General features: G+C 40.9%; 2 protein-coding genes and 1 long non-coding RNA gene across 3 annotated transcripts; all 3 read right to left on the bottom strand.

Annotated features, from left to right (window-relative positions):
• Nucleotides 1-20,077: 20,077 nt before the first annotated feature.
• On the bottom strand, nt 20,078-40,286 carry CD53 (CD53 molecule). The gene is made up of 8 exons (XM_040999222.1): nt 40,167-40,286; nt 28,367-28,445; nt 27,313-27,501; nt 26,063-26,137; nt 23,760-23,855; nt 22,749-22,829; nt 21,722-21,805; nt 20,078-20,901 (listed from the first exon to the last, which is right to left on the bottom strand). The coding sequence occupies exons 2-8, from the start codon at nt 28,427-28,429 to the stop codon at nt 20,830-20,832; spliced, it is 660 nt and encodes a 219-aa protein (XP_040855156.1). The 5' UTR covers nt 28,430-28,445; nt 40,167-40,286; the 3' UTR covers nt 20,078-20,829.
• A 14,508-nt stretch (nt 40,287-54,794) lies between these two features.
• On the bottom strand, nt 54,795-55,745 carry LOC121168324 (olfactory receptor 6N2-like). The gene has a single exon (XM_040998300.1). It carries the CDS (start codon nt 55,743-55,745, stop codon nt 54,795-54,797), a length of 951 nt encoding a protein of 316 aa, XP_040854234.1.
• Nucleotides 55,746-67,929: 12,184 nt separating this feature from the next.
• Nucleotides 67,930-118,591, bottom strand: LOC121168668. Its single transcript, XR_005885739.1, has 3 exons — nt 118,539-118,591; nt 92,349-92,422; nt 67,930-68,188 (listed from the first exon to the last, which is right to left on the bottom strand). It is a non-coding gene; the product is annotated as an uncharacterized LOC121168668 (long non-coding RNA).
• Between the last annotated feature and the right edge of the window lie 22,815 nt (nt 118,592-141,406).

The raw sequence follows: 141,406 nt of genomic DNA, 5'->3' as shown, positions 1-141,406 counted from the left end.
GAAGGTTTGGAAGAGGCATATTCTTTTAACTTTTCTTTACTGGGGAAGAATTTTATTTTATTTTCAAGCACAAAGGAAAGTGTTGGGTACGTTATCCTGAGTCGACAGCTTTTTCTTTTGAAATTTGGAATAAGTTGTTCCATTCTCTTCTGGCCTGTAGAGTTTCCTGTGAGAGGTCTCCTGTGAGTTTAATTGGCATTCCTTTATATGTCAATTGGTTTTTTCTCATGCACACTTAAAGATCTTTTTAATTAACTTACTCATTACATTCCAATTTTTCTGCTCAATGTCTGTGGGATGTAGTTCCAAAGGTTTTACTCAGTATTTTTTTTAAAGATTTATTTATTTTTATTACAAAATTGGATATACAGAGAGGAGGAGACTGGAAAATCTTCGGTCAGATGATTCACTCCACAAGTGTGCACAATGGCCGGTGCTGTGCCGATCTGGAGTCAGAAGCCAGGCACTTCTTCCAGGTCTCCCACATGGGTGCAGGGTCCCAAGGCTTTGGGCTGTCCTTGACTGCTTTCCCATGCCACAAGCAGGGAGCTGGATGGGAAGTAGAGCTGCTGGGATTACAAACAATGCCCATATGGGATCCCGGTGTGTTCAAAGCAAGGACTTTAGCCTCTAGGCCACCGTGCCAGGTGCAACTCAATATTTTCAAACACCATGAGTTCCTTGAACTATATTGCATGAGCTTCAGGTCAAGAGTTTTCTTGTGTTGTGCCTTACTGCTACCAGTGCATTTGCTACTGACTCAAGAACTGACTCACTCAAAAAAAAAAAAAAAAGGTTTTTCCACATTCACTCTTGTATGTTGGTTCTCTCTCTTTTTTTTAAAGATTTATTTTTATTATTTTTTCATTGGAAAGGCGGATATACAGAGAGGAGAGACAGAGAGGAAGATCTTCCGTCCGATGATTCACTCCCCAAGTGAGCACAATGGCCAATGCTAAGCTGGTCCGAAGCCAGGAGCCTCTTCCGGGTCTCCCACGTGGGTGCAGGTTCCCAAAGCTTTGGGCCGTCCTCGACTGCTTTCCCAGGCCACAGGCAGGGAGCTGGAAGGGAAGCGGGGCCGCCGGGATTAGAACCGGCGCCCATATGGGATCCCGGGGCGTGCAAGGCGAGGACCTTTAACCACTTGTGCCACCGCGCCGGGCCCAAGCAGTACCATTTTTAATTATTATTTCTCACACTTTGAATCCTTCTGACTTCTGCCAGCAGCCACAGAGAACTTGCTAAGGGCTCATGTTATTAGGATCACCTTTATGCAGTATAAATTCGTCAAGGGAGTGATACAATATTCCAAGTCTCACCCACTTTCAAAAGGAAAAGTGAAGGATCTTGGATTATTATTAGAATTCTGACTTTTATGTATACTAACATAATAGTGCTCATTTGAAGAAATAATACAGAAATTCAAAATATTTGAAAAATCTGCAGGACCAGTATTGTGGCACAATGGGTTAAGCTGTAAAGCTGGTACCACATAAGGGCTCCAGTTCAAGTCTCAGGTTCTAAACTTCTAATTCAGCTCCTTGTTACTGGACTGGGAAAGCAGTGAAAAATGGCCTAAGTGTTTGTGTTCTTGCACTCTCTTGAAAGACCTATTACAAGCTCCTGGCTCTGGGCCCTGTGTGGTAGCTTAGTGGTTAAAGTCTTCATCTTTCACGCACCAGGGTCGTATATGGGTACTGATTTGTGTCCTGCCTGCTCCACTTCCCATTCAACCCCCTGCTTATGGCCTGGGAAAGCAGTAGAGGATGACCCAAAGCCTTGGGACCCTGCACCTGCATGAGAGACCCAGATTAAGCTCCTGGCTTCAGATCAGCTCAACTCTGGCCTTTGCAGCCACTTGGGGAGTAACCCAGTGGACGGAAGATCTTTCTGTTTCTCCTATGTGAATCTTCCTTTCCAATAAAAATAAATAAATCCTTAAAAAAACAAAATGCAACAGCAGCTCCTATCTCTTGACTTTGGCCTGGCCCAGCCCTAGCTGTTGTAGTTATCTTTGAGGAGTGAAAATACTGTTTTTAAATTATCTGACTATTGAGTACTGTACAATTTTCTCAGGCTTTTGAGTCAGATTAGATATGTCCACTCTTAATTCCTGTTCCACATGGTTAGAAATGCAATTTTATAACAGTTATCAAAGGAGTGAGGAAGTTTTACAAAGAAATACAGCATGGTCTAATGTAGAAACTGTGAACGATTTGAACTAGCAATTCATGGAAAGTCCAGCAGATAATAGATATCACCCTTAAAATGTTAAGATAGCATACTGTATCTTTGTAAGCTTGCTTTGGTGAATTGGGGACCCAGTTCATACTTAGGAATAACAGATCTAAATCACTTAAGGTGATTCATCTTCAGATCTACTTGGAGTCTGTCCATAGAAATTGATTAAGCATTACTCTCAAGAGGATTTTTCTAAGAAGTTGGGATAATAGACACTATCCTGACTTGCCCCACCCCCTTAAAAGACTTGGATTGTTGGAACTCTTTTGCCATTCAGAAGCTAGCCAGCATGAAGATGAAGCTGACACATGAAAATGGACAAAGTCACAGAACTGCAACAAAACTGAGGTCCTGACTAAACAGTGACTGAAGTCATACTTCTGCATCTACCTCAGGATTTTTTAGCACATGAGTGTGACTGAAGAATTAGCCAATTTGAATTGAGTTTTCTGTAACACTATTTATTTGACTATTCACTCTATTGATTTTTAAGTATGCATTTGTTCATTTTGGTTAAGCTCCTATTTACTAGACACACTTTTAGAAACAAGGATACAGTGGCAAATAAAGCAATGCCCCTTCAAGGAGATCCAAGTAATGAAGGATGAATTTTACGGTCTGGTCTTATCTTAAAAGCCATTTCCTGTGGTTGTTGGTTTGAGTTCCAGTACACCACTTCAATACAACTCCCTGCTAATGACCTGGGCAAATAGCAGAAAACAACCTGAATTTTTGGGCTCCTGCACCTACTTGGGAGACCCAGAAGTCCCTGGCTTCAGATTGGCTCAGCTCTCTTGGTGCCATTTGAAGAGTGAGATAGCAGATGGAAGATTATTTAGTAACTCTACCTTTCAAAAAAATAATGAAATTTAGAAGTAGGTAGATACTTGGACGTGCCAGGATCCCATATGGGTGCTGGTTCTAATCCCGTCAGTCCCGCTTCTCATCCAGCTCCCTGCTTGTGGCCTGGGAAAACAGTCGAGGATGGCCCAAAGCCCTGGGACCTTGCACCTGCTTGGGAGTCCCGTGGGGAGAATCTGGGCTCCTGGCTTCAGTTTGGCGCAGTGCCGGCTGTTGTGGTCACTTGGGGAATGAAACATCGGACAGAAGCTATTTCTGTCTCTCCTCCTCTTTTTATATATCTGACTTTGCAATAAAAAATAAATCTTAAAAAGTAGGCAGATAAATAATTATGGAGAATGAGATTGGTGTGAAAAAAGCAAGGGAATAGGCATTTTATATTATGGTTTAAATACCACTTAGAACACCTATATTCGATGTTGGAGCATCATTTTTAAGTCCTGGCTCAATCCCAATTCCAGCTTCCTGTTGATGCACACACCCTGGTAAGATGGCTCAAGGAGTTAGGTCCTTGTCACACATACGAGAAATCTAGATTATTCCTGACCTTGTCCTGGCACAGTCCAGACAGTTGTTGGCATTTGAGCCATCTCTCTTTCTCTGTCTTTCAACAGAAGACTGGAAAGTGCCAGATTATTGATAACATTTAAGTTGAAACCTACTGATGAGGAATGTGCAAAATTATCAGAGAATATTCCAAAAGGAAGGAACGGTTTTAAGACCATTGTAGAAATGAGCTTGCCTTTTTCTGGGAATTGAAAGTCATTGTGACCAACAATAGTCAGTCAATAATGTGGAGAGTTTCAGAGCATACTGAGGAATTTTATTGTAACCAAAAAGGAATTTAAGAGGATACTCTAAATTTTCAAATGGTAGGGGGCAGGCATTTAAGCTAGCAGTAAGACACATCACACATAGACGTGCCTGAACTTAATGCACAACTCAGCTCTGTTCGCCAGCTTCCCACTAAATGCAGATCCTGGGAGGCAGTGGAGATGACTGAAACAACTGGGTTTGCCACTCATATGGGTGGCTTGACTTGAGTTCCTGGCTCACAGCTTCAATTAGTCCAGTGACAGCTATCACAGATATTTCATTTGGAGGAGGGAACCAGCTATTGAAAGTTGCTTTATCCCACTCCTCCACCATTTCTCCAATAAATAAGTGGGGGAAAAGAATGATGTAAACATGGTAATACAACAATGACTAGAACATTTAATCATTTCCTAGGTGTCCTTCACCTAATATGTGTGAAATCTTATATTCAGAATTTATAGATAAGTATGTGAAGGCAACTTACACAATGTTCATTGCCTGCAGGGAAGAAAATACGTAATTTGAGTAAAACAATTAGGAGCCATTTCAGTGGTTGAGTGGAGGATGATGACTTGCACCCTGGTAATAACATTGAGGGAACAGGGAAGGGTTAACGTGTTTTGAAGACAGTGGTTAACAGATTTACAGCAATATTGAATGTAGGTGATGTGAAGTGAAAATTAATCATGACTAATAAGTGCTTGACCTGGGAAAATGAGTGAATAGTAGAAGGCTGAAGAAGGAGTTAGTTTACTTATAAATTAAACTATGGAGATTGTATGGTTGACATACTTGTTGTATATCTAATTAGGAGCTCAAAGGAAATTTTCAGACTAGGCAGTACCTTCACAAATGCTTCAGAATTGACCAACTAATCCCACATACTATAGATGGCAAAGCCAAGGGAAGAATGGAAGCTAAAATATACATTGTAATGTTGGATTGGAATTAAGGAGTCAGCAAATACTCATGCTTTTTATATGTAAGTAGATATATGCACTGGATATGCATGTCTCCTAATTTTTTCAAAAGTACTTAATTATTTGTTTATTTGAAGGCAGAGTTGCAGAGAGGGGGAAGAGAGGAGTGGTATCTCCTGTCTGTTAATTCACTCCCAAATGGCTGCAGTGGCCTTGGCTGAGCCAGGCTGAGACAGGAGCCAAGAGCTTCATTTAGGTTTTCCATGTGTGTGCAGGAGCTATCTGCTACTTTCCCAGACATATTAATAGCTGGCTGGATCAGAAGTGGAGCAGCCACAACTCAAAACCTGTGCCCATACTGAATGCTGGCACTGCAAACAGTGGCTTTACCAGCTATGCCACAGTGTTGTTCCCTATTTCTTAACTTTTAGATACCTAGAAGAAGTGACACTCCAGAAAACTGAGTACAAGTAGCCCCAAACACCACTTGGCTGCCAAACACCACTCTCTAAGAAACCATGGCTCCTATAGTTGTTGAATCCAGAGTAGAACAAGGAAAATACAGGATGGGCCTAGACTGTAATACTATGATGAGGGGAAAATGTAAGTCAATAGTTTTCTACAAATGCCAGTTTTGAAATGTGAATGACATGAAAAAAAGATACTCTCAGATATCCAAGATCTCAAAAAACATGCTGCTCCTTGAATAAAATTTCTTCATGTACTATAACTGCTTATGGTGGTTTCCTTTCCTTTTCTTTTTTTTTTAAGGAAAAATAGTCCTACTTCTGCTGTCTTTGTAATTTATCAACTTGCCTAGGCTGAACTATATTCCTTATACTTTTCTTCCTTGGCTATTTTTGGTTAAAGAGGTTTTTGTGAAGGACTTGGATGACAAAATGAAGCAGTTCTCTTATAGTTGACACATTGTCTCTGGTCACTGGTTCATCTCAATGAGGCACTCTCCACAACAGAAGCTACTCCATCCTCCTCTAGTTCCTTCTTCAGCTTTTTGTAATCTTGGGTTACAAACTGTGCTTAGAGCTGACTTCTAGAGAATGCCCGTCCAAGAAAGGAACTGACAGAGGCTCCAGTCGTCGTCCTCCTGTATTCTATCTGGTGATGGTGTTCTGTTTTGTTTTCCTCACACAGCATTCATCTTTTCTTCATGACTGGCTACCTGGGGACTTCAAATCTTAGGATTTAATGGTAAGACAGAACCTTTTTATAAGGATGCAAGTAGTTCAACTCCCTGAAAAAAAGTGCCTATATAAATACATCAGCCTATTTGCCCTGCCTCTTTCTAAACTGTGACACTGATGAACTACTCTGAATTTATGAAGAATTGCTCCAATCATTTCATCTAGTCTTGGAATTTTTCCTTTCAGAGATTCATTTTTAATACATTGATTTTTGCGTACAGGTGTGAGTAAATGAATTCAGTTTAATTTCCCTCCATATGAATAGCCAGCCAGCTGTCCTGCCATTCTGAATTGAAAAGTCTGATGCTTATTTATCTAGTAAACTAAGCCCTTGGCCCAAAAGATGTTAATAACCAAATACCTGAAACCTATTAGTATGTTCTCATGTAAAAGGGGCTTTGTAGACAGAATACACTGAGGCAGGGATCTGAAGCAGTGTAACTGGGAGCCAAGGATCACCTTAGCTTCTAAAAGCAAATCACAGATTCTCCCATACAGTTTACAGACGGGATCACAGGAGCTAACACCTTGAATTTAGCTCTTTAAGAGTCAATTTGGACAATATATATCCAAAATCATAGGAGAACACATTTGTGGTGTTCAAAATCACTTGTTTTGTGGCTGTATGTTACCCTTAGAATAAAAGAGTAATACTCTGCATTGTTCAGGTTGGATCAGCAACATTCTATTTGGCTTTGTTAAATCAATTTTACCAATAATGTTTCCTAAAATTCTCGATGTTTGCTGTTTGTCTACATTTTTGTTTCGTCTAATAGTAAAAGAATTTTTAAATATAGCTTTCACTGCAATACTGGCATTCCATATAAGAACACTGATTCCGGTCCTGTGTGCTCTGCTTCTGATCTTGTTCCCTGCCAATGTACCTGGGAAGGCAGCCAAAAATGGCCTAAATACTTGTGCCCTTGCCACTAATGTTGTAGACCCGGAGAGGGTTCTGTCTTACAGCAGGCAGAAGAACCTGTTCTCCACTCCGCAGCAACCTGGATCTTGCTCTGGGAACCTCTGACAGGAATGGGGCTGCTGGTTGCTCCCTCTCTTGTCAGGATGGTATTCCCTTAGGTAGGGAAGCAGATAAGAGTTATGGAATCCTTTGTTCCTCTGTGCTGGTTTTTGGAGTCTGTGCTTCTTACAAGTCCTGTCCCGTTTCTGAAGTTTTCTGTCTCCTGAAACAGCAGCTTTTCATTGGTTGTTCTTACTCTTCTCTGTTTTAGAGATGTGGTGCTGCTTCTTTCTTCAGTTTTTTGAGCTCTCATATTATTTTTATTAGAGATAACGTTTTAAGTTCATATTATAATCAAAGGCTTACTGGTTCAACTAAATGAAGAGTTCAACAAATTAAGAAAAAGTTAGAAGAAAAGCAGATAGGGGCTACAAATAAGAACCAAATGAAAAGATATTCAACATCATTCACATGAAGTGAATTTAAAAATACATCATGATTAAAGCTATAGTTGTATACATATATAATGTATATATATATATATTTATAACATATAGTATATAGTAGTATGTGATGTTTGTTCAACAAAGATTTAAAACATAAGTTGTAGAACACTGTATTTGCAGCAAGACCGATACATATAGACATTTTTTGAGTTTTTTTTTTAAATTTTAGCTTCCACATACGAGGAAGGACATGTGGTGTATGTCTTTCTCTGTCTGACTTATTTCACTAAGTTATTTTTTCAAAGCAGTTCTTTTTATATGGCCCATAAACTCTGGTTCTGGGTGTTGTCTTTGAAAATTATTTACATCAACTTTCTGATTCACAGGGTGGATTTTTTCTCTCTTGCAGAGAAGTTTGGGGGTTTCTTCTCTCAGGTCTATGAGCCCTGTTTATCCAGGACTACTAGCAGCCAAGTGTACTCCGTAGAGACACTAGTGCAGTTAGGCCTTGCTTATTGGTATGCAAAAACATGGAGTGGAGAGGGACTTGGTCTGTTGTATGAACAACACAAGATTTCACTCTACTGTTTTCTGTTTCCTTCCGTCTTACACCTGCTTCAAGGCCACAGCAGCACACTTTGCAGTTCTCAGAGTTTTAAGGAAGTAGAGGAGTCAGTAAAACTGCTTCTGATCCTGAGGACAGGATTTGTTGTCGACCACACTGCTCCCAAACAATCTGTAGCAGTAGAGCCTAAGAATCAAAGCATCAGTGAAAGGCTAAATGTTGGTCACATTGACTCATGTCTTCTAGATGTAGACAACTTTGATGCTCTGATGTACTGCTTCTGTTTCCTCATTACTGAATCACAACTTCCATGAGTTCTTCTCAGTTGCTATCTTATTTATTTATTTATATTGCTTTCTTATTTCTTACCGAGGTTCATAGTGATATATATACACATATACATATATGTATATACACATATGTACATATATACACATATATACATATATGTATATAATCATACATGATGTGTGATATATATCATATATGTATATATTATATGCATTTATTTATGTGATATTCTGTTTTTCCTCATGAAAGTAATTCATTGATCATCCTATGTGGGTTGTACTTTTCACCAGACTTGGAATGTCATCAACCATGACAACTTCAGGGGTTGGGGTCTGCTAGGTTTTCAGTGTCTTCTCTGCAACTTGCAACTTCAGTTACACTGATGTTCGATTTTCTGCACCTCACCTTCCTATTTTCCAACCCTTACATGTGCTTCTGTGTGTTTCTTAGCACAATTGGAACAGATTTCCACAAACTTGATAGCTTAAAAAAATAAATTTATTCTTTAATCGATCTTGAAGTCAGAAATTTAAAAATCAAAATGTCTTTCGAGTTGGTTCTTGATGGAAGCTTTGAGGGAAAGATCATTGATGTTATTCCTGGGTCCCAGTGGTTGTCGGCAATTGTTGGCATTCATTCCTTGGGTTTTAGCCACATCACTCTGGTCTCTACTTCTGTCTTTACCTGATACTCTGCTCTGATTTTTAAACACTACAATATATAATAAACATATCTACCCCCTCAAGACCTTCCTTCTACCTTTTGTTTATTTTTCCAGTTTTTTGTGATAACAAAAAAAATTAATTCAAGCTTTATTATTATAGTTTCAATGGTGATCTGTGATTGCTATTATAAGTATTTTGAGATACTACAGAACATGTCTATATAAAAAGAAAAAGTTATTTGGTAAATGTGACCAACCAGCCAGCCATTCCCCCATTTTTCTCTTCTCTGGCATCTCTGTTCCTTCAACATAACAATACTGAATAAAAACAATTAATAACCCTACAACAGCCTCTAAAGTTTCACGTTAAAGGAAAATAGATAGATAGATCTCCTGAGATCTAAAGTTAGGGCCAGCTGTTGCCTATGACACTGGTATCTCACATGGGCATCAGTTTCTGTCTTGGCTGCTCTACTTCTGATCTAACTTCATGTATATGGCCTGTGAAAATAATGAAGATGAGCCATGTGCTTGGGCACCCTGCACACCTGTGGAAGACCCAGATAAGGTCCTATATTTGGTCTGGTTCAGCCCTGGCTGTTGCGACCATATGGGGATTGAACCAGCAGATGGAAGACATTATTCCCCTCTTTCTTTCTGTCTCTTTTAGTCTGATTTAAAAATAAACATATAAATCATAAAAAATGTTAAAGAAGAAATGTTGTAGAGGAAAAGTACTCAAGTACAGTTTTGGTGGCAGTGTGAATTAATAAAATCATTATGGAAACACCATGAAGATTCTCAAAAAAAAAAAAAAGAAAGAAAAGAAAAAGAAAAAGAAAGAAATGAAAAAGCTAAAAATAGTTCTTCCATATGAGCCAGGTATTTTAATCTCAAGAGTATTTTCAAAGGCAATGAAATCATCCCTTAAGAGAACCTGTACTCCCATGTATAGCTAAGCAAATACAGCAAACATGCAATCAACATAGATGTCTATTAGCTTACTAATGCATAATGAAAGTGTAAATCTGGTCATTTACAATAAATGGACAGAACTGGAGATCATTATACTGGGTGAAAATAAGCCAGATCCAGAAAGACAAATATCACATTTTTCCTTATCTGTGGAAGCTAGTATATACAAAGGAAGTATAACAAGAATGTGTATGTCATAGAATTTGATATGTAGTCATAACCATTGTTTCACTCCTTTCCTTCTGTTGCAACTATTGTCATGACTCTCTCCTGCCTGTGCTCCCCACCCACTTTCCTCTCTTTAATTTTACTTTGCAATCCCAGGCTTAACACTCCATTGGGAAGGATTTCAACAAATGACGAGTACAAAATATTTTTTTAAAAGCCTTACTACCATGCATGAGTATAAACATAGGCTATAAACATAATTCAATCTCAAGATGCTAATCTCACATAGATTACATTTTTTGTAGTCATTATATTAGTCACCACAGATTAGAGAAAACATGATATTTGCCTTTTGGGTATTGTCTTGTTTCACTAAGCATAAACTAGGGTGAAGTAATACTCATGATAATTGCTTTCCATGATATTATTTTCCTGTACCATTCATATGTCTTTTTCCTAGAGTTAACTGTTTATGTTTGTTGTTCATATTTCAGTCATATTGTTTGTTTCTTTTAACTTGTTTAAGTTTTTTATGTATCCTAGATATTAATTGCTGGTCATATATATATATATGTAATTATTTTACTTTGGTATTCTTTACATAGTTGATTAGGGCACAAAGGGTCAAGGGCTACAGGGAAGTGGGTAAGACCATTGTTTTCACATTAATATATATTTTTCTGTATCTGGGGTAAGGGAAGAGATAAAGGGAAAAGCCCCGCCCAGCTCCCACCCATCCCAGATCCCCAACATGGGGTATGCTCTGAGGATCCTGCTCATGCAGTTTTGATAGTTCAACAGTTCTGAATTGCTGCCAATCTCACCGCTCCAAGCTGATGAAACCTCTTTAGAATCCACTGGCTGATACAGTCTCTTCATGGTTGGGGTTTTGAGATCAGCATTTCAGCTAGAGGAATCCCCAAAGAAACTTCGTCTGAGGTATCCTAGACCTGATTCTTGTGTGAGCTTGCCAGTACAGGGTTTGGCACCATCCGTTGCCTCAATCAGCTTATGCATATGCTGGTGGTTGCAATTGCTGGGTCAGTTCTGTTTCTAGCCCTGTCTTCCACAAGACTCAATAGGTGTTGCAGTCCAGCCCGATCCTGCCTACTTCACACTCAGCCCTCACACAAACCAGTGGGAGCTGCAGCCTAGTCAGGGTGACTCCCCATAACCTCCACCAGACCTGCCCTCTACCCTGGTACTCATGCTTGCCAGTGCGTACCCCAGACTTGTTCAGTCTGTCCCACATCCCATTTAGCTCTTGTATATGTCAATGGGCATTGAAGCCTAGTGCAGCCCAACCTGCCCTATTATCCAGCCCACACACATACTCGTGGGTGCTGTTCTCTCTAGCCACTCTTGTCCCAATCCTGGTTTTTATGCTCTCCAGTGGGAGTGGTAACCCAAGAGGAAGGTGCCCACTATTTCCCTACTGTGCTCACTCCCACTCCCGAATTATGCACTCTCCAGGGGGTTCTGCAGTTTAATTAGACTGAATTAGCCCCCAGTGCCAGCATCTGCGAGCTGATGCTGTGGCAAGCCCCAACCAACCCTCATCCACTCTAATTTATGCTTGCACTAGTAGGAAAAATCAACCCAGCCTGGCTTTTCTCTGATCTAGCTCACATGAGGCCCACAGGTTTTGTAGTCCTGCCTGATCTGGTCTGTCCCCATCCCAACTCACATTCTACAGTGGGAGTGGTTGTCTAGCAGGGGAGACCTCCACATTCCCCCTGCTGGCTTTGCCCCCTCCATCCCTGGTTCCCATGTGTGCTGGTTGGGCACTGCGGCCCAGTCTAGTATGGCCCACCTCACCTTGGGATTTGCCAGTGAGTGTTGTAGCCTGGCTCGGCCCAGCCCACCCCCAATTCCAGCTCATGCTGGTGAGAGTTATAGCCTAGCCCAGACCAGCAGGCACCCAATCCCAGTTGTAATGTGTACAGGTATGTGTTGCAACAGAACCTGGCCCGACCCACACTCTGTTCTGGTGCTCAGATTTGCCAGGTGGCTGATATGATCTGGTTCAGCGTGGTCTGCCCCTGACCTATGCCAAATGCATGCCGGTGGGTATCTTTCTCTGGCCTGGTCTGGGTTGCTCCCTATCGTGGTTCTTGCACAGTCCTGCAGGGACTGTGTCCTGACAGAGGAGTTTCCCAGTCTTCATCAGAACCTCTCCCATTGGCAGATCTTGCACATACCGGTGGGTCCATGAGCCAACTCTACTTAGTTCACCTCCTGTCCTAGCAGAAACAGTGGTTTTTTCCTGACTGGCCTTCAACCCATTCCGGTTCTTACTATTGGATGTTTCAGCCCAGCTAAGGCTCATCCACACCCAGACACTGCTCACACACAGCTCAGTAGGGGCAGAGACCTAGCCTAGTCTGTCCTACACCCACCTTGGTCCTACATAGCACCAGATGGTGCTGGAGTCTAGCCCGGCCTGGTGCATCCAGTCCCAGTCCACACTTGTGCCAAGGGAGACTGCAGTCATATCCAGACCAGAATGCAGCCCCAACTCCAGCCCCTGCACTCACCAGTGGGAACCCCAACCCAGTTAGGGTGTTTTTTTAGCTCCCCAATCGGGCCTGTTCCCAGCCCTAGATTACATGTGTGCCAGTGGTTGCTCTGACCCAGCTTGGTATAGCCCCTCACCTATCTCAGCCTTTGCTTTCGATGCTGTGTCTTAGTATCCCTGGCTCATGCAGACCAGTCGGTGTAAGAGCCTAGTTTGGCATGACCTGTACTCCATCCTGATTTCTGTGCTTCCTTGTGAGCTGAGGTTTGCTCAGCCCTGCCTGGTGTGCCCCCTTCCAGTTGCAGCTTGGCCCACCTCACATCCTGTTTTAGGATGCACATTTGGGTGCTGCTACCTTGACCTGCCCAGATTATTGTTGGTTCTGCTACCCATAAGTGATGGTGGTTCCGTGGTCACACCTGGCTCAGCCTATCACCACCCCAACTCTTAAGCTAACCAGTGGGACTTGTATTTCCTCAGGGTCCGGCCCACACTTCTCCCAGAGAATCTCCCCCTGGATCTGATTCTCTCTCATGTTGGCTAGCGTCCTGACCCTGCCAAGTGCGACCCATCCCCTGTTCCGTTGCTCAGTCAGGCACTGGTACCTAGCCCAGCCAGACAGGCCCCCAGCCATAGCTTTCATGTGGACTGGTGTGTGGCAGTCAGTGATGCTCTATGCTAACAGCCCATCTCAGGTTGGTGAATCAATCTGCCCCCCCCCCCAAAATTTGTGGACTCTCCCCTCCAAACCCTCAGATCTCAGTCCCCATGCTTGCAAGCAAGTTCTGTGACCCCCATCACTAGAAATCACACAGAATTTATCTCTAACCTACACTCACACTAACCTTATCCCTGGATGTCCCTAGGCAGCAGTTACATACCCTAAACACCCTAGAGCTTACCACCAGGAGACCATCAGGCAGAGCCTGGTGCCAAATAGGTGCACTGGCCACCCAAAGCCTTGGACTTGGTCACCATGTGGCAATGGTGCCCATGGGCTGAGTCCCAGGCATTGGGTCTGACCTGGCTCAGGTACTCTCTGCAAGCATGTCGTCACCACTGTGGAGGGCTGCTGTCACCTAAGCCACCTAGGTCGAACTTACACCCCTTAGTTTCCTGCTGCCACAAGGTGTCGGTTGCAGGGCGGGGCTAGAGGCTTTAGTCCCATCCCAGAATTTCCTCATGGTGTTCTGACCATGAGGGGAGATATCTTTCTCCAGCCTCCCAGCAGCCAGAACTCAGTCACTGTGTGGCAACAGTGTTCATGAGCCAAGTCCCAGGCATTGAGTCCAACCTGGCTCAGGTACTCTCTGCAAGTGGGTTGCTATCACTTTGGAGGGTTGCTGTCACCTGAGCTGCCAAGGTCGAACTCTGGTTACAAATATTTTAACCATTCTGTAGGTTATATGTTCACTCTGTTGGATTATTATTTGTTACACAGAGCTTTTTTTTCTTTATGAGTTATTTATTTTTTATTAGGCAGATTTACAGGGAGAAGAAAAGATAGAAAGATCTTCCATCCGTTGATTCACTTCCCAAATGGTCAGAGCTGAGCTGATCTGAAATCAGGAGCCAAGAGCTTCATCTGGAGTGAAGGAAGGGTCCCAAGTGCTTGAAAACCAACTTCATCTGCCTTTCCAGGCCATTAGCACAGAGCTGAATCAGAAATCAAACAGCTGGGAACGAACTAGTGCCCAAATGGGATACTGGTGCTTGCAGGGTAAGGATTAGTTGTTGAGCCAATCCTTTTAAAGAGGTTTTTAGGTTGATGGATTTTTGTTTGTGTATATATATATGTGTATATATATATACACATACATATGCATGTATATGTATATGTTTATGTATATGTATGTATATTTCATTACTTTGGCTTCTGGGTTCAACAAAAAACCATTGCCAACTCCAGTTTTCTGAAGTGTTTCCTTTAGTTTTTCTTCTAGCAGTTTCAAAGTTTCAATTCTTGCATTGGTTTTGGGTTAATTTCTGTGCTTAATAAGAGACAGGGAGCTGTGACCAGCAGCATTATCAGAGAGTTCCTATTCCAAAGTGTGCTATTAGAACATTTCTCAAAGATCAGTTGGCTGTAGATGCATAGTTTTTCTTCTAGAGTTTTTCTTTTCGATTGGCCAAAGATCTGCTTTTCTCTTAATTCCATGCTGTTTTAGTTAATTTACCTTTGTAATACATTTTAAAGTTTGGTAGTGTAATCCAGTTGCTTTGTTCTTTTTGCACTAGATTAAGCTTTGGCTTTTCAGGGTCTCTTTTGATTCCACACAAATTTCATTAGTGTTTTCTTTAGTTCTGTTAAAAATGGTGTTGGAATTTTGATAGGAATTGAATTGAATCTGAAAATCATTCTGATTATCATGGGCATTTCAATGATGTTGAGTCTTTCAATCCATGAACATAGGTTATCATTCCATTTCTTTGTGTCCTTTTCAATTTCCTTCACCAGCAATTTGTAGTTTTCATTACATAGAGTTCTTGTCCCTTTGGTTAAACTTATTCCTTGGAATTTCATTCAATTTTCTGTGTCTGTGGCTATTGGAGATAGAATTGTTTCCTTAATTTCTTTTTCAGATGACTCATAATTGGGGTGTGATAATGCCACTGATTTTGAATCTTGAAACTTAGATGAATTTGTGTGCTTGTACAGTTTTATGGCTGATTTTGAAGGATTTTCTGTATACAAGATCATGCCCTCTGCAAACAGCAGTTTGAGTTTTTTTTTAAGATTTATTTATTTTTGTTGGAAATTCAGATATACAGGGAGGAGGAGACAGAGAGGAAGATCTTCCACTCACTGGTTCACTCCCCAAGTGGCCGCAACAGCTGGAGCTGAGCCAATCCGAAGCCAGGAGCCAGGAGCCTTTCCAGGTCTCCCACGTGGGTGCAGGGTCCCAAGGCTTTGGGCCATCCTTGACTGCTTCTCCAGGCCACAAGCAGGGAGCTGGATGGGAAACAGGGCTGCTGGGATTAGAACCGGCAACCATAAGGGATCCTGGGCATACAAGGCGAGGACTTTAACCATTACGTTATCTATCACGCTGGGCCCCAGTTTCAGATATTCTTAAATTCTTTGTCTTGCCCAATTGCTATGCCAAGTACTTTCAATGGTATATTGAATAAAAACAATGAAAGTGAGCATCCTTATTTTGTTCAGACTTTAGAAAAGCTTTGGCTCTCCCCGATTCATTATAATGTTAGCTGTCAGACGCTTATATATGGTCTTCATTATGCTCAGCTATGTCTGCCCAATGCTTAATATGTTCAGGTTTTCTTTTATTAACCTGAATGAATGCTGAACTATTTAAATGTCCTTTCTGCATCTACTGAGATGATCACAGGATATTGACTTTCATTTTGTTTATGTGCAGCATCACTTTTATGAACTTATGTTGAAATATTCTTGCTTCTCTAGGACAAATCCCTTGATCATCATGAATTATGGTTTTAATGTGTCATTGGGTTTTATTTGTGTTTTGTCAAAAATTTTTGCATCTATGTTCACCAAGTATTTTGACATCTTTATTGCATCCTTGATTGATTTTGGTAACAAGGTGATGCTGGATTCATAGAATGCATTTGTAAAACATCTTTCATCTTCTATTTTGAAAAGCAATTTAGGAAGAACTGTGTTAACCATTCTTCAAATGACTGGCAAAAACCAGCAATGAAGCCAATTAACTTTTGGCCTTTTTTCTTGGTGAAAATTATGTCACTAACTTATTGTTGCTACTCTTCATTGGTTTGCTTAGATATTCTTGGTGAGGCATGTTTTTGCAGTAATTTGTCCATTTCTTCCAAGTTATAAAATGTATCACCATTAATTGTATATGGCATATCTCACACACAGTCTTCTGTATTTCCATGTTATCCATCATAATATTTCCATTTTTAGCTCTGGTTTTCTGTATTTGAATCTTCTCTGTTTATGGTTGACAGTTTGTCAACTTTGTGTATCTATCTTTTTTGGAAAACCAGGTCTTCATTTCATTGATCTATTTTGGTCTGTGTAATCACTTTGTGCTGAGTTTTTTTTTTCTTTTAAGATTTATTTTATTTTTATTGCAAAGTCAAATACACAGAGAAGAGGAGAGACAGAGAAGAAGATCTTCCGTCCGATGATTCACTCCCCAGGAGGTCGCAGCGGCCAGTGCTGCGCCATTCCAAAGCCAGGAACCAGGCACCAGGAACTTCCTCCAGGTCTTCCACACGGCTGCAGGGTCCCAAGACTTTGGGCCGTCCTTGATTGCTTTCCCAGGCCACAAGCAGGGAGCTGGATGGGAAGTGGGGCCACCAGGATTAGAACCGGCGCCCATATGGGATCCTGGCACATTCGAGGCGAGGACTTCAGCCTCTAGGCTACCGCGCTGGGCCCAATGTGTTGAGTTTTATCATTGATTTCCTTGTACTAATTTTATATTTAATATGTTCTTATTTTTCTAGTTTTAGATATGTGATAAGTTGTTTGAATATTTTCTGATTTTTCTGCATTCTGCTATCTATAAACTTCCTTCCTAATGCTTTCATTGTATCTCATAGATTTTGTTTTGCTGTGTTTTCACTTTAGTTTCAAAAAATATTTTTGTTTCTCCTTAATTTTTTTCCAGATCCATTGATTGTTAAAGAATAAGTTTTTAATTTCTCTGTATCTTCCTGTGTTCATCAAGTAGTTCTGGCTTATTAATGATTTCTGGCTTATTGTATGGCAGTAAGAAAAGGTACACGATGTGATTTCTATTCTTTCAAACTTATTGGGACTCATTTTGTGATCAATCCTATGGTCTAACCTGGAGAATATTCCATTTGCTATTGAGAAAAATATAGATTCAGTAGCTTTTGGTTTGCAAGTTCTGAGCATATCTGTTAGGCCCAATAATCTAGGGTACAATTTACCCTACCCTGTTTATTTTGTCTGAATGTATTATTGTACTGGAAACTATGTTTCTCTAAGTTTTACTCATAGTTGCTTTATGCTGGATAGAATATTTTATAATCATATAAGGACCCTCCCTATATTTTTTTCATGCTTTTTGCTCAAAATATGTTTCATCTAATATATGTAGAAATACTCCTGGTTTCTCTGGGATCCATTTTTAAAGAACCTTTTAAAAATATTTATTTATTTTACTTGAAAATCAAAGTTACAAATAAAGAGAAAGACAGAGATTGATTTTCCAGCCATTGATTCACTCCCCAAATGGTCGCAGAGCTGTGCTTATCTAAAGCTGAGAGCCAGAATCTTCTTCTAGATCTCCCACCTGGGTGCAGGAGCTCAAGGCCTTGAGCTCTTCTCCATTGCTTTCCCAGGCCATAAGCAGCAAGCTGGATGGGAAGTAGAGCAGCCAAGGCTCGAACTGGTGCCCATATGGGATGCTGGTGCAGCAGATGGAGAAGTAGCCTATTACCCCATCATGCCACCGGTCAGTCCCAAGGGAACATTTTAAAAGCAAAATGAAGAGAATTACATAAGATGTTTTGAAACAACAATCCTTTACTGCAAGGACTACTAGAAAGCTTGCTATCTGGTTAGGTTGAAGGGAATTATTAGGCAGATCTACTTTTGGAAGTAGGTGCTATGATTATAGCAGCCTTTGGGCAAAGCTGTGGTCCAGGAAGTCTTTTTTGTAGGTATTTTTGATATGTTTTATTTGAAAAGGAGAGAGAGAGAAAGAGAGAATATGAATGAGATTGAGAGGGAGGGAGAGAGAACTTCCATCTTTTGGTTCACTTCTCAAGCGATCACAACAGCTAGGGCTGGACCAGGATGAAGCCAAGAGCCCAGAACTGCATCTGCGTGTCTCATAAGGGTGACAGACTCCCAAATACTTGGGCCATTTGTTGCTTTCTCAGATGTGTTAAGAGGGAGCAGGGTTAGAAGTACAGTAGTTGGGAGTTGAACTATGCTCTAATATGGGATGCTGGCATCACAAGCATCAGCTTAGTGTGCTGAGCCAAAAAAACAAACCATGACAGTCTCTTGTGATAGTTACTACCAGGCAATTATGCAGGAGAGCACGCCCTTCGGAATCTGCTGACTTGGCATGGTTTATCTGAGAGGAAGGAGTCAAGTAGATATGATACATCTAACTTCATTTTGATTCTACATCAGAATGAGAAATCCACTTTTCTCTTTGAGTTAATTTGGATGGTTTCTATTATTCTGCAACATTATTTATAGTGTATATGTATTTTTTCAAAATTATTGGCATACAGGCAGGCATTTAGCCTATTGGCTAAGATATGTTAAGACACACATCACATTGCTATAATTGGATTCAATATCTAACTCTGGTTCCAGACTCCAGCTCCTTGCTAATGCAGACTCTGGGATGCAGAAGTAATGTCTCACAAGTAATTGGGTTTCTACTGCCTATGTGGAATTCTGGGTTGAGCTCTCAGCTCCTAGTTTCTACCTGGATGAGGCATTCGGTGAGTGATCCAACTAATGGGAGGTCTCTGTTTGTCTATCAAATAAATAAACATTTTAAAAATTATTAGCCAGAATTTATCTACTATATTTTTTCATGTATTCTAAAATCTTCATGTGTGGTTTTGTCTCATTTTTTCAGTTTCCATATTTCAAGATTGTATTTCCCTTAACCAAGACTACCACCGAAATGACCAGTTTTCCTTCCAAGGTGTGAGATACTAAGTAAAACTTTAAAAAGATAGCAAGTTGTTCTCTGACTTAACTATTTTTTGGCTTTGTATTAGGTAGATAGATTTAATTATCTGCTTTACAAAGTATAGTTATCAAGCAAATAATTACATTTAGATTCCTTTCTTGGCTTAATAAATAGGGTCCATTGGATGACTTTCAGATGACCACCAGTAATCTGTCCTCTGGTATTTACAACCTTATGTATGTATTCACACATTAAACTTCCTCTGAAAATTGCAACTTAGTGTTAATGAACAGAATAGAACAGAATTAATGAGGTAACGTTTCTAAGTGAGGTTATAAAAGCATAGTGGTGTCTGTTTGGGTGTTGCATCTCATTCTCTCATGGATGTCTGCTATGGGCAAATCAACTGTTATGTCATAAACAGCTCTATGGAAAAGTACATGTGATAAAGATCGAAGGATGCCAGCAACCACATGATTGCCTGAAAGTAGAGTCCATTCCAGTCATGAAACAAATACAAATAATTTTTCATTCATCAACCAGAATGGAACCATGACTGCCGCCATGGCTGATCATTTGAATGCACTTATGTAAGAGACCATGAACCAGTATCACCAGATAAGATGTTTCCAGATTCTTCACTCACACACAAACAAAAAAACTTGAGATAATAAATATATGTTGCTCTAAACTACTACAGTTTGGGATAATTTATTATACAACAACAGACAACTAATACATCTGGCTTGCTGGCAGAATAATCAGGTGGAGAACTGAAAGGAGTGTTTGAGATACACGAATGAGAAGTTTGGGGTTGAGATCATAAGATATTTTATTTATGGAAGAATTAAAAATAGCACATTAACAAAACATTATTTGACAGAGAAATTACACCAAAGCTCTTATGAATGCGATAATCAGCAAACCCACCATAAGTGTTGGATTGCTGAGTTCTCCCATGGCTAAGAGACTAGCTTGCAGTCAAGGTATGAATCAATCACTGGATAGTTTCTTTACTTTGGATGACTTATAACAATAAGGTCATTTGGTAAGGAAATTGAAATAGAAGATCACCCTCCTGGTAAAGAGTACTGTGTCATTCCTGAAACAAAGGCTCCTAGGCAAAAGGAAACAGAGGGTTGTGACAAAAATCCAGTGAGCGTGGCTCCAGATCTTCCTTCTGCTTTCTTTTGCTTGTCTTTAAAAAGCAGCTTGGATGTGGTTTGGAGGCTGGAAACTTGTAATTTGCAAAACTGCAAAACCTTGACTTGCCCTTTGATTTTGACCCACAGTTCCTTAAATTTTCCTGGCCTCTCATGTCTATAAAACACCTTGGAATTTCACTACCTTGCTTCTACCAGTGAGTGAATGGCTCTCTTGCTGCCTGAGATGGGGAGTGCTTGGCCAACACCTTCTTCTCCAGTTGTGTAAGATAGAGACTCAGACAGAGAAGAGATGGGGAGAGGAGGATGACAGTGGTCCAGCAGGTGATCACTTAGGGCATGCCATAGGTAGTTTTAGACTCCAAAGGTGAGGCGAATGTCTCCAGCACAGGGTGGTTGTTGGTCACAGCCCCAAGACTTGGCTGGATTTATCAATCTGGCAGTTCAGGGTCAGTGCAAAGGACATCCCTAATACCTGAGAAAAGAGGTGGGGAAATATGAAATCTGTAAGGTTAGGTATTTCTCCCATAACTCCTGTAATTAGCCAGAAGGAATACATCCATCACATGGAGACCACCCTTCGCACCATGACTTCAACTTCCCTCTCAACAACTCTCCTCTTAAACTTCAGAGAGGCAGTGAGGAGAGAAACAGAGGCCATGATGGCAAGAGAGCATAAGGTGTTGGAGCATCTTTTATCTTATTAAAGAATCATAGCAACTCTGCTGCTAAAATAGTCATGTCCTACTAATAGAACACTGTGCAGTAAGTCATGTTTACCAATACCTTATGCCTGCACGGTATTCAAGCAGAGAAAAATCATGTTTCTCTAAAGTTTTTGAGAAATCTTAATTGACATATAATATAATCAGTACTTGGATAAAAAGAAGTAAAAACCAAAACTCACATAATGAAGAAATAGACAAAACTACCCCGATTCACCCTTCATGATTGTTATCATCAACTCCCTTTTATTATGCAAGGCCAACTCTTCTAGTGGAATATTTAACTAATCACAGTCTTTTCCAGATCATTTGAGTGAGGGACCCATGCGGGGTTCTGCTTCATGGATTTTAACTCAACTGTGAATCACACATATCACTAAGGGCAAAGTTGACCAGATTGATACATGCCTTAAATAAAATTGGTAATAACATGAGTTGCTGCTTGGCCAAAGGAACTCATCAAATAAAAACAACACTGATTGCATACATGTGATGTTTCTGGAAGTATGCTGAAGCCTGACATGATTTACTGCACCTAATCCTCACAATAGTCCTGCAGTTAAATCTTACCTGGACCACACATATACAGATGGTGATGATTCCAATATACAGGAAGTTGGATTGAAACCACTGTTCTGCTTTTATGTAGCAACCCTGGAAAAAAATTACATATACAGATGATGGTACAAGAGTACTTGTGCTTTTGATAGAATCAAGAGACTTTTTTGGGGAATCTTAGGTATTTTTATTCTCTTTGCATTGAGGTAGAGACAGCAATAAACAAGAAACTTTTCGGTGACAGGTAACACAGAAGTTCTAAACCATTTCTGTCAAACTAGTTCTTAAAAGGCATGTCAGCAACAAGTCTATGAGTTCTTTGAACACTAAACACTCATCTAAGATAACAAAAAGGAATATAGCCTATGAAGTGCTGACATTGCTTTGCATTTCAGTTTCTGCTGCAACAACTGGCTAATCTCAACCCCGGTAAGTTGCAGGGAAGATTTTGGGTGGTGAATGCCTTTGTATTTCTCCACAGACCAGAACACTTATCTGGACTTCCAAACAACCTCAAGAGGGAGTGGTGGGGGGCGAGGCCATGACGGCAGTGATTTTCGTTTCTTCTCTGAATGTTTTCTGGAATCTGCCGCATCATACCCTCAACTCTCTCTCCAGGATCTTCACTCTTTCATTTAAGGTTCATTCCTCAATGGGAATGGTTCACCAACTCCCAGGAAGGAGAGCAGAGGAACAGGCAGAGGGAGAAACTCCTCAACCACAACCACGGATTTCATTTTCAACCTCAAGGAAATCTACCTGTTGCTCAGTGAGCTTCTTGATAAAATCCTCTGTCATTCTAGTTTAAGCTTTCCCACTCTGTGTAATACCTCAGTGTAGCTCAGCATCTCCAGTTAACTTGGTGTTCTCCTAGATTGTTACTATTTTTCTCATCACCTGCTATTGTTGATCTGGTCTCTTTTGTTCAAAGTTCCCTTTATCTGGATGGGAAGCCAACATCCTTCATGACTGCAGTTTCTGAGCTAAATAGAAGCTTAAACAAGGAGGCCAATAATAGAAAAATTGCCAACAAAATTACCTTTGCTTGTGGATCTTGAGGGCAAGACTCTGGTGATTTACCATCCCAATCCTTTGTGCCATTTACACCACAACATTGCAGCTAAAAGCCAAATTCCCCCCAAAATAGGATGGTTAGAAATTCAACAGAAAAATTAAATGTTGGAGGAAATGGTTAGGCATTTCAAATCCTAATCTATAGCAGAAAGTCTAGAACTGGCCTGACTACATCACACACACACACACACACACACACACACACAGAGGCTATTTACTTTAAAATAATCTGGCAAAAATGTGTAAGGAGTTAGAGAGATGACTCTAGAAAATGTTAGCTGTTAAAGCTGGTTACATATACCTGGAGAATTGTTTTCTAGTTACTTGCTTTACTTTTTTTTTTATTACGGAAATTATATAAAATAATTTAAACCTGAATTGAAAAATGAAGCATTGGAGATCTAGAGCCTTAAATTAGTTTTATCCCAGGGCTAATTCCCCTAATTCTTGTTTCCATTTCCTCTGTTTCATGCAAAGGAAGCATGTGATCATTTGGAGATGCAAATTGTTCAGTGTAGGCTCCTAGGCCCTCTTTGTCCCTCATACACCAAGGCAGGAATGTCAAGTTAGCCTGCACGTGTAAGGAGTAGGATGATGGAGGAATCACAGCAAGTCTGATTTGGGTGGTTTGGGGATTCAACATGGATTTTACAAGTCATATATTCCTCTTTTCAGTTAGATTTTAGAAAATGCATAAACTAATCCAATAGTATGTGTTTGGGGCTTCTTCACATCAGAGTAGAACTGAAACAGTGAGTCAACCTCAACACAAGATGAAACAGAAAATATGGAGAATTTTGTACCAGTGGAATTGATTCCCATGCCACCCTGTATGTGGCAGCCAAAGCATTATCCTAGATGCTGGGATCATAAGCCTTAGATTCTGAAATTTCCAGGAAATGCAAAGCCATTGTACTAAGGTTGGAAAACAAAAAAAAAAAAGTCTAGGCTTACTGAGGATTTCATTTGTACTCACATATGACTGGATAGAATCCCATGCCTCCTTCGTGCTGTTGTCTGAGTGGTAACGTTGGATGCTGTCAGTCAAACCATCAATCACATACCTACTCAGCTAATCAGTGTGCATCCCAGCAAAGAAAGCATTGTAAAAAGGAATAAATGAGATCAAGGAGTAAGTTTCAAAAAATAGCTTAAGTATCCCTGTGCAAGATAATTCAGACTTGAAGATTCTCACATTTTAGATTTTGGAATATTGCCATTTACATATTGAGATACCTTGGGGATCAGAATTCACTTATATTTCACATATACCTCATAAACAAAGCCTTAAGATAATCATACGCTATTTTTAGTACTTCCCAATTTTGACTACAACTTATCAGTGCAAGGTCAGTGTAGAGTTCTACACTTATGTGTCTTGTCAGTGCTCAAATTATTTCAGCACTTCAGGCATTTTGGATTTCAGGTTTTTGAATTAAGGATTTTTACCCTGTATAATCTAGTGATCCACTTTCTCCTTTCCAGGTTGTCTCCTCAGACCGGAATGGGAGGATGATTATCATTCTTTTTGTAATGAGAAATGTTACAAGTGAGGTGAACCTTGTCCTGTAACAGCTCTGCTTTTAGAAGGCATGAACATACTGTACCACAGAGGTACCTGCAGCATTATGTTTATAGCAGTGCTACTCATCATCACTAAAATATGGAATTAACCAAAGTGTCCAATAGCAGATAAATGGATAAAGGCAATGTAATGTGTGGGGGCACAAATGTATATATAAGAGAATATTATTCAAAAGGGACATTTCAAGAGCACAAGCTGCCAACTTTTCCTAATACAAAAGTTTTAAAGTATTAAGAATAGATTGCTGAATTGTTCAGAATTATCTATTCATTTTCAGTATTTTAAGACTAAGTGTACTTGACAATTGAATTTATTGCCAGCGCTTGGAGGAAGAGGATTAACCAGGTTTCTAATATAAAAATTGGATAGCAATATGTCTCAATAAAATGATTGAACAGATTGATGAAACAGTCTACCTAAACATTCATTTTATGATTTAAAATGTCATGATAAAAATTTTATTTAAAAGTGTGAATTTCACAGAGAGAAAAGGAGTGACAGAGTGAGGTCTTCTATCTGCTGGTTCACTCCTCAAATGGCCACAACAGCCAGAGCTGGGCTGATTCAAAGTCAGAAAGGAGGCAGGAGCTTCTTCTGGGTGGATATAAGGGCCAAGTACTTGAGCTCTCCTCCACTGCTTTCCCAGACCATAAGCATGGAGTTGGGTGTTAAGTGGACATGATCAGGTACCTTTATGGGATGCCAGTACTACAACCAGAGGAATAATCTACTGTGCTACTGCGCTGGCTCCAAAAATCATTATTTCCAATGACTATTTTTTTCATATCCCTTGATTTTAAAACAAAAGGTATTATTCATTAAAAGCAGTTGGGATTTTTGTTTTATCTTCCCAATTGCTTGTTCAGATTAAAATTAATTTTCTCATATTTTTTCAGGGCATATCCTTTCCTTTTCATTTTATATATTTCAAGTGAAATCTGAATATGTATTTCTATTAGTCCAGTTGAGAAGGCTCCCTAGTTAGCCTAGAAATCGCAAAGTTTGTGTTACTGAATCTATGAACTTCATGATATTTTCCAAAGTTAACCAAAGCACTTTTATGTCTTTAGTGAGACACGTTAGTAATGCTAATCATTCTTAAGACTTGAAAATGCCTGTGTATTTGATCATGTACTTAGGCAGAAAGCTACAATCAAACATTTCTGAAAACACTTGTTTACAAAATGTTTAATTACTTGTAATTGATGTTTTGAAAAAAATTAAATAATCAAATTAAACATTTCTTTCAGGTAAGCCTATATCTTTCTTAGTAAAAAGAGAGTTCCTTGAATTATTTATCTAAGTTTGAGTTCAGAAACACAAAGAAGAGAATCAAAATCATATGTTGAAGAAACACACACATAGCAAGAGCTCTGATTTTGCAAAGGGAAAAAGGAGCGGGGAGCAATCAAAGCAGGGCTATCCAGGAACAGAGTGATTTCCTGCTGCCAAATACACATGGAAAACTATGGAAGTGATGGATTGTTTTTGGAAGGATTTTGGTTGTTCCTTCCAGTCATCCTTCAAGACACCAAACACAAAGTCCCTCATGTTTTTCGTTTCCTCAGTTGCACTGAGTATCTGTGCCCTCCATCCTCCCATGTCTATCCCTATTTTATGACACATTTTGCTCTGTTGGGGTCTCCATGCACACTCCTCATTTTTAGCTTTGACATTTGTTCTATATGACATACCTTCTGTTCAAACACGAAGAGCAGGATGGCCAAGATCACTTCAGCAAGTAGGATAATGAGCAGCAGGATAAAGAACTGGGGTGAAAAAGAAAGACACATGAGCATTAATTCCACATATTCCTACCCCTCTGCTCCAGGAGCATGCCTGTAGAATGTTCCTGTGTTTGCCCTGTCAGGCCTTTGTAAACCTCCTATTGCGTGAGGAACTCATATTCTGTTCCTACAACTGAACTCTAGATCAGGACTACTTCGGGCTGGAGGGCAGGTGATGGCGAAGCTTAAGGAGAACCCCGTACAGATGAAAGTTCAGTGTCTCTGATAATGTCCTGACTATTTGTCTCCAGCTTTAGCTGTTTACTCCTTTCATGCTGACCACACATGACAAAAAACCCATCTTTGGTCATCTTGTATTTCATCGTCTTCACTGATTTTGACTACATAAAATATTTACTCATGTCTATTATCTCCTATCTTTGAAAACTGAGGGTGATAATTATATTATTAATTTTATCTTTCTTGAGTCCAGTTGAAGAGTTGATCCATAAGAGAAAAAAGGTTAACTGAAAGAGCTGAAATAGGACCAGGGCAATTGGGAACCTATGCCAATGGAAAATAGCACTTGCTTTACCTATCTGTATCCTGGGAACACTAGAGAAATGTGGAGTTCTTTCACAGTTCTGCCAAAAAAGCTAAGGCTGAATATGCACCTTAGCATATTTAACTCACAGGGAAGCATCTGAAGCTGTCAGCATCTCTCACAGGGGACCTCAATGAAGCTCTTGCCTAAGTTGGGTCACGCTAAGCATTGAGAACGTCACACAGAAATTCATTAGGGAAGCATTCTGAATGCTTTTTTTTTTTGTCATTTTAAGAGGGCTCCCTTGCTCTGAAGAATCTCCAGATCATTCTTCCATGGGTTAGTGACTCCAAGTCAGATCCAAACAGTGCAAGCTAACATAAGAAGTACTTAAACCTTGACCTTAACCAGATACAAAGAAAAAATTAAAATACCATGAAAGAAAATTATAATGGCAAGGTCGTGGTTAACATAATAAAAGGTGCTTACTCACACTTAACCCTGGGGCTCACATCAGAATAATATTGAGTCTAGAAAGACTCAGTTGATATGAAGTGCTTATCCCACATTCCTAGCATTTCCCTCAGCCTAGGCAATCTACCAATAATCATCTGACTTGGAACTAGAGGCATCGTTTCACATGAAGGGCACCGTATCTGCTGTCAGGACTCACCGACATCAGCAAGCACTTGTTCTCCTTGATAGATCCCATGCAGCCCAGAAAGGCGACCACCATGATAATGGAGCCCACGATGACAAGCACATTGCCCAGTGTGAGGAAGGGAAGGTTAAAGAAGAGCACTCCAAACTTCTTGTGGATTAAGAAGTAGATCCCAAAGCTCAAGACACAGCAGCCACAGAACTAAAAGGTAACATAACATTCCAACATTAAATAAAGCTCTTGGGTATCTTCTTTTGGCTATCTGACCTCCTTGTGATCAGAATCATCTTTTTTCCTTGTTGCTCTGATGCATATTGTCACAAACATCCTCTTGGCCCAGCTTCCCCATGCTCCTAGAAGAGAGGCCATCCCAGCTTCTTTGTGTGGAGACCCACCTGTGCCTCTTCCTATCCATTTCAAGATACCATGGAAAGCTCACTTTTGTTTGTTGCATAATGTCTTCACCAAAGACAGACCTAATCCTTTGCTTCACATCTTCTACTTTTTGTTCCCTCAGTTACTCACATGTGACTTTCCCTGTGCAAACCAGAACCATGTAGAAGAGATTCTCTGATTGAGTAAATTCATTTTTTCTATACAGAAACTAAGTGAATAATGAACTTCTCATACACACATGGGATGAGCACAAATCCATCCTATATCTCAGATTCAATTGCTGGTCTTGATACATGAACTCTCCAGTAGAGTTCTCTTTCATCAGGTATTTTTCCAAGGCATCCAGAAGAGAAAACATAAAAACAGAAAGAGGCATTCAATACCCAAAATACAGTCACAGCCTTCTCATACATAGCTGTCATCAATGAGCAGCAGTAATCTAACGCTCCCAGAAAGAGATGACACTACCATTAAGGACTGCACTAGTACCTTTTCATTTTGCAGGTCTAATCCATAATAGGTCTAATCCATAATAGGTGAGAAAAAGGAAGCTATTACTCCTTTGCTCCTAGCCAGGAGGGCTGAAGGTATGCATTCAGTAGAGGTGAGAGGAAAGCTTAGCTGACATGATGTGAACTGAGCCATGCTGCCACACTCAAAAATTACTTACCCAGAAGATCAGGTTGAAGAAAAACAGGACATACTTCAGTAATTTCAAGCTACTGATGCCCATGTTGGGTTATTCTTTCCTAAAAAAGGAGAAGGAAGAAGAGAGGAAATAAGTGACCAGACTGTCCAAGGTGGCACTGGAGACTGTAGTGTACAAATATTCAGGGTTCAGGGATCACCAGCTTCATCTTGCCTTTGAGCTATGGGTTTCCTTCAAAGTTTTCCCAAAGCCATTTTCTCTTAGTTTCTGTACTGGGGTGCCAATTAGGCTCATTGAATCATTGCAAATTCATTTTGCTCCAGTTCTGCTAGCCAAGAAGTTTAACATTGACTAAAACATCACAGAGGGAAACAATAAAGCTGTTTTCATAGGGTGAGTCACGATGACATAGGATAGGCCAGTAGCTTGAGTCCATGAGCAGCATTAATGACAAAAGCCTGGGAAATCAGTCAAGAAGGCATTGTTTAGAATTAGGCATAGGCTGTTGGTCAATTAGGCATGGAGAATGCCAGTAGCAAAATCAGCAAATTCCCAAAATGTGTTGAGATCCCTATACACATGACATCTGCTCTGTAAATTTGTCCACATGAAAGTGGAGGTGAATATACCCAGGCATCATTCAGTCTATTATTGCAAATACATTTTAGTGTTTTCTATTCTCACTGTTGTGGGGAAAGTAACCAAACCCTGACTTAGCAGTAGATATCTCTGACCATGTTTATTTTATAGCAGATATTTAAAATGATATAAAAGGGAAACCTGCACTAAGAAAAAAGCCCATACATTTGCAGGGAGCACCTACATGGGATTTTTTCTAAATGCTGTAATAAGCAGCACAAATGCAATAACTTAAAACCACACAAACTTATGCTCTTGTGTTTCTGAAGTTCAGATGTCTAAATTCAAGTTATTGACAAGGCTGTGTTCCTTCTGGCAAGTTCAGGAAGATAATCCATGTCTTTCTAAAAATCTCTTGTTTCTTTTTTTTTTTTATCAAGACTTATATGATTAGATAGGTGCCTCCTAGGTAACCCATAATGGTTTCTCTATCTTGAGATGCTTGATTTTCTCAATCCGCAAAGTCACCTTTGTCTTACGAGATACATTGACATGCTGGAGTTGAAGGACTACCTGCAATGCTGAGTACTGATTGGTACATGAGTGTGAAGGAATTACCTACAGCTGGGTATCATATCATCTGGCATTACAGAGAACTGGGGTTATAGTCTATTCCTTCCCATCAGATTGTAGAGTGTCAAGACTCACGAAGTTCAAAGAAAGGTACAGTATATGCAATAGGAGTCCCTAGAATGAATGCTGTTCCAGTTAAATGAAAATTAAAAAGAAGGCTATAAAGAACAAAATTGGACATACAAAACATATCATTTAATCACTTTATATAAAGCCACAATAATGGAGACAACATATTATTTTTATTGAGATATAAAAATATATAGGAGCCAGCCTTGTAGCGCAGTAAGTTAAGTCATGCCCAGGGATGCTATCATGCCATATGGGTGCCAGTACAAGTCTTAGCTGCTCTGCTTCCTATCGAGCCCCTGCTGATATGCCTAGGAAAGCAGCAGAAGGTGGCAACCCAGATGACCATGGGAAGAGGAATGGATAAACAAATTGTAGTGCTTCTACTCCATGGATTAATCTTCAGCAATGCCTATGACACATATATGAATATTAAAGCGAAATGCAAAAAAAAAAAAAAAAGAAATTATCATTTGCAACAAAATGGTCCCAACTGGAGACCATTATTCTCAGTGATCCTAGGGTTTTGCTTCTTCAGCATTTAACTGTTCTCACTTGTACTTTTCTTCATAAACTGAAGCAGGACAGGCTCTCACTGGTGTTATACTTTATGACTTGGCTTCCAGAAGAAATAAGCCTTGACAAACTGCCTTCCTTTAAGAATTGCACAGTGTTGGGCCCAGTGCGGTAGCCTAGCGGCTGAAGTCCTTGCTTGCATGTGCCAGGATTGCATATGGGTACTGATTTGTGTTCCAGTGGCCCAGCTTCTGTCCAGCTCCCTGCTTGTGGCCTGGAAAAGCCGTCAAGGATGGCCCAAAGCCTTGGGAATCTACACCCACTTGAGAGACCTGGAGGAGATTCCTGCTTCAGATAAATTCAGTCCAGCAATTGTAGCTACTTTGGGAGTGAATCAGCAGACAGAGGATCTTCCTCTCTGTCTCACCTCCTTTTTGTATATCTGACTTTCCAATAAAAATAAATAAATAAATCTTGAAACAAAAAACACTGCCCAAAGAAGTGTTCACATGATTGGCATTCATAATGGAATTCTTCCACTTTAAAATAATTACTCAGTGTCAAAGAGCAAATCTAAATGGATCAATGATCTAAACTTACACCCCCAAACCATCAAACTATTAGAAAAAAACATAGAAAATGCCCTACAAGATATAGGCACAGGCAAAGACTTCCTAGAAAAATCATTAAATGCAAAGGCAGTTAAGACCAAAATAAACAAATTGGACCACAGCAAACTAAGAAGCTCTTGCACAGCAAAGGAAGCAATCAACAAAGCAGAAAAGCAGCCAACAGAATGGGAGAAAATCTTTGCACACAACACAGGAGACAAGGGGCTAATATCCAGAATATACAAAGAACTCCAGAAAAAACATAACAATGAAATAAACAAACCTGTTAAGAAATGGGTGAAGGAAATGAGCAGACACTTCTCAAAGGAACAAGTTTAAATCACTAAAAACATATGGAAAAATGCTCAAGCTCCCTAGAAATAAGGAAAATTCAAATAAAAACAACACTGAGGTTCCACTTAACTTCAGGGAGAATGGCCCCCACACAGAAAACTACCAACAATACCTGCTGGCAAGGATGTGGGGAAAGGGGAATCCTACTCTACTGCTGGTAGGATTATAGGCTAGTGGGGTGCAGCCATGGTGGAAGTCAATATGGAGAATACTCAGGCAATAGAAAATGCACTTACCATATGACCCAGCAATCCCACTTCTGTGAATATATCCAAAAGAGCTTATACATTCATGTGAGAAAGCAACTTGTACTCCTGTATTCATTGCAGCACAATCAACAATCACAAAAGCATGGGAACAAGCTAAATTCTCATCAACAGAGGACTGGACAAGGAAACTATGGTTAATCTAATCAATGGAATACTACTCAGCTATTAAAAAGAATGAAGTTATATCATTTGCATCCAAGTGGGCCCAACTGGAGACCATAATGCTAAGGGAAATGAGTCAATCTTGAAAGGACAGATTTCATATATTCACTCTAAGACAATTTTCATCAAACATGAATCCAGTTGGAGGGTGAGGTTCCCCAATGAAACCTCACCAGAGGTGACTCCAGAAATAACTTCCATGTGTGCCAGCCAGTGTGGGGCTGGCTCAGTCTATAATCCACATCAGCATAAAAATACTGGTGGTTGTAGTCACTGACCAGTTCTGTCCCTAGTACCATCTCATATGCAAACCAATGGATGCTGTGTTCCAGCCTTAAACCTACCAGTCACACACTCCACCCTCATGTACACAAGTGGGAACTGCAGCCTTGTCAGAATGACTCCCAATAAGCCCCACTAGGCCCACCTCCATATCTGGCTCCTGTGCACGCCAGCATGTGCAACAGACTGGTCCAGGCTGTCCCACATCCTATTCAGCTTTTGCACACATCAATAAGGTTTGGAATCTAGCTCAACCCAACTGACCTGCTATCCAGCCCATTCTCATGCTGGTGGGTGCCACTACCTGTCTAGCCAGGTCCACCCCCAACTCCAGTTCTTGTACTCACCAGTGGGAGTTACAGCCCATCAGAGAAGTGCTATATGACTTTAGAGAATGAAATCTAAACTGTAACAGCAAAAAGCATTTTGGGATGTGGGTGGGGAAGCGTAGGAGGTGAGTTTCAGAGTGGGAGAATATAATTACGAAAGGTCAGTCCTGAAGAATCTTTCCAGATTAAGGAATATGCTTGACTACGGTTAGGGGTTGATGGGGGTTTATATACACATACACATACATATGTTAACAGGCCCTTCTAATTTGCTCCTGTTCAATATTTCAAACTTTTAGCAACACTCTGGTTTACACCCGAAAGTTTAGCAAGCACCACTAACACTTACTTCAGCACCTCCTTCCTGACATTTGTTCATGCGATCCTTTGCCCTTTTCTCTACCTCTTAATCTGGTTAGTTATTAGTCATCCTATTGACTCAGCTCATGTCACTTTTCCATGAAGAAATCTCTGATGTGTTCTTGACACTTAAACCTCCCTCCCCTTAGGGCGTCTTATTTCCTGCTACTACTAAACATTTCGTTTCATCTGTTTATGAATTTCATCTTCCTTGTTATTTTCAAAATGTGAATATGACAACTCCTTTTTTTTTGCTTATAGTTCCTTAATTTTTAATGTTGTGTAGATTCTTATAATCACCAACAAAAACAGACACAGGACAATTCTAACACTAGTGTGTATATATGTGTGTGTGTGTGTGTGTGTATTTACATATATATGTGTGTGTCTCTGCTCACTAGAATGAGAAATCCTTGAAGGAAAGGTGTTCTCATCTGTGGATCCTTGAAAGCCACAATAATGCCATTGAATGGACAATGAACTGGACTGCGACTCATTTATCCCAATTACAGTGTAGTGAAATTAGTATGATAAGGTTTTATTCTAATAAGTTTTTTTTTAGATTTATTTATTTTTATTGCAAAGTCAGATATACAGAGAAGAGGAAAGAAAGAGAGGAAGATCTTCCATCCGATGATTCACTCCCTAAGCGGCCGCAACGGCTGGTGCTGTGCCTATCTGAAGCCAGAAGCCTGGAGCTTCATCCTGGTCTCCCACACAGGTGCAGGTTCCCAAGGCTTTGGGCCATCCTTGTCTGCATTCCCAGGCCACAAGCAGGGAGCTTGAAGGGAAGTAAGGCCGTAGGGATTAGAACTAGTGCCCATATGGGATCCCAGCGGCACGTTCAAGGCAAGGACTTTAGCCTCTAGGTTATTTCACCGGACTTGGCTAATGAATTTTTATTTTGTACATAGACAAGTAGTTCTTCCATCAGCAGCAAAAAGCGGTTGTACCATCTTCCTCTTAAACTATGTCATCCCCTATATCCTGGGATGCTCTGTCAATTGCTTCAAGCCTGTGTATGTCACAGTGATGCCACAATTCCTTCCTTCACAGATGGTATGAACTTCCTCTTCCCTCTCTTATTTGTTCTTACTCAGACTCATACCAAATTGAGGAAGAAAATCTGCCCACATGGTGAAGATTGTCACTACCTTTCACTACACACAGTGATGGCTTTGGTTCTCACCTAACACCAGAGAATGATACCCAGTTCCCCTTCTGTTTGCTCACTGATGCTGGCTACCATTTCCTACCACCATCAAGAGGAACTGACACATCTTTTGCAGATATATACCTCCAACCCCCATGATTCACAGCTGTGTGTAGAAAGCCCCAGGCATCGGTTTCCAGGAACCTTTGTAATCAAAATACACAGACCTGTGGTCACGTCCTATGCCTAACATGGAGACCAAAGCTTCACACTTTTGTTTCCTCCAAGCAAAGAGCCTGAGCTGCTAATCCGTCTTGTGCGTTTCTGGGTTTATGCCTTTCTCTTTGACTTTATTCTTGAAGCACGATTCAATCTAGTCTTGAACTGATTCAAGATGATTGAAGTTTAAGTTAGGTGGATAATTCCAGAACTTCTTTCAGTTCTTTCTGCATACTTATATTTATACTTATATATAGTTAACAAAAATTTGTGTGTTTCACAACACAGATTTAGGAACAGAGTAATTCTCCCTCCTGCCCATATCCCCTATGCACCCTTCTCCTTCCCTTTCATGTTCCTCTACCTCCTCATTTTAAAAATGGCATATTGTCGTCTCACTTCACAATTACAGGCTTAACACTCCATTAGGTAAAGATATCAAATATCTAGTTTTATGCAACCAAATTTTAGAGTCTATTATGAGGAATCATAGCTAAACATTTTTTGTTGTTGTTACACAGACCATTATGCTTCTGAGATACAAATATGGGCCTTTCAAACAACATGAGAAATCGAATAAATAGAGAGTGAGAAGAATCTGTAACCAAATAGTTACAGAGGTAAAGAGGGTTAAGTAAAAATAAAATATAAAGCAATCTTTTCATGCATGACTCCCGAAAAATTTGATCTATGTTAATGCACATTGCAGATCTCTAAAAGAAGTATACTTACATAATTACAAGTTTATTTTCATATTGGATATTACTTATTAATAACATTTGTGAGCTTAGGTTGATGTCTATGTATTTAAGGGGATAGTTTTTTCTTCCAGCCTTGTAAGTACTTTTTTTCTTTTGGAGGGGTGGGGAAGGGACAGTTAAAAACTTTATTATTTAGTCTAATCTGGGATTCTAGAAAGGTTGGCTGGTAGCAACACCAGACAGGCAGACCTTGATATTAGGCTCTGTAGTTGGGCAGGGCCACTTCTTGTACCAGACTGAAAGGCTGCTGTTCCATGGTCCACTGGAACTACTGATGACTGCTGTCAGGTGGATTGCTGGCTGACATCTGTGATCCTCTCATCAGGAAGGGCTGCAGATTGAATTTCCAGCTGGATGGTACTGATGTTTGGAATTTACAGCTGGGTTGGGCTGTGTGGTATGATCCAAGGTTGCGTGAAATTTTTGGGGTTGCTACATGGCAGTCATGCCTTCCAATTGTGTGTAAACTTGGGTTCTCTACCATTCTCTGGTAGATTACAAAGAACCAAGGTTTAGGAAGTCACTGCATTGCAGATAGGGTTGGGTATGGCAGTTGCTCCCTTTGCTGGTTATCCTTGATCTGTAGTTTGCTCAAGATCTGGCAGGATGATATAAGCACCAAACTTAGTTGGTGAAGGATTTTCTTACAGTTCAAAAAACATGGTGTTTCATGGGAAGTTCGATATACACAAGCTCTTGGAACCAGATGGGTCTAGTTTTGAATTTAGGCAGAGTCACTTGCCAGTAGCGCAGTATTGGACAACTTGCTTAACCAACTTAACTTTCACTGTTTTCATGTCTTTAAAGTGAAGATATTAAAACCTACCTCATAGACTGCCCTGAGGGTTAAGTGAAAGCATATTTCTGGTATGGCTCAGTAGTCATACCTGGCTCCTAAATGCTGGCTAAAGATCAACTTATTGAGCTTAGTTCTCAGTCCATTTCTAAGGATGAAACTGAACTTTTGATAGAATTTGGGGATTAAAAGGCAACCGAGATAATATGATCTTTACTACTCCTTTGCTCACTCATTTCATAGAAATTTCTCTTAGTGTTAAAAATAAAGCAAAAGGGAAGCTTTATGTGCCCCATATTAAGCAAAGAACAAAGAAGAAATTCAAGCAATAAACCATGTGCAGTGGAGAAGGCACAGAATCCTCTAAAAGCCCTAAAACCCAGAGATGATCATCAGTAACATTTTGGGTGAACATCACCAGGCATTTCTCTGTATACAAAGCTGTTTTTCCAGTGTGCATATATGATTGAAGAACCTACAGGTAACGATGGCTTCTTATCCATCCCTACATAGATGTGCAAAGGCCTTTGATTTCACTGAGGAAAACTGAGAGTGTTCCTCACAATTTTTTTTTTCTGAAAAGAAACAAAGATCTGTTCTTCATGAGCATCCTCAAAGTAAGGCCTTCTTGTCCAAACAAATTCAAATAGATGATAGACAGTACATGGAATCCCCAAAGCCCATCAAATTCTTGCTAAACATATTTTATTTATAATTCTCATAACAACCCTAAAACTTGGCTGTTATAAGTCCCATTTAGCAAAAGAAAAAGTTACTCAGACATCCTTGGACTGGAACAGGGCCATCCATCCCCCAGTAGTTAGCCAGGAATTCTTATTACAGGTTAAGTCCCTGATGATGGTGAATATTAAGAATCCACAATAGTTAGCTTTAGAAAAGTGAACCATGGGTCAAATCTTCAGTGTTTCTATGTGTTCCTGAGGTATAGCAAATGTTAAACCATGAGTTCAAATATACTTTAAGAAGTTTTAACATATCTGAGGCCTCAGAATTACTTCTCATGCTTATTCATCAATTGAGTTCTCCCAAAATAGAAATTATTAAACAAAACCATGAGAAAATAAATATATGTTAAGTATTTGAGTAGCTAATGCATGGTTACCTATTAGTACATTTGCTAAATTGTATTTTATGGCTGATTATGTAAAAATGTCCCAGAAATTTCTTTATGTAAACAAAGACATAGAGATGGCATTGCAGAGTAGTGGGTTAAGCGACTTTCCAGGCCAGCATCCCTGCTCCACATTCAGTCCAACTTCCTGTTAATTGCCTAGGAAAAGTGGTGAAAGATGCTTCAAGTGATTGGACCCCTGCACTCACATGGGAAATGTGGAAGAAACTGCTGGTTGCTGGTTTAGCCCAGTCCTTATCTTTGTTGCTACATGGGGAGTGATCCAGTACATGGAACATTACTCTTTCTCTCTCTGTCTCTCCTTTATTCTCTACTTCTTTCTTTCTCTGTCTCATCCACTCTCTCTAACTCTGACTTTGAAATACATGAATAAATCTCAAAAAAAAGAATGAAAAACTATAGCCTAATAATGTCTGTTTGAAAAAAAATTCTGACAAAAGCAAATGTAGTGGGAAGGAAAGAACATTCTATATCATAAGAGACATTCTATGTAACTAATTAAGTATTTCTTGTTTGAAAACAAGCAGATTGGAAAGTTATAACAGCTAAGATTGATTAGTCCCTCAGTGTGAGTTAGATACTTTATCTGAACCTAAAAATCTCTAAGGTCCCTTTAGCACTCACATTCTAACACTTGCAACACACTGCTCCCATTACAGATAACTGTAGAAACTTAACTTTGTTGCATTGTTGCAGGTGTTCCAACAATTTCTGCTCAGCTATGATGTATGAGGCTTCTGCTTGCATAGAAACTCTGTTGTGGGGCCATTGAGTGGATAACGATAAAGAAGACTCGCTTCTGGATCCCAACATGTTTTTCTGGTGTTCACTCTGATCCTACCCACTAGCTTTAATAATGCATACTTTTCTGTTTACCCAAACTGAATTGCAGGCAGCTCCAAACCTCCCTACCTCCAGCTGCACTCTTTTTCATCTGCTAACGAAACAGCTATGGAGGAGACCAGCTCTAAACAGCTGTTTGGTTGCTTGGGTCAGTTCACTTTAGGGCTCTGCCTTTCCCAATGGCAGACACCCAGTCCCTATGGCCTGGGAGAATTTCTTCACAATGGCTTTCCTAGTACAAGACGCGTCATGGGATGACTAATCTAGGAACACTAACTAAACAGTTCCTGGAACTGAAGCTGAAGTAAGAGAATGATGGTGACCTTGTGGAAAGAGTCATTCTTCCTTCTGACCAAGAGGAAAATCTAAGTGGCAGAGGAGGAAGCCTACCTCTCCACCTGCATATCAAGCCACATCTCAATTATGTCACATGGATATCTCAGCTATAGCCTTGACCATGGAAGACCTGGAATCTGATTGTTCAGTGAACCCTTGACATCCAATTTCTTTCTTTTTAAAAGAATTATTTATTTTATTGGAAAGTCAGGTACACAGAGAGAAGAAGAGACAGAAACAAAGATCTTCCATCACCATTGATTCACAGCGGCCGCAAAGGCCGGTGCTGTGCTGATCTGAAGCCAGAAGTCTGGTGCTTCATCCTGGTCTCCCACACAGGTGCAGGGTCCCGAGGCTTTGGGCCATCCTTGACTGCTTTCCCAGGCCACAAGCAGGGAGCTGGATGGGAAGCAGAGCAGCTGGGACAAAACCAGCACCCATATGGGATCCAGGCACATAGAAGGTGAGGACTTAAAACACTAGGATATCACACCAAACCCTGCCATTCACTTTCACGTAGAAAGTAGAATAAAAGGACTTCCCACTTCCTGTGGTCCTGGAAATCTGGCTTGTTATGCTACAATCTTGCTTCCTTACTCTCATTTCTGATATGCCTGAGATTCATGTGCCTTTGAATTTACATGTTCAATACCTTTTCTCTGGAATGTCATGAATCCTGATTCGCTAGCATGATCACTCTTCTTTGTAAGTGGATCCCAGTATTCACACCCTTTTAGAGCCACACTTTTGGCCCACTCCTAGCTCCCTTCCATGTGCATGCCCTCTAGTATACAAAAGAGCACATTGTATTGTGCTTCCTTGTTACTATGCTCGACTCTACAAACACTCTGAGGTCGATAACCATATCAACTGTCTTGCACTGAGTACAGTGCTGGGCCAGTGGTGTGTTGTGGGACCAGAGTTAGGGAGAACAGAAGTCTGAGAATACATGGGCAGCCAGGGATCAACATGAAGTCACAAGAAGCTAATGGGATTTATTCTTCCCGGTGCATATTTCTTGCAAGTGGACAAAAGTGAGATTGTTTAGATGGCAGAAAACATTGCAGTGAAGGGATGGGTTTTGAATTATTATTATTATTACCCATGAGCAGAGATATCCAATCCGTTTGTTTAAAAGCTAACTACTCTTAAGTGGCCTACACAGGAAATGTCACAGGAAATCATGCTTCACTTCACCCTCTACTCCCATTCAACCACAATTGCAAAACACTGCAGATTCTGCTTTACAGTGAAAGAGCAAAACGTCTGTGACCAATCAGCAGCTACAATTCTTCTGGTGCAGCTCTCTTCCAAAACGCCTGCACAGTATGATCTCTCTCATCTACCACAAAATTCCCTAGGGGCAGTGATGTCTGTGGAATCAATAATCCACTCTGTTTTGCCTCTCACCCTCCCCACCAGCACTTTCCATAGTACCTGGCCTTAGGAGGCACCTAACTCCTAGTTATTAAGGAAATTTGGTAGAAAGTTTATTCTTCATTTTGAAACTCAAGACCTAGGAGCCCCCAAAGTATGTTGGAGTCTAGAGCTCCCTGTCTTGCTGCAACCCCTCCTCTTCTTCCTCCTTTAAGTGAGTGTGGTCACAGGGGACTTTCCTCCCTGCCTCTCAGAGCCTAATGAAATGAGATTCTCACAGGCCTTGAAGCAGAAAGCTCTGATGCAGTCTTCTGTAGTGATCAGCAACTAACGCAGTAGTCACAGAAAGTCAGAATCCAAGTTGGCTACCCCGTGAATGAGTCCATGTAGCCTCAGTCATTTGTTATGTCACACTCCTGTTTTATACACCAAGGCTAAGTTTATGTGGGGAAGCCTTGAGCATCACCACGCACCTCCTGCACTTTGAAAACCAAGAAACTAAGTATTCATTGGCCCTGGGTGGCTTTCATCTCTCAACACCCAGTGACTGCACACACACTTATGATTTTTAACTGTCCTATCTAGTGCCTGTAGGGAATCAATAATTTTCATTTAGGAAATTTCCCTAATGAACGAGATCCACATCTCCCAGCAGCCTTCCCAAATGGCTCGGGTGACTTCTTGCTTCATCTGAAACTCCCAAGACTGATTATCTGGACTAGAGTACAAGGAAATCTTCCCAACTTCATCTTACACAGACAGCTCTGGGTATCAGAAAGTAGTGGGAGCAGCAGTTCAAGTATAGCAGCTTAAGCTACAGACACCCAGGCCCAAACTGGAGGCGACATCAGGATCTCAAAGGTTGTCTCTACTTCTGACTGCGCTAAGTATTTGTGAAACAAAACTCTGCGTTTTAGAGTCACTAAGAAGCTGTAAAGATTCTAAAAACTACACCCTGCTCTACACAACAGGGTTCAGAGCTTTGCTTTTGAGCCAGGCAAAAACATAGTCAATCTTACCTTTTCTGGGTACCACTCCTTAATCTTATAGGCAGACTTCAGTGGCGATACTTGAGGCAGATGCGACAAGGCTAGTGTAACACAGCTCTTGGGAGCTATTTGTGTAAAAGGAGAAGTGAGGGGTGAAAAAGGTCCGGTCACAATGTGACGACAGGAAGTGCAAATGAGAAGAGGGAGGAAGTGAGGCTGAGTCCGCCCTCTTTAGCCACAGAGTTTCAAATCTTCCCCACAGCCTTTTTAAAACCTTCTTGCCACAGCCTAACCTAAAGTGGCTGCAGTGACACAAAGGAAAACCAAAGATCAGGTTGGTTCCAACACAGAACCTTGTTCTGGGGTGATGTCACTCATGATTTTTGTCTGGAAAAAGGGACTGTCTCAGACAATGATGGGGACTCAGAATTATATGTGGCTCTGCTCTGGAACAAGAGGCCTAGCCCTGCCATCTGTGTCTTCCATCCAGGTGGCCTGAGACTCAATGGGGCCAAAGGACCAATGCTTTCTAAAGCTTCCTTTTTGAAGGCATTCTGTTCTCTCCAAACCCTCTCTTTAGCTGGCTGTGGAGCAGTGTCTGGGTTCCTCCTGGATCGGACAAATCTTCTTTACCTCACAAACCAGAGTATCCTTAATTGGGAGATTGGCCAGAGGCAGGCCTCAAGGCTTGAGCCAGGATGAATGATGATGAATGGGATGAATGATGTAGTCAGTAGTGGGAGCCCCAGATTTTGAGCCCATAGGTTTGCTTTGAATCCCTGTTCAGTCTCCACTGGCTGTTTGATCTACAGAATGACACTAGCTCTCAGTCTCAACTTATTAATAGTAACGTCTAACAAAAAGCCGCTACTCGCTGTTCCTCTTCTATTCCCCTTTGTAGGTGAAAAAGCAGAGGCTAAGAAAGATTAGAGAATTTACACAATTATACAACCAAGTAGTGGCAGTTTGGATTCAAATTCAAAGTCATCAAGAATGTTGTTTGGGAAAAGAATATGATCAGTAGATTTTTTTTTTCCCAAGTTATTTTTAGTTTTTACTTTTGCTGCAACTGCTGGAGTTTTCTTAGGTTAAGACGGTCAAGGGGTAGGTAACAATCTAAATGTTGAACCTGACACTAGCTTTGAACTTAACACCCGTCACTGAACCTCAGCTTTTTCCTCTGATAAATGGAGAGATGGATGGCTCTCTCTTCCCAGCACTGGACAGAGAAACCTACACACTGAGGAAGCTATCTCTCTACCTTTTCCTTTGTCTAAGATGGCTAGACTCTGGAGAAGCCCATGACCAGAGCTGCCTCCTGCAAGAAACTGAGTTATAGAGAGGGAAGGGCTTTTTTTTTTTCCCTGCAGCATTTGTCAATCCCAGATTTCCCAACTTGTTTGACTTTAGAGCAATGTGTGTGTGTGTGTGTGTATGCATGCACAGGGACAGGTATACTAGTGTGCGATCTTTCTGAAGAAGCAACTTTTAAGCATGAGTCAGGATGTTGCTGTTACAAGCTCCCATATCTAGGGTGTCAGTCACGGCTTCTGTGCTGGGGCTGTGGCAATGCTGGGTCATTACTGGGGAGCTGTGGTGAGTCTCCTCACTTGATTCACATGTTCTTAGGTTCCTCACCCATTCTGTTGTTTTCATTTGGTAACTCTCAGTTCCACAGGTTCACAGCTCTGCATATGTGTGTCCCCAACTCTCATTTGACCTCCATGTGCATCTGCACAGGTGTCTGTTAGAGTATAGTATCTGAATTCAATTCATATTCAAGTCTGTCCATGTCCACCACCCCAGAGGAATGCAGACTAGCCCACTTCCACTTAGCTATGAGTCAGAGTCCCTTTTAAGCTTCTGCCTCTCCCACGCCACCACCCATCACCAACCACTAAGTCCTATGAAGTGTACTTTTGCCTAAACACTGCTCCAATCAGCTCACTTCTTCCCAGTCCAGCAGTCATTACATTGATCTTCATCCCTCACCTGCCTTCACAAGACCCTCTCTCCTGAAGCACCCCCCTACCACACACACACACACACACACACACACACACACACACACACACACACGCACACACACCCAGAAACCCCAATAGTGTAGGCTTGGATGTGCCTCCTCCCTCTGCTCCAGCTTTAGCTCTCAGTTGGCCACTCCTTTCTCATCCATCCCTTCTCTCTGCCACCACACACACACATAGTGATATGATAGGACACCAGTTTTTTTCAAGTTGCTTGGATGACTCAGCTTATTCTCTCTCACTTGCTCTCACTCTCTTGCTCTCTTTCTCTCCCCTACCCTCTCAACATTGACTCATTCCCATTCATCCCCCATTTCCCAGGACCTTCTGGAAGCTCCCCTAGACAAGACGAGACACTCCTGCATGTTCATACTGCCTGCTCCCGTTGTCCTTCCTTGTAAAATGAGGGCAGGTACAGCAGGCTAAGCCACTACTTACATCACTGGCACCTCATTTCAGAGTTCCAGCTGGAGTGCAAGCTGGAGTCCAAGCTGTTCTGCTTCCAGTTCAACTCCCTAGCACTGGGAAGGCAGCAGAAGATGGACCAAGCCGTTGCCACCCACATGGGAGACCAGGATAGATTTCATGGTTCCTAACTCAGGCCTGACCAAATCTGGCAGTTGTAGCCATTTGGGGGTGAACCAGCAGATAAAAGAGCACTTTCTGGGTCCAGCACAGTAGACTAGTGGCTAAATTCCTCACTTTGCACATACTTGGATCCCATGTGGGCACCAGTTCATATCCTGGTGCCCACTCCCGTCCAGCTCCCTGCTTGTAGCCTGGGAAAGCAGTAAAGGATGGTCCAATGCCGTGGGACCCTGAACCCACATGGGAGACTCAGAAGAAGCTCCAGACTCCTCATTTCGGACCAGCTCAGCTCTGGCTGCTGTGGCCACTTGGGGAGTGAGTCAACAGATGAAAGCTCTTCCTCTCTGTGTATTTCCTTCTCTTTCTTATTGGACTTTCCAGTAAAAATAAGTACATCTTAAAAAAGAGCACTTTCTTTCTTTCTCTCTTTGGCACTCTGCCATTCAAGTAAATAAATACATAAATGAATTCTTTAAAATGTCAACTTTCCAAATAAGCAATCTAACAGTGTACAGAACAGCAAGTACAAGCTAATTCCAAATTATCAGGATGCAAGAAAAAATAAGGAAGATCATAGCAGAAGTAAATAAAATTACAACTAAAAATAACATGAACAATTAACAAAATGAAAGCTGGTTCTTTTCAAAGATAAATAGTAGACAAAACTTTAGCCAGACTAACAGATTAAAAAAAAAAAAACTAAAAAGAGAAACATTGGAGATGGAAAAAGAGATATTACTACTAATAAAATAAATATAAAACACCTGCTGGAGTGGATGTGGAGAGAAAGGTTCCATCCTTCACCACTGATGGGAATGTAAGCTGGTATAGCCACTGTGTAAGTCTGTACGGAGAGTGCTAAGACAACTGAAAATTGACCTGCCGTATAACCCAGCTACCCCACTTCTGGGAATATATCCAAAGGAGATGGAATCTCCATAGGAGAAAGTGACCTGTACTCATATATTGCAGTAGCATAATCTACAATAGCAAAGACATGGAAATAACCCAGATGTCCATCAAAAGAGGATTGGATAAAGGAGTGGTCTATCTAACCCATGGAATACGACTCAGCTATTAAAAACAATGAAATTCTACCATTTGCAACAAAATGGTCCCATGCTCAGTTACATGAGCCAATCCCCAAAAGACAAACGGCATATGTTCTTTCTGGGATATGGTTATGTATTACATATTATATATTATATAATATGTTAATATAACATATTACTATATCATATTAATGTTTATGTATTTATTATGTATATATACATATACTTTATATATGTGTGTGTAAAGTATATGTATAAAGTATATATATAAGTATACATACATACATATATATACTTATGTTCTCATAGATTAACTGTATCATGGAGACCAGCATACCAGGAAATGAAGATGCATCTCTACTCTGGAATAAAGTGAGGATCCCCAGTGAAGCATTAAATATACCCTGGCAACATGATACTAGATTTTCTACCATTGTTTATACCTATAATTAAATAATGCACTTAAATAGCAGAATGTTAAACTTATAACTATTACTAAAGGATTCTATTACTGTAATAATAATGGAAAGTAATATGAAGGGAAAATTGAAAGAGATTAAGGGAAGGGAAAGAGGGAACATTTGTATACCTACAAAACTGTATCATAGAAAATAATAAAAATACTTTCTGAAATTACCATATTACCAAAGAAATATAAAACATCAAGAATATCACAAATGTTATTAAGTGGGATTCACTCCAGGTGTGCAAAGATGGCTCAACATTCATAAATATGGGTATGGTGTAGTGGTAAAGTCTACTTGGAATTCCTACATCCCCAGTAGCAGTGGTCAGTTTCAGTTCTCGATTCTCTGTTTCTGATCTATGAGTTTGCATTAGCAGGGAACTAGTGGTTTAAGCGATGAAGCCCTGCCTCCCAGGTGAGAAACTTTGATTGTATTCTGGGCTCTTAGTTTTGGTCTGATGTAGCCATGACAATTGTGGGTATTTGGGGATTGATTCTGTGTGTGTGTGTGTGTTTGTGTGTGTATCTTTCAAATGAAAATAAAATATGCATAAAGCATTTGCAAATCAATAAATGCAATCAATCACACCAATAGCCTGAAGAACAAAAACTATAAGCTCTCTCAAATATATAGAAAAAAACATTTGATATATAAAATGTATTATCCTTCATGAAAAAAAACTCTCAACTAATGTGTTATATACAGAGCATGATTCAAAACAATAAAACCCGTATTTTACGAACCAATATTTAATACCTTATTGAGGAGGGGAAAGCTAAAAACATTTCCCTCAAATTTAGAAAAACCCAGAGAAGTCCACTTTCAACATTCTCATTAATACAGTAACAGATGTATTAGCAAGATTATTTTAAAGAAGAGAGAAAAACAAAAAAACACCCTAACTGCAAAGTAATGAGTCAAAATATTCATGCTTGCAGATAATAAAATTTTATATGTGGGAAAACCTAAAACATTTCAACAAAAAACTTCCAGAACTGGTAATCCAATTCAGAATTGCAGAATACAAACTTCATGTAAAGACATCATTTTTATACATCAATACTAATCTCACTGAAAGGAAAATCAGGAAAGAAATATCATCTACCACAGTGACAAAACGTAAACTCTTTAGAAGTAAGTTTAGTGCAACAAAGGAAAAGTCTCTGTAATTAAAATTATGGAGCACTGACCCAAGAAATAGTACACAAAACGGGAGAAAAAATTTCATATTCATGGATTGGAAAAATAGAATTATTAAAATGTACTACTACTCAGACCTGGCGCCATGGCTTAGCGGCTAAAGTCCTTGCCTTGAATGTGCCGGATTCCATATGGATGCCGGTTCTAATCCTGGCAGCTCTACTTCCCATTCAGCTCTCTACTTGTAGCCTGGGAAAGCAGTCGAGGATGAACCAAAGCCTCAGGACCCTACATCCATGTGGGAGACCAGGAAGAGGCTCTGGGCTCCTGGCTTTGGATCAGCGCAGCAACAGCCATTGTGGTCACTTGGGGAGTGAAACAGCAGACGGAAGATATTCCTCTCTGTCTCTCCTCCTCTCTGTATATCTGACTTTGCAATAAAAATAAGTCTTTAAAAAATGTACTACTACTCGAAACAATCTATAGATTCAGTACAATCCCTATCAAAATACCAAAAACATCCTTTATGAAAGTAGAAGAAATGAATGACTCTTAAAAGTCTCATGGAGTCACAAAAGAATCCAAAAGACATGCTGAGCAAAAATTAATTAAGTTGAAGACATCATAATATTTGACTTCAAAACATACTACGACATTATGGTAATTAAAACAGTATGGTACAGACATAAAAACTACAACAGAGATCAGTGTTTTAAAGAACCTAGCAATTAATAAAGGTACACACAGATTTTTGGCAAATATGCCAAGAGCATAGATTGGAGAAAAATTAGCCCTTTTAATAAAGAGTACTGACAAAACTGAATATATGTGTATACATATGTGGGAAATTAAAATCAAATCCTCATCTCTCATCATATAAAAAAATCAACTTAAGATGGATCAAAGATACAAGTAAGACCTGAAGCTATGACACTGCTAAGCATAGGGCAAATGTCTCAGGACACTAACATAAGAAAGGATGTTTTGGATAAGACCCTAAAAGCTCAGAAAACAAAAGAAAAAATACACAGGTGGGATTCTACCCAATTCAGAAGCTTTTGCACAGCAGAGGAAACAATAAACAGAGTGAATGGACATCCATCAGAATGGAAATAAATATTTACAAGTCATTTATATGATAAATGGTTCATATTCAGACTTGAAAAGAAACTCAAAAAAGTCGGCAAAAATAATTCAGTTTAAAAATTGGCAAAACATCTGAAGACATTTCTTAATATAATAAACAAAAATTCTATGCAAATAAATGCTCAATATCACTAATCATCAGGAAAAATACAAGTCAAGACCATAATGAGATTTAACTTCACCTTTTCTGGAACAGCTATTACCAAAAAGACACAAAATTAAAAATGGCTCATGAGGACATGAGAAAGAGGAACTCTTACATCTTGTTGATGGCAAGGAAAATAGCATGAAAATTCCTTTAAAAAATTAAAAGCATGACTGCTATATGATCCAGCAATTCCACTGCCAATTTTTTTCATGTGATTTACATGAAATCATTGTATCAGAAAGATATCAGTTCCATTATGTTTATTGCATCACTGTTAAATAGAAAACACAAGGAATTGAACAAGGTATCTACCATCAAATGAATGGATAAATAAGGTATGATATAAATACACAATGAGATATTATTTTGCCATAAAAACAAATTCTGTCATTTACAATATTATCTGTGGAACTAGAGGACATTATGTTAAGTGAAATAAGTCAGAAACAGAACTATAAATATGCAATTTTCCTCATAGGTATAATATTGGGGGGGGGGGAAGCAGTCCCAATCTGGACACAGATGTGTTTATAAGAGGCTGCACGGAATTTGGGAGACAGAAGGAGTTTGAATCACCAAATTGGAGCTAGAAAAGGAATGCTTCTAGTGTCACAGGGAAAACTGGACTTAGAATAGTTAGAATAACCTATTATGTATTTTATGAGCAAGTAAAAGGAAGGAGCTGTAGACTCCAACTATAAAGTAATATCAAAGAAGAAATAATGTTAGTTATCACAATTTAATCAGCACTTGTTGAGTACATGTCTTGAGATGCTGCACTGTAGCCTACAAATAGTAAAAGCATTACCAGCTAAGTATAAAAATGCATCTTAGAGTTTACCTGAGAAAATACATTCTGAATAGCTGAAATTTTGTATGAACATGACATCATCATTAAGTCTCTAGTTAGGCTTATTTCCCCATCAGTTTTCTGGGTGAGTCTGCTTTTATTACTGAGAAGTAACCAATATTAAACTCAGGAGAATACAGACGGAGCTGCCAAGCTTGTTCCAGCAAGTCCCTCAGGTAAGAAAGGGTGTCAGATCTGAGGACATAGACGCTTGTGGGAATTACATGACTGGAGGCTTGAATTGAGAGATTAAATTTAAGCTAAACATTGGATTTTTCTTATGAACTCTAAGGTTAGGGTTTTGAAGGAGAATATAACAGAGCATCAATTTTTTTTTTTAAATTTCATGATACAGTTATATAAGTTCTGGGATTTCCTTTCCCTCTCCTCAAGTCCACTCTACACCTGCTCCCCCCATGATTTCCCCTTTATTAGTGCAATATGTAGTTCTTCATGAACAGTCTAAGTCCATCACAGAGTATCACTGTTAAAAGCAAATTCTTTTTACCATTTGACTGCTTTTGTGATATTATAGAAATAAGTATGAATGCTTATAATTATTTATATCTTTGATCCATCAATCCATACCACTTCAATATATCTGAAATTTCACAAATCCTTTCATATCAGCAAATGAATTAAAATAATAGTTGCATAGATTGGATATGTATTGTTGAGAGCCCATTTTATTTCTAGTATCTAAATAAAGCATTCATCAAATACCACGGACATTATGTTTTAAACACTTTGGCAGTGTGCATCTTGGATGACGATGCCAGAAGACTACTGCTGATATAAACTTGCCTACTGGCATCCCATTGACTAAACCCCCAAAGCAAGGCAGTGTCATGGTTAGTAGTTGTAGTGTGTAATTTACGAAAGGCAAAACAAAACAAAACAGAAAAGAAACATGCCTAGAAGAGACACATTGAGTTAGAGTCTCTCAGAGCTAAGAGTGTGATGGAATGGAATACAACAGAGTTAGAATCTATTTGGGCATTCACAGAAATACTTTGAGGAAATCATTCAGTGTTATTGAGTCTATGCTGTGGCGGTTGTTTCTACTTCATAGTCAGCTAAGGACAAACTCTGCAGGAGAGTTTTGTAAAGCTGGAAGGTTGATTCAGATATCTGTTATTATTTTCACTTTGCTCCTTAGAAAACACCTAAAGAAATAATAACCCACTTTCCTGTAGCCCTTGAACCTTTTTACCCTAATTAACTATGTAAAGATTGTCAAAATAAAATTTTAAAAAAGAAATAATCATGATTTTTCAATACAGAACCTGATACCCAAAGCAGACAGGAGGCTGCCTCCAAGTCTCTGAGTTATACAAGAAATAAGCAGATAGCACAACCTGTGACTCACTCAGTGATTGTGGGTGCTAGGACCCCAGGCACATGCACAGGGAGCAGCCCCCTTTGTGCTGCAGACTGTTGATTTCCAGGAAAGCTGTGACTTTCTTCTATTAGGTCACATCTCTTCGAACTCAAGTGGGTTGGATAGTGAGAATCCACCAAGACTGAAGGACACTGTAGGTCAAGATGAAATGGCTTTAGTGCCTTCCTACCTGAAATCAAACCAAGCACAGTGGCAGGACTCTCAGCAGGCACACCTACTCTTGGGGATGGCATCAGGGGCTCAAAAACCTCCCTCCTGTCCACCTTGCCTTGACTCTTACAGGCATATTCCTCTATCCATCACCCATGAACTGCAAAGGGTGTACACAAGAATCAGGAGCTTAAACACCATTACATAACATTAGCCTTCTTTTGCCACCAAAAGGACCCTGAATTTTGGTTTTGACAGAGATCTCCTTTTGCAGGCCAGCCTATATCTTTAGCCTCAAAGTTAGCTAATGTGGCCTTGCTACCTGGAAACATTCTTGATCAGCCTGGAGAAGCAATTGGCAAGTGTTGCTTTCAGAGTCAACTTGTAGGTGAGATGTTGGTCAGAGATTAAAGAAGCTCAAACAATAGTGTCGATTCTATGTCTTGACCACTGTGAATAGTCTTACAATTAACATGAGACTGAACATATATGTTGATTATGTTGACTTCATTTCCTCTGAATATGTGCCCAAAGCTGAAACAGTTGGACCATATCACATTCTAATTTATTTATTTATTCATTTATTTATTTATTTTTAAAAGACTCCATATGATTTCTTATAATGACTGAACTAAATAACATTCAATCGATAAAATATAAAAGGTCCTCTTTCTCCACATTCTTATTAGCATTCTGACTAGACTGTGATGATACGATTTTGTGGATAATTACCAATGGTGGGAATTTTTTATATTACTCTTTAAAACATGTTTTATTATATAGTTCCTTAGGCTCTGGAGTTGCCCGTTCCCTTCCCCAAGCTCCCTCCCCTCCCCACTACATTGATTTCCCCTCTAGTTTTACAATGGATGTCCTTCATGAACAATCACAAGCCCATCGTGTTCTTTTGAAGTGTTTCCCAACAATGCAGGCATGGACATCGTCAGGGAGTCCATCCTCTTACTGTTAGGATGTATTCAGTTCTTTCACTGGGAATCCATCTTTGGTCTGTATGCATAGAGACATACAGTGCTTTGTTTTCATATCTGAACATATTAGTCCTGTTACACTTCTAGTATAGATCCCTTAAAATACAGAATCAGTGAGCACAGTCCATATTGGGGTGAGAATTATAAATTTTCATCAACATGAAATTCACAGAGACGCTACAAAAACTAAAATGCATCACAAGAGTGGTGAAAACAGGAATCAGAAGCCTTGTAGGAATAGATGCCAGTGCGTGGCTCTTGTGGTGCTGGAGGAGTTACAATTAACAACTAGAGCTTCATTTGCTTCATATGTAGCAACACAGTGTTGAAATGGACATTTATACTCTCAAGTGTTTACAAGAATTCCATCTCTTATGGATGATCAATAAATAAATCACAAGAACTTATTAGGAGAAATACAAATAACTAGAAAGTGTGAAAAGTAAGATTCGCAGCAAAAATAATTAGATTTGACTCTACAAGACTGCAAATTGAAAGAAGAAAGAGCCATTCCATAAGAATATGAGTTAAACAACCCTTAGCCATATTAGCAATGTAATTTTGATGAAGTTATCCCACATTAGAGCAAACATGTGGTATCTGACCTTTTGGGATTGGCTCATTTCCCTTGGCATAATGGTCTCCAATTTGGCCCATTTGGCTACAAATGATTGTATTTCATTCTTTTTAATAGCTGAGCAGTACTCCATAGAATAGATGAACCATCATTTCTTTATCCAGTCCTCTGTCAAGTTTTTCCAATTGTTGATTGTGCTGCAATGAATACAGGAGTGCAAGTTGCTTTATCATGTATCAGGTCCTTTGGATATATTCCCAGGAGTTATATGGTAGGCGAATTTTCAGTTGCCTGAGTATTCTCCATACTGACTTCCACTATGGCTGCACCAGCTTGCAATCCCTCCAGCAGCTGAGTAGGTTCTCTTTATCCCTGCTTCCACACCTGCAGGTATTGTTGGTAGTTTTCTGTATTTGGGCCATTCTCCTTGGAGTTGAGTGTAACCTCAGTGTTGTTTTTAATTGAATTTCCTTTATTTCTGGGGAGTTTGAGCTTTTTTTTTCATATGTCTGTTAGTCATTTGGATTTGTTCCTTTGAGAAGTGTCTGTTTATTTCCACTGCCCATTTCTTTACTGGTTTGTTTTTTATATTCTGGTCAGCCCCTTCAATATTTTCTCTTGAGAAATGTCTAACCAGATGATTTGCCAACTTTTAGTTGAGTTTTTGGTTTTTGATTTGCTCAGTTTTTTTAGTTCCTCATATTTGTATATTCTAGATGTTAATCACTAGTCAGATGATGACTAGCTTGCAAATATTTTTTGCATCATGTAATCTTTCTCTTTGCTGTATTGATTATATAAAATCTTTTTAATTTCACATGATTTTGTCTATTTTTGCTTTCATAGTCTGTTTTTAAGGCTTATCCAAAGTTACCATTACCTATACCAATGTTTCATTTATGTTTTCTTTAGTAGTTTCATAATTCCAGGTGTTACATTTAGACTTTTAGATTTTTGATTCTCTCTCCTGCCTCTCTCCCATTCAAATAAAAAAATGAATCCTTTAAAATACAATGAAATTAAAGCACAGTATGGTAGCTGTGAGATACAATGTTATCTACAGAGGTTGGTCATCCTAGAAGCTTTGGCCTTTCCAACAAGTCTCCTTATGCTCCTCTCAGCCCAGCCAGGGCTCACCAACTGTGTTTGACTCAATAAGATTATAAATTAAGTCAAAATTACCCCTTTAATTTTTCTAGCAGGGAAATAATGGAAATTATGAGTAAAGAAAAGATCTATTATAAATAGAAAAGGAGTGTTTACGCATTTATGAGTATGGTAGAAGTTTTATTCAAATGAAGTTTTAAATGGAACAACTGTAAATAAGAAAGATGAAAGCAGAACTGCTCAGGGCAGGTCAGAGACTATTCATCTTCTTTCCTCCTTCGCTACCTTCTCAGGCACATTTTCCCAACTCTAAGAAAAGAATATCACTAGCCCAGGTGGGCAGACTTCAGAGATCAATCTTGCCAGTCTTGGACTTTCTTATCAGCTGCAGTCCCAGGAAAGTGACTCCTCTGATCCTCCTTCCTCACTGACCTGAAAGGAGTTCTTAAGCTTTAGGTTTCAATGTCACATCTTTTTTTGAAAAATATTATTTTTATTGGGAAGTCAGATATACAGAGAGGAAAGATAAAGATCTTCCTTCCACTGATTCACTCCCCATATGGCAGCAATGACTGGAGCTGAGTTGATCCAAAGCCAGAAGCCTCTTCTAGGTCCCACACAGGTGCAGGGTCCCAAGGCTTCAGGCTATCCCCAACTGTGCTCCCAGGCCACAAGCAGGGAGCTGGATTGGATACAGAGCCGCCAGTACACGAACTGGTACCCACATGAGATCATGGCTCATACAAGACGAGGACTTCAGCCACTAGGTTACTCCGTCAGACCCTCAATGGCACATCTTACAGGAAATAGAAAGTCATCTCCAACCCAACATCTTTCTTTCCCTGTTTGGGAGCTGAGAGTTTGCCAGTCGGTGAGGAGGCACCTTTCTCAGTTGACAGTCATTTGTTTATCACAAAAACCCCAAGGTTTCATCACCGAACTCAAGACTGTCATCTAACAGGTGATGTACTCATAAGCTCAAAGCTAGTGGGGTGTTAATGGATCTGCATGTGTGGTTGCATACCACACTCTCTTCTTGCCCAATCCTACAGGCAGCGGCAGCTATGGTATGTGCTTATGTAACTTACATGTCCCTGGACAAGAAGAGAAGCCGCTAGTTGCTAAACAGTTGTGATTATGGGGAGATAAGTGGACTTAGAAATAGAAACAATAGATATCAGCCTTTTTTCTGTATTTGCCACAGAGAAGGCCCACGTGACCCTGCAGGAGATCACTCCTCTCTGACATGACGCAGCGTGCATAACTCACATTCTTTCTGGGCCTTAAAACTGCAGAGTGTATTTCACGTTATGTAGATCTTTTGACTTATTTGAGCCAGGAAGTAGAACCTGGAAGAAGAGTTGTAGAGTTCTTCATTTGTGGAGCTCTTGTTACGGCCAAATAGGGCACTGTACATGTCCTCACCTAACAGCAGTGTGAGTCAACTACGGCATTTCCTCTTTTGCAGATACATAGGAGACTAAGACTGGTGAATTACCTGAGTAATGTTTACCCAACAGCACAATTTTAGAGTGACAGAGCTTTTCTTCAAAACTTGCCCAAAATGTCACAAAAGTCAGTTCTCTCATTCAGCTATCCAGCTTCACCCAGAAGTGGTCTGACATTGACATTGCTGGTGACAATATACCTGCAAACAGTTGAAAACTGACAGCTTTATTTTCTCTAAGCATACCCTCAGGTGATCAAGACAGCGCTCTCCTCATTTATCAGGGCTGAAACAAAAAACAACTCCTTTTAAAAATATAATATATAATATTTTATTATATCTATCTATCTATCTATCTATCTATCTATCTATCTATCTAACTATCTGAAATGCAAACAATGGAGAGAAACAGACAGATCTTCCATTTGCAGGCTCATTCTTCAAAAGTCAGAGCTGAATCAGGCCAAAGCCAGGAGTTGTCAGGAGTTCCATTCAGGTCTCACATACATGGTAGGGGCACAAGCATTTGGACCATCTTCTGCTGCCCTCCCATGCACATCAGCAGGGAGCTGATCAGAAGTGAAGCAACCAAGACTCAAGCTAGAGCTTTTCAGAATATTCCAGTGCAGTGTCATAGCTTGGATTTCCAACCATAGTTTTGAATAATTAACATAATGTCCATACTGAAATCAAAAATGAAAAAAGAAAAGTATAGGCAAGAAACACTCTTGTCCCCAGCACTAGGGGAGCAGAACTGGTAGGAGTTCAACAAGGCAGAGGGCAGCATTTAAATGCACAATGCTGACCTTGGCTCTTCTACTCTGGAGTCAATTCACTTCTTTAAAATTTCACAGGACTAAGAAAAAAACATAACCACCACACCCTGTGTTCTAACTACTGAGAACATGTGTGTGTGTGTCAGCAGGAAAAAGAGCAAGTGCTGAGCAAGACAAGAGCCTGGCAGGAGGCCTGGTAGGAAGAGATGATATTCAACAGACATGAAGCCCCAACTTCCAGCTGAGCTAAGTGCTCCAGTAGCAAAAATGATGGGACATGGGAGACACTGTCCTAAGTCCTTTGCTCAGTCTCATGTACCCAAATATTCATTTTCTCATTTCTAAATACTAGAGAGTAAAGGGTGAAAAAGTGTTTTTTCTTCAGCCAGGACAGATCTACAGCAATAAAAGGGGTTGAATGAAGCACCACATTATTGATACACAATTAAGAATATGTATTACAATAGCAACTACTATCTTAAACAAATTAAATTTTTTAGAGGAGTTCTACCTTCACAGAAAAATTTACTTTTGGTGAATTGAGATGATTTGGGGTGTAAGCTTTTATACAACATTCCATGTCTACTGAAGTTAATGGAGCAGATGTGACTTACTACAATAACATCCTGGCATAGCAGTTCAGCTGAATCCATAAGAGTCAGCGATGTTCACAGCCATTCTCAGAGGACTTTGGTAAGTGTACAGGTTGCTTCGATAATTGCCTTTGTGAATTTAAGTGACTCAACTCAGTTCATCAACCATTAGCCAAATACAGATTTCTTCCTTTTGATATTATCTGAGGAGACTTGATTTTTTACTCAAACACTTCTTCAGAGCTTTGTGAATGTCTTTGTTTCTCAGGCTATAAATAATGGGGTTGACCACGGGTGTGAGGATTGTGTAGAGCAGAGAGAACCCTTTGCGTAGGAGTTGGGAAGAGCTGGCTGAGGGTACAAGGTAGGTAACAATCAGTGTCCCATAAAACACCGTGACTACAGTGAGGTGAGAGGAGCAGGTGGAGAAGGCTTTTCTCCGCCCTGTGCCAGATGGGATTTTTAGGATAGCAGCAAGAATGCAGGAGTAGGAAATAGTGATGAGAAGAAATGGGACAAGTGTCACTGCAGAAGAGGTGGCAAAGGCAATGGTCTCAGTGAGTGAAGTGTCCATGCATGAGAGATTGATCAGAGGAGTGAAGTCACAGAAGAAGTGATTGATCTCATTGGCTCCACAGAAGGATAGTCTACACATGAGGACTGTGGTGATGGCTGTGAGGAGGAAGGAGCACAGCCAAGAGCTGGCAGCCAACATGATGCAGAGAGAGCCAGTCATGTGGATGGGGTAGAGCAGAGGTCGGCAGATGGCCAGGTAACGATCGTAGGACATCACTGTGAGCAAAAGGCACTCTGTTGCAGCCAAAGAGCCAAAGAAGTAGAACTGTGTCAGACAGCCAGCCACAGAGATCGTCTTATGTTCAGCTATAATAATCAGCAACATCTTGGGTACATCGTTGGAGGTATACCAGATCTCTAGAAATGACAAGTTCATCAGGAAGAAATACATGGGAATATGAAGGTGATGGTTGAATAAAACTAGGAAGACAATGAGGGTGTTTCCAGAAATAGATACAATGTAGAAAAGGAAAAATACCACAAAAAGGAAAATATTTAGTGGTCGGATGGAAGAGAATCCTCGAAGCACAAATTCCACTACCGTTGTTTGGTTTTCCAAAAATGGGATCACCATGCCTCGGCTTCCAGAGAAGAGGAATGCAGAAATTTCTAACTTACATTCAAAACAAGGACAGGCTGTGAGTTATATTCATTCCCCACATGGGTTTTTGGAAGATGTTTTTTGTATTTGAGTGGAGAAATTGCTCCTTTTGTTTCAAGGCCTAAAAAGAGTAAGTAAAGAATTTGGGATAAGAAACTGTGAATCAATCCATTCTTCTTCTTTGCCTGGTATCTTCACTATATCAGGAACAATGACTGGAGGAGAAAAGCAGAAACCCAAAGGGAGAAGCATACAAAGCAGAGGGAAGACCGCCTTCTGTGTGCCCTTCCTGACTGTAGTGTATACTGTGGGGAGTGACAGGTAAGAAAGAAGATCTAAAGGGAGGTGGGACAGAGAGGAGGGGAGAAAGAGCGCATCCCAGAGAATGTTGACACTCTCATGACTTCACCCACCGAGAGTCCAAGGACAATGGCCTTTTCTTCTTCTGCAAGCATGATCTCTGCTTAAGTAAACAGCAACTAAGTCTGCCTTCTCTCCTTCCAGCTTCCTAGTGAGTTGCAACGGAAGCTTCATATTTATGTTTTGTTTCCCAAGACAAAAGTCATGTGGATGTGAAGTTTGATTTTCTCCAGTTGTGAGCTTAGTGGCCACATGTGTAACCCAGGGGCAGGAGTGCTTTTGTTTGCATTTTTAAATGGACAAAATTAGGCCATTTAGAAGATTTTGTCTAGGGTTGCAGTAAGCAGGAATGTAAGATTTGGAACCAAGTGACCTAAGGGAAGACGTAAAATCCATTGAGTATAAGCTAGCTTTGGGATCTTTTGAATGAGTTCAACACGCCCAATTGTCCTCTTTAGTCCTCTTTTGATCAAAGCCATACACCCAGGCCCAGCGCATTAGCCTAGTGGCTAAAGTCCTCACCTTGAATGCACCCTGATCCTATATAGACACTGGTTCTAATCCCAGCAGCCCTGCTTCCCAGCCACCTCCCTTTTGTGATCTGGGAAAGCAAAGATGGCCCAAGGCCTTGGGACCCTACATCCATGTGGGAGACCCAGAGGAGGCTCCTGGCTCCTGGCTTCAGATAGGCTCAACTCCAGCCGTTGAAGCTGCTTCCTCTCTGTCTCTCTTTCTCTCTGCATATTTGCCTTTCCAATAAAAATAAATAAATCTTTAAAAAGAAAAAATAAGCCCCCCCCCCCCCCAATTTCAAAGCTCAGGGAAGAGAGGAAATCTGCTTCCCTCCTGTCCTCTCCCCAAGACACTTGCTGTAGCTGCAAAACATCTGAAGCTGAACCCATTTTACTCTCCTCAAGCCTTTGCCTTAGATCCCAACGCCCATAAGATAGTTCTAGGGACCAGACGGACTATGGATAGGCACAGGGAGGTGGAAAAACCCAGGCGCAGGCACGGAAGACACCAGAAAGGCAATAATGAGGTAGTTACTAGGAGAAGCCAGACATGCCTAAACCAAGCCAGGGGCTTACTTCTCTGAGATAATAGTCAGTGTGACTATCTATAAAATGACAGAGTTTGTGCTTAGCTTGCACAAAGATCTCATAAATGGAAAGATTGGGAAATAACTGATGACCCAATTGCAGATTGCAACTATCATTGAAACTGACCAAAGAATGTCTCTTACTTTGAATTGTCTCTCGCAACACATGCCATCATCCTGCACTGCTTGTGTGTGTGCTTGAGGAATCAGGCTGTTCCTGCCACCTCTATTTACATTGGCAGCTTTTTTGCTGTTTCTCAATTCCATTTCAAAATGAGTCCAGTGTCCTAGGACTCTCCCTTGATGTTTAAAATACCAGCTTCTGATCCTAAGTGGTGTACAGAACTACAAAGAAATTCATGCTGCTTGTGAGTTCTGGGACTCAGAAGGAGCCCAGAAACTCGTGTTTCAGACCCTGAACTCTGAGAGTGGTGTGCAGGGATAGCACAGTGAGAACAGTTCCCCAGCCCTGAGACCTCAATACAGACAGAATCAGCCAGACTTCTGGGTCCTGTTGCTGCTGCTAATGATGCTGAGAGTCCTTCATCCCAGGCATTAAGTGTAGAAAATACAGAATGCATTCACTCATCACAACAACCTGACATGCAGAGTAGTTTTATCACCCTCACTTCACAGATGCACACTTCACAGAGAGGCATAGAGACAGTCAATAACTTATTCACACACATGAGCTACAAAGCAGCAGAGGAAATTGTGTCTCACGCTGGGTCTCTCACATCTTGTCAGTAGCACTGCTTCTCACAGGTCTGGGTGCTTCACAGTTTGCCTTATCTCATCTGTGTGTGAGGAAGAAAGATTTCAGAGGGAAGCCTTTCAACTTCAAGGAAAGCAAGGACTGCCCTCCTGGGTTGGTGGGGTGCAATGCCCTGAAGAGTCACCCTCTCCCTCTGTTCTGTCTCCTGGACTTGCCTTCATGCTGCTACTCTGGTATCCTTAGTGGTCATAAAAGAAATCATATCAATCTATGGCCTTAAAAATGTGAGGGCCTTTCTTGTGGGTGCACAAGGACTTTCCAGTGCCCTTCTAGGGCTGCTTTACCACTGAAGGCAGGGCATAGACCCATGACGAAGACAGGCTGGACAGAATTGACTAGAAAAACAGGGAAGTCTGATGCACTGGTTTATTTTTCAGTACATTAATGAACTGTCTGAGGCAAGCTGCTTTATAAAGGAAAGAGGTTCAGTTTGGCCTGTAGCTTTAGAGGACCAAAGCTTAGGGACCATTACAGTGATGACTTTCTGTTGGCAGAGTCCCAAGGTAATGCAGAACATCACATGCAAAAGAGAGGGAGAATGTGTGTCCTTCTCTCTGTGTCTCCCTCCCTCTACTTGTACAGCTACTCAAGACTCAATCCCAGGAGCTCTGTACTAAATATTATAGTTGAACTAAGCTTCCACATTCCTAATAGAATTAACATGTGTAGGAGTGTGCTATAATTAGAGGGCAAACAATATTCAGAATTTCTTGAGCACAGATCATAAGAGTGAAAATCCATGCTTAACCAGCAAGCGCAAATTTGATAACCTTGAAGACCAGTTCTGCTGCCTCCAGGTTTGTGCAGACAGGCTTGCAAGAGCATCAGAGTGGCAACATTGACCTCCAATAGCCTAGCATGCAGCCACCCTCTTCCCAAACCTCTTCGGCAGAAGCATGAAAATTAAAAAGGCTATTATCAAAACAGGTAGAGGAGTAGACTCTGACAACTGCTTCATTCCAGAGCCACAAGCCCAAAAAAGTGTATAATCATCATGTTGACACAGGCCAGGTCCAGAGAAACTGCTCACTCAGTGGAGTGATTTCTCTGTTCCTTGCCTCGTCCCTGGTTCCTCCCCCTCTCCTTCCCATCTAGTTCCTTTTCATTCTCTACTTGTCTGCCAATCTGGCCCAGCAAGATTCTTCAGGGAAGAAATTTACTCCCTCTTCACTGGAGAAGACCAACAAGAACAAGCAGTGATAGCAATCAGACACTAAAGCATTTGGGGGTTGGAGTTATGTGAATTAATGATCTTTAGCATTCCTTCCAATCTCAAGATTGTTTCTAACTGTGAAGCATTCCATTCTCCCAGGATATACACTGGAAGATATCTGCGGATAAGATAAGAATCTCCACAAAGAAAAGTTAAAAACATAATACTCAGTAAATTATTACATATTTTCTTTCTTACACTAACAGCAATAAAAGTAGAGGACAGTTAAGAACTTCTGAACTGAGACATGCAAGCTTGCCCTTAATGAGGAAAACTCAATATCCTGGAAAGTATCATGTTTGCTACTATTTTGTTTTCATTAGTGGCAATGAGCTCTTCAACTCTGAATATAAAACACGCTTTATGTTCAACTTCTAATTGCCTGAAATACCCTTAAATAAAGTGTGAAACATTGTCTAAAATTTAAAAAGTAGAGGGCATGAGATCACTCAAGCACTAGCTAAATGAGATTTAATCTGTTAGTTAAATTCAAAGGTGAATGAATAGTTTAGTCAACATGCACATGATGACAAAGACCATTACTAGTAGACTCATGTCAAATGCTTTTTACTTTTGAACTCTTTATTTACTAGAGCATTAAGCCTTCGTCAAAGTAAACACATGTTATCGCAAAAGTAAATGGGAGAAGAGGAAAATGGACAGTGATAAAGGGAGGCAAATGGAGGAGAAAGGGAAAACCATTATATTCTTAGAACTGCATCTATGAACTGTGTTGAAACTGTTAAACACTTTAAAAAATGGTGGTTAATTTGGTTGAAAAATGGGTAAGCCAAATAAAAAAAAAAGTTTGCCACTAATCTTAAAGTTAACATAGTACACTAGAGCATCTAGAAAAGGATAGTTTCAGAATGGAGAAATCTGAGTGTACCCCTGCAGAAAAGATGAGATTTACCAATCAGTGCCTCAGAGAAACCACTCCTGTCTTAGAAAGTCACATAACAAAGATCATGCATGCTCACCTCCATTGGATTCACAGACTGGGACTAGACAGCTAAAATCAGGCTTTTATTTGGAAATACCTGCCCTTCAGCACTTCCCCTGTAAAACTAAATGGTCCCATTTCTGCGTCTCGTTCCTTTGTGTGAGCATGAGTACCTCTGTGGGCAAAGCCACCCCTCCCCTGATACTGATGCTCACGGGCATTTCCCAGATGACTCTGGTGGGGAAAAGCTGTTTTTCCTGCAAATCACATCAAACCATAACCTTACATCATATCTTTCTTTCCCCTTACTTTGTATTAAGCTCTTACTTCAATTTTAAAAAATTCATTAAAAATACATGATTATTGCATGTATTGGCTATTCAGTGGTGTTACTTTTTTTCAGGGTGATATACTTTGTTGTCGATGTTGTTGCTGTTGTTGTTGATGTGGTTGTTATGAATTGATGTCAATCTGAAAAGTAATATTATTTCAACCCCAAACAGCCTGTATCTCATGCAATAAGATATTGTGAAGTAATCAATGAATCAATAATCGATATGAGTCAGACTGCTTCTGATCTACATCAAAGAATTGTAAAACCTAAAAAAAAAATACATGATTATGTTATACTTTGGGGAAATAGATTAAAACAGTATTTTGGGAGCAGTTTTTAATTTATTTCTTTCCTATTGGAAGATAAACTACTACACATCACCTTCCTGGTTTGGTAGGGAACAACAATAGTAGATACTATCGAAATAATCAGCTAAGTTTCAAAAGTATATGTGTCCTCCTGAATTGTTACCATTAACTGAGATTGTCCAGTGCTATAAAAATTGTGAGTGAGACCCTTATGGAATCCAAGCTATCATCTATAAACAGGGAGAACAAAATGGAGATTTTTGCTTAAAATAGCAAATTAATACAGCCCTTGAATAAATAGAACAATAAGGTAATGAGAAATCAATCAGTGAATTGAAATTACCAGATTTTTCCTTAGAATCGTTAGTTTTTTTCCCTTTGAAAAATTAAAAAAAAATTATTGTAAAGGCAGATCTATAGAGACAGAAAGATCTTTCATCTATTAATTGACTCCCCAAATGACTGCAATAGCCAGAGCTGAGCCAATCCAAAGCCTGGAGGCCAGGAGCTTCTTTTTGGGTCTCTCAGGTACAGGGTTCCATCCTCCACTGCATTCCCAGACAGAGAGCTGGAAGGGAAGTGAAGCAGCTGGGACACAAACCAATGCTGATATGGGATCCAGGAGCATGCAAGGTAAGGATTTAGCCACTCAGTCATCACATTGGGACTAGAACCGAAGTATTTTCTATGACATTGCACGTGTACTTCCTGTAGTTCTTTTTCTCATTGATATCAACTTGCTAGGTATCTGATGCATGCCAGATGTGATAGCAAGTCTGGCTCTAATCATCATAAACCCTTTGTATATTTCATTGGATAGATGAAGAAACCAGTGCCTTGATAAATACTTAACAGTCAAAGAAATGAACAAATATATGGCAAATATCTAACTTCAAATGCAAATCTTTTCAGTCCCAACCTTCACAAAATAGTACTTTAGTGATGTTAAGCTATACGTTATAGAAGCAGTCAAACCCTTGTGACAATTTGTACTTTTTCTTTTAACTTCAACTCATTTTACTGATAGCACAAACTAGGTATGATTACATATCTGACACAGGTACTCATTGTGACACAATGGGTTGAGCCCCTGCTTGTAACCATGGCAACCTATCAGAATGCTGGTTTGTGATTTAGCTGCTCTGCTTCTGATTTAGTTGCTTGCTAATGTACTCAAATGTAGGACAGTCTAAGTATTAATCCTCTGCCTGCAGTGCTGCCATTCCTTGCAGATATCAGGTCAAGTCATGCCTTTCTGCTTCCAATTTGGCTCCCTGATAATGACCTGGGAAAGTAGCAGAGGGTGGCCTAAGTCTTTGGGCACCTGCACCTACATATGAACTCTAACAGAAACTTCTGGCACCCAGCTTCAGACAAGCCCAACTCTGGCTGTTGTGCTCATTTGGGGCAGTGAACTAGCAGATGGAGTATCTGACTCTTTCTGTAACTCCGATGTTAAAGTAAAATAAATAAATATTTTTTAAAAGTCAACAAATAAAAACAGCATGCGAGGATGTGTATTTGGTTTCATAGTCAAGATGCCATTTGCAATGCTTGGATCCTGCATTGAGGTACTGGGCTCAAGTCCTGCTAATATAAGCCCTGGGAGGCAGTGATGATGGCTCCAAGTGGGCAACTCAGTTGAGTTTCTAGCTTTGGTATCTGGGAACTGAACTCACAGATGGGAATTTCCCTTGCTTTACCCCTTTTTCTTCCCCTTCTCTCCCCTTTTCAGAATAAATAAATAAATAGATAAATAAATAAAATTTAAAATCTATGTTTTAAGTCTAAAGCCACAGACCAAACCAACAATGATTAAATTAGAGCACAACTATTTCAGAAATATCAATTATTTTGCAACTTCAATAAGATCAAAATACCATTTTATTGCTCTTTTTAAAAATTTGTCTTTATTAGTTTATGATACAGTTCCATAAGCTATGGGATTCCCCCTTCCCCTTCTTTAAATCTCCCCTGAACTGATTTCCCCTATATAATTAAAATAGCATAGTCTTTCGTAATGAATCACAAGTCCATCATTCTGACATTGTAGCTATGGACTGCTCTCAAAATGAAAAGATATTTATGTTTTGAAAATCAAAGAACAAATTCAGTTAGATACTTCAGTCTCTCAACCTGTATTGAATAGTACAAGAGGTACTTATAATTCTAATCTGTTAACTTCAAGGAGGATTTAAATTATCATCTCTCTATACTGTAAGTCTTAAAAAGGTGAACAATTCTAAAAACCAGATAAAAGGCTAAAGCAAAATCATTTTTAGTCTAATGTGTAAATTTCAATCATTTATATTGACTGAGAAAATGACCTCACGGATGTAATGGAAAGATAGTGTTTTTTTTTACCATCTATTTTTCCTTTTTACCATCTCCTATTTCACCAGGACACTAAGTTTCCTTTTATCTCAAAGACTTTGTAATTATTGCCCCTACCTAGAACATACTTCTCTGTGTTAGGCATCTGCATGGCAATGCATCTTTATGCACTTGGCTATTGACTGGCTCTGCCACCATGCTACAATCCACAGGAGCAGGAACTCTTCTGTCTTGGCTGCTACTGTATTAAGGCGCCAAGAACAGTGCCTGACACACAGTAGGTGCTATCCTTTAGCTATGATTTGAGTGTATTCCCAGGGTTCACGTGTTGACATTTAATACTCACTTTGAGCTATTAAGAGAGTAAAGATTTAATCCAACCATGGCATTTAGAAATGATGCCTTTGGGAGATGATTAGAATTAGATATGATCATCAGGGCTGACCCTGGTGACTGAATACTGAGAATTTTGTAAGAGGGAGACAGGCCAGACAACAAAACAGACACACAGCCCCATGCGTCTTGCTGTGTGATTCCCAGAGGCACAATGGAACTTGGCTAGCAAGAACCCTCATAGGGTTTCACTCCCTAACCAAGGATCTCCAGAATCATAAGCCAAAATAAATCTCTATAACTTACTGAGACTGTGGTACTGTGTTATTGACAACAGAAAATATTTTGATACAGTAAATAATAACTACTTTCTAGGAAATAATAGAAACAAAATCAATGGCATGACCATGAAGTATTCAGCTATCCTTATGTGTTGAATTCTTTTAGAGGTCCATTATTTTCTGCAAGGTTTCGTTTTAAAATTTGCCTTAATTTTCTTTTCTCGTGGGAAGGAAAGGGTGCAGAGCTATTTGTAAAGGTGACGCCCAGAGTCTGCATAAACTGGTGCTTCCCATTCCATTGGAAAAGGCTTTCTTGAAAATCATGGCTCTGATTCATTCCTTCCAAATTCATCTTGCTCAACCTGTTCTGCAGGCACTATGTGTGTGAGAATTCAGAGAAAATGGACTCACTTATCTACACAGTATCTCAATTTCAGGGTTTCCGTGGGTTATGTCTTCATTCTTTTGTTGTCTCCCTCTCTCTATCAATATTCCTTTCACATAAAAATTTTAAAAATAAAAATTAAAACTTGTCTGAGATCACTCAGATCATTAGTAGCAGAGTGCACAACCTGGTTCTGATTCCAGTTTATGTAGGATGGATCCAGGTTACAAACAGCTGAGATATTGCCTATCCTCATAGTAAACCCATTATCACCAGCTTTCTTTCCCAGAAGTTGTAGAAATCCATGCTACAGGGGAATTATGCAACAGTCTTCCTTAGTTGATAACTCCCACTTGGTATCTAGAACAAGACAGAGTCCCAATAGGTCCTCACGCAAGCACCATCTCCAGTTCCCTCTGCTCATAACTAGCTTGTTAGTTCACTCTCAGGGTCACTACCACAAGACAAAGATGTTGTTGGAGAAGCAAATCAGATTCTTTTGCACTGTCTGCTTCAGTTTTAAGGAATAATAGAGAGATCCTATAAACTCTTTGTCTACCATTTTTTCCTAAGGGCCAAACACGGCTTGCGAAACCACAACACAATACTAGAACTGTGACGCTATGATATTGTCATTGGCACAATCGAGATAGAGTAGTTACATCACCACAAACATCTGCTTGTTTCTACTTCCCTCACTTATATCCCTCCTTCCTGGCAACCAACTACTTTTTCTTTATTTTTAAAATTTTACCTCCATTTCTGTAAGTTGAAGATTACATGCATATGAACCATCTTATCTTCTGAGATCAGTTCCTTTCACTAGTCATTCTTTTCTAAAGATTTTCTCAGAGAGTAATTTAGCCAGAGATATCTCATGCATCCATGGTTGATTTTAGTTTATTGCTGAATAGCAGTGCAAATTCTCATCATTATTTGTTATTTTACTTTTTAAAATTACCATCAGAGGTATATCAGTGGGTATGAAGTAGTATGTCATTGTGACTTTGGCTTACAATTCCCTGATGACTGATAATGTTCAGCATCTTTTCATGTGCTTGTTGATCATTTGTGTATCTTCTTTGAAGAAATGTCTGCTTAAGCCTTTTGCTCATTTTTTAAATTGGGCTATTGTCTTACAAGAGTTTTTGAGTTTTTTTTTACTTTCTTGATGATAAGGCTTATGGTAATATAGTATTTATGAAATGCATCTTGCATTTTTTTTAACTTTGTGGTTATGATGTAACGTCTAAGAATCTATGGCAAGATTCAATGTCTCATAGATTTAGTATTATATTTTTTACTAATAGTTTATAGTTTTAGCTGTTGTATTTATATATTTGCACCATTTTGAGATAATTTTTATGTGTTGTGATGCAAGTTTTTTTTACATATATAACAAATTGTCTCAATATCATTTGCTCAAAAGACTATGCATCAAATAGTATTGACACCCTGTCAAAAATGAGTCGACCATGATGTAAAGTCTTGTTTCTCTACTTCCACTTCTATTTTATTTTCTCATATGCTTATTTTATGCCAGTATCACTCTGCTTTAGGTTATTACTGAGTTGTAGTAAGTTTTAAAATTTGGAAAAGTGAGTTCTTAAATTTTTTCTTAATATTTATTTTATTATTTTATTGGAAAGTCAGATATACAGAGAGGAGGAGAGACAGAGAGGAAGATCTTCCATCCATTGATTCACTCCCCAAGTGGCTGCAATGCCCTGAGCTGAACCAATCTGAAGCCAGGAGCCTGTATCCTCCTCTAGGTCTCCCACGCAGGTGCAGGATCCCAAGGTGTTGGGCTGTCCTTGACTGCCTTCCCAGGCCACAAGCAGAGAGCTGGGTGAGAAGTGGGGCCACCTGGATCAGAACCAGTACTCACATGGGATCCCAGTGAATGCAAGGTGAAGACTTTAGCCACTAGGCTATCACACCGGGCCTGAATTCTTAAATTTTTAAAAATTATTTGATAACTCAAGAACTTATATAATTTTATAGGAATTTCAGTATCAGCATATCCATTTCTGTGAAAAATGCCACTTTTGGTATGCTAGTCTTATCTTACTTTGTTAAATTCATACTAAAATGTATTGTACTGTTTGTTGATGGTGTGATCTTTTTTAGCTTTTATTTTTAAAATATTCAGTATTGCTATGTAAATACGCAGTGATCATGTTTTTTGATTTTTTAATTGATTCATGTCCAAATTCCTTATATATACATATGTGCTTAATAGTAGTGTATATGCATATATCGTTGGCAATGTGTGATACATATGTAAAGTTTTATAATGATTAGGTAGTTATAATCTTTAGTAACACCCCATTAAATCAAGGACATTTACAATGTCTTTTAGTTTTGAATCTTTTCCATTTTATTTTTCTGTATTTCAGTTTTGCCTTTAAAATGCTCTAAATTACTCATAAAATTATTACCAGTATTACATATAATTAACATTTCTCTAAACAAAATGCTTTTCTACATAATATACGTTCTTGAATAATTGGTTCTTTCTGAATTCTTTTATTCTCCCTAAAATAGATTTTCTTTAAATCAAAGTGTCCTCCATGGCTTACACGGAGCAGTGGACAGCATAACCAGATGCACAAGGAGGATATGGCAGTACATTGGCGTCTGCAGAGGATACCTGGTACCACAACAGAGGATGGAGGACAGAAAAATCGATCAACTACCCCAGCCAAGTGTTGGCAGTGAATATCTGGGTAAACAGAGACTGCAGAGTGGACTATGTCAATCAGATTTATTTATTTTATGTATTTGTAAAGCAAAATGACACAGTGAGAGAGGATTTCCTTTCTATGGTTCGCTAACCAAATGGTTGCAGTTATCAAACTTGGGCCAAGCAACACCAGGAGCCAGGAACTCCATTCTGTGTTCCCACATCAGTGGCAGAGCTCTGAGCACTTGAACCATCTTCTACCACCTTCCCTGGAGCATTAGCAGGGAGCTGAATTGCAAACAGAACAGCTGGGACTTGAACAAGTGCCCTGATACAGAATGCTTGCATCACAAGTGGAAGTTTACCCCTACCACATCACAGTTCAGTCCCCCAAATTTATTCATTTTATTTGAAAGGCAGAGTGACATAGTCCAGCACTGCGGTGCAGAGGATTAAGCTGCCCCCTGTAATGCTAGCATCCTACCAGTCCCAGCTGCTCCACTTTCAATCCGGTTTTCTGTTAGTGTGTTCAGGATGGTCCAAGTGTTTGGACCTTTGTGACCACATAGAAGAATAGGAAAAGCTCCTGAGTTCTGGCTTCAACCTGGCCCAGACATGGCTGTTACACCATTTAGGGAGTGAATAAGTAAAAGGAAGAGATTTATCTCTCTCTCCCTCTCTCTCTCACACACACACGTGCACACACGTGCACAAACACACAATTGTCTCTCTGATTTTGTCTTTCCCATTCTATCTTTAAAATTAGTAGAAACTGGAAACTGGAGGTCAGCACAGTGTCATAGCACGCTAATCTTCTGCCTGCCACAGTCCATCCCCTATAGTGTGGAAAATGAGAAACTTTCAGAGAACTGACTCATCCAGGTCAAGTCAAATAAAACATCTTAACTCAGATGATGAAGAGCTTGTTCAGATTAACAGGGCAGTCATTTAATGTCCAATGGGCCATAAATGCACAAGCAACTAATGCTCCCAGTTTTATGACATTGAGGATTTTTGTTCATACTGAAACACATTTGCAGCAACATATAACTAATAACACACAAACACACACAAAAATTCTTGCTGGGGGAAATATATCTTGTCTCTTTTTCTCAATGAATTATTTCACTTAGCTCTTTAATGAGTCAGAAATAGTTGACAGCTTTCAGGAACAGAAAAATTGCCTACACAGTGACAGCACACATTTTGGATAATATTCTCTGAGAACAAGGTATGTCAGTGAAAATGCTGCTGGCAGAAGTTCAGAGGCCCAGGACCACAGGGTGGAGAAATCTGTGATAACGCTGACTTTCCTGTCATGATCACAAGGTGGATACCCTAGCTCAAATCTTCTCATTTATGTTCCTGGAAGAAATAAATAGAAAAAGAGATATGAAAGGGGGTGTATTCAGGAGTACATCCTAGAAACACTCAGCTAGTTTTCATCCTCATCACATTGGCTAGAAGTGAGCCACATGACTGCAAGTTTTACATTTTTCATCTCTTGATAGAAGACAGAAGATTTACTGTAATGCTGTGAATGAATGAAAGTCTGTCCATCGAGACATTAATTTGGTTGTGTTCCAGGTCTGTCCCCCTTTGCTTCTCCAGAAGTGCATTCTTCTCCAACACAAATAATGCAACTGTGTGAGCTGAGATGTAGGCAATGCTTTCATAGCAAGAAGACTACAAAATGTAGATGCTCTAATAAAATACAATTTTATTTCAATCTAATGTATTAGTATCAGTGGCAATTGCATGATCCAAAGTATATAAGTGGCCTTGGTTGATGAGGCTCCTTCTGATTTTTTTCTCCAGCATATGTCTCCAACTATTGGGATGAAAAGAACTCACTAGAAAGATAGCTGAATCCTGTGCCCCAGGGAGAAAGTGGAAGGCAAGCAGCTTCCTTCTAATGACATCCTAAGGAGGCTGCACACATCAAAATATATTTTGCATTCATATGACTACTGAAAATGTCATTGTTAGCTTGACAATCACATGCTCTGATGAGATATTTTGGCAATCTTGTATGTATCAGAAAGAAAAGGATACACACGCATTTTACAGGAAATGCACCTAGCTAACTGTTTAATTTCATCTTTCAATTCTGTGTTTCCAACAAAGTTCATCCAATTGTTATTTTTGTCTCCTTAATTCCAAATCATTCTTGTTTCCAGGTTTCTTCCCAAAGGCTGTATTTATTAACATTCAGTGATATTCTTAAACAAGTATCTATTCAACTCAAGAGACTGTCGAGAAAGCATAAAAATGTTTAAACTTAGAGATGAACAAACTGCATTAGAGATGTTGTGACAGAGGCTTAAGTAGAACAAAACCACATTGAGCAACAAAATAATAGCAATAAAATAACAGCAAGCTGTCTCACAAACAGCAAATAATGTGACTCAACCCCAAAACGGGATATACATAGATGATTTAGATATAGATTTAATTTTCTTTAAAAAAAAATAAAATACAGCATAGCAGAAGCCACAGTAGATGACCTGACTTCAGTGATTAGATTGAATGATACTGTGTGGCTTCACAGACCCAGAGTAATCTTGTTGATAGTTCCTGGTATCACTTCCATGTCTTCACTGACTTTCTTCAGACTTAAGAAGGCCCTAATACGCGTCAGACCCATGTACTTCCTTGATGGTACATGGATATCATAGAACAAGAGAATTTCTCTTCAACCTAAGGCAGTTTGAAGTCTTCTGCCCAGTTTGAGGCCAAAAACTTTCAAAAGAACACCATGGAATAAATTCCTTCCACCAAGGTCTGAGTTACTATCTATGGGAATAAACGAACAGCTAACTTAATCAGAAACCAAGTCTGAAAATCAATTAGTTCCCCTAAGCAAACAACAGCTGCACAATGATGGAGAAGTGAGAACCAGAGATTTCTGCCTTTATGACCACTGTGCTCAGTCTTGACTTCTTGGTTTCATGTATAATTAATTAGAAGACTCATGGGCCCAGTGTGGTTACTCAGTTGCTTGTTTTTATGAGTTCTATTTGGCCTTTCTTCTGAAATGCTTAACTACTTTTCAGTTTCCTATTCTTTGAAGATATTATTAACTCTTCTGTTATTAAATATGGTAAATGTTGTTTTACACTCTGTTGAATGTAGATAATTGAGTTGAAGATAATACATGTATTTGGTGGCTAACACAGTGGCATAGCAAGCTAACCCCCCACTAAGGCATTGGCATCCCATAAGAGGGTTGCTAATTCATACGTCAGCCACTGCACTTCTGATTCAGCTCTTTATTAATGGCCAAGGAAAGCAGCAGAGAATGGTTCAAGTCCTTGCACCCCAGCACCCATGTAGGAGAATCAGGGAAGCTCCTGGCTCCTGGCTTTGATTTGACCTGGCTCCAGCTATTGTGGTCATTTGAGGAGTGAACTGATAGGTGGAAGAGCTCTCTTTTTGTCTTTCCTTTTCTCTCTGTAAAATCTACCTTTTGAAAGAAAATAATCATTAAAAAAGAAGATTCTATATGTATATTTAACTGTGTTGCTGTTTAATATGCTTTAAGATGAACTAAGTACAATCTTTATAGAAATATATTGATATTTATATTATTTATTATTTATATTATTTTTGCATAAGTTATTTGGCTGTATAAATCTTTATTTTTAATTTTTTCTTTTTCTTTTTGTATAAATCTTCCTACATGGCTAGAATTATATTTGTAAAATCCCAAAGATACAAATTTTGGATTTATAGTCTATTTCTGAAGAAAAATGACAGCTATGTAATATATTATTATTATTTGATAAATTTATGATTGTTCAAGATTTAATTTTATATTTCTCCAGAAAGCATTATGGCTGAATTTTTGTGGTTCTAAAAAAAATGAAAATTTGGGGCCCAGCGCGGTAGCCTAGTGGCTGAAGTCCTTACCTTGCATGCGCCAGGATTCCCATAAGGGTGCCAATTCCAATCTCCGCTGCTCCACTTCCTTTCCAATTCCCTACCTGTGGCCTGGGAAAGCAGTCGAGGACAGCTCAAAGCCTTGGAACCTTGCACCTGTGTGGGAGACCCAGAAGACGCTCCGTGCTCCAGGCTTCAGATTGGTGAACCAGAGGACAAAAGATCTTTTCCTCCGTCTCTCCTTTCCTCTGTAAATACGCTTTTCCAATAAAAATAAACAAATCTTTTAAAATAATAATAAATTTTAAAATAATAACTTATTTTAGTTTAGTGATGGAAACTAGTGTATTTTTATTTAATTACTGAAAAACATTTACTCATTTAGTTCAAATCAAGACAGAAATATACTTATAAAATATGCATGTGATGAGGATTTTCACGTTTTCCTTATTCATAGCTTCCCATAACAGCTCATGAGATTTGTGTGTATGCTTTTGGAGCTTGTATAGTGACATATAAATACTCATATGTATATGAATATATATATATCATACATACTCATATATTTCCATATGCAGTCAAAACCTTACTATATATATGGTCTTCATATTTACAAACATACAAAAATTTTATAGCATGAATATACAACTAAACACATTGGGTGAAAGGAAAAACACTCTTATACACTTTTGTTATCACCCAGGTCTAAAAGGGACGTTGACAGCACATCAGCAGCTACACCTGCCAATTTATCTCTTTTCAGTCAAAACTCCGTTTTCTAAAACCAATCACTGTTGTGTCAATTATGGTGATTATTTTCTTGCAGTGCTTCAGAGCTTCCTACTAATGTGTCCACCACAGAACACAGGTTTAAGTACTTGAGGTTAGTAGAGACAGAGATAGCAGTGTTGAACTTATGTGTTTGACTTCTTTCTCTCTGTATTCTGTGACTCATGCTATTGTTTATAGCAATGCTGTTATATTTTCTTTTATGCATAGGATTTTATTATATAACTACCCTGTAATAAGTTGCTTATGGAATCATGCAGTTATTTGTGCTGCTCCTAGTTCTGGGACATTATAAATGCAGATACAGTTATCAAGTACTTAACTTCTACTGCAATTACTACTGGATTTATAGTTAGAAGTGTGAGTTTCTGATTGTGTCTACCGGTTCATTCTCAAATGACCACAATGGCTAGAGCTGAACTGTTTCAGAGCCAGGAACCAGAAGCTTCTTCCACGTCACCCATGTGGGTGCAGGGACCCAAGGGCTTGAGCCATTTTCTGCTGTTTTTATAATCCATAAGCAGGGAGCTGGATCTGGAAATGAAGCAGTTTGTACTTGTACCAGTGCCTAGATGGGATCCTGGCACAGGCGGAGGATTAGCGTGGGATGCTATCCACTCATTCCTTTAGTTTGAACCATCCCTGAATTCCTAATATATATCTCCCTTGGACAGAATGGATGATCTTTATTTTTTGTGATATTTGTTTTGCTAGCACTTTGCAGAAGATTTTTCATTTATATCTCTCAAGGAAATAAACTTGTGCTTCTCTTTTTTCTTGTCTCATTATTCATCTTTATAAATAAAATTAGTTTGGAAGGGGCCTGTCTTTCAATCATTTGCAATAATTTTTAGAATCGTTGCTAGTTCTATCTTTTAAATTGTACTTTTATTTATTATTTTCTTTTTTTATTCTCTTTTTTATTTTTGATGATGTTACATAGTTGGCCAGGGTGGGAAAAGTCAAGGACTATGGGAGAGTGGGTGAGACCATTGTCTACAAATTTTCTCTTTCTTCTTCCTGTATCTGGGGGAGGGAGGAGATAAAGGGAAAAGCCACACCCAGTCTCCCCTTTGCCCCAGTATTCAGGGATGAGGAACAATCACCCGATGTCATCCCAGGGTTCCATGTGGAGTTATCTCCAAGAGTCTTGCTCAGCTGGTTTCAATAGTTCAGAAGTCTTGTCGATCTCGTCAATCCAAGGATAAGGAAATCCTACCAAGGTCCATTTGTTAACACTGTCTACCCATTCATCTGGATATTTGCTGTCAATACTCAGAAGGGGTAGTTGACCAATTTGCCCTGCTCTCCTTCCTCCACTCTGATACCAGATGTCCTCTGCAGAGTACTGCCATCTCCTCCATGTGCATCTGGACATGCCATCCACTGCTCCATCTTAGTCACTGAGGAAGCCCAGTTCTTACACATGCATTTCACAGTCAGACCACAGAGCCTATGTTTCTACCCAGTTTTGGAGTTTTGAGTCCACTGGATCAGTTATTTTTCATGATACAGTTTCTTAGGCTCAGTTCTTTAGCTTCCACTAAGCCCCTCTGCCACTCCCCTCACTGTTTTCCCCTATACTGTAGCCATAGTATAGTCCTTCAACAACAGCCACAGTCCATCATTCTGATATTTAAGTGTATCATGACACTATAGGTATAGACACAGGTAGAAAGTCCAGCATTCTATTGTCAAGATATATTTAACTGGGCTCCATCTTTTATTTAGAGAAGAGTAGAGAAGCATACTGCCATATATCTCCAATTCACAGTACACTTACCAACATTACACAGTTCCTCTAGATGAATATATTTACATGAATGCTTTATGAATTTATGAGTGTTTGCCTGTATTTTGCATGAAGGTTGCCTCATATTAGATACAACATAAAATGTTTGTTTTGGGGGGATTAGCTTAGTCTATTGAACATAGTGGTCTCTAGTTGGGACCATTTTGTTGCAAGTGGTAGAATTTCATTCTTTTTAATGGCTGAGTAGTATTCCATGGAGTAGAGGTACCACAGTTTCTTTATCTACTCCTCTTTGCTGTTGTAGATTGTGCTGCTGTAAACACAGGAGTACAGGTTATTTTCTCCTGTGCAGATTTCATTTCCTTTGGCTATATTGCCAGGAGCTGGATAGCTGGGTCATACAGCAGATCAATTTTCAGTTGTCATAGCACTCTCAATACTGATTTCCATAGTGCTTGTACTACGCTACACTCCTACCAAGAGAAGAGTATGGTACATTTTCCCCTATGCTAACAGCAGTTACGTGGAACATCAATATGGTTTTCATTTGTGTTTTCCTAATAGCAAGGGAGTCTGAGTTGTTGGTTTTTTTTTTAATGTCTATTGGCCATTTGAATTTGTTCTTTTGAAAAATGTCTGCTCATTTCCTTCACAGGATTGTTTGTTTTGCTGTTGTTGAGTTTCTGAAGACTTTCATAATTCCCTGATATTAGTGCTGTATCACTTATTTAGTGTGCAAAGATTTTCTGCCATTCTGTTGGCTGTTCCTTCACTTTGTTGATCATTTCCTTTGCAGTATAGAAGCTCCTTAGTTTGATGTAATACCATTTGTTTATTTTGGCTTTGACTGCCTGCATTTTGGGTGAGTTTTCTAAGATGTCTTAGTCAGTTCCTGCATCTTGTAGAGTGTTCCTTATGTTTTCCTCTAAGAGCTAATGGTTTCTGGGTGAAAATTTATGTCCTTGATCCATTTAGAGCTGAGTTTTGTATAAGGTGAGAGGTGGGGATCTTGATTCTTACTTCTGCAGACTACTATCCAACTTTTCCAAAAACAATGGTTGAAGAGACCAGAATTTTCCCCTGGGTTTTCAGTTCTCTTGTTGAAGATTAGTTGGCTGTAAATGTGTGGGCTCCCTTCCATGGTTTCTATTCTGTCTGTTCTTTTTATCTCTGTTTCTGTACTAGTACGAGACTGTGTTGATGACCACTGCTCTGTAGTATGTCTTGAGGTCTGGAATTATGATCCATCCAGCTTCATTTTTACTCTTAAGTAGAGCTTTGGCTATTAATGCTCTCTTGTGTTTCATGATGAACTCTATCAGTTTTTTATTTCTGATAATAATTCTGTTTTATTTTTATTGCAATTACATTGAATCTGTAATTATATTCAATAATATGAATATTTTAATGATGTTGATCCTGCTGAACCAGTAATATAGTAAATTTCTTTATCTTTTAATGTCTTATTCTATCTTTTTCCCATTGTAATTTCCCATTTATAATTTTCATCAGAGGTCTTTCACAGCTTTCACTGGATTTATTCCAGGGTACTTAAGATTCTTGTCCACTACTTTAAAGCAGACTGTACTTACAGGTTCTTTCTCAGCCATGAAGTTGTTTGTGTATACTAAGCCACTGATTTATGTTCATTAATTTTGTATCCTGCTACCTTGCCAAACTGTCTTATGAGTTCCATTAATTTCTTTTTTTTTTAAAGATTTATTTTTATTATTTTTTTATTGGAAAGGCGGATGTACAGAGAGGAGAGACAGAGAGGAAGATCTTCCGTCCGATGATTCACTCCCCAAGTGAGCGCAACGGGCCGATACTATGCCGATCCGAAGCCAGTAGCCTCTTCCGGGTCTCCCACGCGGGTGCAGGTTCCCAAAGCTTTGGGCCGTCCTCAAATGCTTTCCCAGGCCACAGGCAGGGAGCTGGAAGGGAAGCGGGGCTGCCGGGATTAGAACCGGCGCCCATATGGGATCCCGGGCGTGCAAGGCGAGGACCTTTAACCACTTGCGCCACCGTGCCGGGCCCGAGTTCCATTAATTTCTTGATCTTTGGTTCTCTTATGTATGGGATCATGTCACGTGCAAAGAGGGATAATTTTAATTCCTCATTTTTGATTTAAATTCCTTCAATTTCTTTTTCTTACCTAAAGCTCTAGATAGGACTTCCAATACAATGTTGAATAGCAGTGATTAAAGTGGGTATCCTTATCTAGTTCCAGATCTTAGTGGAAAAGCTTCCAGTCTTTTCGCATTTAGTATAATGCTGGCATTTAAGTTTGGGAAATTGCTGAAATTATGTTGTAGAATGTTCTTTCTACGCCAATCTTGCTTAGAGTTTTTAGCATAAAGTAGTGTTGTATTTTTATCAGATGCCTTCTCTGGATCTATTGAGATGATGAAATGATATTTTTCAATTTGTTGATGCGGTATATCACATTTATTGATTTGCATATGTTAAACTATACCTGAATGTTTAATGTTCTCTTGTCTGGGTGAATGATCTATCTTTCTAATGTATTATTGTTGGGTTATGTTGACCAGTATCCCGTTGAGCATTTTTGCATAAACATTCATCTGGAATATTAGTCTGTAATTCTCTTTCCCTGGTGTGTCTATATCTGACTTTGGTATTAAGATGATGTTGTCCTCATAGAAAGTGTTTGGAAAGATTGCCTCCATTTCTATTGTTTTAAATAGCTACACCAGCTCATTTTTCCTTTCCATTAGTCTGGAGTATCTTTTCCCATCCTTTCACTTTCAGTTTTCAGTTATTTTTGTTGGTGAGATGTGTTTCCTATAGGCAACAGATAAATAGATTTTTAGACTGATGAGTTTAAGCCATTTACATTCAGGGTTAATACTGATAGGCTGTGATTTGATCCCATCAATTTAGCAATGGATTGTTAATTGTTTGATTTAGTCTTCTTTTGTTGTTTTATTTGGATGTTTTCCCAGTTTGCCTTTGGTTTTGTTTGGTAGGTGTTATTTCATTTCTCTGTCAGTAGGACATGTTTAAGTAATATTTGTAGAGTGGGTCTCAGATGTGAAGTGTTCAAGCTTTTCTTTGCTGTGAGATTTTCTTTCATTTTCAAAGGTAAGTTATTCTGGGCTGACAATTTTTTTCCTTTCAGGATTTGGAATATGTCACTCTACTCTCTTCAGGCCAGTAGAGTTTCCTCTGAGAGGACAACTGTGAGTCTGATTTGGATCCTCTGTAAGAAAACTGATTTTTTTTTTTAGCATGCATATTTCAGTACCTTTTCCTTATGCTTGACAAATGAGAACTTGATTACAACATGTAACGGCAAAAATTATTTTTGGTAGAATATATTGAGAGCTCTGTGCCCCTCCTTTGTTTTGTTTTCCAATTCTCTCTCCATATTTGGAAAGTTCTCATTTATTATTTCACTGAATATATCTTAAAACCCAGCTACTTCTCTTTCCACACCTTCAGGCACTCCCATAACTCTTATATTCAGCCTGTGAATGGTTTCCCTTAACTACTGGATGCTTTCTTAGCTTGATTACTTTCCTCTTCCAGCTTTATGACATTTCAGAGTTATTGCAAGAGGTGTAGTCCAATTCTGAGATTCTTTCTGCTGTCACACTCTTTCTACTCTTGAGGCTTTCCACTGACTCTTTTTCCCCTTTTTTTGTAATTATTCTGTTTTGACAATCTTTACATAGTTGACTAGGGTACAAAGGGTCCAGGGCTACAGGAAAGTGGGTAAGACCTTTGTTTCCATGTTAGTATTATTGTTACTTTTTTCTGTATCTGGGGTGGGAGGGAGGGAAAAGCCCCACCCAGTCTCCCACCCATTCCAGGTCCCCAATGTGGGGCATGCTTCGAGGGTCCTGCTCAAGTTGTTTGAATAGTTCAACAGGTCTGAATTGCTGCCAATCTCGCCATTCCAAGCACGATGAAATCTCTCCAGAATCCACTGGCTGACACAGGTCATTTTAGAGTCTCCATTTGCCCAGATTTTCACTGACAACACATGGCTGGGGTAGTTGGTTTGTTCTGTCCTCCGTCTTCTGTTGTGGTACTAGGAGTACTCTGCAGGTTCCAATGGACTGCCATATCCTCCTTGTGCACCTGGATATATGCTGTCCACTGCTCTGTTTGAGCCTCTGATGAGGCTCAGCTTTGACACTTGGGCTCTATGGCCAGACCTTGGAACCTGCAATTCTTTTCATGGTTGGACCTTGGAACCTGCAATTCTTTTCATGGTTGTTTCCACTGGCTCTTTAACTTACTATATTGTGTGCTTTGTTTTTAATGATTCAGCTCGACTTTGTTTCACTGTTGCTATTTCTTGTGCAACATATTCCTTGAACTATGTGCTTCTCATTGTTGATAAGAAGCTTTATAACAATATTTCAATAAAATCTTAATCTAGGAGAGAATAAAAATGGTGGAATAGGGTAAGGACACATGTAAACAGACTGAGAAAATATTATCAAGTATGGACCAGAAAGGGCATATTCCAGGATATAGAAGAGAAAAGAACAACAGCAGAGAACGACTTGGAGACTAACAGACACAGGAAAGCAGTAAAAACAATGATGGGGTATTGCAGTGACTGATACGCCAGCAGCATTCAGCAAGCCACAAATTAAACTCCAGCAGCAGCTGGAACTACACCAGCAACTAGGTGGGAAGGGAGGTTTGCCTAGAGTTCTAGAGGTGAACCCAGGCAAGAACTGCTCATCCTGCTGTTCTGTTTGATTTGACCAGAGGCAGAGACAGAGCAGCAGGTCCCAGATGAGCACTGCAGGAACAGGGTGGATTTCACAAACCAGTCCATCCCCTAGAGCTGTGTCAGGCATCATTTTGCTTAAGGATGCAAGGACTATAGGGCAAGACTGTGCATACACTGAGCTGGGAATGAACTCATTTCTGGCTCAGTGAACTGCAATAATGTGGCATCCTACAGGTTCCACCCAAAACAGGTCCTGGTAGTCCTCAGACCTGACAGCCAGCAGATCAAGAACTCTAGTAGTGGCACATCAGGTGTAAATTTGTATAGTGAGGCAAAATTTTTGGACTACAGGGAAAACAGTGAGCTGTGCATGTGCTGAGCTCGTGAAAACTCACTGAACTCAGTGGATTGCACTGGTCCCACAGGAAAATAATACCGACTATGGCATTGTATAGGTCAAAATAGGCCAGTATGGCCCTCAAACCTAAAAGCCAACAGGTTCCAGCAAGAACAGCACCACCAACAACGCACCTATATAGGACACCTGGTGTCTCCCTAATCCTGGGACCTACTCAAACCAGAAATGTGAGAAAGGTTGTACAGATAATGGTACAGCCTCAGCATGGTATCACAGGAGGTAGAGACTGGTGAGCCAGGAGCTGGGCAATGGAGACCATGATGGAAATCTAACATAAGAACCCAGACATGGAACTCGCTGGAGGGAGTGGCACAAGTGATTGCAAACAAAGAGCTGTGTACCAACTGCAATAAGTAAAATTGAACTGTAGACCTGTGGGTGACACAGCTTAGAAACCTGCCCCAGGGAGAAGACTCTGATAACCAGAAGTACAGTGACCAAGACCAAAAGAAGAGACAGAAGCACCATGAAAATTACAGAACTTCCCCTGCAAAGGAGCAAAACCCAATGCCAACCTCAGAGTTAACTGAGGAAGACATCAAGAAAATGGGGGATACAGAATTTGAAACATTTGTTATAAAACTTCTTCTCAACAAGAAATACATAAAGCAGGCATTCAAGGAATTTAAGGAATATGTCACACTGGAAATGAATCAAATGAAAGCTAATATACCAGAAATGAAGAATACAGTGGATCAAATAAAAAGTACAGTGGAGAGTCTCCAAAATAGAATGAAAGAGGCAGAAAAAAAGAGTCTCAAAATTAGAAGATATTTCCAGTCTTCATGGGGGAAACAAACAAAAAGCTGGAAGCAGAGCTGGATCAGGTCAAAAAAAGTATTCAAGAATTGAAAAACACAATTAAACGGCCAAACATAAATTATTGGAGTCCCAGAAGTCACTATAACTTTGATTAGTAAATTCTTCGCCTTGAGGTTGATTTTTAAGCTGTGTTTTCTGATGGTCTAAAAGTTGATTTTCTGATCGTGTACAGTGCCCAGTTCTCCCTCCAGTGAGATTCAGTCCTACGCTCCCATGCTATTCTTCCTCCTACTGATCTCCACCCCCTGCTGCACCCCTCCACCACTGCTGTAAATGCATGTTGCCTGCTCAGCCTTTCTCCTGCTCCAGGTTCCAGTAGTACCTGGGATTAGGGAAAACCACCTGTCTTACGACACTGAGTTGTCATTGGCACCACTATATGAATTCTTTTTCTTTCCTCCTCTTGCCAGAACTTGCTGGCATATAAGTCACGATGCAGCCCAGATGTATTTTAAGTGGAACTCATGGGATGCTGAGCTGGTTTTGTTTTCCTGGTAGGACCAGTGCAATGCATTAAAGTGGAAGTGAGTTTTCTCCTGGCAGCTTCCTGTTGTCCTTTCTCCAGCGCTTTTGTCCCAATTCACAAAATGGCAGCTGATGTGGTGCTGGTGGGGATCTTGGCTATGAAATCCACCCGGTTTCCACACATGACTTTCTGGGCTGTTACTCTGTTTCTGCTCATGGTCAGATTAAGCAAGTCGGGCCCAGCACAGCAGCCTAGCAGCTAAAGTCCTCACCTTGAATGCCCCGGGATCCCATGTGGGTATCGGTTCTAATCCAGACAGCTCCACTTCTCATCTTGCTCCTTGCTTATGGCCTGGGAAAACAGTCAAGGGTGGCCCAAAGCTTTGGGACCCTGCACCCACACGGGAGACCTGGAGGAAGTTCCTGGCACCTGATTTTGGATCGTCTCAGCACCTGCCATTGCAGTCACTTGGGGAGTGAATCATTGGACTGAAGATCTTCCTCTCTTTCTCTCCTCCTCTTTGCATATCTGACTTCGCAATAAAAAAATAAATAAATCTTTTTAAAAAGACTAAACAAGTCAGCAGGACTTGCAGTTCTATGGCTGGGTTCACCTTTTGAATTCCTGGTGAGCTCTGCTTCCCACCTGGCTGCTGGTGGAGCTCCCATCACTGGTGGAGCTCCAATCACTGATTGCTGCTGGGTGTCTGCTCACTGTAGCACCATTCTACTGTCTCTGTCACTTTCCCATTTCTGTGGGTTGCAGGTGACTCCACTGGTTCTATCTTTCCAAGTGGTTCACTCATTTATTTTCTGAGTTTCTGGAAGATCTTTCCTTTTTCCTTTTATTATTTATATAAATGAAACAAATTTCATGCATTTTCTTTTTTTAAAGATTTATTTATTTATTGGAAAGTCAGATATACAGAGAGGAGGAGAGACAGAGATGAAAACCTTCCGTCCAATGATTCACTCCCCAAGTGAGCACAATGGCCAGTGCTGTGCCGATCCGAAGCCAGGATCCAGGAACTTCTTCCCAGGTCTCCCACGTGGGTGTAGGGTCCCAAAGCTTTGGGCCATCCTCATCTGCTTTCCCAGGTCACAAGCAGGGAGCTGGATGGGAAGTGGAGCTGCTGGGATTAGAACCGGCGCCCATATGAGATCCTGGCGCGTTTAAGGCGAGGACCTTAACCACTTAGGCCACGCCGCCGGGCCCATATTTTCTGTGTACAATTTTAAGAACATAGTGATATTTCCTACACTTCCCTCTCTCCCTCCCTCACTCCTGCCCTTCCTCCTCCTTCTTTTATTGTTTTGCCTCTTAATTTTATAATGACATTCTTTCCATTATAATAAGTTTAACCCCCTTCCACTGATAAAGCATTCAACAAGTAGTAAGTGGAAAAGCAATTGTTTCTCATGAGCAATGGGAAGGGATACAAACAATAAAAAATCTCAAATTGCCAATTTTTCTGAAACAACTTACATTTTTGCATTCTGTATTTGATCATTACAAATCAGGGAAGACGTGAGATTTGTCTTTGGGGAAATAGCTTATTTCACTAAGTATACTGTCTATTTTTACCCATTTTGTTTGAAAGACAATATTTCATTCTTTTTAATGGCTAACTAATGTTCCAACATTGTGTGTGTGTGTGTGTGTGAGATTTCATTGTCTGGGCATGATTTCAAAAACAATACATTGATCTTACATTTTAGCTATTTGAATTGAGCTGAAATAAGCATATGGGACAGATAACTAGTTTATATGCAGATTTTTTCTCTTTTGGATAAATGCTCAGAAGCGGGGTGATTGTGTCATGCAGTAGTATCTATTTTAAAATTTCTTGGAAATCTCCATAATGTTTTCCAGAATGATTATACTAGTTTGTATCTCCACAAACTGGATTATCTGGTCACTGTAACACTACACTATTGCCTCCCAATACTAAGCTATTTTTATAACTGCTCTGTAATATATCTTGAAATTTGCTACTGTGATACTTCCAGCTTTATATTTATTGCTTAGCATTGCTTTAACTATTTGGGGTCCCTGTGATTTCACATATTTTTATTTTTTTTAAGACTTATTTTTATTATTTTTTTATTGGAAAGACGGATATACAGAGAGGAGAGACAGAGAGGAAGATCTTCCATCCGATGATTCACTCCCCAAGTGAGCGCAACGGGCCGATACTATGCCAATCCGAAGCCAGGAGCCTCTTTTGGGTCTCCCACGTGGGTGCAGGTTCCCAAAGCTTTGGGCCGTCCTCAAATGCTTTCCCAGGCCACAGGCAGGGAGCTGGAAGGGAAGCGGGGCTGCCAGGATAGAACCGGTGTCCATATGGGATCCCGGGGCGTGCAAGGCAAGGACCTTAACCACTTGCGCCACCGCGCCGGGCCACATATTTTTATTTAAAGGTTTATTTATTTTTACTGGAAGGGTGTATCGGATTTATGGAGAGGAGAGATGGAAAGATCTTGCATCCCCTGGCTCACTCCCCAAGTGGCTGTAATGGCTAGAGCTGAGTCAATGTGAAACTAGGAGTCAGGAATTTTTTCTAGGTCTCCCACTGTTCCTAGTCATCCTCTGCTGCTTTCCCAGCCCATAAACAAGGAGCTGTATGGAAAGCAGAGCAGCTGGAACACGGAACCAGCACTTGTATGGGATCCCAGTGCTTGCAAAATGAGGATTTAGCCATTGTGCCAATTCTCAAACTGCTAAAAGCATTTGAAAAGGATGAGTCTTCCAAAAGTCCTTGTAGGAGATCATTGCCTTAATTCCATACTAGAAACAGAAACACAGAAAGAGAACTGTAGATTTATATCCCTGATGAACAGATACAAAAATCCTAAACACACAAACACACTCACACACTAACTGAATCAATCAACATATTAGAGACCATTATGTTTGACCAAGTGTAATTTAAGCCTGGTATACGGATTAACATATATAAATATGTTCAACACATACAAATCAATAAAGGCAGCATTAACAAATTAAAGAATATAAACCATATGACTATCTCAATAGATGCAGAGAAAACATTTGATAAAATGCATACTTCCATATCCTTCCATGGTCAGCTCTTAAAGTTTAGTAGGAACTCAACAGTGAATCCATTGGTTTTGGGCTTTGTTGAAAATACTGTGACTGATCCAGTCCATCCTTGGACATTTTGTTCTCTCCAGGTTTTTGCCTTGCTGGTTCTGTTTTTGGCACATTATACGTGTCCAGAAACCTACCTGTTTCTTCAAAGTTTCCATTATTTTGACATATAGTCTTTTGTAATAGTTCCTATACATTTTTTGTATTTCAGCAATATCAATTAATATGTTTGCTTTCTGACTTCAGATTTTATTGGTTTGAGTCTTCTCTCATTTTTCTTGGTTAGTGTAACTACTGGTTTATCAAAATTGTTTATCTTTTCAAAAAATAGCTCTCCAATACATAATCACCTGTGCTTTTGTCTTATTTATTTCTTCTCTAATGTTTTATTATTTCTTTCCTTCTACTAATTTTTGGTTTAATTTGCTGGTTTTAGGTTTTTTTGATATGTATTGTTAGATTATTTATTTGATATCTTTCCATTTTGGGGGGGTGCTTGTAGCTGTAACTTTCCTTTTACTACTGCTTACTGTGTCCCATAAATTTTGATATGTTTTGATTTCATGTTCGTTGGTACCAAGGAACTTCTAACATTTTCCTCTTTAGTTTTTAAGAGATCCAACATTTACTCAAGAAAGTGTTCAGTCACTCTCTATTTGTATTATTTCATATGTGTATACACTTATACATACATACATGCATATATATTTACGATATGGCTGCAGAGGCACAAGGATTCTCCCTTCCACTCCATCTAATTTCCCCACAATAGTATAGTTCTTCAGAAACAGTCATTAGTCCAACATTCTGACTTCTAAGTGTGTCATGGAATTATAGGCATAAACAGTGGTAGAAAGTCTAGTATCCTGTTATTGAGATGTATTTATTAGTTTTAATTGGAGCTGTCCTTTTTGGGAGTAGAGGTGCATACTGCAACATATCTTCACTTTGCAGTATGTTAGTCTTTCATGTATGAAAATATATGCATATACATGTTTACCTATATATCTATTTAACTTGCATTTTGCATTAAGGTTGCTTTATATCAGAGAAAACATACGATGTTTATCCTTTTTGGATTGACTTATTTAACTGAGCATAGTGGTTTCCAGTTGGAATCATTTTGTTACAAATGGTAGAGTTTTATTCTATTTAATGGCTGAGTAGTATTCCATGGAGTAGGTTGGATACTTATTTTTGTTAACTTTCAGTTTTATTGCATTGCAGACAAAAAAGAAGCATGATATTACTTTAAGTTTGTTTTAACCTGATGAGATTTGTTTTATGGTATCATATGATTTGTACTAGAGAATGTTCAATGCACTGATGAATATAATGTATATTATGCAACTGAAGGATGGAATTTTCTGTGAATATATATTAGGTTCATTTGATCTGTATTTTAGATTAACTCGTTCTTTGTTGTTGATTTTTAGCCAGTATGTGTCTTGTAATTAGGGAATTCAGTCATTGACATTTAAGGTTATTATGAATAAATAATGACTTGGTCCTTCCACTTACTCTTTAAAATTTCTGTTGTTCATTTTGAAAATTCTGTGGTCTCCTACTAGTTAATTTCTCACCTTACACACCTTTATGATACTGTTTGATTTTCTCTGTTCCTGGCTATAGTATTTCTTTAAGTATAGTTTAAGATAGTCATTATTATAGATCTTTACTCTTTCTTAAACACTGTGAACTGAACTCATTAAAATATTAGCATGAATATTTATTCATTACATACTACATACTAAGTGTTGTGTAACACCCTAGAAATTCAGATTTTTCTGAGCCTTCTGAAGTGCATCCACCTTGCCTTTTTAATTTTGAAGGTGGATATTGTGGAGCAGGTATACTTAAGTCTATATCAGACTTCAGAACAAGGTATACTTAAGTCTTCACAGGTTGCAGAACAGCAGCAACATACCACAGGCTTGAGAATAATTTTTAATATCAGATGCTGATGATGTTCACAATTTCTTGATCTTATGATAGGGAATTGATATAACATGTTGGCTACAAGTATGAGCTCCAAAATATGTGCAAAGAGTTCAAATTGTGTCTCCATCAAAGGGTAATCATAAGACTTTGTCAGGAACCTGACCTCTTAAAACTGAGCTGCTTCATCTACACGATGAGAATCACATGACCTACCTCATTGTTATTGCTTAGCTTAAGTGATCTAATAAGCATAAAGCATTCCACAGAGACCTCAGCATGCATGAAGTTCTGAAAATGTGAGAGATCTTCATCATCATCATTTAAATAGAAACACAAACATGCATCTATTGCCCAAATGCTAATGGAAAAGATACGGATTATGGTTTGTGCTGCAGGATAAGGACCAGATGGAGTAATCCAGGGGAGAATTACCAGAGCAGCTTTATTTAGCAGCACCAATGTGATGTTGGACCAGTCTGAAGTCAGCTTCTCCTAAAATGACTGCTAATACCAGGAATCAAAGCAAAAACCTGTGTAGTCACATTCCATTCTAGTCATCAAGCCAAGTTATTGGCTTCGGTAAATGTTGCACGATCTTACGACCTCATTAGCATCAGGCATAAAAATCAGAGACATCCTAAAGCCTGCTACTATGTCTGTTTTATGTTCCTTTTTGTTCTCATTGGCCTTGTGAGTAAAACACCATGTCCTAGGAAAAAAGAAGGTCCTTAACTAGAGCTGTTCTATTACTCACATGCCCCAGAGAATCGTATTTTCACAAGTTAATGATGTCTTTTGGGTTTTTGGGTTAATTTAAATAAAAGCATAAAACTTTTAAGCAAAGCTTCATGAACTCATTATAATTAATTGTCCGATTTCCCCCTTTATTGGAATGTTCTAAGACCAACAATTGCTAAAAGCTGTCTGATCTGCTGCTTTCTCAGGCCAGACCATCTGGGGTGGGAGACTGAAAATGTCTGGAAAAAAATCTGCTCCCCAGGGAGTTTCATCCACCTTCCCTCTCTCATTCCTAGATCAAGGATAACAAGTCTCTGAGTCACAGGGCAAGACAAGGAGGTGGACTGCTGCAACATTGTCATGCCAGACATTGAGATGTCTTCTCAGCATTTGTTGTTGCTTTTGTTGCCCAGTGATCACAAGATTGCTGCAGCATTTCTAAGCGTAATAATACAATTAACTGGAACGAAGAAACGGAGAGCAAAAGGGAAAGGTTTCTTCACACATCTTAGCAATGAGCAGCATCTCCTAGAAATCGTCGGGACCTCACTGCTGGAGGCCTAGCTCACTGAGTAGGTCTAGCTCACGTACCAAGCTTTGGCACTCGACTGATTCATATAATTCCAGTTTGTATCATTTCATGAAAACTTCAGTTTCAAAACATTTTGGCATGCTCGTCTTTTGGCCTCTTCCTTCCGTCAGAGACCACTGAACACATTTTATGCTTTGTTACTTTCCTATCTCTGAGACAATGTAGGATAACAAACGCCTCTTGTTCTTCAAGCTTGCTCATCCTCTTACTGATGATAATATTCAATCACTTTCCCAGGCCACAGGCAGGGAGCTGGAGGGAAGTCGGGCTGCCGGGATAGAACCGGCGTCCATATGGGATCCTGGGCGTGCAAGGCGAGGACCTTAACCACTGTGCCATCGCACCGGGCCCTAAAGATTTATTTTAAAATTTTTCTTTGAAGGGCATATTTTTACAGAGAAAGGAGAGACAGAGAAAGAGAGAAAATCTTCTGTCCACGAGTTCACTTTCCAAATGGTCAGAGCTAAGCTGATTTAAAGCCAGGAGCTTATTCCAGATCTCCCACATGACTAGAGAGTCCAAAGGCTTTGGGCCATCCTCTGCTGCTTTCCCAGGCCACAAACTGGGAGCTGGATTGGGAGTGGAATAGTCAGAACATGAACTGGCACCCACTGGCACCCATCACAGACGGATTAGCGTATCATGCCACCCTGCCAGCCCTGTACACTACTTTAGTTAGTTTTAATGACTTATGATTACTTTAAAATGCACTCTACGCAGGTGAAATGGTTATTTTTCTATTTGATTATTATTTATAGCCATTATCGGTCTTCTCAATGAACTAGGATATTTTTGCTTTAAATTTGTGAAACTTCTTATTTTGTAAACTATTAAGTCTTTTTACATAATGCAAATTTAAAGTATTTTATCTCAACTCCCCCCCAGAAAAAAGGAAGCAGAAAGGAAGGTGAGGAAGGGCGAAGAACAGCATTCTGTTCTTAGAACTGTATCTGAAATCATATTGAATCTGTTAACTTTTTTTCTTTTTTATTATTATTTTTTTTTGCAATACATTTTTGCAAATATAGGGGTTCATTCCTCCCCCTCCCTTTCCTGCCTCCCCATTTTTCCCTCCTGTCTTTTGTCCCCAGAATTATCACAATAATATACTTTGTTCGTATCAGTTACAAGTTTAACTTTTTACCATTTAAATGTATCATGACATGGTAAGAGTATAAGTTTCATTAAAAGGCTTCCTTTTTTCTGGGAGTAAAGCCACATACTGCCTAGTACCTTTACTTCCCAATGCTGGTCTTCCCTGAACAGTTCATGTGTATTAATACATAATATTAATACACACCTATAGCATGTATATATATTTATATATATATCTTTGTGTATATTAGCTGTTTTATATCGGGGAGAACGTATGACATTTGTTGCGTTGGGACTGGCTTACTTCACTCAGCATGATGGTTTCCAGTTGAGACCATTTTGCTGCAAAAGGCAAGATTTCATTCTTTATGGCTGAGTAGTATTCCACTGAGTAGACATACCACAGTTTCCTTATCCTTTCCTCTGTTTATAGGCATCTGCATTGAATCCATGTCTGCACTATTACAAATTGTGTTGCTAGAAATATAGGATGGCAGATTGCTTTCCCAAATGTGAATTTTAATTCCTTTAGATATATTCCCAGGAGTGGGATGGCCAGGTCATTTGGCAGGTCAATTCTCTGTTATCTGAGCACTTTCCATACGAATTTCCAAAATGATTGTACTAATGTACATTCCCACCAACAGTGGATCAGGGCACCTTTTTCGCCTACAACCTCGCCAACAATTGTTGTTTGCTGATTTCTATAGGTGGAACATTTTTGCTGGAGTTAGGTGGTACCTCATTGTGGTTTTTATTTGCATTCCCTAATAGCTAGGAAACATGAACATTTTTTCATGTGGGTATTAGCCTTTTGAATTTCATCGTTTGGGAAATATTTGACAGGGTTATTTGTTTTTCTATTGTTGAATTTCTGGAGCATTTTGTAGAAATTGGATATTAGTCCCCTGAATGTTGTATAGAGTATGAAGATTTTCTCCTATTCTGTGATGGGCTCCTTACTTTATTGATCATTTCACTTGAGGTAGAGAAGCTTCTTAATTTGATGTAGTCCTACAAGTTTATTTTGGTTTTAATAGCCTGTGCTTTTGGTGTCTTTTCAAAGAAGTCTTTGCCTATACCTATGTCGCATAGAGTTCCCTTCTAGAAATTTGATGGTCTCTGGGTACAGATTTGGATCTTTGATCCATTTAGAGCTGGTTATTGTAAAAGGTGAAAGGTAGGGCAGAGTCCCATGGCTCATTTGGCCAATCGTCCCCTTACAAGTGCTGGGATCCCATATGGGGTTTGTATCCTGGCTGCTCTACTTCCAATCAAGCTCCCTGGTAATGACATGAGAGAACAGTGAAGGATGGTCCCAAATCTTGGGACCCTGCACCTGCGTGGAGAGCTGTAAGAAGCTCCTGGATCCTGGCTTTAGATTGGCTCAGCTCCAGCCATTGCAGCCACTTGGGGAGTGAGCCAGCAGATGGAAGATCTTTCTTTCTATCTCTTCTGTCATTCTAAAATATATAATTTTTTTTAAAGGTGAAAGGTAAGGGTCTTGCCTCTTACTTCTGCAAGTGAATATCCAATTTTCCCAGCAGCATTTGTTGAAGAGACTGTCTTTGCTCCATGGAATGTTTTCAGTTCTCTTGTCAAAGACTTATTGGTGAGATGCATGGGCTCAATTCTGAGGATTCTGTTCTGTTCCATTGATCTTCTCTGGGTTTTTTGTTGTTGTTGTTGTTTGTTTGTTTTGTTTTGTTTTTGTTTTTTCACCAGAATCAGATTACTTTGATCACAACTGCCTGTAATATGTTTTGAAATCTGGAATTGTGATTCCTCCAGCCTTGTTTTTATTGTTTAAAATGGCTATGGCTATTCAGAGTCTCTTGTGTTTCCACATGAATTTTTTCATCATCTTTTCTAGATTTCATGTATTTCATGTAGAAATATAGATTTCATGTACTCACAGATGAAGTCTAAGGAGATAACCATACACATTGTCAAAAAGACACAGAAATGTCTGAAATTTACTGTGAAAATAAAAAAATAAAAAGAATTATTAAATAAATGTAAGGATGATTGAAAACAGATGTGATAGTTAACAGTTATAAGATGCTGTTATTAGAAGCTGGGTGATGAGTATGTATAAGTTCAATACAAAAACTGCTTCAGTGTTTCTGAATGCTTGAAAAATTCACAATAAAATGTTGGAAACCAGTTTACATTTTCAGAGCTAAAGATGCCTATTTGTATGTGAATTTTATTACCTATGGGCTATCAGTTATTGGAGAACACATTAAAGCAGATTTTAGGCTACATTTTACAGGACACAGCAGTGATTCCCAAAAACTTCCATCACAAAGTCTCCTTTCTTGTAGATACAATGAAAGGCTGATTTTTTGCTAGTTGCTTAGTTAACTAGTAATTCAACACAAATGAGAATAGAATGGCTTCAAATTTTAAATGGCTACACAAGTTCCCACATAGAGAAAATAGTAGATTGAGGCTTAGGTGCCTTTATCTTTAATCTTTTCCTAAATGCCACTGATGCTTAAAATTCCAACTTGTTTCTCAGCTTCAACATCTCTTTCTTTGCTCTTGTCCTTTCAGGATTTCCTTCATATAGAAATGCTAACTGGGGAACACATTCTCAATGCTTCCTGGAAATTCTACCCAATTCAAGTTTAATTTATAGTTTTACCTTTCCCAAAAGATTGTATAAATGCAATAATGCATTATTCGATCTCTTTTGTCTAAGTTCTTTCAGTTAGTATTATGCTTTTGCGATTCACTCATGTTTTTGCAAGCTAACAGTTTCCCTTACAAATGGCATGTATTCCATTGTGTGAATACTTGATAAACTTGTGGATCTATCCACAAATGATGGACGTTGAGTTGCTTCCAGTTTGGGCTGCTGTGAATGCAGCTGTTATAAATATTTATATACAAGTCTTGGTGGACTTATGTTTTGATCTCTCATAAGTGATTTCACAGCAGTGAGATTTCTGAGCCTTATAGTAAATACATATATAACTCGGCAAAATATTTTCACTAAATATATTTCTTAAAATGTATTTATCTTAATGAACATTTCAACTTACATGCCTGAGAAATTTTCAACTTTAAATATTTGAGGGTCAATACATTAATTTTTCTATATCCCCATCTGTAGTATTATGACAATATATCATTTATACTGATGTTAATATAATTGATAACACTAAGACAGAAGTGAGATATCATAGCTAAGTAATTTAACAAATGAATGTTCAGTGGCAAAATCCTTACCTTGCAAGCACCAGGACCCCATATGGACATCAGTACATGTTCCTGCTTGTGGCCTGAGAAAGCACTAGAAGATGGTCCAAAGCCTGGGTCCCTGTACCTGCATGGGAGATCCAGAAGAACCTCCTGGCATCAGTTTGGCTCCGGTCTAGCCACTTAGGGAGTGAACCAGAAGACAGAAGACATTTCTCTCTGTCTCTCATTCTCTGTGTAAATATGCCTTTCCAATAACAATAAATAAATCTTTTAAAAATTAATGCTCCGTGCATGAATAACATAATACAAAAAAATTACATGCACATTATACATCTTTAACTCTCTATTGCCATCTGGTGGTAACATATAAACATTTTAACATGAACTCCATTTAAACAGCTACTACCCATTTGAGGTTGAAATCTCACAAACTATTCCCCAAGGTTGTTGACCAGAGGTTTTTTAAAGCGCTATGTATTTTTAAAGCCTCTGCTAATAATTGATCTATCCTATACCTCAAAAAAGGAATAGTGCTTCTCATGGACTTTCTTGCCCAGACAGTGGAGAGCAATGACTCTCTCTGGGACTTTTCAGGGTGTTTATTTTTTGTGTGTCTTGTTTAAGAAGCATAGGGCTGTCCACAGTGTCAACTGACTTGGTGTATCACGTTAGCCCAACACGTGTTTTGCATTTTATGGTTATTGCAGACAAGTGTTTTAAAAGAGTCAGACCCATTTGTGGTTAAGGAATAGATTTTGATACAGAAATGTGATTTCAAAAACTAAATTATCTAGAAGAGACTAGCATAAAATGGAGTGTGACTGTGATTCTGTAAAGTGTGGTTTTGAAGTCAATCATAGTGAATATGTGATATAATCCAAGATTTATCCATTTTTCCTTAAACATGCTTATCATTCTGACCCCTCATGTAGGTCAGACCTTTCTAGATGAGTAACTGCAAACCTGTCGGACCTGAAGCAAATAGCTAACAGCCTGGCTTCAGGGGCGTGTTTCATCTGCAAAGTCCAGGCAGAGATGACCTCAGAATTCCACAGGTCACGTCCAGCCTCATGCTGACCAGGCAGATTCCCAGGAAACAAAGGTCTGCTACTCCCTCTGCTGGACTGTCCTGTTGCAATGCAGAAAAACCAGTATGCCTGCTGGCTTCAAGGTGTGATGTCAAGTCCTGTCTGAGGATCTTAAGGAATCTCAGCAAGTTAAAGTCTGCAGGATGAGTTAGAGTGGTCTGGAGCATCAGTATGTCTTAGACCATCAAGAACTTTGTGTCAACCAGCGGCCACTGCTCAACTTTTACAACTCCCTGAACCCAGCAGCCTCAGCCTTTCTTCAAAGGGTAAAATCCATTGCTACCCTCACTCTGATAACATTAGTTATGGCTCAGTCTTGATTTCTAGACTTCAAGGCAAATGAGAATAGCAGGGATGCCCATCTATTTGTGACAGATACTGACAAAATTTCCTCCATAGAGGTCATATTATCAGTATTACTCATTTATCTTGATCCCTGTATATGTGGATATGTATGTATCAAGATTTTTAAGTTGTGTTAAACTGAGAATCAAATAAAACACATGGACCATATTTTAAACTTTTTCTTCTTTCTGCACAGAATTCAGAGGGTGGTTTGGTTTATGATTTTTCAACCTTATGGTTACGTGAAAATGGCACCTGCAGTGGTAGAAATGATATATTGAATAATGGATGTTGATCTTTCCCTATACTAATTCTGTGCAGCACATACTCTGTCATGATGTTGGAAAGCAACAGCAAGCCATCGCTCTCAGCCAGCCATGCAGTCATGAAGGAGAAACCAGCAGTACTTCACGGTGTTCTGTGCTCTGTAGGTTATATGTGTTAAGTACATTTTAAACTTAGAATAATTTCGACTTATGATGAGTTTCTTAGGACATAAGTCAAGGAGCATCAGTGCTGGGGGACAGTACAGATTAGTTGGGGTGTCAATAGTCAGACTACCTGAGTTTGAATCCATGACAAGCTCATGAAGTTTGAAAAGGCCTCTTAATCTCCTCATGTCCCAGTTTCCTCATCTGTAAAACAGAGATGAAAAGGAGTCATTTCAATGAAAGGTTATTGTGAGTTGCCAAGAACAGGTCCTGGCACATAGGAACTGCTTATTACCAATTACATATCATTAGTAAAATTCAACAACTTTTATTTGTTTAAGGATCTCCATCTAATTCTCCTTTCTGTTCATTTCTTTAAGTTCACTTTACCTGTTTTCTTCTTAGGCTATTGGCATCACAGTTATTTTTCAGGAACTAACTTCCTATGTTATAAGTTGCAAACACATTTTCCAAGCTTATAATTGGTTTGACTTTCTGGGTTTATTTTACATCTTCTGGTTTTGAATTACAGTTTTAAAATCCCACCCAATTCTAATATAATAAGAAAAATCCTTCACTTTTTAGTCAGATGAATGACAACACATTGCATTCTGTCATTTTGCCCCCTTTTCTTTCCATGTCTTCATCTATGCTGCATTATGTCATTTCTGCATTATGTCATTCTATAGCTTCCACTAATTCTCTAGCTGTAAAAGTCTATTAATCCCTCTTGCACATTCATAACCTGATGAGCCATATTTTTTTCATTTCTAGGATTTATCTTTGCTTCTTTTCCAATTTTCTGGTTCTTTTCCTTCAGTATCTTTCTCTTGTCCTGTGGATTTTCATTCTCTTCTTTTTCCATGAGCTTACATAATTTAAAAAAGTTTTCCATTGGTTCTAACTGTAGTTGTGTGTGTGTGTTCTCTCACCCCCAAGGCAGTTTGTCACCTTATATGACTTGTGATTTTTGTGTTCAAATTAAAGCTCAGCTTCAAAGAGGACTAAGGCACTTGGATCCTGGAATCTAAGGATTTATGTGGCAATTTCAACTCTTCTGCTGTGATCCTGCAGATTTCATAATCTGTCATAAGCACGGATTTTCATTCATGAAGTGAGTAATTAAAAAGTCCCCAATAATGAGCTGTTCCCCACTTAACTCTTTCTATTCACACTCCGGTAAAACAATCAAGATGCTCCTAATGGTGTAGCTGGGCTGTCAACAGAGGAATTGCGTCTTTCCAGTGATCTCAGCCTTGGTTACATGGTTTGTGTCCAACCCCTGTTACATAAAAGCCTTTTTTCTTGCCAACCAATCCTCCTCCACCACTGAATTCTCTTCACATGTGCATTTACCAGGTTCTGATACACCTAAAGGGTCTCAACTTCAGCTCCCTAACTGTTCTTGGGTTTTGTGATCACCCTTCATCTCTGGTACCTAGGGACTTGACTTTCTTGCTTTTCAATAGGCTCCTATGCTAAGCAAAAAAAAAAAAAATTGTCCAGAATTACCTTACCTGATTTTGTGGGAGGGAATTATGCATTTTGATTCAAATCACTATATTGTTCACAGGTTCCAGAAAGATTTTTCTAAGATGCAAAACTTTATTGTATTAGTCTACTAGCTAAAGCTTTTCAATGCTGTTTCTTGACCTTAAGATAAGATACAAATACATGGTAGACCAGGAGAGCCTAGAAAACAGCCTCTCAAGTTTGAATGGTTTCAGTTTTTGTTCACTGTGACCTCTGCACCAAGTGACTTTCTCACAAGTTAGTAATGTCTTTTCCAGTTTCATTTATAAAATAGAAATAACTGTAGCACCAAATTCAGAGTTGCTGTAAATCTCAAATAAGCCAGTTGTCACTGTAAAAAATGAGGTGGAGTACCACTGAAATTCATCTCAGATATGGGGACCGATGACACCAAAGATGACTGAGGGCTATAAAAAAGATTTATTATTCATATTATGGACCTTTCTGAGGAGAAGAACATAAGATCTCTCAAGTAACTCCAAAAATGGAATTAGGAGATGTGGCTTAATGGTAACCTAGAGGTGAGATTAGCATGAGAGTTCAGACTTTCAATTACAGACACAGAACACAGGGGCTGCTATGTACCATACCATAGACACTGAATAAATGACGATTAACATAATTATACTGCTACCACACTTTATAAGACTCTTCATGGCATTGGCAATGACTTTTTACTCTATCATGTTTTAATTTTCTTAGATTTTTAAAAAATAATAATAAATTCATTTTAGTTTTGATGATGTTTACATAGTTGAGAGGGATGCCTGCCCATGAACTACCAGTTACGATGGAGAGGGTAGAAGGATGGGGGAAAGTGGATGAAGCAACTGCCTCCAATCTCCTTTTTTCTTACTATATCCTCAGAAAGTGAGGAGAAAAGGGGAAAGAGCCACTTTCAGCAGCCCAACAGCTTCAGTACCCAGGAATGGAAGACGGCCACCCGAACTCATCCCACAATCCCCGGTGCAGAGCATGTTCTGAGGATACGACTTAAGTGGTTTTGATAGTTCTGAGATGCTGTTGATTTCACTGCTCCAAGGTTGAGAAAATCCTTCCAAGGTCCATTGGCTGACATAGTCTACCTTAGAGTCTTGACTTGCCCAGATACTCACTGTCAAAACTTGACCAGGAGAGCTGTCCGACATGATCCCCACTCCATGGTACTAGATGTCCTCTGCAGGCCTCAGTGAACTGTGGCATATCCCCCATGAGCAACTGGGCCTACTGTCCATCACACAGCTCTCAGCAACCAAGGAGACCCAGTTCTGACACATGCACTCCACGGTCAGACCATAGTTGCTGCAATTTTCAGCATGGTTGGAATTCTGAGTCCAGTGACCCAGTTGGAGGTGGGGGAGGATTGGCCAAAGAAACCTCACCAGAGGTGACCCCAGAACTGACCCCTGTGTGTGCCAGATAGTGTGGAGTCTGGCTCAGTCCATCACCCACATCAGCATAAAAACACACTGGTGGTAGCAGTTACCTGGTCTGTTCTGTTCCCAGCCTGACTCCATCTCATACAGAAACCAATGGATACAGCATCCCAGCTTAACCCTGCCCACCACACACTCAGCCCTCACACAAGCCAGTGAAAACTGCAGCCTTGTCAGAGTGACCCCCAATAACTCCCACCAGGCCCATCCCATCCCCAGTTCCTGCCCATGCTGGTATGTGCAGTAGAGTGGTCCAGTCTGTCCTGCATCCCATTCAGCTCTTATACACATCAGTGGATGCTTGATACTAGTTCAGCCCAACTGACCCCACTGTTCAGCCCATGCTCATGCCAGCAGTTGATATCACCCATCTAGTCAGGCCTGACCCTCACCCTGGTTCTCATACTCACCAGTGGAGCTGCAGCCCATCAGATAGGGTTCCCACAATTTACCTACTAGATCCACTCACAGAGCTGGATCTGTCACTTTCTCGGTGGTTTTATGGTCTAGCCTGACGGGACTTGCCCCATCCAAGCACCTGTTAGCCAATACTTCAGCAAAACCCAACCAGCTTGCACTTACTCTGACTAATGGATGTGGTCACTTAGTCCAGTCTGGCTCTCCCCCAATCCAGCTCACATATAGGCCTATAGGTTTGTAGCCCTGCCCAGCCTGGTTTGTCCCCAGCCCGAGCTTTCATGCTCACCAGCAGGAGCAGTGGCCAGTAGAGGAACCTCCACAACCTCCCCTACTGATCTCACCCCTCATCCTGGGTCTTACATGTGCTGGTAGGAGCTTTCGCCCAGAATGGTATGACTCTCCTTACTTCAGCATTCAGCAGAGGGTGCTGTAGCTTGGCTCAGTTTCGTCTATACCCAGTTCCAGCTTATGCTTTCAGGAGCTGCTGCCTAGCCTGGTCCAACCAGGCCCCAGTTCCAGCCCTAATGTGAACTGGCTGGTGGTGTTGGGCCCAATCAGGTCTGTCCTGCATTCTGTTCTGGCTCTCACACCTTCCAGTGTGTGTTATGAATTGGCTGAGCTTGGCCCACTCCCAGATGTGACCCATACATATATCAGCAGGTACTGTAAACTGGCTTATTCTGGGCTTCTCCCAGCCTTGGTTCTTGTACTCACCTGTATCTTGACAGAGGAGTTCCCCAAGTTCTTCTTTCAGGTCTCTTCCCAGAGGCAGATCTCATGCACACAGGTGGGTTCTTGGCCCAACCTGATTTGGCCCACCTCCTATCCTGGCAGGTACAGTAACCTTGCCCAACCAGTCAACACCCATTACAGTTCTTATTGTTGGATGATACAGCCCAGCTATGCCTGGGCTACCCCCAATACCCAGCTCTCACATGGTTCAGGAGGTGCTGGAGCCTAGCCCTCTGGCACACCCGAAACCCAGTTCAAACACATGCTGAGGGACACTGCAGCTATATCCAACCCAGATTGCCACCTCCTATTCCAGCTCTCGCCTCGTTACTGGGAACCGTATCCCAGCAGGGATATCTCCTTAGCTCCTCAACAAGGTTCACTCCCAGCCACAGATCTTGCATGTATCGGTGGTTGCTCCAACCCAGACTGGCATAACCCATCCCCAGGTTGGCCTTTGCCATCATATGCTCCAGCCTAGCCTAGCCTGGCATGACCCATACCCTAGCCTGGCTCCCATGCGTGCCAGTGTGCTATGGTTTAGCCTAGTCCACTCCCCCAGAGCCAGCCCACACATATGCCAACAAGTGAAGCAGTTTTGCCTGGCCTGACCAACACCTGTTCTTGATTCATGTGCTCACCAGCAGGAGTGATGGTCCAGCAGGGGAATTCTCCCAGTTCCCCCACCAGGCCTACCCCAGATCCATATCTTACACATGTCAATGGGTGCTAGGCTCTTACTCGGCAGTATGACTCCCAGTGTTGCCTTTTGTGTGTGTGCTTGTGGATGTTGCAGCCTGGCCCATCCCACACCCTGTTCTTGGATGCACCTGTGGGTGCTACAGCCTGGTATGGTAGTCCCACAGGGGTGAGCCCATAATCCCCTATAGAATCTGCTCCCAGATCCAATTCTCTTGTGAGTTAGGTAGCGTCATGACCCAGCCTACCATAGTCCACACTCTACCTTGGCACTCACTAATGGGTACTGTGATTGAGCCCTGCCAAGCAGCCCCCCCCCCCATCCATGGCTTTTGTGTGCGCTGGTAGGTGGTAGTTGATATGAACAATCTTACCTCAGGTCTTCCACCCAGGCAAGGTGTATTGGTTTAGTCTCAAAAGGTCCTCAAGTGTCCCTCCTCTAAACCACTGGGTTTCAGACCCCTCATTTACCTGCAAGTGCAGTAACCTGATTTGTGCAAGTCCCCCAGAAGTCACTCCTCACCTGTCTCATTCTCACACTTCTCCAGACCCATCTCCCTGGGTAATCCACAGCCCCCATACCCGCAAGTGCACAGATCACCAGCCTGGTCCCTCAGCAGTGTGTCATACCAGTCTAGGCCCTGTCTGCCTACCCAGGGCCCACACACACTCACATGCTCATCCTCAGATCCTATCTGTGGGCATCTGTCACTGACATATCTTTAAAAAGAATGGAATAGGCAACTCTGCTGATACATTGAATAGTTAACATAAATTTGGCATTAACCAGGCCTAGGATGTCTTCCAGCTATTAGCTGTTTTTCTCCCAGCAGTGTAACACTTGCCTAGGTACAATGCAACCTAGGCATTTGCCGATAGCTGGGGAAATGTCTTAGATTCTTAAAAGCATCACGATTTCCTTGTGTAACATTTTGTTTCTTCAGTCTGCCAGCATCTTCACCGGTACCACACTCACTCAGCTGGTTATAAATCCCTTCCAAAGGTTTTTCCCAACTCCTTAACTTTCACACTCCCAGTTCTGCCTTCCCAGACTCATAAAAGCGTTACAATTTGTTTATCTATACCTTTTCACCTATTCTGAAAACTTTGTAGTGATTTGATCACTCAAACTTACCTTATTATGTAGCACATAATAGATACTCAATGACTATTTGCTGAATAATAGAGTATTTCCTTTAGCTCTCTTGGTATAGAACCTGTTTAATGCTCAGTTGGCTAATTCTGCCCTGGCATTCCATATGGATGCTGGTTCATGTCCCAGCTGCTCCACTTCCAATCCAAATCCCTGCTTGTGACCTGGAAAAGCAGTGAAGGATAGTCCACATCCTGGGACCTCTAGACCCACTTGGGAGACCCAGGAGAAGTCTCTGGCTCAATTCCAACCATTTTGGCTGTTTGAAGAGTGAACCAGCAGATAGAAGAATTCTCTCTCTCTCTCCCTCCCTCTCTCTCTCTCTCTTTCTCTCTTCCCTTCTCTGTAAATCTGCCTTTCCGATCTAAATAAATAAATCTTTATTTTAAAAAGTCTCTTAATGCTGAAAATCAGGCAGTATTTCTTCTTTGCAGATGGAAAAATTTCAGTTCAGATAAGTCAAATAATTTATCCAGCACCACACAGATATTAAAATATCAAAAATAAGATAGCAAACATTCTAACATATCCTTTCATTAAACAGCAGGCTCCATCTCTCGTTGGTTCATTAAGTTACATGAAGTAGAGAGAAAATAGATGCCCTCCTAAGTAGTGAGAGTTGAAAGATACAAAAACCTTTTTATTCTATGTATCATCATCAAGAATTGGCTTACAGTTCTTTAGTTCACATTAACCTGTATGAATACTCCCTAGTAAGGAAAATACAATGATTTCTTCCAGCTAGCTGAATGATCTAATTGTTTCCTTCCATCATTCATTCTAGCTCCCACATTCCCCCATACTGTTTTTCCAGCTCATCTGTGTAGCTACTCTCCATTTAGTGTACACTTGGCTTTTGCCCAGGCTCTTCCCTCTGCCTAATATTTTTCTGTTTTCTTTTTTCCTGGATAAACAACTCATGATCCAAGAAAACAGCTCAAACTGTCTCTCATGCATAAAGTTACTAATTCACAAAAAAGTTCATGTGAGTCTTGTTTGATCTAAGCATTTATAGAGCTTCATAAGCAATGTTGCTCTAGAGTCAAACCCACCTCATTAGACTTACACCTCATTTGCTCCAAGCAGAACAAAATCAGTAACTGTGCTTGTTTACTGTTATGTCATAACCAAACTGTGGTAGACAGTGGATATTTTTTTAAGATTTATTTATTTTTATTGGAAAGGCAGATATACAGAGAAGAGGAGAGACAGAGAGAGAGAAAAATCTTCCATCCGATGGTTCACTCCCCAGCAGCCATAATGGCTGTAGCTGAGCCAATCCGAAGCCAGAAGCCAGGAGCTTCTTCCGGGTCATCCATGTGGGTGCAGGGTTCCAAAGCTTTGGGCCATCCTCGACTGCTTACCCAGGCCACAGGCAGGGAGCTGGATAGGAAGCGGGGCTGCGGGGATATGAACCGGTACCCATATGGGATCCCGGCATGTTCAAAATAAGGACTTTAACCACTAGGCTATCACGCCGGGCCTGACAGTGGATATTTTCAAAAGACTTAGTGAATGAATCAGACATCAAAGTGAGTTTTCATGAAGAGGAAGGAACAGAGACTATGAAGACACCAGGCCATTGTAGAAGCTACACCGGGAAGACTTGTGGAAAGGAGTGCATTCTTGCTATAAAGACCCACTCCAGAAGAGCAGTTCCTCTTTCCACCCTTGCAAGGTGGTATATGATGTGACAACGCCAGGAGCTGCCATGTCTTCCTTCTGACCACAACAGAAAACTGAACTGGCCAGCAGGGCAAGCATATGCAACATGTCTGATTCTTGTTGGTGACCTCAGCTAGTTGGGAATTATCAACGTGAATCCTCTGCTTGGGAACTTCATAAATATGAAATCATAAATCTTTGTACATTATATTGAATTAAGGTTTCTCTTATTTTTCCCCAAAGCATACCAATGAATATAAAAGGGTTATTCTCTCTGGTGATAAACACTTTCGACCTCAAGGGAAAAAACCTGACTTCATGCCTCCTGTCTGGTGAGTGCTGCCCAGTAACTACAAACTTTGTTAAGTTTTTATTCTTCTGTATTATTTATTCTTCTGTATTTTATCTTCAGTTGCATTTGCTTCTCTCAAAACTGTGTTGATAAAAGCCAGAGAGTATACATAAAACTTCAGCAACTCAGAAATCACTACACAGATGTGGTGATTTCCAGATTGAATTAGACTAACTCTGACCAGAAATATTTACTTGGTTATCAGTTCTCGATATCTACAACTGACGCATGTAGGACTCATCAAATCATGAAACTACCAGCCAGGTAGTGCCTCCTCAGGAACTGGGGACTGCGATCAAACAGGGCAAAGATATCCAGAATCTTGGTATAGTTGAGCTCTAGTTAGGGTTATATTTAGGGCTATCATTAGGGCTATAGTTAGAGCCAAGCCAGGAACTGTGTCAAGGGTTGTGCCAAGTCTTTGAGACATCATGGCAAATTAAAAGTTCCAGGCTCCCTCCCACAAACCTTCTCTTCTAGCAGAAAATAGAATGTTATGCTAATAATTTTACAAATAATTGATCCACAGGAGATAGAGGCTACTAGGGAGTGTGTTAGGTGCTCCGTGAGCCTGTGATGAAGGGATTCTGTCCTGGCTTGGGTGTACTAAGTAACACACATTCAAGCTAAGTGTGTCAGCAGGGTGTAGGAGGAAAGCAAGGGGAGGGTGAGAGAGGCAGGGAAGAATGGTCTAGGGCCAATGGAGGATTCACTTGGAAGGATCAGATAATGTCCAGTGTGGGTAAAGGGTGACAGCCAAGGGGACAGAAGTTGGGCAAGACAGGCTGGAAAGGAAATGCAGGTGAGACTCGGGGCATTCGCACCTCACACCTTTGGGGTCATTGACAGAATACTGGCTGATACTAAAATGACCACTGTTCTCAGGAGGCCAAGCCTTAATTCATCTTGTGCAAGTCACCATTATTGCAATCTTGCTTGGTGAGGCCAGGGCTCATCCCAGCACACACTTCCCTGGTAGACTGTTTTGGAAAGCCCACACAACCTTGGACTTGTTGCCCCTTGTCGATCCAGGAATCCTGTTGTTACCACAGAGTGCGGTGACCTCTAATGCAAATCCCTTCTCTATACCCAGGCTCTGCCTCCACAGACTGATTTGTGTTCAAGAGAAGTGATAGGAGAAAACGAGTGGGGTACTTATGATATGTTATAGGTCCGAGCCTGAGATTGTTGCTTCTTGCTGACAAGTGCTCTTTTGCCCCTAAGCCAGTTTCTTCATCAATGAGATGGAGCAGATCCAGATCTGCTTCATGAGTTTTTTTGTGAGCAGTAAATTAGCATATGTAAAACAAGAGTTTGGAATATTTCCTAGCATGGAGTAAGCAGTGGTGAATTTACTTGGATAGATTTTTAAGTTAACAAGATTGTATATGTTTATGATGTATGACACCAATTGTTAAGTGCATGGGTCTCTGCACGCCCATGGGAGACAGATACCCAGTATGCTGAAAGGTAAGATGGACTGATTTTCAAATAATCAGGAAATCCCAAAAAAGTTCCTGGTTGCTGGCTTCAATGGAGCCCAGCCCACACCATTGCAGCATTTGCGGGAGCAAGGGGTGAAAGATCTCTCTCTCTCTCTCTCTCTCTCTACCCTCCCAACTTATATCTCCCTCTTTCTGTCTCTCCATTTCCCTCTGTAACTCTGCCTTTATAATAAATGAAATAAAGCTTATAAGAAGGAGGACGAGAGTGGCAGTTGTTTATATAACCATACTGTCTTCTGTCCAGACAGCTCATACAGCATTCTTTGCCCACCATCTCTCTGCTTGCTTATCTCATTCCTATTCACAGGAAATCACTAACAAGCAGAACTCTTTTTCTGGAAGCTTTCAAAAGAGTCAAACTTTGGATTGGGGCTCATATCAGATACTAGTGAGATTAGGCCAAGGAGACATAACAACCTACAGATTCACCACTAGAGGGCAGGGCGTCACCATGAGTGATAGGGAAGCAGGGCATGCTTAGCCCTGGACAAGCCAGCAGGGGAGGATCCTCCTGAAAGGCCACAGCTCTTCCAACTCGGTGTCCCTGGGGTTTGGCCAGTATTTTGGAAATCATTTTATAATTAGACATTCTGCCTGCTCAGGCCTCCTTCACAGATGGTGTTCACGCAGGTGTTGCCCATTTCTGTTGTCTAGGAGGTGGGAGGCTGGGCAGAGGACAAAGCTATCAGTCAAACAGCATTCCTTGCGAAGGCATCTCACACTCTGGCTACCCCGTCTCTTGCGTTTGTTCGTTTGGCACAAAGGAAGGGAAGAGTTAGAAAGCAAACTGAGAAGGCTCATTTGTTCTCTGTTGCTGGCTAACTTGTTAGGTGCCCAGAAAGCCTTGGCTCGAGCAAAAGGCCCTCTTTAAGGCAGCCTTAGTTACAGAACCTTTGAGAAATTCTTCATTTGCTGGTGCTAAGTAGCATCGTTGCTTAAACCACAGTCCTCCTCATTTGATTAAGTCATGTCAATCTTGGATGCAAAGATCAGAGAGGAATGCAGAATGGAGGGTGATGGAAGCCCATATACTCCTGTGCATCTGTGGAGATTTGCTAAGTGGGGCTGTCTGGCCATGCAGAGAAGGCCCAAAGCAGAAGCCCCCACACATACTTGACCTACTTTTCTGATTTCATTTTCCCTTGCCATACAGACATTTGAGGACGGCATGTTTACCCCCTGACAGGCACGGGGAAGAGTCATGCAGCCAAGGTTCCAGCCCTGGTTTGGTCCTTACATTGCATCTGTTTGGGAGAAGTGACTACACTGTTCAAGGCTTTGTTTGCTTGCATTTGAAAACAACAGTGGTTCCTCTTGCAGGGCAGCCCCAGCTGGGGAAAAGGAGTTTGGGATTTAGGATTTGTCTGTACCATTTCTAAAAGATTTCTGCTCAGGAGGATCCTTATGCTTTCCAAACCAGCCTTAGGAAAGTACCTGAAAGAAGAACGAGGGATCAAGATGTGGGTTATCTGCCAAGATCACAGAAGGAGTATGAAATGTTAGATTAGTCTGATTCTGTTCTATTGTCAGACACACACACTTCCTGTCCCCAGAGTTTCATTAACGTCTTCTGGCACAGGAAATGCGGCACATCTGGAATATTGTCAGCTATTGTACAAATACCACATGTCTAGGACGTGATTAGCCTGTTATGTGACACCTCTCTCCCTGATAATCACCTGCAGTGGGGGTCTCCTGGGAAAGTCTTAACCAGTGTTTCGGCCATAGTGGTGCCTGCTCCATCCACAACACACTTTAGCAGCAATTTTCCCTGCACTCCATTCAGACAACCTTACACAAATAATTTATCCTTTGTAGTCATAACAACATGGATAGCCTTTTAAACTGGAAGTCAGAAAGAAGTTCTGTTCTCCCCTGCTTATTCTCTTGATACTTCCCCTCTTCCCTTGTTTCCATATGCCCCAAAGCAGGGTCCTACACTCCAACATCCTAAGCCATTTGACTTCTCCAATACAGTCTTTCTGTCTTGCTTTTGGCACATGCACTACCTTCTGGTTTGAGTTTTGTTTCTTAAAATCTGTATTTTCCCACCAGCTCCTACCAATTTTCTAGACTCAGCTTTAACCATATCTTCTCCAGGAGGGCTTCCCTATCTGGGTTTCATGCTCTTGCTTTATGCTCCCATAACACCTGTATTTCCTCCATCATAAACAATGGTTATCTATGTCAAATGTGTTTTTCTTTCTGGACCATTGGCCTCCTAGTTAGCTTTGTGCAGCCAATGCCAAGCATAACCCACAGTCTTGCTGGCTAGATTCTGTTTTCAACATAGACTTACATATTCTTCTCTCAAACCCTGCTCTGCATGGCAAATAGAAATCCATGACTATACTCTCAGCTCCTCCTGCCCAAGTGTTAGGGATGTGTTCTGGGGAAAACAAGGCAAACCCATCCCAAATGCTGGAGGTATTTGTCAGTGTTTTCTGTTGAGCACCAGGAATTTCCTGAGAAAAAGAAAGCCTCACCCATATCATAGGACTTGATAATGGGCAAGGAGCTGTCATGAGCATTTTAATAATCCAAAGTAGCCTCAATGAGATTGTCTTCAGTGATAGTTTAGGAAATTCAAGGCCCAAGAGACTAATTTGGGATACTAGAGACAAGAGCCTTGAAGCTGTGCTTAGAAGCCAGTGAGAGTATTGCTCCCCCATGCCTCCCTCTGTCTTCAGATGATGGTGTGTGCTGTGTGCCTGCAGAGGGCCCAGGAGATTCATAAAGGCAGACAGAGCAGACAGCTCTGCAAGGGCCTGCCCTCTGTGGACTCAGGGAAGAACAACGTGTACTCTTTTCCATCCATCCCAGCAGCGCTTCGATGCAGCACTTGGAAAAATCAATGTCAGTGAGCGCAGGAGAAAGATTTGTTCAAGTACGTTTGTCACTTGAGGTGCCTGCAGACATTCTCACACAGCTGCAGCCCTCCAGCCTCTGCTCCCCATCACAGCAATTCACCCAAACCGGAGCAGTGCTAGGGCCAAGGCTGAGTGCAAAGAACAGAACCATGGGATGTCAGGGCCAGAAGTGCTTTACAGGTTCCACAATTCAACTCCTCAACACACAGTAGAGGAATCCGACGGCAGGGATCAGTGAAGGCTACACAGCTGGTGGTGACAGGGCCAGGATTTGAATTCAGCTCTCCGGATGCCACGTCCATGCCCCAACCCTGCTCACATTATGTAAATAACATTGTGCAAATATGAGCCAGTACCAGGAGGCTTCCTTCCCCTTCCTATGGTGCCCAGCCCACCTCTGTCACCTTGGTACTCCTATGTGGAAGGAGTGCAGAGCAACGATTATAACAAAAGCTTTGCATCAATGGATGTAAGACTAATCTGTTCCTATATACATATTCAGTTTCTATGCACCACAGGGTTTTTTTTAACTAAAAAGTCTATCACATGCCAGGAATAGTTATTGACATGTCTTAAAACATAAAATATTTAAACAAAGCCATGAGACTGGGACAATAATTTATGGTTATTTTAAGCGTAGAGATTCAGAAGCTTGCCCAAGCTCACATCCAGTAGGTGGCAGCAGTGGGCCCACTAGGGTCAGCCAGCTATTATAGTTGTGGAATCCTTGCTTTGCCTACTGTGCTGTGTATTACACACTAAGCTTCCTGTTCACCCACCCCATCCATACAAGTTCAAGCACCTGCTGCAGATGACAACACATATGGAGCATGTCTACTTAGCCCTAGAAGTGCCAATTTCCAAGACATTCTTGTTCTGGCTTCTTCATGAAGATGATGGACACAGTAGCATTTGGACACTTCCAGGAAAGGCCTAGCAAACAAATGGCTGCATTTTTAAAGTGCCTATTTATGTATTATTTAGGCAGGGTCACAGAAAATGTAGAGTTGAAGAGAAAGGAAGGGAACTATCTTCCACTGGTTCATGTGTCAAAGGGCTGGGACAGGTAGAAACCAGTAGCCAGAACACCATCTTGATTTCTCACATGGGTGACAGGGGTCCACGGACTTTGTCCACCTTGCCCTGCCTTCCCAGGTACATGAGCAGAAAGCTAAACCAGAAATGGAGCAGACGGAACTCAAACCAACTCTCTGGTATGGGATTCTGGCTTTACAAGTAGCAGCTTAGCCCACTGTGCCACAGCACCAGCTTCTTAGATGGCTATTTTTGATTCCAAAAATTCCCACAGTCATTTGGTCCTAAAGTGAGGATGGCTGAAGCTGAATACTTTCAACCTTCTGCCTGCCCAGTGCATTAATTATTCATAATGTCCTTAAATACTCCTATCTGATGAAATGTTAAGTAACACATTAAAGATTCATAACAATGCACCTAACACAGGGCCAAGGATAGAATTAAGCAGAACCAGTGTGACTTCTGATTACATCTTAATTCTAGGCACTGAACACCTCCAGGCAGCCGGGACTCTGTCTTATTCTGGAAGAAAGCCAAGGAAGTAGATCCCACAATATCCCTGCCAAATTGTCTTCAAATTCTTGGCAAGAAGTTATTCCATGTTTCTTTCTCTTTTTAATAAAAAAAAGGCATAAATTACATACATATGTTTGTCCACCCACAAAATTTGTATACAGATGATAAAAACTCAGAACATGTTTAGTAGTTCAGATGTTTCCTCTACGCTTCTTCCTAGTCCAAGATTTTCCTCACTTCCTTCTTCTGCAACCTCACCACCCAACATACACACACACACACACACACACACACAACAAAATCGTTACTTGGACAAGACCTTGGCATTGAATCTATCTTATATCCTTCCTTCTGTCATCACTATTCACTTCCTGTCATTTTAAATTTGAGAGTGAATCCAAGGAGTCCTCTACTGCCACTGACAAGTTGGCCAGGATGTAAGGTGATGGAAGCAAGGCTCTTAAGGCAGTTCAGGGAGCCAGTGCTGGATCTGCTGCAGCAGATGGCAGGAACTTCAAGTGAAGGAGACACTTGAGTACGTTTTGGAAATAGAATGATAGTATTGCAGAAGTGATAGCAAAGGTGGGTATCATCTGATATGACTTAAAGAGTTTTTATTTTGTTTCATTTATTTGGGAGGACAGATGAAAGACAGACCCAGAGAAAAGGATGGTGCTAGATAATAGAAAGATAAAGGGAAAGATAGATGATAGATGATAGGTGATAGGTGATAGATACATCTTCCACTCTGGTTTACTTCCCTAATGTCCACTACAGCTGGGGCTGGACCAGGCCAAAGCCAGGAGTCTGGAACTCAGTCCAGGCCTTCTAGCAACAGTGTGTGGCTTTCCAGAGTCTGCACTAGAAGCCAAGTCAAGAGCCAGAGCCAGGAATCAAAGCCAGATATTCTGATGCAGGACGAGGGCATCCTAATCACTAGTCCAAACACTTATTCTAAGTTTTGACTTGAGCATCTTGGTGGGCCATGCTACCATTTTCAGAGAATGAGAGAATGCTAGTGGAGCCACTTTAGGGGAAGGATAGGATTAAGAGTTCTGTGTGGACTTGTTAACCTAAGACACCTATTAGACACCCAAGTACAGAATCAAAGTCACCTGCCCCCAGGGGCAGAACAGGCCTGGAGAAAAGTCCTTTTTTTTTTTTGGATAATTTTTACATAGTTGATTAGGGCACAATGGGTCAAGGGCTACAGGAAAGTGGGCAAGACCATTGTTTCCACATTATTGTTTTTTCTAGATCTGGGGTAAGGGGAGAGATGAAGGGAGAAGCCCCACCCAGTCTCCCACACAACCCAGGCCACTGATGTCAATGTGGGGCATACTCCAAGGGCACTGCTCAAGTGGTTTTGATGGTTCAACAGTTCTGAATTGCTGCAAGTCTCACCATTCTAAGCATGATGAAATCTCTCCAGAATCCATGGGCTGACATAGTCCAACTTAGCCTCCGTTTGTCCAGATTTTCACTGCCAACACACGGCTGGGGTAGTTGACCCATTTGTTCTGTCCTCCATCCTCTGTTGTGGTACCAGGTTCCAATGGACTGCCATATCCTCCATGTGCACTTGGATTTGCTGTTTACTGTTCTGCCTGAGCCTCTAAGGAGGCTCGGTTTTGACACATGCACTCCATGGTCAGGTCACGGAACCTGCACTTCTCATTGTTTGTGGTTCTGAGTTGGAGGGAATCCCCAAAGAAACTTCATCTGAGGTGATCCCAGGCCTGATTCTTGTATGTGTATGCCAGTACAAAGCCTGGCACAGCCTGGCACCCCAATCAGTTTGTGCATATGTTGGTGGTTGCAATTGCTGAATCAGTTTTGTATCCAGCCCTGTCTTCCACATGAACTAATAGATGTTGCAGCCCAGCCTGATTCTGCCCACCACACACTTGGCCCTTAAACAAACTAGTGGGTGCTGCAGCCTAGTTCGAGTGACTTCCCATAACCCTCATCAGGCCCTCCCCCTGCCCTGGTTCCTGTGCTTGCCAATGTGTACAGCTGACTGATCCATTCTGTCCCACACATCCCATTCAGCTCTCATACATGTCAATGACCATTGAAGCCTAGTTCAACTCAACCAGCCCTGGCATCCAGCCCACTCACGTGCTGGTGGGTGCCGTTCTGTTCAGCTGGTTCTCATGCTCTCCAGTGGGAGTGTTGACCCAAGAGGAAGGTGCCCACTATTTTCCTACTGTGCTCATTCCCACTCCCAGATCATGCACTTTCCAGGTGGTTCTGCAGCTTAACTTGACTGAATTAGCCCCCAGTGCCAGCATCTGCCAGCTGATGCTGCAACAAAGCCCAACCAACCTTCATCCACTCTGATTTATGCTTGCACCAGTAGGGACAGTCAACCAAGCTTGGCTTTGCCCTGATCTAGCTCACTTGAGGCCCACACGTATTGTAGCTCTGCCTGGTCTGGTCTGACCCCATCCCAACTCACGCTCTCCAGCAGGAGGTGTTCCAGCAGTAGAGCCCTCCACATTCCCCCTATCAGCTTTACCTCTTCCCCCACTGAGTCTTGAGTGTGATGCTTGGTTGTATTGGCCAAGTCTGGCATGGCCTGCCTCACTTCAGCTCTTGCTAGTGGATGTTGTAGCCCGGCTGGACCCAATGCAGCCTACCTCCAATTCCAGCTCAGGTTGGTGGGGGCTAATGTCTAACCCAGCTCAGCTGGCACCCAGTCCAAGCCCTCATGTGTACTGGTGTGTGTTGCAGTTGGACCAAGCCCGACCCACACTCCACTCTGTGCTCAGATTCGCCAGCAGGTGATGTGAACTGGCCCTGACTGGCTTGTACTTGACCTGCGCCAAATGTATGCCACTGAGTACCATTCCTTGGTCTGGTCTGGGCTGCTCCCTATCATGATTGTTGCACACACCTGCATGGACTGTGTCCCAACAGAGGTGTTTCCCAGGCTTCTCCATTAGAATCATTCCCAATGCCAGATCTCATGCACACAGGTGGGTCCATGGGCTAGCCATACCCAGTCTACCTTCTGATCTAGGAGGAATAATGGCCTTTCCTTACCAGCTTCAACCCATTCCAATTACAATTGTGGGTACAGCCCAGTCTATCCTGGTCTACATGCACACACAGCTCATACCAGGCTCAGCAGGGGCAAAAACCTAGCCTAGCCCATCCTACACCTATCCTGGTTCTCACGAGCACCAGTGGTTGCTTGGGTCTAGCCCAGTCCAGCATACCCAGCTCCAGTCCACACTTGTGCCAAGTTATGCTGCAGCTAGCCATATCCAGACCAGAACACAGTTCCCATTCCAGCCCCATGCTTACCAGTGAGAACCACAACCCAGACAGGGTGTCCCCTTAGCTCTCCTACTAGGTGGCTGCTCCAACCCAGCTTGGGCTAGTCCCACACCTGTCATGATCTTTGCCTTTAGGTGCTGTAGCCTGGCCTGACCCAGCCTAAACCAAGTCCCACCACTCGCTGGAGGGTGCTAGAACCTGGCCCTACTCCATCTGCTCCCCTCCCAGTCTCATGCAACCTGGTAGGTATGATAGCCTAGCTGAGCTTGATCTGTGCTCCAGCCTAGTTTCTGCTTTTGGTGGTGAGGTAAAGTTGGCTCGGCCCTTCCCTGCCGCACCCCTCCAAAGCCAACCCACACACTAGCCAACAGTTGCAGTTACCCTGCTCAAACTGCCCAACACCAGACCTGAAACGCATGCTCAGCAGTGGGAGTTGTGACCTCCAACAGGTTCCCCAAGTTCCTAGGTTCCCCTACTTGGTCCACTCCCTGACCTACAGTTCACATGCCCCAACATGTGCTAGGTCCTTGCCCGGCGTAGCCTGCCACTCCATCTTGGCCTTTGTATGAGCAGGAGGATATTGCAGCCCAGCCCACCACACACCCTGTGGTAGGATGCACATGCAGGTACTGTAGGGTAGAACTGCCTAGCCTGTTTCTAGCTCCAGCACTCATGAGTATCGATGGATTCCACAGTCATTCCTAGCTCATCCCATCACCACCCCAACTCTTAAGCTAACCAGCAGGACTTTATTTCCACAGGGTTGGGCCCATTTATTTCCCTCAGCATCAATCCCTGGACCTGGTTCTCTGGCATGCTGGTTGGTGTCATGACTCTTCCTAATGTGACCCATCCCCTGTTCCAACACTCAGTCGGGTACTGGGCTCTAGCCTGCTAGACAGGCCCTCAACCATAGCTTTCAGGAGGACTAGTATGTAGCAGTCAGCAATGTTCTATGCTAACAGCCCATCTCAGAACTCCCATGTGGGCTGGTGAATCAGTCTGACCTGAACAGATCATATAGACTCTCTGCTCCAAACCACCAGGTCTTAGTCACCATGCTTAGGAGCAAATTCAGTAACCCCTTCGTTGGGAGTCACCAGGATTCATCCCTCATCTACACTCACATTGGCAGCTATTACATACCCCAAAACCCTAGAGCTTGCCACCGAGCAGCCAGCAGGTGGAGCCTTGTGCCACTTGGAGCACTGGCTGCCCAAAAGCTCAGGACTCACCGTGGCAATAGCCATGGCCTTAGTACAAAGCATTGGGTCCAACCTGGCTCAGGTACCCCTCGCAGTCACCACACTGCTGAGGGTTGCTTTCACCTGAGCCCCACAGCTGAACACCCCAAAAGTCTTTTTGGAACCATCAACCTACACTTGGAGTTTTTTAAGATTTATTTTATTTTTATTGAAAAGACAGATACACAGAGAGGAGGAGAGACAGAGAGGAAGATCTTCATCTGCTGACTTACTCCCTAAGTTGTCGCCATGATCACAGCTGAGCCGATCCAAAGCCAGGAGCCAGGAGCTTCTTCCTGGTCTCCCACACAGGTACAAGGTCCCAAGGCTTTGTGCTGTCCTTGACTGCTTTCCTAGGCCACAGGCAGAGAGTTGGATGGGAAGCAAGCCCGCTGGGATTAGAGCTGGCACCCATATGGGATCCCACTGTGTGCAAGGCAAGGACATTAACCACTAGACTACTGTGCCTGGCCCCTACACATGGGTTTTTAAGCCCATGGTGGGATGAAATCACTCAGCATAGACAGCACAGAGAACAGGCCTCAAGACAGAGCCTGTTATTGTTTGTGGTAATGCCAGAACTTGCTTTCAGTGAACCCTGGCAATAAGAAAAAGGAAAATAAACACTGCGTAAGATATAATACCTTAAGCCAGGAAAACATATATTCATTTTTAACTGTTCTGTAGCCCCATGGGATGATACAGGGCATTCTGATTCTTCCCTTTGGCCAGAGCAGCCATTCCCTGAGGGTGCCAATGATCCCCTCCCAAGGAACACAGAAGATCCCACAGTGCCCTTTCATCCCTTCAACAAGGCTGACTGACATGGCCTTTCCCTACAATAGCAGGTGCATAGTATCAGGATTGTCTGCTTTGGCCAGAACCGTATCACTTGGCAATATCTTATTTTCAGAAGCTTTGATTGACAGTGACATGTCTTTAATATTTGAAAAGAAGGAAATACTTAATCAATTCTCTGTTTAAGGTAGCCAGTTGTTTCAGATTCAGTTTATTCATCAAGGATGAGCCTGTGAAGTCTTCAGTTTCACAACTGAAATGAGGGCATGCTCTTCAGGGACTCATGGCAACCATTTATGTCATGGGTTCAACAGTTTTAGGGATTTGTTTTGCTAAAACAAAAGTCATGCATTTTGGTATTTCTCTCTAGCTAAAGTCAAATACACAGATAATCTTTTGAAATATGTGCATTTCTGTTTTACTTTTCTATTAGTATTACTTTTCTATTTTTGGTGTCTACAAGTATAATGGTTTCAGGCAGTCATTTTTTTTCCCATGTTGGTAGAAAGTAAAAAACAGGAAAACTGACTATTTACAGAGATCAGAGATTTGCCCTGAATGACACAAGGGCAATTTCACATGAACTCTTTAAGCTATCACAGTACCACAAAACCTTGAATTATTCTGTATCCGTCCTGTGAAACATGGTATCCAATAGCCAGAAGTCTATTGATAAATTGAAATGTGACTGACATGATGTAGGAACTAAGTTTTAATTCTAATTTCTTCTCATTTAGATAGCAGCATGTGACTAATTACTACTGTATTTGATAGGGCAATTCTGGATCTATATCCTCACCAACAAAATGGCTTCTGCTAGCATCAATCTCCAAACTTTCACAGTTCTTAGCATAGAAACACATGGTAAGGCATTTGAGACATATCTGTGGAATACAAATCTGGAGAATCAAAAAATAGTCAACGTAAAAAAAAAAAGTGACCTAAGTAAGTTAGCATATTTTAAGGGAAAAACACAAATGGAATTTCCTCAGGATGACTTTTCTGGAAAAATCAAGGTTTTGAAGGATAAAGGGAAATAAACACTGGCACTGACTCAGTTGGGTGGAACTCTCGCCTGCTGTTCACATGGGAGCAGAGCAGGTACAATCACATCACACTTGTCTTTCTCATTCCTCCGGATCCGGAAGAGCAGCTTCCTCTTGGGAGTATTTTCCTAATCCAAGTCTCCCTGTGAGAAGACCTCTCAGTGCTTGGACTACGTGCTAGGAAGAATGTCAGGGAAAAAAAGCGGACAATTGTCAGGAAACCACAGTGAGAGTTGCCAAGACTTCCATTCCAATGCATAAGACAGACTTCCTCCAGCCACAGCTCAAAATAGCTGCTGGCCCCCAATTTTCTGGTTAAGATAAGTTGGTGAGTCATAACAATCCATCCTGGCCAGGATTCCTTCCTCTCCACTTCTGTTCTGAGGAGTGTCTTCTTTCCAAGCTGAGGCCTGTTCTCTGCTCCTTTTCTCTTCACATGGATAACGGCAGATGTCTGCAAAGTTTCCAGAGCAGGTATTCAACTCAGGAGGCTTGTCTTCAGGCGCTTGAAGACACAGATGAAAAACTTGCCATTATTGGTAACCTGAAGATGATAAGGGTGGAATGGCAGGCCCATCATGTTCATTCGTCTCTACACCATACACATTCCTCACTGAAGCATATACAGCTCTGCTCAGAATCAAAGACTGACAAGCTTGTCATCAAAGTTTTTCCTAAACTATTTGTTCCTCAAATCTGTAAACTTTTCATTTTTATTTTTAAAATTTAGTGATGAGATTTTTTATTTTGTTAAGATATGCACTTTAAAAATCAACATCTTGATCATTTAAAAATTTATGAAAAACAAATGAATTTCATGTATTTAATACATAGTTTTAAGAGCATAATAATGGGGCCAGCATGGTGGTCCAACAAGCTAAGCCTTCACTTGTAGCACTGGCATCTTATATTGGTGCTGGTTTTAGCTCTGGCTGCTGCACTTTCAACCCAGCTTCCTGCATATGGACTGGGAAAGTGACAGAGGGTGGCTCAAATGCTCGGATTCCTACACCCATGACAAACTTGGGGGAAGGTGCTACTGACTGGCTTCAGATCAGTTCAGCTCTGGCTGTTGATGCCATTTAGGGAATGAACCAGCAAACAGAAGTTCTCTCTAATTCTCTCTTTCTCTAATTCTCTCTCTGTAAATCTGCCTTTCAAATAAAAAATATATATATATTTTAAAAGAAGCATTATATTACTTTGCATATACCTTCCCTCTTTCCCACCCTCCCTCTTTCTTTTTTCTCTTAATTTTTATAATGGCATGCGTTGTTTTCTTCGAATCAGAAGCATAATCCTCCAGAAAACAAAAAGTTGAAAACTGAATAAGTAATAAGTAATAAGTAGAAAAGTAATAAGTAGCTCAAGAGCACACTCAAGGTCTATAAGCAACAATCAAATTTCAAAATGTCAATTTCACTTATACATATTATATTTTTTTGCATCCTGTATAATAGCTATCACAAATCAGGGAAAACACATGATAGTTGCCTTTTAGAAGTTGATTTATTTCACTAAACATAACAATCTTCAGTTGGGTCCATTTTGTTGCCAAAGATAGGATTTCATTTTTTAATAGCTGAGTATTATTCCATTGTGTGTGTGTATCTGTGTATAATGTTTTTATCCATTCATGTCTTTATCAAATCATCAGTTGATGGGCATATGGGTGGATCCCATTCCTTAGCTGTTGTGAATTGAGCTGTTATAAACATGTGGATAAAGATAACTCTACCATATGAAAGTTTCATTTCATTTGGGTAAAATCCCAGTGGTGGGATGGCTGGGTCATGTGGTAGACCTATTTTCAGATATCTGAGGAATCTCCATACTGTCTTATATAGTTGTCATACAACTTTACATTCCTAACAACAGTGAACAATACATTTTCCCACATAGCTTCACCAACAATTTTTCTTTGAAATTTAAGTTTTGGATGATAGTTATTCTATTTGTGATTTTTGGTGCGTAGTGATTCTGAGCATTTTTTACTGTGTCCGTTAGCCACCTGTATTTCATCCTTTGAAAAATGCCCATTCATATCCCTACCCAGCCCATTTCTTAACTGGGTTGCTTGTTTGGTTGTTGTTGGGTTTCTTGAGTTCCTTCTATATTCTGGATATTAATCCTTTATCAGATGTATAGTTTGTAAATATTTTCTTCCATTCTGTCCATTGCCTCTTCCTTGAGTATTTCCTTTGCAGTACAGAAGCATCTTAGCTTGATGTAATCCCACTTGTCTATTTCTGCTTTTGTGTCTTGTGCTGCTGGGGTCTTATCCAAGAACTTTTCGCCTATGCCAATGTCTTGATCATCTTAAGTGCACAATCCTTTAGGACTAAGTGCATTCCCAGACTGCACAGCCCTCATCTCCATCATTTCTAGACTTTCACATTGCTCCAAACTGAAACTTGAAACCCAAGAGACTGAGTTCTCCATTTTTCCTTCCCCAAGCCATTCATAATTGTTCTATTTTCTGTCTCTATGGATTTGACTGCTCTGGTGTCTCATGTAAATGGAATTATACAACATTTATCTCTCCGTGTCTGGTTTATTTCACCTACTGTCTCCAAAATTCATCCATACTGTAGTATGTGTTGGAATTTACTTTTAATGCTGAATAATATATTTCATTGTATAACTATGCACTTTGTTCATTCTCATTTGCTTTGCTCCCACATTTTGGCCACTGGGAATAATGCTTCTATGAACATGGATGTGTAACAGTCTAAGCCCGTTTTCAATTATTTGGGGGATCATTCTGAAAGTGGAATTGCTGGATCATGTAGTAATTCTGTGTTTAATCTTTTGAACAATTGCTTTTACTTTTTAAAAAATCACAATTTTTTTCATCCTTCCACATGCATTTTCCAGCATTTTATATACTATTTCAGCTTTTCATCACCATTCTTAATCTCATTTCCTTTTTGCTTTTAAAAAATATCAGCTTGTGGGCCCAGCACGATGGTGCAGTGGTTAAGGTCCTCGCCTTGCACCCCCTGGGATCCCATATGGGCGCCGGTTCTAATCCCGGCGGCCCTGCTTCCCATCTAGCTCCCTGCCTGTGGCCGGGAAGGCAGCAGAGGACGGCCCAAAGCTTTGGGACCCTGCACCCGTGTGGGAGACCCGGAAGAGGCTCCTGGCTTCGGACAGGCATAGCATCGGCTGTTGCACTCACTTGGGGAGTGAATCATCGGACGGAAGATCTTCCTCTCTGTCTCTGCTCTCTGTATATCCGTCTTTCCAATAAAAATAAAAAAAATAAATCTTTAAAAAATATATATCAGCTTGTAGCCTGTTTTTAACCTCATCTATGTTATCTATTGTTACATGTATTTCTATAAGCTCTTTCGTTGGCTTATACTCTCTAACGTATCCTTTCTATTTCTTTAGTCTATTATTGTTTACCTAGAAACTGTCAAAGTTGTCTTCATATGACTATAACTTGTGTCTCACAAATTTATCTTATATTTTTAAAGTTTATTGTATTTATTTGGAAAGTAGAATTATACAGACATCTACAAACTGGTTTACCCTGCCCAAATAGCCACAATGGCCAGGGCTATGTCATGCTGAAGCCAGGGGCCTAGAACTCCAACCCTGTGAATGATAGGGTTCCAAGCACTTGAGACCATCTGCCTCTGCTTTCCTAGGAGCATGAGCAGGGAGCTGGATCAACAGCAAAACAGCTGGAACTCGAATCAGCACTCTGATAAAGAATGCCAGTGTCACTGGTAGAGCTGAAGCCATTGCACCACAATGCTGGCCCCTGCCTTATTTCTGAAAATTGTAACTGTTTCTTCCCTGGGCTGCCTTGTGAGTAGGGCTGGGAAGCTTCTGTTGACAATGGGAAAGGGAAGAAGCAGGAACCAGGGCCTATGATGGAGCACTTGCCCTGAAGCAGAGACCTGAGTGGGAATGCACATGAGAACAACACTTTTGAGAAAGTGGGAAGAACAGGACCAGGTGGAGGAGAAATGAATCTGAGAATGCAGGAAAGTTTCATCCTCAGAGGAGCTTTGACATTGGGCAGAACCTTCAGATGCAGGGCAAATTAAGGTTGAGGGCTAAACCTTCTTGGACTAGAAATGTACAGAAACCAGAAGTGTACCAGGGTGGGGATGTTCCTTCCCTTAGGGAAATCCTGGGCACAGACACCATCTTCACTGTCAGCAGGTGACACTTCTGGAGTGAAGGTGCAGAGCTGGATGAGGCACCATGACAACCATAATGAGTTCTGGAGATAAAACATGCTACATTAACAGGCAGTCAGGTCTCCTTATCCATTACAATGGTGGCCAGCCAACTTAGAGGAGCATATTAAAATTATCTGGCAAGAAAGCTTAATAAACCCCCTCTTTTCCAAATATGTAATTGGAGGAAGCAAACTTGATCATTTTCTATAGTCCAGCTTATCTTCCCAAAATGGAGAGGTATGCCTCAGCAAAAATGATAATATTTTATTTTCTTCATTAAAAATGCATTTATTTTATTTAAAAATCAGAATCATGGGGAAAGGGGGAAAGAAACAAGAGAGAGAGAGAGATCATCCATCCTCTGGTTCACACCCCAAATGGCCACCTGGGCTTCTCTGAAGACAAGAGCCAGAAGCTTCTTCCAGATCTCCCATGTGGATGGAATGGCCAAGAACTTAGACCATCTTCTGCTACTTTTCTAGGCCATTAGCAGGCAGATTTGAAATAGAGTAACCAGGAAATGAGCCAGCACCCATATCGGATGCCAGCACCACAGAAGGAAGGCGAGATCGCTATGTCACCATGCAGGTTCCCAAGTTTCTTATATATGGCTTAAGTTGAATCTATTTACAGAGGTTTTCTCCAACAAAGAAAAAAAATTAATCTGAACACAGGCTCAAAATCCAGCTTCTCTGCTTCAAATCCAGCTTCCTATTAATGTGCTTGGGAAAGCAGCAGAGGATGGCCCAGGTGCTTGGGTCCCTAATACCCCTGTGGTAGACCTAGATGAATTTCTGGGCTCCTGGCTTTGGCATGGCCCAGCCCTATCATTGTGGCTATTTGGGGAATGAACCAGTGAATGGAAAATCTCCCTCCTTCTCTCCCATTCCATCATTGTAACTGTCTTTCAAATGAGTAAATAAATATTTGAAAAGTGTTCTCTCCCCATGACAAGTCTTATGAAGGAGGTAGATTCTGCTTTTGTAGGATATAAATATTATACAATTTGGAAGACCTTTTTCAGAATAGTAACACAACATTTTGACGACAAAATTGATGGGTATGTATAACCAAATTCTTAGGAGATGCCTGAACAAGACAGAGGCCCTCATGGACTCAGGACAGACGTTCTGGGGGAAAGAATTTGACTCTAAGGCTGTTGCCACCAGCTGGAGCCCATCCTGTCACTTCAGACAGCATGAAGGAATTCTTCCTCGGCTAAGTACCTGGGAAGTCTCAGGTCAGTAAGCTCACTTGAACACTCTCAGGACACTTCAGCTTGGACATACCCTACCTTAGACCACAGGAACTGAATCAGGCAGACCTGGGTCAAGTTTGCCTCCTTGGAATAAGGATAAAGCATAATAATAAAAATAATAGTTGTAGTAGGTAGCAATTACTCTTAAAGTTAGCATGTTCCAACCCTGAATCTAAGCATTCTGTATGACTGACCACATGCAATGTGCATCTTTTTATTACCATCTTAGAGAGGAGGAGCTGACATAAAGACATCATACACAGCAAAATCAGAGCTTCACAGTAGACAATAGTGCTGCCACGATGCAAACCCATGCTCTGATTCTAAAAATTGTACCCATATTGTGCTCTCAGAAGACCACGGCAGTTCATCCTCACCAAAACACAGTCAATTGGGGTCCTGCTGCAAAGGATCCTTGTGTGTTAGTTATGCAGAGAGTTTTAAGGTCCTTTGTTGCAGGGTTTAAAGGCTTAACTAAAGTAAAGCAACTGAAAGCACTTAAGAAATACTTGAAAAGGCAAGGTACTGGAGCCAGCACCCAGACTTGTATTGTACAAATAAAGCCACTACTTACAGCACCGGTATCCTGTATGAGTGCTGGCTGGGGTCCTAATTGCTCCGCTTCTAATTCAGCTCCCTAGTAATGGCCTGAAAAAACAGCTGAAGATGGACCAAGTGTCCACATGACAGACCCAGATGAAGTGCCTAACTCCTAGCTCCAGGCTTCCTCCTGGTCCAGCCCTGGCTGTCAGCACCATCTGGGGAGTAAACCAGCTGAAGAATAAATATGCGAGTGTGTGTGTGTGTGTGTGTGTGTTTCTCTCTTGTATGTGTGCACTCTCTCTGTAACTTGACTGTCAAATAAATAAATAAATCTTAGAAAGAAGAAGAACGGTGATGTACTTTTAGAATACAATCAAAAGCAGCATTTGAGGTCAGCACTTCCTGTTCCTAAAACTAACATACCAATAGCCAACTTTCATTTTAGAAATTTCTTTTTCCATGCATCTGGAGCATTTATTTCTGTGTATGTGGAAGCAGGAACAAAAGAAGCTTTGATAGCAGCTATGATGGATGAGTCATCCTTATCTCTGTCTTTCCCTGCTTTGCACCATGGGAAGCAGGGCCCTTGCTCTGGCATTGATTTGCTCCTGGATGGGTAAAGACACTCCTTTGTACCTGCACACAGTCCAGATTGCTGGGACACACAGGCCCTTCTGGTGGTGAACTGCTTTGTTTCCCTCCTCCCCCCGCTCTTAATTAAATAACCACTCTGGAGGCCTAAGCACAATGATTGGGAGCAGTTCCAATGAGCTCTTATGTTGTGTCTTAAAAGAATGAAGGGATTCCCACGACCAACTTCTTCAGAGATAGATTTTTTTTTAAGTCTAAATGGAAAAAATTATTGCTGAACCTACTTTGTTCCAAATACAGAGGTAATAAACAGTAGCACATTGCCTAAGCCTCGTGGGAATTCTACTTACATTTCTATCTGCACTTTATATTGCAAATTTTTTCTGTGCTGGGGTCTGACACATTTTCTCTCTGACTTCATATCAGCTTGGCCTCTCTGGAGCCTGTCTGTACTTATGATTATGCTGGGGAGCTGAGGGAACTGACAATGGATGGATCAGCTTTTTTTCTAGCTCTATTGGAGTTGTTCTATCAAAGAATCTTTGAAACCTGGCATGCCTCAAAGGAGAAGTATGTCCTCCTGTGCCCCTGAATAGATTGCCATTACCTTGAAATTCTTTTCTTCACACGCTGTTCTAGCAAATGCAGTGCTTATTACCTTGCTGGCTGCTTGCTTGGCAAAGAAGAACCATGGAAGGCAGAAATCAGAAAAGGTCTCCAAGGAACTTCTTCTAATGTATTTGCCTATTTATCATAGACATTTCAGTGCCTGAAAAACTTAAAGCCACACTTAAAAACCTAACCATGCTTGCTACATCCTCTGTGCATAGGAATAGCGTATGAGAAAACCTATATTAATACCAGATTACTAATGCTCCTATAAAACACATCTTTCCCTAAAAAGTTGGAGGAGTTGGCGTGTGATATACAAGCATAGTAAGATTAATATGGATATACTTAGAACTAAAAAGGTTTTATTTATTTTTTAAAAAATTTATTTATTTACTTCATAGGACTGGCATGTGGCCTAACAGCTTACCCATCACTTGTGACTCCAGCATCCCATACGAGTGCCAGTTCATTTCCTGGCTGCTCTAATTCTTTTTTTTTTTTTGAAGATTTTTTTAAAACTAAAAGGCAGAGTTAGAGAACTAAAATGCAGAGTTAAGAAAGCAAAGTCATAGAAAGAATGAGAGTGACAGAAATCTTCCATCTGTAGATTCACTACTCAAACGTCTGCAACAGCTGGGGCTTGGCCAGGCTTTAGCCAAGTGAAAGGAGATATTGAAGGCAGGATCCAGGAGCTTCCTCCAGGTTTCCCACACGGGTGCAGGGACCCAAAGACTTGAGATGTTCCATTGCTTTTCTGTGCACATTCACAAAGAGTTGGATAAGAAGTGTAGTAGCTAGAACTGAAATTAGTGCCCATATAAGATGCAAATTGCAGCAGGTGATCTAACCTATGGAGCCACAGTGCCATCCCCTGCTCCACTTCTGCCTCAGATCCCTGCCAATATACCTGAAAAAAACATGAAGATGGCCCAAGTGTCTCGGCCCCTGTCACCCATGTGAGATACCTGGATGAACCTCCTACTGCTAGCTTCAGCCTGGCCCATAACTGTAGCCATTTGGGGAGTGAATCATTGAAGGGAAGATCTCTCTCCATAGAATGGAAAAAGTGAAATTTCAGACTTTAGAAGCTGTACGCCAATGTTCATGGCAGCATGCTTCACAGTAGTCAAAAAAATAGAAACTCAATTATTGATCAACAGATGAATGGCAAAAAACAAAGAAAAATAACTGGGGTTATAGTCTCACTTTCCTTTTCTTTGCTCAATGCATTGTTACCCTACTCAGTGGTATGAAGTTCCTGACTACCAACTTGGTGTTCCAATGGGACCTCAACTTGTTTCTTATTATGAATGTGAGGAGTCACATAACTATGCCCACGGATATATCATTGCTTCATCTTCTGGCAAAAGTAGAGAAGCCTTCTCTTCATGTATTCATCGGAAAAGCTTCCACTCACCTTTCATGCCAGGATGCCTGTTTTGGCTCCAGCATGCTTTACTCTAGAAAAAGATGACTAGAAAAAGGTGGTCTAGAAAAGATGACTGAAAAGGTGACATTCATAAGGAGTCCTGAAGGAAAGGTGGACATTTGTAAACAAAACCAAAGGAAAAGGGAGCTTCAAGCAAAAAGGAAACATCAAGCAAAAGAAAGAAATTGGAACTAGGCATTACATTTTTAAGATATTTGGATCTTTAAAAGAAAAGATTCTGCTGAAACTGAACACAAAACGAGGTGAGTTTCATCTATTCTGAATCAGTCACTTAGACGTTGTTGTGTACATCACAAAAAGTCACACTCCACTCATTCTTTCACTATCTCCTACATTCCCTTAGTCACATCAAGAGAGAGGCAGAGACAAAGCCACAGAGGAAAGCAAAGGGAGAGGGAAAGACGAAGTGTATGGATTTCTAACGGCCAGAACACTCTTAGAAACACTGTGATGTCCAGGTAGGTATGTATATAAATGTATATTTTTAAAAGGGGGGGGGCTGTCTATAGACAAAAGAGTGCATGCAGAGAGCCCTGTGTTCTATTTAAATCCTAGATGAGATCTTAAAGATATCTCAGTCCACCAACTCCTTATTGAATCAAAACATCATTCAGGGACTTCATGAAATAGAATTAGGGGGACTGAGCACAGGCAAGTGAGCAGTTGCAATCCTTAAATCCCCCTTTCCCAAAAATCTCTCTCCCAGCCTAAGAGAGAACACGTCAGTTCTTTTCATGTTACCTAATTTTTTTCCTCCACCAGGTGGTTTAGGTGTTATTTTTTCTAGTTTACTGATAAGGCTTGGACTGAGAAAGATTAGTAATATTTCCCAGTGCTGCGAAATAGTGTATCAGTTAAGATTAGGGTATGAATAGCAAACACTTGAAAAATAAAGACTTAAGTGAGACAGAAATGCAAGAACAGAAAAAAATCATACTAACTTGTCCATTCCATGGTCATCAGAGACCCAGGATTTCTCAGACTCTCTACTTACTTATCCTTGATATTGACAAATAACTTCGGGGACAACAGACATGTGAAGAAATGCTCAAGAACACTAGCCATCTGGAAATACAAATAATAATGAGGGTTCCCCTCATCCTAGTAAGAATGGCTATCATACAGAAAACAATAAATAATGGGGGTGTGGGGATAATGATACCCTAATTCTCTACTGGTAAGAATATAAACTACAACAACCATTAAAGAAGACAGAGGAGCCTGGGGAACTCCATTGTTAGGATGCAATCCCTGCAGGTGAGCACAAGGAGCAGCCCAGACCAGGCCAGGTTAAAGTACCTGCGAGCACATGTGTGGGTCAGGTCTGGGCCAGTTCATAACACCCACTGATAGATCAGAGAACCAGGACAGGGTGCAGGGCAGGCTGAGTTAGGCCAAAGCACCAGCCAGGTCACATTAAGGGTGGGACTGGGGGCTGGCTAGGCCGGGTTGGGTGGCAGTACCTGCCAGCATGAGCTGGACCATGGTTAGGGGAAGACCAGGCTGAGTCAGGCTACAGCACCCATCAGCAAATGCTGAGGTGAGATGGGCCACACCAGACTAAGCCACAGCATCCACCAGCACACGAAAAACTTGGGGGAAAGAGGGCACAAGTCCAGTGGGGGAGCTGTGGGGACTCCCCTGCTGGACTACTGCTCCTGCTACTGAATGTGAAAGCTGGGGCTGGGACAGACCAGGCTGGGCAGAGCTACAACACCTGTTGGCCTGCATGTGAACTTGGTTAAGAGGAGAACAAGGCTGGGCTGGCCAACTGTATCTACAGGTGTAGGCATGAGCCAGAGTAAGGGCAAGCTGGTTGGGCTTTGCCATAGCATCAGCTGGCAAGTGCTGGGACTGGGGAAAAGTGCTGTCAAGCTAGACTGCAGAACCACCTGGAAAGTATAAGACCCAGGATAGGGAGTGGACCAAGTAGAAAAATTGTGGGCACTCCTTGGATGGGCTGCAGCTCCCATTGGTGAGCATGAGAACCAAGACTGGGGGCAGGCCTGGCTGGATAGGCAGTGGCATCTGCTGGCATGAGTGTGTGCTGGAGGGTGGAATTGATTGGACTGAGCTAGGTTTCACTGACAAATGATGTGTATAAGAGCTGAATGGCATGTGGGACAGACTGGACCAGTCCGCTGCACATGCTGGCAGGCATGGGAACCAGGGCTGAGGGCCAGCCCAGTGGGGTTATGGGGGTCACTCTCTCTGGGCTGCTATTCCCAGCCAAGTGTATGTTAGAACCAAGTGTGTAGTGGGCAGTGTTGGGCTGGGCCACAGTACCCATTGGTTTGTGTAAGATACTGGACTGGAGATACATCTGACCTAGCAATTGCAACCATCAGTGTGTAGGTGCCCTGATGTGAATGACAGAATGAGTTCGGACACACAGGACTCAGGTCTGGGATCGCCTCAGATGAGTTTTCTTTGAGGATCCCCTCAACTGGACCACTGGACTCAGAACTCCAACCACAGGGAGAATAGCAGGACCTGTGATCTGACAATGGAGTGCCTGTGTCAGAACTGGGCCTCCTCAGTGGCTTAGACTGGGTAGTGGACGGCATATCCGATTGTACATGGAAGATTTGACAGTCCATTAGAACCTGTCCTCTATCCCTGCGCAACTTGACATTGAGTTTCTGGGAGAATAGAAACTCTAGTGTGGAGTATATCAGCCAATTGACCTTGGAAGGATTCCCTCATCCTTGGATCTGTGAGACTGACAGCATATCAGAACTATCGAAACCACTTGAACAGAACCCTCAGAACATGCTCCATATTGGGGACCCTTGGATGACATTGAGTGGTTGTTTCCTACCCCCAGAGTTGGGACAATTGGGAGGCTGGGTGTGGCTTCTCCCCTTCCATCCCTCCTCTCCCCAGATACAGGAAGAAGAAAAAAACAGGTGTGGAAATAATTTTCTTACCAACTTTCTCCTAATCCTCAACCCTTCCCAACCTGATCAACAATGTAAATATCAAAAATAATGTTTTTAATGTGAAATACATGTTGTATGGAATACTTCACAACCATAAACAAGAATGAAATCTTGTCTTTTGCAACTAACTTTTTACAACTGGAAACCATTCATTATACTTAGTAAAATGAATCAGTCGATAAGAGACAAAATTCATATGTTTTTCCTCATCTGTGGTAACTAATATACAGAGTACAAAAAAATTAAATATATAAGGGAGATTGACGTTCTGGGATTTGATTATTATTTGTCTATACTCCTGAAGAATAGTATTTTTATTTACTACTTGCCAAGTGATGATAGCTTTACCTAGTGGGTTGTTAAGCCTGAGATAGTGAATTAAAATTTGGCAATGTAAAAATTGAGAGGGAAAAAAAGAAATAAGGAAGGAATATGGAATGCAGGCAGGAGAGAAGTGGGGTGAGAAGTGTCACTATGCTCCTAATTATTGTGAAATGTATGATTTTTGTTCACTTTATACAAATATATTTTTGTAAAAGGGGTAAGAAGGATAGCTGCTGGAGATCCAGCTGTCACTTCCACACCCCATAGGTTAGAGGGAGGAGGAAAAGCAAGATGACTATATCAAATATAGGAAAGCTTCCAGAACACTTCTATCTAGATTATCAGCAGCTATAAAAGTGAAATGATGAGTCTTTTAGGTAATTACTGATGCTTCCATGTAGAAGTTATTTCTAGGTTACAGGGAGAGTGGATATCCAGAAGACAACCAGCAAACTCTGCCACAGCTGGAAGCAGACTAGCCAGACAGTTCAGTGTATCTAAGCCCCATGTATATCCTACCGTTTCACTCTTCATTTTGGGATGAAGGAATAACATTAGCAAAATCCAAAAGGATGATGTTTGGGGCATTTCAGAAGGATGAGAATCAGAGTATGGAAGGCAGAACATAGTAAGATATAGTGAACCTGATTTGCAACAGGTAGCCAAATTTTGTCATAAAGAACCTTGGAAACACAGATAAAAATATCCACTGAACATTTCAGTGGAAGTCTTAGATTTTTTTTTTGAAGGGTTATAACTGTGGCCAGCATTATGGTGTAGCAGGCACAGGTCTGTAACACTGATATCCCACCTTGAGGCCGAGTCAAGTCCTGGTTATTCTACTTCTGGTGCAGAACCCTGTGTCAATATGCATGGAGAAGCAGTGAAAGATGGACCAATTGCATAGGACCCTGCACTCATATGGAAGATCTGGATGAAGCTTCCAAGTCCTGGTTTCTGCATGTCCCAGCCCTGGATATCGTAGCCATTTGGGAACAGAACCAGTGCACGGAAAATCTTTCTTTCTGTCTCTCCCTGTCTGTGTAACACCGCCTTTCTAATAAAATAAAATGTATTTTTCAAAAGGGGGAGGAGTAATTTGTACTTCATGAGTGGGTGCTGAAAATGTTGAAGATATGTTTGAGAGTCCAGTTTTCAGGGGAACACTAATACTTCGCCTGTCTCCAGTACTAGGAAAATAACTTTTTGTGTCTCTCTTGCTTCATCTGGACAACAGCTAATACAAATGCAATGCTAAGAATTTCACTGGCATTAAGTATAGTTGAGCATACACTATAGGGCCCGGCGCAGTGGTCTAGTGGCTAAAGTCCACTCACCTTGAATACACCGGGATCTCATATGGGTGCCAGTTCTAATCCCGGCAGCTCCACCTTCCACCCAGCTCCCTGCTTATGGCCTGGGAAAGCAGTCGAGGATGGCCCAAAGCCTTGGGACCCTGTACCCATGTCAGAGACCTGGAGAAACTTCCTGGTTCCTGGCTTTGGATTGGCATAGCACCGACCTTAGCAGTCACTTAGGGAGTGAATCATCAGACGGAAGATCTTCCTCTCTGTTTCTCCTCCTCTCTGTATATCTGGCTGCAATAAAAATAAATAAATCTTTACAAATAAAAAAGTATACTCTATAAAACTGTTGTGGTTAGGGCCCAGCACGTTAGCCTAGTGGCTAAAGTCCTCATCTTGGACACATCGGTATCCTATATGGGTGCCAGTTCTAATCCCAGCAGCCCCACTTCCCATCAAGCTCCCTGCTTGTGGCCTGGGAAAGCAGTTGAGGATGGCCTAAAGCCTTGGAACCCCACACCACATGGGAGAACTGGAGGAGGCTCCAGGCTCTTAGCTCCTGGTTTTAGATCAGCTCAGCTCTGGCCATTGTGGCCACTTGGGGAGTGAATCATCCGACAAAAGACTTCTTCTCTGTCTCTTCTCCTGTGTGTATATCTGGCTTTCAAATAAATAAATAAATCTTTAAAAAAAACTGTTGTGGTTATCATTAAATTTCATGAGCTCAAACAGCAGGTGAAGCAAAAGACACTCTCTTGGAGCCGAGAGCTACTGCAACAGTCAACCAGGGGCTTCCTCACAGCTGCACAGGATTTTCTAGGGAACAAGAACACCAGGGGGCCTCTTTTCTACAGCTGGAAGAGGCTTCAGATTTTACTACAATTGGAATAGCACTCTGTACTGGAATTCCCTCCTGTCCAGATTTTTTCAGTTGCACATTTGGCAAGAGGCTGTCAGTCCATACAGGTAGTCACTGCGAACACAGCAGTTCCATGGGATTCTCCAAGAACCTCCCCAATCCCACCTGAAACTCTCTGCTTCAAAGAAATAGAGCTTAGGGCCCAGTGGCATGGCCTAGCGACTAAACTCCTCGCCTTGAACGTGCCAGAATCCCATATGGGAGCGGGTTCTGATCCAGGCAACTCCATTTCCCATCCAGCTCCCTGCTTGTGGCCTGGGAAAGCAGTCGAGGACGGCCCAAAGCCTTGGGACCCTGCACCCGCGTGGGAGACCCGGAAGAGGTTCCTGGTTCCTGGCTTCGGACTGGCGCAGCACTGGCCATTGTGCTCACTTGGGGAGTGAATCATCGGACGGAAGATCTTCCTCTTTATTGCTCCTCCTCCCTGTATATCTGACTTTGTAATAAAAAATAAATAAATATTTTAAATAAAAGAAATAGATCTTAAACTCGTGTGAATTTAAAACAACAAGAAAGCTTTCCCAGGACCATGAAAATAAAATTAATTTTCAAGAGCATTGTCATTTTTCCAGGTACTGAGTTTAGGCACAGTATTGCAGAAAATGTAAACTGGCTATTAAAACGTATTTTTGTTTTCTATTTCATGGAAGCAGCAACATAAAAGTGTTGTGAAGTTAGGTCAGTATCATTATTAGCAATTTTTTGACAAGGAAACAAGAGTGATGAATCAAAGATCCAAAGCCTGTATGGTTTTCCACTTACCAGCATGTGGCGCTGTTGGCCATTATCTTCCAGAAAGCTCTCTCCTTTTGACTTCTATGATTCTGATTTCCTCTTTTTTTTTCCTACTCCCTATTTAGCTGATTATTCTCAGCTCTTTTAGTTGTTTCTTTTTATTTGCCTATCCCTCTGAGATTACTTAATCCCAAGAATTCTATCTCAGATGCATGTCTCAAATCTTTTTTATTTTAGATTTTTTTTAAATCAAGCATGTGATTTCAAAAGCCGAGTACAGTAGTGCTAAAAATGTTTATAACTAAATAGAGCAGTCCCAGTCTCACACCAGCTTGCCCCAGAACTGGCTATTTGCCCAAGAGGCAGAGCTGCTGTGTAAAGCTGTGTGTGTTATGAAAAACTCAACCTCAAATCCAAACCCTCTTTGATGAGAACGGTGTTTTCTAGAACTAGGCAAGACCCTCACCACTATGCTTAAATCCAGCCCAGTAGTATTCACTTTTAGCAATTTTAGCTATTTTGTCTAGTATTTGTCTTGCTAATTCTAAGCTTGTACGACTTTCTCTTGATCCTCTAGTACGTCTTAAATGTTCACTTCCTAGTGGCTTACTTCTCTCAAATTCCCCACATTCCCTTCAAGTGACTTTTCCTCTTTAAACCACTCTATGTGCCTATATCACGGTATCATTACAATCAGTATCCAATATTTATCCTATTCTAACCAGGTAAATAGTCTACTATCATTATAGTTGCTGCCTTACTCAACTGTAGATTTTTCACATGGTTCACATCTGCCCCCTTTTTCCTCCACCCTTTGGTATTCTGTGTACTGACAACTGAGTCAGATTTCCCATGTTCCATAGCAACTTTTCAAATGCAGTTTCCTATCATGATTTTTGTTTCTAGAAAGTTCTCTCCTGAACTTTTAATCTTTCTGTCCTATAGCCTTGATATGATCTAGATCAACTGCACAGCTGCTGTCCTTGGAACTTCCCTCACCAGCAACCCAGGAATTCTCTTCATCTCTCTGCTCTGTTGGATCCTATCCTTCCTAGACTTCATGCTTTCTCTTTCCTTGTTTGGTGGAGTGTAATGCCTAGTAGATTCTTGAGACATAATATTTTAGAGGTCTGTTGAGATTTTTGTATGTCCACAATTTCCTTATACTGTCAACATACATCTTGACAGTTTAACCAATTGCATTCTCCTAGCGTATCATATAGATTTAATTTTCCACTCTTTCCACTCTCTTTGGATCCCAAGATGTCTGCTAATTGTTAAATCTTTATATGTGACCTATTTTTCTCTGTGGAACCTTTCTGTTAATTTTTTATTTCTGGTGTATTAAAATTTCATAAGGGACCCGGCACGGTAGCCCAGGAGCTAAAGTTCTCGCCTTGAACATGCCGGGATCCCAGATGGGAGCTGGTACTAATTCTGGTGGCTCTACTTCCCATCCAGCTCCCTGCTTGTGGCCTGAGAAAGCAGTCAAGGACAGCCCAAAACCTTGGGACCCTGCACCCACATGGGAGACCTGGAAGAAATTTCTGGCTCCTGGCCATTGCGGTTCCTTGGGGAGTGAATCATTGGACAGAAGATCTTCCTCTCTCTCTATCCTCATCTCTGTATATCTGCCTTTCCAATAAAAATAGCTAAATCTTTTTTTAAAATGTCATGACTGGTCTTGGTGCGTTCTTTTAAAAAGTTTACTTGGTTGTACTGTAATCTAAATGCCTATGTGCTTCAGTTTTCGAAATGTTATCAAAGTACTTATTTGATTTTGTTTGATCCATTTCTACATCCTCTGTTAGAATTTGGAAATTTCCAATTTCCTTACTTTTTTTTTTCTCTTATGCCCTACTTCCAAGAAATTTAATCAACTTCATTTTACAATTCTTCCTTTGACTTTTAAGTTTGGTTTTATTGTGAATTTGTAAGAACTTTTTCTCATTGCACTATTATTCCTTGTTTAAAGCAGATTTGTCTCTTGGAACTTCACTATTTAAAGTGAATTTCTTTCTGCTCCCTATTTTCTTGGAACCATTTTCTCTTTGGATTTCATGTGGTAAGCCTTGCTTAAAATTTAAACTCCTTGCTTTCCATTCATTTTTAGAAATGGGACATTGAGAAATTCAGAGTTTTTTGTGATTGGCTGAGACTCCATGACTGTTAGAACCACGTTACTGTTGATTATCCAGGCATCATTTTTCCATTAATTTTTTTGAAGACCACTTATTCACATGGCTTTCAAAAGTGTTTGCACAAAAATAAACTTATTTTTTAATTCCGGTTTCCAAGAACATTATAAAGCATTCCTGTGTGTGGGTGTGTTTTCCTTCCCCACTCCCTGGGACATTCCATCTCAGAGAATTGTGCTCCAGTCTCTTAAACCTGGTTTGAGGTGTAGCAGCTGATGTTCCAATGATGGAAAGAAAGCCAAGTGTCTCAATGGTAAGGATGCACCCCTCCACATACATGACCTGTTTCTTTCCATCCAACTATCTGACCCACCTCTGTAACATGCTAGTGAACCCCTCTGTTTCAATTGCTTCACAGAATCAATCTGTCCTCTCTAGAAAGTGCAATTACTTGGATGTGCAGTATAGTGGAGTCCTGGAAGTCTAACTGGCTCCTTACAAACTTTCAACCAATTCGTTTGTTTTCAACTGTATCACATCTCTACCTTCATTATGAAATGAATGTTTGTGCCTTCCCCAAATCCACATATTGAAGGCAACCCTCATGGAAGACATTGATGTTTTTATTAAAAAGGGGCTCCAAAGAGCTCCTCATTTTCTTTCTACCATCTGAAGACTCAAGAAATCAAACGTTGGAAACTGAACTCATAGAGCCAACTCTGTGGCATAGTAGGCTAAGTGTCTGCCTGAGGCACGAGCATCCTATATGGGTGCCAATTCAGGTCCCAGCTGCTCCACTTCTGATTCAGCTCCCTGATAATGGTTTGAGGAAGCAGCAGAGTATGGCTTAAGTTCTCAGACCTCTGCACGCATGTGGGAGACCTTGAATAAGCTCCTGTTTCCTGGTTTGGGATCAGGCCAGCTCCAGGCAACACTAGGGAACCAGTAGAGGGAACCAGTAGAGGGAAGGCTTTTCTCTATGTCTATTATTTGTAACGCTACCTTTCAAGTAAAAACATTAAAATGTATTTTTAATATGTTTATGCATTTATCAATACCCTAGTCACATTTTCAGCTTTCAGAACTGTGAAAAATAACTTGTTGCATATATAGGTACATCACCTAGCCCAAACTAAGATAATTTTCCACACTAGTTAGTACCTCAAGACTGGGGAGTCTCTCCAGGGCTCTTCAGAATGAATGGACTCATTTCCCACCAATGTACGTATTCATGGATACTTAACTTCACCTTTCCAAGCCACCTCTGCTCTGCCAAATCAATTCTTTAACCCCAAATAGTTTTTGGTTTTGTGCACTGTGGTTTATAATCATGTATGCTTTCATGGTTTCACCAGTGATACGGTCTATGTCTAACATAATCCTTTGTATTGCTTCCAGGTGATCATTGAAGGGAGATAGGTACAAATGTCAGCTTAAACTCAACAAGCTTCATCTCTTATGTGCCTTCTGGATCTGCTAATTTACACCTTATTGATTCTCATCAGTATGCTGCAAGCATCATCCAGTTTTTCTTGACTCCAATTTCTTCCTCCTACAGTCTACCCTTCACATCTAATGAGATCTGATTACATCACTCTCCAACTCAAGAACCTTCAATGACTACCCATAACGAATAGAATTATATTTTCCCAAATTTGGTTTCAACCATCTTTGAAATCATTTTATTTCTATACTCACATACTTTATTTTGCAACAAGTGCCTGTTGAAATTTGCCACATGCTATGGCCATAACAGGCATTTGTTGGTGAAAGGCTAGAAGTACATTCTGTGAATTTAGGAACCTTAATCCTTTATTAAAGATTGGTAGAGGGAGAGATGGATACCTGGATAAATGACAAGTGAAGGAAGCACTCCACATGGCATCTGTTTCTCATCCCCACATCTGCATACTAAAACTGACCAATTAAAACTCAAGCGACAGGATTCCTTTATCTCTGTGCTGGAAGTGACCTCTTCTGTTACACGCCTGAACACCTTCTCTGTACTTAGAACCTTGAGTCAAGATTACACTGGATTGGGCCCGGCGCGGTGGCACAGTGGTTAAGGTCCTCGCCTTGCACACCCAGGATCCCACATGGGCGCCGGTTCTATCCCGGCAGCCCCGCTTCCCTTCCAGCTCCCTGCCTGTGGCCTGGGAAAGCAGTTGAGGACAGCCCAAAGCTTTGGGACCCTGCACCCATGTGGGAGACCCGGAAGAGTCTCCTGACTTCAGATCGGCGTAGCATGGGCCGTTGTGCTCTCTTGGGGAGTGAATCATCGGAAGGAAGATCTTCCTCTCTGTCCCTCCTCTCTGTATATCTGCCTTTCCAATGAAAAACATAATAAAAAATAAATCTTTTTTTAAAAAAAAGATTACACTGGATTGTGTTATGGATATATTTGTTCCCCTCACCTTATGAAGAACTCCTTAGTACTAGGATCATGAAGGGGTCACATTTCAGGAATATTTTGCATAAGGTAAAAATTCAGTGTAAATGTCACATTTTCCTGTTACTGAGTTTAAGGAAAAAAATGTTCAGTTGGTGCTTCATAAAGGACACTTTCTTTGCTTCATTTGTTGGCATTAAAACATGTATTAGTCAAGAGAACTATGCAGTTGCGAAGGCAGAAAATGCAGATTCATGTGAAATGACCACAAGGAGACAGTATAGCAGTCAGCCACAAAAGCATGTGATAGGTGCTGTACAGAGGTGGAAGCAGGGTGGAAAGAGTTCAGAATCCTGTCTGGGAAGAAAGTAAGGAGGAGCAAGAAGTGGGGGGAGGGGAAAGAACCAGAAAAGAAGGTTATGTCTATCTAAGATGTAAAGCATGAAGAGCAGCTCCCTAGAGGGAGAAGGAATAAAAAACAAACTTGAATAAATGTAATTTATACTTAGGATTACATTGGAGATGAAGGGGGCCATAAGTCTATTCAAACAGGTTCATTTTAATATTCAAATATTTATTAAGAATTTACATCCCATGTTAGGCAGATATTTTAATATAAGTTTTCTGAAAAGTGAATAGAGAAGTATCACATTTTAATTAAACAAGGGATTTTATATTATATGGAATTAATAATTTAGCCCAGGTCAATTTCCTAATGATTTCTTCATTTAAAAAAAATCTTAGGAGAATGTGTGTAGAAAACACATTCAGAATGCAGTCTCTCAAATATCAGCTGTCCCAGAAAGCATTCAGTGAGAGCTGCATCGCAATCAGCTCCTGGTTGAATTCTCTGATGAGGGTCGGAAATGCCATTATTCTGAGTTGTTGATTAAAGAGGGATTCATATGCTTTACATACCAGATGTGCAAGAGATGGGGCTGGCTGCCTGTACTGAATGATTAGGAGACTGATTTATATTCTTTCTACGAACCAAGGCCAGTGTACTTCTCATAGCAGCTGGGAGTGAGAGAGCAAGAAAGCAGGGGGAGAGTGAGGGAGAGAGAAGGAGATTAATACTGACCTCATGCCAGACACCAAGATAAACTCTTCATATTCTGTTCTTTAATTTTGACTGTGATCCTTTCAAGAAGTATGTAGTATAGAGATGCTTGGTGAACTAGAACGTATTTTCTTTTATATAACATTATTATATTATTTCTTTTATCAGGAATAATGCTGTTAATTCACATTATAGACACAGAGTCTTTATGGACATATTATTCCATTCATGGAGAGTTGTTTCAGTGGCCTCTCTTAAGTATCCAAGCATGAGACAAGAAGATGCTCCATACCCTGGAGTAATAATAGCATCTATTTTGGTCTTGGCGCCGTTTTTCTCTCCTAATTTCTTTAATTTGTTGTAACCCATAGATGGACAGGAACTGTGAATGTATCAATAGGACCAAAGACCTCCAGAAAGCTAAGAAATAAACATCAAGCTCTTCTTTTTGAAGTTCAACATTAACTAAAGGTCTGTGAGTGAACAGTCCCTCATCCTAAATGTCATCTTTACTGGAATAGGACTTTCCGTATGTGTAAGACCTAGACAGCACTAGAATATAAAAGATATTTAATAAATATTTGTTGCGTGATCCTTTTATTTCTTAAAAAAACATTTATTTGCTTTCACTGGAAAGGCAGATTTACAGAGAGGAGAAACAGAGAAAAATCTTCCAACCACTGGTTCATTCTCCAAGTGGCCGAAATAGCCAGAGCTGAGCCTATCCAAAGCCAGGAGCCAGAATTGTATTCTGGGTCTCCCACATAGGTGTAGGGTCCCAAGGCTATGGGCAGTCCTCTGCTGCTTTCCCAGGGCACAAGCAGGGAGCTGGAAGTGGAGCAGCCAGGACATGAAACGGCACCCATACGGAATCCCCGCAAATGCAAGGTGAGGATTTAACCACTAGGCTGTCATGCTTGACCCTGTTGGGTGATTCTTATCCCCAAATTCTGTGCCTCAGCAACTTGCTTCTAAGTTTTCCAGATTGAATTTTGACTCTAATAACTTCCTCTTCACTAACCTTCCTGAAATATCAAATTTCAGCACTTTTAAAGTCTCTATATGCATTCACACCCAACTGAAAATTATAGAAACCACATCCTCTAATAGAAGAAAATGCCAGTCTTGCTGTTTCTTACAATCAGATGACATACAATTAAGTAATATTTATGTCAAGTTGCTTAAATACATTACCTAAAAACAGGAGATAGTGAGATTTCTTTTTCATTTTTATTACTATAGAAAGCACATTTCATGTATTTTGTATATACAATTTTTAGAAAATAATGCTCTCCTTACTTCTCTGCCTCCCTACATCTTTCTCCTTCCTTTCCTTTTTTCTTTAATTTTCCAAGTATGCAAAATAAGAAATTTCTTAAACCATTTCATAGTGGAGTTGTGTCTGTTATTAGATTCGATTTCTGATTTTAGTAGTTATATTTCTCATTAAAATTAAGATTAAGCAATTGTTTTGAGATAATATTGTACTTATAAAAATGTTTAAGCTTAAACCTTGAATGACTTTAGGTGAATTTATTCAAAATGTTTTATTATTCAGTCCATAATCTGTTAATTTGTGATTTGAAGAATAATCATTGCCATGTCAATTGATTTCTCTCTCACTCTCTCTCTTTTTTAAAGATTTATTCCATTTCCATTGGAAAGTCAGATATACAGATAGTAGGAAAGACAGAAAGGAATATCTTTTGTCTGTTGATTCACTCCCCAAGTAGCCACAATAGCCAGAGCTGTGCCAATCTGAAGCCAGGAGCCTCCTCCAGGTCTCCCACGCAGGTACAGGGTCCCAAAGCTTTGGGCCATCCTTGACTGCTTTCTCAGGCCACAAGCAGGGAGCTGGATGGAAAGCAGAACCGTCAGAATTAGAACCAGTGCCCATATGGAATCCCTGCGTGTGCAAAGCAAGAACTTTAGCCACTAGGCTACCACACCAGGCCTTGATTTCTCTGTTTTAAAGATGCATTTCTTTTTATTGGAAGGTTTTTTTTCTTTTTATTTACAGAGAAAAGGAAACACAGAGAAAGATCTTCCATCCGCTGGTTCACTCCCCAAATGGTGGCAATAGCCACAGCTGAGCCAATCCAAAGCCAAGACCTAGGAACTTTTTCTGGGTCTCCCATGTGGGCGCAGGGTCCCAAGGCCTTTGGACATCCTCCTCTGCTTTCCCAGGCCACAGGCAGGGAACTGGATGGGAAGGGAGTATATGGGACATATCTGGTGCCCATGTAGAATGCCAACATTTACAGGTGAGGATTAGCCAGTTGAGTCATTATGCCATCCCTCCTTGGTTTTCTGTAAACGCATATTGGAAGCCAATTATTTTCCAGAATTATGATGTAAACAAAACCTAGGGGCAATGGTCCCAGCACCTAAGAAGCTGGCAACTTAATAAGGAGAAATAAATAACTAAAGAAGAATGGTTCTAAGGCAAACAGAAGAAATGAAATAAGAGCCAATGAGTTGTCCAATCAGAGGATGAAAGTGAAATCTATCCATTGCAATAGCAATGAAAGCAGGGTATAATTTTACAGATATAGGTGATTCCTGTTCTGATTTGTACATAGGTTGCTCCCATATTAATCTTTTTTATCTCTTACTATTATGTGTGTAGTCTAATTGTAGACAATAGTATTTAAATTTAGAATAAGCTTAAGGGGGAAATATTCATCTTCAATCTTGTCTAGAACATTTATCTCCAGCTGAGATAAACTACATAGGATAGGCAATTAAATTGTCAAAAATGCTGGCTCCTTTGCTAAGATGTAAATAAAATTTCCTACTAACTTATTCTCTGGGCTATCGTAAGTGTATTGCAGTTGCTGAAATAAATGATCTTGGTTGTTTTCATCTTTTGGCCAGGCAGTTAATTTTGGGAAAAGAGACCAAGGAATGGCAACTTTGTACCTTATTTTCTAGAAGTGACTGCAATTTTGTCAGGCACCCCTTCCGTGTTACTATGTACCTGTCAAGAGATAGCTGAACAATATCAAATTCAAGAAGTGCTTGCATTTTCCTGGAATTACATTTAAATATATTCCAGGGACTGTATGCTAAGTATCCTACCTCCATTATCCCAATTATACACACTACAATCCTATAAAGAAGGCACGAGGTCCTCAGAATTAAGCTTTGTGTGGGCAGTTGATTTTATTTTGTCTATCATGTTACCTGTTATCTCCCCAGATCCTAGAACACAGCCTGGAATTACACAGAGGTCCATCAATACTTGCTGGGTGAAAGAAAGGAAGGTGGAATCAATGTTAAATGACTTATTTAAGGTCACAGAGCTAAGAAAGAGCAGTCAACACTTCATCTTAGGGTTATCTAATGGCAAAGCTTCTGCTTCCAACTCTTGCTTATTCATCTACACTATGTTAGAACTATCTTTTCAGTATACTGCAGGCAGCTTAAATATAAGGGTGTCCACGGCACTTGTGTGATGGTGCAGCAAATTCATCCTGTGGTGCCTACACCACATTTAGATGCCAGTCCCAGCTGCTCCACTTCCACTCCAGCTCTGTGCTTGTGGCCTGTGAAAACAGCTGAGGATGGCCCAAGTCCTTGGATACCTGACCCATGTGGAAGACCCAGAGGAGGCTCCCGGCTCCTGGCTTCAGATTGACTCAACTCTGGTCATTGTGGTTATTTGGGGACTGAAACATTAGATGTAGAATCTTCTCCCTCTGGAAAATATGCCTTTCTAATAAAAATAAACACATATCTTTTAAAATATTAAAGTATCTAGGCCCACCACAGTAGTCTAGTGGCTAAAGTCTTTGCCTTGCACACACTGGGATCCCAGCTGCTCCACTTTCTTTCCAGCTCCCTGCTTGTGGCCTGGGAAAGCAGTAGAAGACTGCCCAAAGCTTTGGGTCCCTGCACCCATATGGGAGACCTGGAAGAAGCTCCTGGCTTCTGGATCCTGCCTTCAGATTGGCTCTGCTGCAGCTATTGTGGCTGCCTGGGGAGCGAACCAGCAGATGGAAGATCTTTCTGTCTGTAAATCTGACTTTCCAATTAAAATAATAAATAAATCTTTTTTTAAAAAAAAAGGATAAGGGTGTTGCATATTTCCAGAGGTACTAATCAGAAAAATTATGGGTCTCACCAAGAAGCTGCACTGGGGCTGCGGGAGGAGTCCTTGTTCTGAGGAGATTCAGAGCAAATTCAGTGAGGGCTAATGAAGCCTTTATTTTCCATCAAAGCTAGAGCCTTTGAAGATATGTTGTGAGGACTAAACAATATTCTGTGCAATACAGATATAGTCTGACACTTGATAAGTACTTGATACATTGTTATAGGAAATCACTAGATAACTAAATTTTATGGAACATGTTAAGTGCTGCTGTGAACCTAAATGTGACTGCAGGAAGCTAAGTTAGTCAAGATGCTGTCTGTGCCATGAACATGCCCTGAGGCTAGTTCCCTGGTGATGTAACTTTTCAAGGAATCTCAGTCATGGGCAAAGAAGCTTCTGTTGTACCCTGGGAATGAGTGAGCTTTGTGTCTTTGCTGTAATCAATGACCTTATTAGGGTGGGAAGACAAGGTGACTGCCCAGGAAGAGGAACATGGAAACTTTCTGGAGTGGTGAAACTATGTGTGTTGTTTGCTATGTTTTTAGATGTATACACATAATTTCTAGAATTCATCAAAGAGTACTCCCAGTTTTGTAAGAGGTATCTGTTTATTTATTTGAAAGGCAGGACTCTTCAATTTGCTGATTCACTCCTCAAATGAGCACAAGAGACAATGCTGGGTCAGGCCAAAGCCAGGAGCTTGGAATTTCGTGCAGGTCTCCCATGTGGATGACAAAAAGTCAAGTACTTGGATCACCATCTGCTGCCTCCTAGGCACCTTAGCAGGGTGCTGGGTTGGAAATGGAGTTACTAGTGCTCAAATCAGCACTCCCGTGTAAAATGCAAGCATCCTAAGGAATGGCTTAACCTATCTCATCACAGCATCTGCCCTGAGATTCACATATTTTTATCTTGGTTAAATTATATCTCAATTTAAGACACACACAGCTGCACATGCACTCACTAAAGTGTGCTGTATATCCCACGGAAAGACCTCCAAATTCAGTCCCTTGTGTTGGTGGTGAGGCATGTGGGAGGATTTAATCTAAAATTCCAAAACAGAATTCACTACAAAAACAGAACTAGAATGCATTTCACTAGTACCATGACCACCCCGGGGCAAGATCAGGGGCATCCTACTAGGATGAGTGAATATTTGGTGAGCCTGCACAAGTGCACCATGGGGGATCTGACAGGCATGTCAGGAGAGCTGTCAGCTCTCCAAATCTGTGTAGGCTTCTCTGTCATTGTGCTGCAGTGGATACATTGCTGTGGTCTGAGCTCACACACTGATGTTTTTCTCTTTTTAAATTTCTGAGTGAGTCTAAAGCTCAATAAAAGGGTTTCCTCCTCCCTTTGTCCCATCGTCTCATCACCTGGTTATTCTCATGGGAAAATCCATTGCTTTTCACTCTACCTTGGGAGGGGCTGGGGAAGGAGGAATCATTTTAATATCCTCTGCATCTATTCTTTGCAGCTTCTCTTTCACTTTCACAAATGTTTCTAAGACTATTCTATGAGCCTATGCTTCTAAAATTTTAATATGCATATGAATCACCTTTGAATCTTATTATAAGTCAGATTCTAATTCAGTAGATAGGGGTGAGCCCTAAGAGTCTGCATTTTAAACAAGTTCCCAGGTGGTGACAATGCGGGTGGATCAAGAATTCTACTTAAAGAAGAGGTCTCCCTGCCTGCAGGATGCTAGCAGTGCAATGGAGGCCATTCGGCCCTCTCTACTGCAGAATAGAGTAAGTTAGTGTAGAGTGTGATAAGAAAAAAGAAATGCAATTCTGATTCTCTCCTTCACTCTGCATCTCAAACCCTGCCCTTAGTGCTTCTCACTACATGGAACAAATGGCTGTTTTTCTAAGCGCTGTACACACCCTCCCCCGGTGGCATCTGTCTTCTTCTAAAGATGTATCAGCGGAGGGAGAGCAAGATTACTCATTATCATCATGATTTGCTCCATCCCACATTGCAGATGGGAAAACTGAGGCATAAAGAGGCCACATGGCGAGTCCTTCTGAGCAATAAATGAGTACAACACAAAGCCCTATCACTTATACTCAGACATGTACAGTGGTAGAATCTGGGTGTTAGTCAAAGTTTTCTTAGTGGCTTGCGTGTTGAAATTAGCACAGCTCCTTTCAAAACAAATTTCCATATTACATCGTAGGTCTACCTGGCCATTCAAGGAGGGCTTCTGTTGTTTCACCTCACACCTTCTAGGTCACCTCTAATTGATACCTATTGCTTTCATTCTATAAGCATTTATTGACTACCTGCTCAAGTTTCATGAAATCATGGAAAATACCAAGAAGAATAAGTTTAATTCCTTTACTGAAGGGAAGAGAGGCATCCAGATAATGACAGTAAGGTAAGAATAGAAAATATTCATCAATTATCTATTGCATGCCAGAGACTGTGCACCTTTTCAAGTGCTTTCAGTGGAAGTGGGCACAGACAGGCTCTGACAGACAAAAGGGTCCAGCTCTACAGTAGCTGCATCTGCACTCAGCCTTGGAAAATGTGTGGAGTTCTCAGGCAGAGAAAACACAGAGGCAGTGGGCAGAGAAAGCACAGCATGAGCAGTGGTGTAGGAAGACCTGGGGTGCTTGGTCCTTTGAGCAGACACGACAGAATCCCCATGTGGGAGAATCAGAGCAGTCTCTGCCATCTGCAATATTTACAGCTTAGACTGTGTCTTCCCATGCAGTATCTTACTCCTTTTAAGCTGCCTGTGCCTCCCTCCCTCCCCAGCCAGAGCACTAATTACCTGTCAGCTAGAAAACAAAGAGGAAGGCTTAGGACACACATAGGAATGGATAGAAATCATGTTTATCAAGGCCATTCTGAGAAAGTGATTAAAATTTCCAATGTACTCTTCAAGCCTTCTGCCTCTTTGGAATTTTCAAGGCAATTATTATCTCATTCTTTGGGAGCAGGCAGCTCTCCGGAGAGGCTTCCTGAGCTGCCCTGACATTTCAGAATCAGAGTCTACACTCCCAGCTGTTTGAACTGACCTGACAGCTCCCTCAGCCTCTCCAGCAGCGACCTGGCTGCTGCACTACTGGTGGCCTTTGTTGCAGAGCTGAGCCCCCCTCACTGGCATTCTCAGACACCTCTGGGTGACAACCACGCTGGTTCTGAGGTCCCAGGGCAGAGTGCCTAAAAACAGATATTCAAATACTTCCCTGGGCAGTTTAAATCCCCCTAGAGACGTGTACAAACAGCAGGTGGTCTATTCTTTACCTAGACAATCATAACCATGAGCTCTGAAGCCAACTTTGAAAGCCCATGTCTTTTTGCAAAACAAAGCTTCCAGACGATTAAGATAAACTAAAATTAGACAACATCAGCATTTGGGTTTAGAAATCTTTATAACCTAGGTATCTAGCCTGGCTCTGTGCACTAGGTAGGTTACTCTAAGCACAGATGTGGGCTCAAGCATGTGGCGGCGGGGGTGCGGGGGGCACTGATGATCTCTGATATGAGACAAAAGGTAACATGGGATGTTGGGGTTGTGTCACGGATGAGACTTATTAAAGTTCCCCAGCCTGCATTGGGCCTCAGAAACAGAGGAGATCGTGGTCTCTGCTTTTATTTTTCCAATCCCACATTCTGTGAGCAGGTGCTTCATGCACAACATTCCCAGGAGTCATTATGGACCTCTGCCCTCGCCCCTTGCTGATTCTGGGAAGAGTGCAGCCACAGAGGATTGCTCTGAGCCTTCCCTCTGGGCATGGTTCACCCACCTCCACCTCTGCCAGCAGCCTGTCTGAGCCTGCATTGCCTGCTAGAGCAAAGGAATCTTTGGAAACCATTTCCAGCCTGGCTAATGATGCAGTGCTTCAGAAAGTGCCACCAGGATGAAAAACAGCTCACAAATGGGGAGTCCTCGTTATTTTACCAGCACAGCCGGCAAGAAGCTCCTGCCAAGCAAGATCAAACTTCTCAGGAATGTTTTGAAAAGCTGATGGAAACAAGGGCCTCTGCCACACTTCTGTCACACCTCACCCCAGTGTGTGGGGAAAGCTCTCTGGGAACGGACGTTAGTTGGCCTCAGAGACACAGAAAACTGATGTCTCCAGCAGCACTGCCATTTCCACTGCAGACTTAAAGCTACATCCTCTGATTTTTAATGCAGACAGGGAGCAACTAGCAAAAACATCCAGGATTTTTCTGAGACAACAGGAGCAGCCTGCAGATGCTCTCGAAGAAGCCTCCTAAAACGTCCTGGCTACTCTGCCCTTGCAGGAGCCCAAGCTGGGCTCTGGTTAACAACCTGCACAGCTTCTCTGGTTCCTGTGCTGTGCTCCAGGTGCCTTCTCTGTCC

This window comes from Ochotona curzoniae, unplaced genomic scaffold (genome assembly GCF_017591425.1).
Source record: "Ochotona curzoniae isolate NIBS_2020 unplaced genomic scaffold, NIBS_Ocur_1.0 scaffold_1037, whole genome shotgun sequence".
Taxonomy (NCBI): domain Eukaryota; kingdom Metazoa; phylum Chordata; class Mammalia; order Lagomorpha; family Ochotonidae; genus Ochotona; species Ochotona curzoniae.
Note: the sequence above shows the minus strand (reverse complement) of the source record. Positions and strands in the feature narration are given on the sequence as shown.

What these genes read in the sequence shown, in the direction of transcription:
- CD53 (XM_040999222.1), bottom strand. Translation starts at nt 28,429, where the DNA reads ATGGGCATCAGTAGCTTGAAATTACTGAAGTATGTCCTGTTTTTCTTC. An exon ending in CTCAAGATCCACAAGCAAAG is followed by an intron (nt 21,806 to 22,748) that starts GTAATTTTGTTG and finishes ATTTTTTTCCAG; the next exon opens with GGTTGCTACATAAAAGCAGA. An exon ending in TCTGTATATGTGTGGTCCAG is followed by an intron (nt 20,902 to 21,721) that starts GTAAGATTTAAC and finishes CTCTTTTCTCAG; the next exon opens with GTATTAGGGATGTCCTTTGC.
- LOC121168324 (XM_040998300.1), bottom strand. Translation starts at nt 55,745, where the DNA reads ATGGTGATCCCATTTTTGGAAAACCAAACAACGGTAGTGGAATTTGTG.